The 126226-nt window shown below is 31.0% G+C and overlaps 11 protein-coding genes across 11 annotated transcripts; 7 read left to right on the top strand and 4 right to left on the bottom strand.

The window, feature by feature from the left end:
• Nucleotides 1-15442: 15442 nt before the first annotated feature.
• LOC110618885 (secoisolariciresinol dehydrogenase) lies at nucleotides 15443-16800 on the bottom strand. The gene is made up of 2 exons (XM_043957992.1): nucleotides 16655-16800; nucleotides 15443-16562 (listed from the first exon to the last, which is right to left on the bottom strand). The coding sequence occupies exons 1-2, from the start codon at nucleotides 16693-16695 to the stop codon at nucleotides 15758-15760; spliced, it is 846 nt and encodes a 281-aa protein (XP_043813927.1). The 5' UTR covers nucleotides 16696-16800; the 3' UTR covers nucleotides 15443-15757.
• Nucleotides 16801-20854: 4054 nt separating this feature from the next.
• LOC110619643 (probable xyloglucan endotransglucosylase/hydrolase protein 10) lies at nucleotides 20855-22197 on the top strand. The gene is made up of 4 exons (XM_021763168.2): nucleotides 20855-21055; nucleotides 21141-21241; nucleotides 21333-21526; nucleotides 21675-22197. The coding sequence occupies exons 1-4, from the start codon at nucleotides 20869-20871 to the stop codon at nucleotides 22075-22077; spliced, it is 885 nt and encodes a 294-aa protein (XP_021618860.1). The 5' UTR covers nucleotides 20855-20868; the 3' UTR covers nucleotides 22078-22197.
• Nucleotides 22198-23825: 1628 nt separating this feature from the next.
• On the top strand, nucleotides 23826-25790 carry LOC110618740 (ATP-dependent zinc metalloprotease FtsH). The gene is made up of 3 exons (XM_021761974.2): nucleotides 23826-24823; nucleotides 24903-24965; nucleotides 25052-25790. Exons 1-3 carry the CDS (start codon nucleotides 24755-24757, stop codon nucleotides 25355-25357), a joined length of 438 nt encoding a protein of 145 aa, XP_021617666.1. The 5' UTR covers nucleotides 23826-24754; the 3' UTR covers nucleotides 25358-25790.
• A 101-nt stretch (nucleotides 25791-25891) lies between these two features.
• LOC110618739 (pathogenesis-related leaf protein 6) lies at nucleotides 25892-26605 on the bottom strand. Its single transcript, XM_021761973.2, has one exon. It carries the CDS (start codon nucleotides 26548-26550, stop codon nucleotides 26053-26055), a length of 498 nt encoding a protein of 165 aa, XP_021617665.1. The 5' UTR covers nucleotides 26551-26605; the 3' UTR covers nucleotides 25892-26052.
• Nucleotides 26606-36355: 9750 nt separating this feature from the next.
• Nucleotides 36356-37053, top strand: LOC110618914 (pathogenesis-related leaf protein 6). Its single transcript, XM_021762186.2, has one exon. It carries the CDS (start codon nucleotides 36401-36403, stop codon nucleotides 36896-36898), a length of 498 nt encoding a protein of 165 aa, XP_021617878.1. The 5' UTR covers nucleotides 36356-36400; the 3' UTR covers nucleotides 36899-37053.
• Nucleotides 37054-46641: 9588 nt separating this feature from the next.
• Nucleotides 46642-47245, bottom strand: LOC110619696 (pathogenesis-related protein 1C). Its single transcript, XM_021763236.2, has one exon. The coding sequence runs from the start codon at nucleotides 47224-47226 to the stop codon at nucleotides 46741-46743; it is 486 nt and encodes a 161-aa protein (XP_021618928.1). The 5' UTR covers nucleotides 47227-47245; the 3' UTR covers nucleotides 46642-46740.
• A 14758-nt stretch (nucleotides 47246-62003) lies between these two features.
• On the top strand, nucleotides 62004-67202 carry LOC110618578 (V-type proton ATPase subunit F). The gene is made up of 5 exons (XM_021761735.2): nucleotides 62004-62145; nucleotides 63532-63611; nucleotides 64535-64616; nucleotides 65573-65655; nucleotides 66834-67202. Exons 2-5 carry the CDS (start codon nucleotides 63549-63551, stop codon nucleotides 66996-66998), a joined length of 393 nt encoding a protein of 130 aa, XP_021617427.1. The 5' UTR covers nucleotides 62004-62145; nucleotides 63532-63548; the 3' UTR covers nucleotides 66999-67202.
• Nucleotides 67203-68511: 1309 nt separating this feature from the next.
• On the top strand, nucleotides 68512-69174 carry LOC110618913 (DNA-directed RNA polymerase 3, chloroplastic). The gene has a single exon (XM_021762185.1). The coding sequence runs from the start codon at nucleotides 68512-68514 to the stop codon at nucleotides 69172-69174; it is 663 nt and encodes a 220-aa protein (XP_021617877.1).
• Nucleotides 69175-76280: 7106 nt separating this feature from the next.
• On the top strand, nucleotides 76281-76923 carry LOC110619625 (pathogenesis-related protein 1). The gene has a single exon (XM_021763145.2). The coding sequence runs from the start codon at nucleotides 76311-76313 to the stop codon at nucleotides 76800-76802; it is 492 nt and encodes a 163-aa protein (XP_021618837.1). The 5' UTR covers nucleotides 76281-76310; the 3' UTR covers nucleotides 76803-76923.
• A 22861-nt stretch (nucleotides 76924-99784) lies between these two features.
• On the top strand, nucleotides 99785-100372 carry LOC110619147 (pathogenesis-related protein 1). The gene has a single exon (XM_021762404.2). It carries the CDS (start codon nucleotides 99816-99818, stop codon nucleotides 100305-100307), a length of 492 nt encoding a protein of 163 aa, XP_021618096.1. The 5' UTR covers nucleotides 99785-99815; the 3' UTR covers nucleotides 100308-100372.
• Nucleotides 100373-108556: 8184 nt separating this feature from the next.
• LOC110619675 (basic form of pathogenesis-related protein 1) lies at nucleotides 108557-109177 on the bottom strand. The gene has a single exon (XM_021763212.2). It carries the CDS (start codon nucleotides 109103-109105, stop codon nucleotides 108623-108625), a length of 483 nt encoding a protein of 160 aa, XP_021618904.1. The 5' UTR covers nucleotides 109106-109177; the 3' UTR covers nucleotides 108557-108622.
• Between the last annotated feature and the right edge of the window lie 17049 nt (nucleotides 109178-126226).

Below are 126226 nucleotides of genomic sequence, written 5' to 3'. Positions count from 1 at the left end.
TAATAATTATAAAAGTCCACAAACAAAACTCCACAAAAAGAGAAAGGACTTCAAAACGAAGTCGTAATGGACTGGGTTTCAGAGGAAGTATGGGTCGATTGCCTTCGCCCTGTTCTATAAAACTAGGGAATTGGCGGTGCTAGGCCCATAATTATTAATAATTTTAATGTATAAATAATTTTAATTTATATTATTATTTTTTAATTTTATTATATGAAGATAAATTAAGACCTTAAATTTGTTATACTAAATATTCCTTATTTTACTAATTTTATATATCCTGAAAAATTTTTAATTGTAATTTTTAATAAAAAAATCATAATATAAATATGTTTAATTCTAAAAAAAAATTTGATGAGCATTGTAAAAATAAATTTTATAACAGTATAACTTGTTTCAAGGCTCTTTTAAGATAGAGATTCAGATTCTTTTATTTATTTGGAAGTCCAACAATTAACTTTCTTTTTAACTTAATTCTCGCTGAAACAGTTACATATAAAAATATTGTAAATATCAAAACTTTACTTATTTAAAAATCTACTAATTAAATCTTTCTTTTAACTTATTTCTCGCCGCATACAGTGATCGCATGCAAAAATCTTTAAAATATCTACTTTTTCTTTTTTTTCTCAGCTTCTTTACCGTCAGGAGCAGAGGCTTCTTTACCGCTGGGAGCAGAGGCTTCTCCGCCGGGACCGGGAGCAGACGCCTCTCCGCCAGGAGCAGAGGCCTCAGCTTCTTTCTCTTTCTCTTGAGCATTTGAAACAGAAAATAAGGAAAATATAATCATAAGTGAAATACAACAGATGAGAAGCCCAAATTTCTTCATCTTGTAAACTCAACTATGGATTTTACTTTTTTTTCTTTTTGTTTTATCTGTATGAATAAACATACAGAGTTCTGAATCTTTTATACTTCTCTTGATGTTAAGATTTGGAAGTTGAGGGAGAAAATCTTACTTATTTATTCTTCGTATGACTCGGTATTTACTTTTAAAATCTTTACTAAAATTATCAACGATGCGTAATTTTAAAACACTTAGAGATTCACCCTTCAATATAGTATTCTAGTTTTTTTTTTTTTTTTTAATTCATATGTGTTTTTATAATCCTTATTTTCAAATTGTGTTCATAATGCTTTCGTAATTTGAAATCACACTTTCTGTTCTTAAATTTCATTTTAAGAAAAATTATTTTCTTTAAGTCATTTTAAATAAGGCATTTTACTTTTAAAAAAATAAAATTATTTTTCATATTTTTAAATTTTTATTAAAATCTTAATATATACATTTATTAATAAATTTTATTTTTTAAATTAAAATTATTTAAGAAAATAAGTTATTTAGTTGAAAAATATTTTTTATAAAAAATATTTTCTAAATATAAATTATTTTTTATAAATAAACGGATCCTTAATAGAAAATAACCATTGATTATAATGTTAATCTCTTTATTAATTAGCATATTAATATTTTTATAGAAATTATCAATTAGCAACATAAATGTTTAAATTAAGAGGGATGAATATATATACAAAGTCTAAATTTTACGTTTAATTAATATTTTTAAAAAAATAAATAACATGACATGTGCACTATATTTAAATATAATAACAATTATTTTAAGGATTAATAATTATAAAAAATTAATATAATATTAAAAATTTTAATTATAATAGTAATTAAACATAAATTTTTAAATTTTATATTCAATTGAATGAATTATCTTAAAAATTACTATATTATAATAAATTTAAAAATTAAGATTTTAATCTAAAATTAAAAATTTTGATTATAATTTTCTTTAAATATAAAATTTTAATTTTTCACATTAAATAAGCCTTTCTAAACAATATGGTGGATAAATTGATCCCTCATGTGCAACAAATATATTTTTATTTATGTTAATAAAAAAAATTCCTATAACATAGTTTTAAAAACCCTTTTATATTGATGAAATTCGTATAATGATAATAATAAAAAATATGTATTTTATATAATAATTTTATTTTTAAATATAATTAACTCTAACTAACCCAAATTAGAACTTGAAAACTGAAATCATCAACGATGAATCTAGTGTGGATATTCGATTGATTCGATTTAAAATCGAATCGTATTAAATAAATTAAAAATTAAATTTTAATATATACAAAAATCAAATTAAATTGATTTTAAACAGAAATTGATTTGAATCAAATCAATCTGATTCAATTTGATCGGTTTAATTTTTTAATAAATTTTTTTATTTTCTATACTTTATTTATTTTTAATATTTTAAACTTTAATTAAAATAATCTCTATATTATAAAAAATAATATACTATTATCACTAATTAATTCGATGAAATATTAATTTTTTTTATTAAAATTAAATTAAAATATCAAAATTTTTAAAAATAAAAATTAAACTGAATTTTAAATTAATTTAATTCCAGCATTGTTTTTAAACCGAATACCGATAACTACCATAAACTTTTCTTTCATATTTTTATATATTATGATCATAAATTAAGGGAAAAGATATATATATAAATATTTTTTAAAAAAATAATTAATTTTGTCATTGTTTGTATTCTTTTTCTTTTAATTAAATCTTTAATTGCTCTAAAATTACATGTTTGCATCAAATTAAGAAAATAAAAAAAAGGCTTACTTACACAGTAATTATAATATTATAGCTTTTCCACTTTTTACTTGATTAAGCATCCACTAATTAATGTTAATAAATCTTATCCTCAAAATGATTCTTTACTTTTCAAGGATTAGTGTCAAAGATACTCCACTATTGTCTTAGTGAACTAATAATAATAATAATAATAATTTTTTTTTCTTACAAATTAAATTATAATAATTAATTTCTCGATTTTAAAAAATATATTAAAAAGTTATAAATTTTTTTAAAATTTATAATATTATTTTATTATATTTTTTAAAATCAAAATATTAATTAACGAGTTTTCTTCGCTAGCACAAAAATCAAATAATAATTTTTTTAATTAAAATTATGATAATAAAATTCTATTAGATGGGTGTATAATAAATATTTTAATTTTTTTTCTTAAATTATGGAGAATAAATAAATGAGTAGATGCAATAATTTTCCAACCTAATAATCCTAAAGGAGGAGGAAAAGAATAAAATGCAATATTTGAAAGAATACAAAGAGAAAGAGAAGTTTGAAACAACAACGCTAAAAAGAAATGCACAATAAAGAAAACAAAGTAGCTAGTGTTGTGCAATCGGTAGGTTCGGTTCCGAACCGAACCGAATCGAAAAAACCGAAACCGAAGCGTTAAAATTTTAAAAACCGAAAAAATCGATTATGAATATATAATCAAACCGAATTAAACCGATAAAAATCAGTTCGGTTTGGTTTGGTTCGGTTCAAATCGAAATCTGCATTTTTTTTTTAATTTTCTATTTATAATTTCAACAAATAATTCAATACATATTTCACATAAATTTATCAATAAATAAATCCAATTCTTCAACAAAATACAAAATCAATAAATAAACCCAATTCTTCAACAAGATTCAAAATCCATAAACAATTGATCTTATACAACAAACAAAACCTAACCAAAGCTCCACAGTAAACGCTATACAATGCAAGAACCCAATAAGTAGATTCATTGTTTAGCAATAAAACAAAAGTCATACCTCAATAAAAGAGGATAGACAGTCGACGATCGGCGACGACACTCATCAAATCAATAGGAAGGGAGGAAAAGAGATCGATGGGTGGGGAGCGGTTCGTGACTTTATTCAGCAGATCGACAGGTGACGACACTCAGCAAATCAATAGGGACACAGCAAATCAATAGGGAGGGAGGGAAAGAGATCGATGGGGAGCGAGTGGTTCGTGACTTCGTTCAGCAGATCGACGGGCGGTGACACTCAGCAAATCAATAGGGAGGGAGGGAAAGAGATCGATAAGGAGTGAACGGTTCATGACCTTGTTCAGGTTTTCGGGTTGGGGGGATCAGGAATGGGGAGGAGAATGCCTGGGGTCCAAATGGATGGAGAGCTTGGGGTGCTGGGTTAAGTAAGAGAGGGGGAGGGCTTGGACTTGGGTTCGACCTAGCCACTAAATCGGTTATTTCAGTTTGATCGGTTATTTAACATGTTTGAATCGAACCGAACTGAAAACCGAATAATTTTAAATATATTAATCGAACCAAACCGACCGTCCCGACTAACCGAACTGATAAATTGAAATCAACCGTTTCAGTTCGATTTTCGGTTTAGACCGAGAAATGCTTTCCCCTAAAAGTAGCCAACTGATCTTAAGTTTGTTTCCAACTTTCTTAAACTTTCTGCAATTGCCACACCAAAAAGGTCTCTCATTGAGAAAGCCTGCATCACACACATATTCATAGCTTGGCTTACAAGACTTTTATGATCATCAAACATTCTCTAATTAATTATTATGTGCAAATTAATTATGATTTAGAAAAATAATTATAAAAAATAAGATATTTTTTAAAACATAACTGAGTGAAACCATAATTTTTTTTTTTTAAATAGAAATTGCAGGAGTAGAATCTGAGATCTCTCAAATTTACTCAGATGCACTTACCACCAGACTAATGTTTAGTGAAACCATAATTAATTAATATATATGTATATAATATGCTAACAGCTTGATATTCCTTTGCTTCTCTCTAAAGATATTCTTTCTTGAGAAAATCATCTCATGCAATGCGTATATATAGCATATCAGCCATTTCCTTGTCACCCCATCAAGCCAAAATTCACCAAAAATCATGTCAAACATTTTCAAATTCATACTCTTAATTGAAATTATTTTAGCCAATTTATTACAAATTTCATTCTCTTCTGTTGTTTCCAGGAAATTTCAATCAAGATTTCTTTGTAACATGGTCTCCTAGCCATGTAAACACTTCTGTTGATGGTAGGACAAGAAGCTTGAAACTTGACCAAGAATCTGGTATGTATAAAAATTAATAAATTTACGCGCGCTATATAATTTTATTTTCTTTTCTGCAATATCTGTGAGAATTAATATGCTCTATAGGATCCGGATTTGCATCGAACCAGATGTTCTTGTTCGGTCAGATTGATATGCAAATCAAACTAGTTGCAGGACATTCAGCAGGAACAGTTGTGGCATTTTATGTGAGTAGAATTAATTTTTTTTGGGGGATTATTTAATTATGGGTTAAAAATTGAATTTTTTTTATGAATTAATAAATTAAATAATTGCAGTTGACATCAGATCAACCAAATCAAGATGAGATAGATTTTGAGTTTCTTAGGACTATTCCACCTCAACCATCAGAATAAGGTACCATACCTGAAACTTTATCCTTAATATAACTCATTTTTTTGTGCATATATGGCTCATAAGGGCAAACAGGTCGAGGCTGCACTAACTGCTAGGAAAGGAAAAGTAGCTGCCTTGAGGTGTGAAGCCCAAGTGGCAAAACGCCCTTGTCGCCAAGAGATATCCATTGCGTCGCCCATAAATCATGTGGCTCCCATAACTCATGAACCTATAGCCTATGATGCCCCGTGCATTCAATCTTGATACCTAAGGACAAGGTTTGCAGGATCACCTTTCCATCTTCCCCCCTACGTTTTCCTGCATCCACCCAGACGAAAGCTGAAACAAGTTCCCTATGGCCCCAGAATATCCAAGTCTATGCCTTAACCTAGATGGAGTCTTTGCTCAAAGAGCCCCAACTTTCCCTATTCATTATAAAGAACGCAATGTACATTGGAAATTGCCATCGACTAAGGCGCTTAAGACTGATGAGCTTTATGACAACGCGATCTATATTGCTAGGGAGAGCGTTTTGTCATCCTACCTTGCCAAAGAATGGGATAAAGCCTTCAGAAGAAATTTTAGGGTTGTAGAAGGGGAGAAAACCTTCATTTGGAGGAGTCCTATAGGTTGAAGACTCGAGTCAAGGAGGTGGTGGAGATAACGAAGGAGACTCTAGAGTCAATAGATAAGCTCTAAGTAGACTTAGACCAAGCAAATTCTGAGAAGGAAAGTCTTGAGGCTAGAGCCAAAGCCATTAAAGACCAAGTTGCAAAGTTAAAGAAACAAATCTAACTGCTCGAAGCTCAAGCCATGGAGAACCAGGCTATTGTAGACAGATTGTCCGAGTTATAAAACAAGCTGAAAGAGAAAAAGGCCTGTGGAGGGAGCTTGTATGTAATGGTGTAGGATGTTGTAAAGAAGGAGCTGGTCATGCGCTTTCTGATTGAGCCAAATTTAAACTCATTTTTCATGTTGTTATTTATGTTAATTTATACATTTTCTATCTAATTTTGTGGTTTTGATCTTATTTTGCATAAATGATGTAAAAGGGTAATTTGGTAAAAATGACCCTAAATATGCCCAAAAGATGACAAAAGAGAACTAGCTGGTTTGCCTAAGTCCGTTTGCCCAAACCAAGTTGAAGCTGAAATGGGAGAAGAATAATATGTTGTTTGACCAGACTGTTTGCCCAAACAGACTAGGCAAACAGACCAGCAGGTCAGAAGCAATGCACAAATAACAGGGAAGACAGACTGTTTGCCCAAGCTGTTTGCCCAAACAACCCGGGCAAACAAGACTTGCCCGAGATCTGTACATATTATGTTTATCTTTTATTTATCATTATTCATGCAATTTCATGCTTAATTTCATTGTTGCTTTGTTGTTTAGATCAATAGGGCCCATTGATTCTTGATTACAAAGTAATAATTCGTTAGTTTGGATAGTTTAAGTCTGTAATTGCTTGAATTATTCAAACACAAGTAACACTTGGTGTAAAAACTAAGTAAATTGCATGATCTAGCAATATCACCATACGTTTGGGTAGCTAGAATTAGGTCTCTCTATCACTTAATGCAATTAGCAGTTGTTAGATGCCAAAGGCCCAAGGACGTTCCTTAGCAACTTATTGATTAGTGATTAATTAGAGGACGTTCCCTAATTAATCTATACTTAAGGAGTGATATGAAGGTGAGAAGTGTCTTTCACCTTCATAACTAATTTATTGAGTCAAATAAAAGAATATAAGTATCAATTATCAATCCCAACAACTAAAGTGGATCCAACTCTTTAACTAGGCCTCTCTCATTATTGAATTTCCTTTATTTTATTATTTACTTTACTTTGTTGCTAATTTAGTCATCAATCTTCAAAACCCCCCCAATTTACTTTTATTGCCTATTTATTTACTAGGTCTTGATTAGGAAAATAAGTAAGTATTAATTCTCTGTGGATTCGATCCTTTTGCCACTATCTACAGTTGTAAAATTGTTGATAACCAAAAAGGTTATTTTTGACCGGTTTCGACAACCGCATAGTCACTTTCCTATCGATGATTTTTTCTAGATAGATGATATCCTTCCAAAGGATGAGGAAGAAGAGGAAGAAGTGGTGGAGGGAGAGGGTGGTAATAACCCTGCTAGCTCGGCCAACACTCAAGACCCTGCATTAATTTAGATGATAATGTAACTGTAAAGACTCGTGAGGAGGCAAATGAGAACCCTCCTACTCAGTGATTTTGTAAAGTTTAAAACGTGATTTATTATAGTATGATTTTACAATTCTATTTCTATTCAATACTTACTGTAGGTTGATCTCCTAGTAATCTTTCTACATAACTAGCTTAGTTCTTTAGTGACTTCAAAATTTCACCACCTCTAACTTACGTATGGTACACTATATTTAGCATCTAATACTTTAGTATATTTTTTGGAGTTTGACATCCAAAGACTCGCTTGACAGCGACCTGCCTTGTAAATATTTCCTGGCATCAAATACTTTAGAGGATTTTCTATAAGGATTGTATCCAAAGACTTACATAGTAGTAACCCGCCTTGTGACTATAAATGACTTAAAACATTAAGGACTAACACCTATAAACTCAGTTGGTGGTGGTCCACTTCGTGGTGGTTTTTTTTTTTGCAACAAATGCCTTTGGAATATTTGTTAGTTTCAGGGACTCACCTAACTGTGGTGACCTACCTCATGGCGATATTTTTCCTAAAAAAAAAAAATAAAATTCCTTAGAAAATTTATTAGAGATTGACACTCAAATGCTTGCTTGGTAGTGACCTTCCTCTTTTAGCAATCGGATGCCTTAGAACATCTTTTAGGAACTAATATCCGAGCACTCGCCTAGTAGTAACCCGCTTTGTATCGATCTTTTTTGGCTACGAATGCAACTAATTTGCAACTAATTTGGCAACTTCCTAGTAGGATAGGAACAACATCTCCCTTGTTTACAACTAATTTGGCAACAGCTCGTGAAATATTAGCCATTAGAGGCAATAAGGAGAAATAAAGAAGTGAAAGGAGTATTTAGATAAGCCAAATTTTCCAAATGAGAAGAACACTTTGGATCCCGATAATGAAACCAAATGATGTTGTCATATAAACTCTTTAAGTGAGTTTAGGGGAGAGCATATTTCGGTTTAAACTGAAAAACCAAACCAAATCGGTTGATTTCAGTTTATCGATTCGATTAGTCGGAATGGTCGGTTTAGTTCGGTTAATATATTTAAAATTATTCGATTTTCAATTCAGTTCGGTTTAAACATGTTAAATAACCGATCAAACTGAAAAAACCGATTTAGTGGCTAGGCCCAAGCCCATGCCCGAGCCCTCCCCCTAACCTCTCGTACCCAACCTAGCACCCCAACCCCCTCCATCCCTTTCGGCCCCAGACGTTCTCTACATTCTCCAATCTCCTGATTCTCCCTCCTCGAACCCCTATTCTCCCGATTCCTCCCCCTGGCCTTTCCACACTCTCATAGTTGAATCCCTAACAAATCAATCATCAAATCCCATTAATCTCTTTCTCTTTCACGTCGATCTTCAATCTCTTTCTCGTCGACCGTTGACCATCAAATTCTTTCCCCGTTGATTTCCTGAGTGTCGTCGCTGACCGTCAACTGTCTGTCCTCTTTCAGTGTCCTCTTTCCCGTCGATCTGCTGAACAAAGTCACGAATCGCTCCCTATCGATCTCTTTCCCTCCCTCCCTATTGATTTGCTGAGTTTCGCCACCGACCGTCGACTGTCTGTCCTCTTTTAGTGATCTCTTCTGTTGGCTTATTAATTTGAGGTAGGTCTGTCCTCATTTTAAATGTGAAGTTTCTGTTTTTTTTTATTTATTTATTCTTGTGTGGTGTTGTAAAATTAGGTTCAATGTATAAATTTTAAGCTTTTTCTGTAGGGGTTTAGCAACTTCAGTGGTTGGTGATTGAACTCTTTGAGAAGGTATTTTAATGGATCATGGATGTACCTTTTCTGTAGTGTTTATGTGCAGCTTTGTGTTATAAGTTGTTTGGGTTCTTCATTTTGGTTGCTTTACATATGATTATCAATATATGGCAGATTAATATTAGTATACTTTTGGTTTGTGGTACCATATTGTATGATATATTCAGCAAGTGTATGATTTTTTTTATTGGATGATATCAGCTGTTGCATTTATCTATTTCTTTAGGTTTATTGGTTTATGCTTAAAATGGTCACTCATCCCATCCATTGTGTGATTTATATAGAAACCTTTCGGGTTATTATCTTTGTTGGATGAGGAATTAAATTTCCCCAATGTCACTGTTTTGACTCTTGCCAATAAGCTTAAGCAGTACTTGAGCAGTAGTCCTTTCTTTAAAGCTGAAAGAGGGAGGGCTTTTGGCATTCATCATTACGCTAGAGAGGTCAGTTAGGCCCTTTGCTAGAGGAGGTTTGAATTTTTCTTTCCCATCTAATTGATCTCTTAAAGTCAGTTTGGTAACTTTGATATTTAATACTTTTGCTCATTGCTGAGATATTAGATGAAATCAAAGCACCAAACCTAAATGCCATTAAAACAAAGGGGAATTAATGTTCCTCCACCCTTTCGTGTTGTGTGTATTTGAATTAGACTTGAATGTCATAAACTCTATAAAGAACTAAAGTTCAACAAGAATGTTAGAGAACTTGATAAGTTTCTACTCCTCAAGTATTTAGATTTTAGATTGGAATTGTTGTGGTAGAGAATATTAACAGTGCACATTGCACATGCCTTGGGGATTGTTTCAAACAAGGTACTATAAGTGCAATTTCTTTAGAAGTTGTATATATTATTTCAGACTGTTTAGTCACTTTCATTCACTAATATAGAGGCGCAGTTAGCAAAATTAACTTAGACAATAATTGCTATAAAACTTGTATGTTTAGTATGTATTATTTGTAAGAAAAAAATATTATTTCCAATTCTGTTTTTTTATATTGTTATTAATTAAGCTTATGTCCAATTGAATATTGTTGTTACTTTTTAGGTGAATCATGGAGTCACAAAATGATCAAATGTTTCAAAATAGTACTAGTGATTTGAATCAAGTAGTACTAATGCTTCAACAAAAATAACCACATCATCAAAAGCAAAGAGAAAACCAGTAAAGCCAAGGTCTATAGTTTGGGATCACTTTAAAAAATTCATCAATAGTGAAGGTGAATTAAAAGGTAAGTGTAATTATTGTAAAAAGAAATTTTGTTGTGATCCAAAGAGAAACGGAACCACGACACTTAGAAATCCCCTTAATTCATGCAAAAAGCACTCACATTCCATTGAGACTAGACAAGCACAATTATCATTGCAAAAAAATGCAAGTGACAATGATGTGAATGATTTAGGCACTCTTACTACTTGGAAGTATGATGAAAATGCAATTAGGAAGGCCCTTGTCCATATGATAATCATTGTTGAATTGCCTTTTAGATTTGTAGAAGAAGAAGGTTTTAGAAGCTTCATGAGAGCAATTTGTCCAAGGTTTAGGATTCCCTCTCGTTGGACAATTTCACGTGATTGTTATGATTTGTTTATTGAGGAGAGATCAAAACTGAGGTATTTTTTAAGAAAAATTATCAAAAAGTGAGTCTTACTACAAATACATGGACATCATTGCAACGCATTAATTACATGTGCATAACTGCTCACTTTATTGACAATGATTGAAAGTTGCATAAGAGAATCATTAGCTTTTGTCCCATTTCAAGTCATAAAGGTGAAGCAGTAGGTAGAGCAATTGAGACTTGCTTGTTAGAGTGAGGGTTAGATAAAATGTTCACTATTACAGTTGATAATGATAGTTCTAATGATGTGGCCATATCTTATTTGAAAAAGAAGCTTGCTAATTGTGGTGTTAGTGTTGCTAACTCTACTTACTTGCATATGAGATGTATGGCACATATCATCAATTTAGTTGTCCAGGATGGCTTAAAAGATGTGAATGATTCAGTGATAAAGTACGAGATGCAGTAAGATATATAAGGAGTTCTCCAGCTAGGTTGAAGAGATTTAAGGAGTGTATGCTTCATGAAAAAATTAAAAGCAAATCTTCATTATGTTTAGATGTGCCAACTAAATGGAATTCAACGTACCTGATGTTGAATACAGCTCAAAAATATGAAAAGGCATTTGAGAGGTACGAGTCATAAGATCCCATGTTTAAGATTGATATGAGAGAGAATGGCATACTTGACTATTATGATTGGACACAAGTTAGGAAGATGGCAGATATGTTGGCTCATTTTTATGAGCTCACTTTGCATATCTCAGGCTCTAGGTATGTCACATCAAACCTATTTTTCAGCGAGGTCAATGACTTAGCCTTTATTTTAAACCAATGAATTAATAGCAATGATCTTGATATGAAATCTATGGGGGGAAGAATGAGGGTTAAATTTGATAAGTATTAGGGAGATATGGATAAAATGAATAAAATTATCTATTTTGCTGTTGTTCTTGACTCTCGTGATAAATTTGAGTTTATGGAGTATTCTTTCTCCCAAATGTATGGTAAAGAGAAAGGTGTAGAGCTATTCAATAAGGTCAAGAGTTGTTTGTTTGATTTGTTTAATGAATACAAAAAAATGTATCAACCTGATGTTGAGCAATTCAATGATAATAGTTCACAACAATTAAGTGGGAGTTGCACTACTACCGGTTCAATAAACCCTAAGCCTAAATTCTTTTTAAAGCATCACTACAAGAAACAGAAGTTGGAAGAATCTGGTGGGTTTGATTCAAAAACAGAGTTAGAAGTGTATCTAAGTGAGGCAATTCAAGAGGAAAAGGAGGATTTTGATGTCATGAAATGGTGGAAAATAAATTCTGAAAGGGTTTCTATTTTAAGAAAAATGGCTAGAGATATATTAGCAATTCTAGTTTCTACAATTGCCTCAGAGAGTGTCTTCAGTACTGGTGGAAGAGTGCTAGATTCCTTTAGGAGTTCCCTGACTCCTAAAATTGTTGAGGGCCTAATATGTGTGCAAGATTGAATTCGTCCATCAAATGTTCAAATAAATGTTGAGGAAGATCTAGAGGAACTTGAAAAGTTTGAAGAAGGTATGTTATATACATTTTCATATTTGTGTTAATTTCAATATTTATATATATATATATATATATTAATTTTTTTAGCTTATTATTATTTGCAGAATTACCGTCTGTTGGAATCACCCATGGTTTAGGTGGATCATGCCCTACTCCTACCTCATAGATGTAAGATTAACTATTGAGAATTTAAATTTATTTGATGATAAGGAATCAAGGTGATTGTTAAATATTTTTTTTGTGCAGATTTCAGTTTTTTAAATATGTTTCAATTCAACATTTTGTGGGATCAAATTCATATATGTTGTTGAAGGCTGTTGTGGATTTAATATATTATTAAAAGTTATTTGTGGAATAATATTTTATTGTGAATTTACTGTTGTGGATTTAATATGTTATAGCGAATTTATTATGTGGAATTTTGATTTTATATGTATTTTTAAATTTTATATGGACGTATATGGACTTTTTAAGTATTATCATTGTATATTTAGACAATATTTATTGATAAATTTATGTAGAATGTTTATTAAATTATTTTGTTGAAATTAGAAATAAAAAATTAAAAAAATTACAAATTTCGATTTGAACCGAACTGATTTTTATTGGTTTGATTTGGTTCGATTATATCTTCATATCTTCATAATCGATTTTTAAAATTTTAACAATTTGATTTTCGGTTTTATCGGTTCGGTTTGGTTCGGAACCGAATCGACCTATTGCACGAGTGAGTTGATAATCTCCGAAGAAGAAAATATGAGGTGGTTGGTGCTTTTAGGACAACCATTCCGACGTTCAAGTCAAAAAATACTTAAGTAGATGAATAAAATAAGAAGTACAAATAACTTGACTCAGTTAGACTTATGTATCTTAAACTCTGCACTCCTGCTGCCTTTATACTATAAGAAGGGAAGATTAGTTGATTGCCTTCCTAAAAATTTGAAATGTATTGATTAGTGGATAAGAAATTATATTTTTACAGGATTCTGGCAATTGAAACAAAAGAAACATCAATGATAATGAAAAAGGAAGTTAGACTTTGCCTAACATGAGATGAGCCTTAAGGCTCAGAATGGTTGAACGTGAGCGTTACGAGTTATCCAAGTCTATATATCTGATCATTCCAGTTACAGACATATCATCTCACATGGTTCAATGAGAAATCATCAATATATAAATTATTTTAGATGAGTATTAAGTTATATCATTTTTTTATTTTTTTATTAATCAAGTGTATATATTTGAATGCTTGTAAGCATTAATTTTTTTTTAAAAAAAAAAAAATCTTAATTACATCAACTATTATAAATATAACTATTTTCTACAATCAATTAATTAAAAATTATAAAATATTAAAATTTATATATTATTGATCGGATTATATATATCCTTTGGTGGTGGTAAGATTTTTTTTCTAAAATAAAATATTTAAAATTAAATTAAATTAAGTCAATTAAATAAATAATAAACTTATCGCGATTTTAAACTTTAATTTTTTTTTTAAATTTACGTTTTAGTTTTCATGTTAAATGTAAAAATTTATTAATTAATTTTTTTATTTAAAAAAAATATAATAAAATATCATGTAAAAATTTATTAATTAATTTCTCTATTATAAAAAAATATAATAAAATATCCTTAACATCTTAAAAATTTATCAATTATTTTCTGTGTTAATTTTAATTATTAAATATTAAAAAAATAAAATACTTCTAATACAAATGAACTAATTTATAAATTTTTTATAAATTTAAAGAATTAATTAATAATTTTTTTTAAAATCATAAAAATTAAATAATAAAGTGTTTAATGAATAAAATTAACAGATAAATTAATTAGTAAATTTTTAAAATTTCAGGAATATAATATATTTTTTAAAATCGAAAGGTTTGAATTTTTTCATAGTAAAAGAATTAATAATTTTTTTATTAAATTAAAAAATCATAAATAATTATTGCTTTCTTTTTGTCATAAAAAAATTTGTAACTTTTACAGTAGATAGAAAGAAAAATAAATTTTAAGTAATAACTATATCATGTCATCAATTATAACCTAATATATATTGATTATTACATTTTTTAATTGATTTTTACGCATTTTAGGTAGATTTACTATTTAGTATTTGGATATTACCATTATTACTAAGTCAATCTCTATATTTTCAGAAATATATTAAAACGTTCTTATTTTTTTTCTCCGTTAATGAAATAGTCATTATGTTCTTTTTTCATTAAAAATAGATGAGGGATGAAAGAAAAAATTTTTAAAATTCAATTTTACCCTCAAATAAAACCTATTATTTAGTCTCTAAGTATTACCATTATTAATAAGTCAGTCCCTACATTTTCAGAAATCTATTAAAACGTCCTTATTTTTTTTAGATCTATTAAAACTTCTTTATCTTTTCTCAGATCTATTAAAACGTCCTTATCGTTTCTCTTCATCAACGAAATAGTTTCTCCTTCTCCACCTTTTCAAAAAAGAAGAAGAAGATAAAGAAAAAGAAGAAAAAAAAAAGAAGAGAAAGAAGAAGGAGAAGAAGACGTTAATAATGAAGAAGAAGAAGAAGAATCGCAAGAAGAATTGCCTCCTTTTTAAAGAAGAAAAAGAAAAAGAAAAATCGAAGAAGAAGAAGAAAAAGAATCAAAGAAAGAGAAGGAGAAGGAGGAGGAGGAAAATGAGAAGAGGGAGGGTAATTTGATCTTTTGTTATAATTTTAACGGTAAAAATAAACGGAAGAACTATTTCGCTGATGAAAAGAAAAGATAATGGCGTTTTAATAGATTTCTGAAAATATAAAAACTGACTTGTTAATAATAGTAATATTTAGAGACTAAATTATAAAGTTTTTTAATTTTTAAATATAAATAGAAGAGTTTTAGGCTTATATAAATTCTAACATTAGATAGATAATTAATTTAAAATTAAATAGGAAATTAATCTAATTAACCTACGAATGAAATTAAAATTTTAAATATTAACTAATTAATATATGTTTTTAACCAATCACAATAAAGGAAAAATTGTAATATAAAATTATATAAATATGATGCAGATAAGAATTGTTGGCAAGTGAAAAACTCCGAAAAGATACGGGACAATCAAACAAGAAAGCACATGGGTGAAATTGAAGAAAACCAGACATAAACAACAAGCAAGAAGTACAGGGACAATCTATATCCCAATCAAACAAGAAGATCTGACACAATCAAACAAGAAAGCATAAAGACGAAACTGATCAAAGCCAGCCATAAACAACAAAAACGAACAGAACATGCTTAGAAAGTAGAAACCATGAGAGACATGCATACAGCAATAAAGACAAGACACCATAATTAAACACCACCATCAACCCAATACCATAACTTCCATCAATGGAGGGATACTCCTGATTACACATCACTGCCTAAGAAGAATGTAATCTTTTGATTGCCATTTCAATGGAGGGATTGGTGAGATTATAGCCTCCATCAACCACCAGATTCAGTCCACTCACATACTTAGACTCATCACTTCCCAAATACAAAGCAGCTTCTGCTATATCTTCTGCTTTCAACACAGCCTGCTTCAAGTTCCCGGCAGCCGAAACCGCTTCCTGAATCTTCTCATTCTCCATCCCCATTAACCCTAAACCACTCTTTAGCAATGGGGTTACAACTGCATATGGCGAGACACAGTTAACTCTGATCCCATATTGGCCCAATTCCACACAAAGATTCTTAGCCAAACCAACCACAGCATGCTTTGAAGCAATGTATGCATGCGCACACTGAAAGCAAGTCACTGAAAGATTACTTGCAGTGAAGATAATAGAGCCTTTCTTGGCAGGAATCATGACTCTAGCAGCGTGTTTGGCTGCCAAGAAACCACCAAACACATTGACATCGAGCACCCTTTTGAATTCTTCGTTGTCTGAGCTTAGGATTCCATCCATATTGGCTGGAAGTCCAGCATTACTATACATAATATCAAGTTTTCCATACTTGGAGACGGCTAAATCTACAGCGTTTTGGACTTGAGAATCACGAGTTACATCGCAATGGGCATAAGTGATAATTTCTTCTGAGCCCAGTTCTTGGCAAAGAGAGTGACCAAGATCATCTTGAACATCTGCAACAATGACCTTGGCTCCATGTTTGAGAAACAGCCTCGCAGTGGCCGCACCAATTCCGCTAGCTCCACCAGTTATCAGACCCACCTTCCCTTCAAGCCTGCTAGACACAAAAACAAATTAGCCTTTCTAAATTTTGATCTTCCATCAACCGATCTAAGTTAATGATTTATTTTTATGGTTAATTATTACCTCTTGGCAATTGAGATTGCAGCAGAACATGCTTTGCTCATCTTGAATATTCCCCTAAAATGAATGGAAGCCTATCAGCTATTGGTAAGAAAATTACTTGTTTGAGATGAGACATTTGGGATAAGAAAATGAAGTGGTGAGGAGCTCCAGACCGCAAATTGTAGAAACCAAATTCAAGAATAGTATTTATTTTGTTTTATTAATAAAATTTATTATATGGATATTGGAACGAGTAATCTATCATCTTTTTCTTTAAATGAGATTGAAAGTTTAATTTTATAAATAATATAAAATCAATTTATTAGCAAGAAATCAATTCAATGCAAACAGAATAATATCTGATGTAAGGAGAGTAGATTAATTTTTTAAAAATTAAAACTAAAGTAAAATAAAATAATAATTATAAAAGTCCACAAACAAAACTCCACAAAAAGAGAAAGGACTTCAAAACGAAGTCGTAATGGACTGGGTTTCAGAGGAAGTATCGATTGCCTTCGCCCTGTTCTATAAAACTAGGGAATTGCCGGTGCTAGGCCCATAATTATTAATAATTTTAATGTATAAATAATTTTAATTTATATTATTATTTTTTAATTTTATTATATGAAGATAAATTAAGACCTTAAATTTGTTATACTAAATATTCCTTATTTTACTAATTTTATATATCCTGAAAAATTTTTAATTGTAATTTTTAATAAAAAAATCATAATATAAATATGTTTAATTCTAAAAAAAAATTTGATGAGCATTGTAAAAATAAGTTTTATAAAGGTGTAACTTGTTTCAAGATTCTTTTAAGATAGAGATTCAGATTCTTTTATTTATTTGAAAGTCCAACAATTAACTTTCTTATTAACTTAATTTTCACTGAAACAGTTACATATAAAAATATTGTAAATATCAAAACTTTACTTATTTGAAAATCTACTAATTAAATCTTTCTTTTAACTTATTTCTCGCCGCATACAATGATTGCATGCAAAAATCTTGAAAATATCTACTTTTTCTTTTTTTTCTCAGCTTCTTTACCGCCGGGAGCAGAGGCTTCTTTACCGCTGGGAGCAGAGGCTTCTCCACCGGGACCGGGAGCAGACGCCTCTCCGCCAGGAGCAGAGGCCTCAGCTTCTTTCTCTTTCTCTTGAGCATTTGAAACAGAAAATAAAGAAAATATAATCAACAGTGAAATACAACAGATGAGAAGCCCAAATTTCTTCATCTTGTAAACTCAACTATGGATTTTACTTTTTTTTTCCTTTTGTTTTATCTGTATGAATAAACATACAGAGTTCTGAATCTTTTATATTTCTCTTGATGTTAAGATTGGATCCTATCAACTTGTTCCGACCTAGGATAATAAGCTCATGAGCTTTGATTTGAGGAGGCTCAATGAGCTAAACTAGGGAGAAAATCTTACTTATTTATTTTTCGTATGACTCGGTATTTACTTTTAAAATCTTTACTAAAATTATCAACGATGCGTAATTTTAAAACACTTAGAGATTCACCCTTCAATATAGTATTCTAGTTTTTTTTTTTTTTTTAATTCATATGTGTTTTTATAATCCTTATTTTCAAATTGTGTTCATAATGCTTTCGTAATTTGAAATCACACTTTCTGTTCTTAAATTTCATTTTAAGAAAAATTATTTTCTTTAAGTCATTTTAAATAAGGCATTTTACTTTTAAAAAAATAAAATTATTTTTCATATTTTGAAATTTTTATTAAAATCTTAATATATACATTTATTAATAAATTTTATTTTTTAAATTAAAATTATTTAAGAAAATAAGTTATTTAGTTGAAAAATATTTTTTATAAAAAATATTTTCTAAATATAAATTATTTTTTATAAATAAACGGATCCTTAATAGAAAATAACCATTGATTATAATGTTAATCTCTTTATTAATTAGCATATTAATATTTTTATAGAAATTATCAATTAGCAACATAAATGTTTAAATTAAGAGGGATGAATATATATACAAAGTCTAAATTTTACGTTTAATTAATATTTTTAAAAAAATAAATAACATGACATGTGCACTATATTTAAATATAATAACAATTATTTTAAGGATTAATAATTATAAAAAAATTAATATAATATTAAAAATTTTAATTATAATCGTAATTAAACATAAATTTTTAAATTTTATATTCAATTGAATGAATTATCTTAAAAATTACTATATTATAATAAATTTAAAAATTAAAATTTTAATCTAAAATTAAAAATTTTGATTTTAATCGTCTTTAAATATAAAATTTTAATTTTTCACATTAAATAAGCCTTTCTAAACAATATGGTGGATAAATTGATCCCTCATGTGCAACAAATATATTTTTATTTATGTTAATAAAAAAAAATTCCTATAACATAGTTTTAAAAACCCTTGATATTGATGAAATTCGTATAATGATAATAATAAAAAATATGTATTTTATATAATAATTTTATTTTTAAATATAATTAACTCTAACTAACCCAATTTAGAACTTGAAAACTCTAATCATCAAAGATGAATCTAGTGTGGATATTCGATTGATTCGATTTAAAATTGAACCATATTAAATAAATTAAAAATTAAATTTTAATATATAAAAAATCAAATTAAATTGATTTTGAACAAAAATTGATTTGAATCAAATCGATTTGATTCGATTTGATCGGTTTAATTTTTTAATAAATTTTTTTATTTTCTACACTTTATTTATTTTTAATATTTTAAAATTTAATTAAAATATCTTAATTTTAAATATAATTTAATCCCTATATTATAAAAAATAATATACTATTATCATTAATTAATTCGATGTAATATTAATTTTTTTTATTAAAATCAAATTAAAATATCAAAATTTTTAAAAATAAAAATCAAACTGAATTTTTAATTCCATCAATATTTTTAATTATATATATACAAATATTATAAAAAAAATTATAATTTTCTAATTGTTTGCATTCTTTTTCTATTAATTAAATCTTTAATTGCTCTAAAATTACATGTTTGCATCAAATTAAGAAAATAAAAAAAGGCTTACTTACACAGTAATTATAATATTATAGCTTTTCCACTTTTTACTTGATTAAGCATCCACTAATTAATCTTAATAAGTCTTATCCTCAAAATGATTCTTTACTTTTCAAGGATTAGTGTCAAAGATACTCCACTCTTGTCTTAGTGAACTAATAATAATAATAATAATAATTTTTTTTCTTATAAATTAAATTATAATAATTAAACTCTCAATTCTAAAAAATACATTAAAAAATCATGAAATTTTTTAAAATTATCCGTATTGAAAATATTATAATTTTTTAAATACTTAACAGCTAAAATAATGAAAGTATTAATTAATAAATTTTTTAAAATTTGTAATATCATTTTATTGTATTATTTAAAATCAAAAAACTAATTAATGAGTTTTCGTTATAGCACAAAAATTAAATAATAATTTTTTAATTAAAATTGTGATAACTCTCGCATTTAAATTTAAAATAATAAAATTCTATTAGATGGGTGTATAATAAATATTTTAATTTTTTTCTTAAATTATGGAGAATAAATAAATGAGTAGATGCAAGAATTTTCCAACCTAATAATCCTAAAGGAGGAGGAAAAGAATAAAATGCAATATTTGAAAGAATACAAAGAGAAGATTGAAACAACAAGTCATGCTAAAAAGAAATGCACAATAAAGAAAACAAAGTAGCCAACTGATCTTAAGTCTGTTTCCAACTTTCTTAAACTTTCTGCAATTGCCACACCAAAAAGTTCTCTCATTGAGAAAGCCTGCATCACACACATATTCATAGCTTGGCTTACAAGACTTTTATGATCATCAAACATTCTCTAATTAATTATGATTTAGAAAAATAATTATAAAAAAATAAGTCATTTTTAAAAAAATAATTGAGTGAAAACGTAATTTTTTTTTTTTAAAATAGAGATTAGAGGAGTAGAATCTGAGACTTCTCAAATTTACTTAGATACACTTATCACTAGATTAAATTAGATTAAATTTATGAGTGTTCAGTGAAACCATAATTAATTAATATATATGTATAATATATGCTAACAGCTTGATATTCCTTTGCTTCTCTCTAAAGATATTCTTTCTTGAGAAAATCATCTCATGCAATGCGTATATATAGCATATCAGCCATTTCCTTGTCACCCCATCAAGCCAAAATTCACCAAAAATCATGTCAAACATTTTCAAATTCATACTCTTAATTGAAATTATTTTAGCCAATTTATTACAAATTTCATTCTCTTCCGTTGTTTCCACTGGAAATTTCAATCAAGATTTCTTTGTAACATGGTCTCCTAGCCATGTCAACACTTCTGCTGATGGTAGGACAAGAAGCTTGAAACTTGACCAAGAATCTGGTATGTATAAAAATTATTAAATTTGCGACCGATATAATTTTATTTTCTTTTCTGCTATATCTGTAAGAATTAATCTCGTCTATAGGATCCGGATTTGCATCGAACCAGATGTTCTTGTTCGGTCGGATTGATATGCAAATCAAACTAGTTACAGGACATTCAGCAGGAACAGTTGTGGCATTTTATGTGAGTAGAATTTTTTTTTTTTTTTGGGATTATTTATTTATGGGTTAAAATTTGATTTTTTTTTATGAATTAATAAATTAAATAATTGCAGTTGACATCAGATCAACCAAATCGAGATGAGATAGATTTTGAGTTTCTTGGGAATGTGAGTGGGCAGCCATATATTCTTCAGACAAATGTGTTTGCTGATGGGTTTGATGATCGTGAAGAAAGAATTTATCTTTGGTTTGATCCTACTAAAGACTTCCATACTTATTCTGTCTTGTGGAACCTTCACCAGATTGTGTAAGCATTATTTTCTAATTAAGTAATTCTTTGTTTCTTTTTCAAGAAAACTAATTTTAAAATTATTAATTCAAAATTTATAATTTAATATAATCATAAAATTTCTCTAATTATAAGATAAAGACAATATAAATTGATTTTCCAACAGGTTTATGGTGGACTGGATTCCAATAAGAGTATACAGAAACCATGCAGACAAAGGAGTAGCATATCCTAGGTGGCAGCCAATGGGGATAAAAATCAGCCTATGGAATGGTGACAGCTGGGCAACAAGAGGTGGAAAAGACAAGGTTGATTGGTCAAAAGGTCCCTTCATAGCTTCATTCAGAAATTACAACATTGATGCTTGTGTTTGGAATGGAAATCCTAGGTTTTGCAGAGCTGAAAGCTCCACAAATTGGTGGAATAAAGACAGATACTCAACTCTTACATCAACACAGAGAAGATGGTTCAAGTGGGTGAGGCTGCACCATATGATTTATGACTATTGCCAAGATAATAAGAGATTCCAAAACAATCTTCCTAAAGAGTGTCTCCTCCCTAAATATTGATTTTCAAAAATATTTTTTTTTATTTTTTTTTCTGAATTTTAATTCTGGGTTAATGGATTGATTGGTTGTATAATAATTATTGGAACAATTTTCAAGCTATGTTAATAAAATTTTTAGTTTCCAGGAAAATTTTGCATCATGTGATTTGCTTTTCACAGGAAACAAGCATAGGTTGTATAGTAATTTGGGATGCTTGCTATCACTCCATTGTATAAGAAAGTGAAAATTACGAGAAATTAATTAATTAATTTATTTATGTTAAAAAATATATTAAAATATTTTTTACATTTTAAAAAATCTTAATCTATACGTCTCAATTATTTAATGGGTATTTCTTTCAAAAGTTTTTTATTCTATTTTTCTCTCTGTTTTATTTTTTTTAATATTATTAAAAAATTTCAAATATAATTCTAAATTTTATTTTTCTTAATACTATTAAAAATTAATTTATACTTAATTAAAAATTAATTTTATATTCAGAAGTCTGTCTAAATTGATTTTTATAATTATAAAAATTTTTATACTTAATTAAAATTAAAAATTAATTTTTATATAACATGGAGTCGGTGTAAATTAATTTTTATAAGTATAACAAATTTTATACTTATAGGATAATAATTTTTTATATTTTAAAAATTAAAATTATTTATAATGTTAATAAATAAAATAAATAATAGATAAAATCTATAAATTTACTGATTTTTAAAAATTAAAATAGTAATATCTCAATCTTTTATTATTAAAATAATAAATAAAAATAATTTTAATTAAAAAAATATTATCTCATTAAAAATATAAAATCTTTAGTCATGTCAACTCATTGTACCTTTTATTAATTTAAGAATTATTTTATTAAATAGAAATTAAATTAATAGATTAAGTTGTTAATAAAAATTTAATGAAAATTATTTTATAAATTTTGTCAAAACTCGGAAATATTTGTATAAATTAATCTTTAAAAATTTAAAAATTTATTTAGTTTTTGTAAATTTAGAGAACTTATATGTCTTAAGAATATATTTAATTTATTATTAAAATTTAGAAATATTATTTGGGTAAAAGAAAATTTTAAGTGTTTATCTAAAATTTAAAATTTAAAATTTACTATTCTGTTTCACAGTCGCACACTATTCAATTAAAATAAAAAAATGGTGAAATCAAATTAATTTTAAAATTCAATTTAATTCGATTTTTAATTTTAAAAATTTCAATTATTTCGATTCGGTTTGATTTTAATAAAAAAAATCAAAAAATTGAATCGAATCGAACCGATTAGTGATAATAATATGTTATTTTTAATAATATATAGAAATTAAATTATATTAAAATTAAAATATTTTAATTAAATTTTAAAATATTAAAAATAAAGTATAAAAAATAAAAAATTTATTAAAAATTAAAACTGATCAAATCGAATCGAATCGAACTGAATCAGATCGGTTCGGTTCGGTTTCTGATCAAAATCGATTCGATTCGATTTTTATAAATATTAAAATTTTAATTTTTAGTTTATTCGATTCGGTTCGATTTTGAACCGATCCGACCGAATGCTGTTTCATATTTAAATATTTTTTAATATTTAATAAAAATTAATGTTTAAAAATGATTATAATTAAGAAGTTAATAAAAAAATCACTTTTGTTTTTTGAAATTTAAAAAAGAAAAAAAGGCAATTGTTTACGCCTTATGTCTGAACAAAATCATAGGAAAAGAGGTTTAGGCTTTCTTCTTGTAAGGCTTTGTAAGGCTTCTGTTATTTGTGTTAAGTATTTAATGATTTTTCTGGTAGCTGTATGGTATATCTAGCTCAAACTTTTGGATGAGTTCCATTTGATGGTTGGTAATTGTCCAGGTCAACTATGTTTTACATTTTGTCCATCCCCTAGAAAGTTGGTTCAACTCTTCATTTACTTAGGCACAAAAAAGGGTTGGATTTTGATCATTATTATTACTATAATAATGCTGCAATTTAGCTCTGTTTCTGTGTGGTTCCTCTGCTTCTTCTTCTTGTTCCTCATTTAGCACAGTCTCCTTATGCACCCTTTTTTGCCTTTCCTGTAGCTATTGCATCATCTTCTAAATGTGCAAATGAATTTTTAATTAGAAATATAAAAAGACTTAGCATATGTACTTGGCTCTGTTTCTGTGTTTTCCTCTTCCTCTTGTTCCTCATTTACGCAGCCTCCCTATGCATATCTTTTTGCCTTTCCTGTAGCTGTTGTATCATACTCTCAATGTGAAAATAAATTTTTAGTTAGAAAATAAAAAACTTACTGTGTGCTGCTGTGTAAAAATGCTTCACGACAGTAGTGAAGTTTGAGGTACTGTTACTTTATTGTTCAGTGATCAATGTTCAATGGGTAGATTGGTCACCCAACAATATCAATTTGTTGTAACTAAGATATTTACTAAGATTTCATCTTTGGACCTTTTTCTATTGGCAAAAAGCTTGATAGTTGAAGGTATATGGCCTTTACATGTGAGAAGTTCTTGCACACCTAATCCATATGGCGGGTTACCTACCCATTTACAACAAATTGGGTTCGAATTTTAGATAATGTTTTTTCAAGGTGAACCTGTTGCAACCATAATTCCAATGGACTGAGGAAATCAAAACCTTTTGCCCACTGCACAGGTCGGAATACCTTTGCTGACAAACGTTTCTATTGCTGCAGTTATGGGAAAAGTCAAAGACTTCCTAGAAGTCATATCTGAAGCTAATAAACGACTGCAGAAAGACGCCGGGGTATGCTTAGATATAACTAGCGATATTTTCCTTATATCAATTTCCTGAATCTAAATTTTTTTTTTCTCTAAATTTGTAGGGCAATTCTCAGAACTATGATATCGAAGTACTCACTGGAACTGAATCTGAAGTCATTGAAATGGTAATTAATATTCTCTCTCTAACTCCTTAGGTTTCCACAGCTATGATTTTATCTGCGATTCACAATTTGATGCATCTCAATTATAGGATTTAATGCTGGGTGTTGCTGATCTTCATACTCCTGAAGCTATAGCTGCTGCTGAATCAGCAGTAAATAGTGGTCAACCATTGGTTCCTTCGGATTCAGACAGCAGTGAAACTGAATCAGAAGGTACAAGTGATAACGAAAATAAACTAGACAGTGATAAGGACGATGACGACGACAACAACAACAATGACGATCAAACATGCTCTTCTTTGAAACGCAAAACATCTTTTGGTGAAGAGAGTTCAAGTCAATGTGCTGGCAGAAAAGGGTCCAGAAAGCGGCCAAAGATTGTTGAGATGAGTTGAAACTTAATCTGCTGGTAGACTCTTGGCTCCAGTGAGTTGATGATTATATGATTGTTCTTTGAGATTTGATTGTCAACTGCAGTGTTGCTGGTCGGAGATCGTAGATGAGTGTTATCAGAAGGACTAGAGATATATTAAGGATGTTTTACTGAACTTTTATGGATTTCATTTGGGAGCCAGAGTTGGAAAATCAAGTTGAGTTTCTGGGCTATGAATCTTTCTGATTGATATTTCCAGAGGGCGGATAAGTTCAAGATCTAGATAGGACGCAAATAGCCTTTTTGTCCAGGTTTATTTTGAGTGCCTTTTGAATTTTAAACCTGATATATTTATCAGAAATTACTATTAATTTTTGTTAAAATTAACTATTTAGTTCTATGAAATAAAATCAGAATAAATTTGTTTTAGCCTTACTATAGGCTGGTTCACGTCATGTATTTTCAAAGCAAAGCTACTTGTAAAAAGCATGGATAAGTAGGAATAAAGAATTACTTGGGGAGCAAAATCGATGAGAAAAATGGATTAACAATATTAAGGAGCAATTTTATTGCTAAAGCAAATTAAACAATGCTCTATCAGAGCACAGCAATCAGCATTGTTGTTATTGAAAGTAACATGGATATATATAATATTTTTATTAGAGAACAAGGGCCATGCATGCATGCTCCTGTTAACTTGGAGATGAGTACTGTGTCTTAGTAAGGATGCTGTCCGAGGATGTTGCCTGCAGGATTATACTTGCAACCAACGATCCACAAATTCACATTGTTAACACACTGAGCTCTGAAACATCCAACAGTGAGGGAACTTTTCCAAATCACCTGAGTGTAGTGAGTGCAAACTCCTCCATTACATGAATTGGTGGCGTAGTCATAGTAGACTTGCTCACTCACCCATGCGTTCACAGCATCAAGCCCTGTAAATACATTTTGACCAACTTTCACATTCAGCCCACTCACTGAAAGATCCACGTTGACATCGCATTGACCAAGCACGGTGTTGAGGTAGGCCGTGGCTTCTGCTTCTAAGGTGGTGTTCCATACCAGAGCTGGTATGTTTGCACCAGTGACAGCTGAACGAGCTGTGTTGTGTGCGTTAAGGTAGTCTTGAACTGAGTTTTGAGCATGGGAGGGAAGCACCAGAGCCAACCCAACAACACAAGCAACAAAAACTGAAAGCTTGCACAAACCCATGATTGAGTTAATTAGCTAGGTTAATGATTAGGTTGGCTTCTCAATTCTCAGCGATCGATGAATGAGAGGGGTGAGGATTTCTCATGTTGTAATGGGTATTTATAGGACAACAAAATCATAAAATAATCCCACATGTTTGGACTCATCTCTTTTTTGTATTATTTATTTAATTAAGAAGAAGCATTTTGTACATTACTATTTTGCTGGTTATTTAAGAAAAGTAACCTACGACTAAACAAACGAGTTCCTTGGACAATGAAACTCGGAAAGTTTTATGGCACCAGCTAATTAATCCATTTGCTGGCCGTTTTGAATAAGGTGGCCAGCAATATACCCTCATGCATGCAACCTACAAATTCATTTAAGATTTAAGAATTATTTGTTCAAGTCTCACTCCCCAATAATACTAGATAGAAATAAATAATTATTAAAGAATAACCAGCATTATTTATCTCGATCGATGAACCATGTGATGATGATCAAACTTGCCTGATGCCTACATCCAAGGGATAATATTTAACAAGGCAGCCTACTTTCTAAGACTTTCATATTCATTAGAATACGTTTCTAAATAATTCAAATTCATTTTAAATTTATTTTCCAAATTAAACCTGTTTCTAAATTATGCAATTAATCTGCTGAAAACGTTGGAGAAAGGAGAGCCGGTGAAGGTGCACTGAGTTCGCTCCATTGATGAAGATGATTAAAACTAATGTACTTTTAAATTCGACCCGGCCAATAAATTAATAAATATTATAAAGTAATAATAATATTTTTATTATAATTAACGGTTTTATTTTATAAATAATGGTCAAAATAAGTTCACTTGAATTATAAGATTAAATTATTTTTAGAAAATAATTGGAAATTTTAAATAAAAACATTTAATTATAAGTGATGGAGAAAAACTTCAAATTAAAAATTTTTAATAATAAATGAAAAATTAAATATTACTATATATTAAAATAATATAAAACAAAACACAAATTTGTGTATTTTTTATCCTATAAAAAATAATAAAATAAAATAATGTAATAATTTAATTTAACTAATAAAATAAATTATTACTAATATTAATTATTGAAATTATAGTTTTCCATTTCTTTGTTATAATTTAGTAGTTATTAATTATTTTATATCAACATAATTTTTTAAGAAGATAAATTTTCTTGTAAGAAATATTAAGTACAGACAAATATCAAATAAAGGGGTTGGTTTAGATGGAAAATTAAGGCTATTGCTTGCATAACCTCAAAAGGCATTATTGGTTTTAAATCGGAGAGACTGGTTCGATTTAAAAAATCAAAATCAAACTTTCGAGCTTTCAGTTTGCTCAATATTAGACTGATTTATATCGATTTCTACTGAATCTATGAAAATGAGGGATTTTATTTAAATCCAACTGTACTTCATTTGATTTCCAGTTAAATTAGTTTAGCAAATCGATCCGATTCGATTTTACAGCTATGATTAAACTAATGAATTTTACCGATCACGATTATCAATTATTATCTTTTCAATAATTTATAAAATTAAGAGTAATTGAAATAATGATTCTTATTATCCAATCTGAATTTTACCGGAAAAACTCTAAATTTTAATAAAATAATAAAATTATTCATAATAGAACGAGAATAACTTTATTATTTTATTAAAATTTAAAATTATTTTCGGTAAAAATTAAAATATACTTAACAAAAGTAGAGTACAAACAATAATTAATAAAACAATTTTCTAAGTTTTATTAATCAAGACGTAAATTAATTATTTATAACTTATTAGCTTTTATTAATTTTTAATTTTTTAATAAAATATGATTAATTTATATTTAATTATTATGATTTTTATAATTCAATTTTTAATAAATCTTAATTTTAGTTTAGATATTTAATGAAGTAACTACAAAGAGAACAGGAATATAAATATTTATTTGGCGGTGCTTTTTAAAGTAGAATAGCTTTTTTTATAATAATTAGAAAATAAATATTCAAAATAATTTCGTATAATCTATTAATAATTAGGCTGTTATATCGATGGGATATATAAAAAAATATAATTACATGTGAAATTTTTATATAAAAGGAACACAAAATTTTATTTACAAAATAATTTCATTTAAGATTTAAGAATTCAAGTATGAGTTAGAAAAATTATGAAAAAGAAATTATGAAAATAATAGGTTAAAAAAGTAAAGAGTAGGCTAAGAGATGAGAGTATAATTTCTCCATTGTATAGTTATTCTTCATCATTATATATATATATATATATATATATATATATATATATATATATTTGAGGTGAAGATTCTGAAATAATACAGCTAATATTTACAGCTAGCAAAAACGTTGTTTCTTTTATAACTAATTTCTGTTATATGCGTCTCTCTAGAAGATTTTCATGATTTATACTGAGCTAGTACATTTTCTGTGGAAGAAGGTTATTGCACTCCGTTTTATCTTTCAGTATTGTACGCACCGTTTTATTTAAAAGGTTTAAGGAACATAGACATGAGACTGGACGTGGACATGGGACTGGTCATAAACATAAGACTGAACATGAGACTAGACGTAGGCATGGCTCCCTTAGACATGGGCATGTCTAATGTTGTATTTATCATCCCCCCTCAAGCTAGAGATTGATGTACTTTTGAAATCAATCAATCTTAGCTTGGGAATGAATGAAATAACGATTGACCGAGGCATTTTGTGAACACTTCTATAAGCTGAAATTTTGAGAAGATATGTTATGGTTTAACAAATCCTTTGAGCATTTAATCACATATTACATGGCAGTCAATATCTAAATGTTTGGTACATTCATGAAAGGCAGGATTTGAGGCAATGTAGGTGCTTTATTGTCACAATGAAAGTGTATTGCTCGACGAACATTAACTTTGAATGATTGCATCAAATAAGATAGCCACTATAGTTCACAAACTGTGGAGGCCATACTTTTATACTTTACTTTTGTTAAAAAGGGACTAACTGTTGATTGCTTATTGGATTTTTAAGATATTAGTGCACTACCAAGGAATACATAAAAACTAGTCATTGATTTTCTGGTGATTGGACATGAAGCCCAGTCAGAATCACAATAAGTGATCAATTACAGATTATTAGATACTAGAAAGAAAAGTCCTTTACCAGGACATCCTTTTAAATATTTAAGCACATGAAGAGCAACATTTTAATGAATTTACTTGGGCATTTGCATATATTGACTCAGTTGTTGAATAGAGAACGAAATGTCTAGTCTAGTTAAATTCAGATATAGAAGCGTGCCCACCAATCTTCTGTATTTGTTTGGATCACTGAATGGAGGACTATTTTCTGAATGAAGCTGCATTTCCTTAAACAAAGGAATATTTGTTGTCTATAAATTTTGAAGTCGAAAATCATTAATAATGTCTAGTATGTACTTTTGCTGGCTCAAATACATTCTAGAAAAGCTTTTGGCTATCTTCAATCCTAGAAAAAAATTTACATAACCAAGGTCTTTAATTGAGAAAATTGCATCTATAAATGATTTTGTAGCAGGAATGTCAACCTCATAGGGTCCAGAAATAAGGATATCATCAACATAGATAATCAAAGCTAGGAAATGGACACTTTTATTTTTTATGAAAAGACAATGATCATATGAGTGTAAGTATGCATAATTAATATCCAATTGGTGTATGGGCTAATTAGATGCAACAGCTAGTGCTAAGAAGAGTCTTACAGTTACTAATTTTGGAACTGGAGCAACACAATTTCCCTCAAGTTGATTGAATCCCTTAGCGACCAGGCATGCTTTATGTCTATTTATACTTCCATCTTGATTGTGTTTGATTTTGAAGATCCATTTTGAGGTCATTGGTCTTTTATGTTGGATATGGAACCAATTTCCAAGTTTTATTTGCTTCTAGTGCATCTAGCTCAAGACTCATAGCTCGTACGCAATTTGGATCATCCTTTGCCTTTTCATAACAAACAAGTTCATATATTGAAGATAGTAAAGCAATAAAATACATGTAATTTTGATCAAACTCTATTTGGGAGAAGCTAAAAGGTAGTTATGTATCTATATATGCCTCTGGATTAGTGTGATTGTAGTCTGGAGTTTGGAAGAATGGATGTTCTTGAACTTATGCCACAAAATATTTCAACCATGTTGGTTTAAAATATAGTTTGGTGCTTTTTCTAATATGAGAAGTTTCTGTAGCTGAAGGTTAGGTACTAGAGGGTGAAGGATTGATGGGTTCTAAGGTAGTCATTGGATCAAAATTTGTGGTTTTTTCTTCTGATATTGGTAAAGGACATGATGTATAAGTTGAAGTGAGGTTGGCATCTTTGAAGAGATAAATTTCTTCATGAAACCAAATATCTCTAGATACATGTATTTATCTGGTATCAAGGTCCATTACTCTGTATCCTTTATGTCCAGTAGCATTTCCTAACAATATACATTCAATTGCCTTTATGTTCAGTAGCATTTCCTAACAATATACATTCAATTGCCTGAGGGTTAAGTTTGGTCTTAGAAGGATTTAGGTTAGAACAAAAATATAGGGACTGAAAATTTATGAACAGAGTGTAATCTAAAGATCTTTTTATGGACTTCATGTGAGCATTTCCAATTTAGGATGGGAGTTAGTAAAACATTTATGATACTGGTAGTATGAAGTATGGCATATCCTTAAAATTTTGAAGGCAATCCTGACTAGAATAGCTATACTCTTGCTATTTGAAGCAAATATTGATACTTTCTTTCAACTATACCATTTTGTTGAGGACTATAAGGACAGGTTTTTTGGTGGATGATCCCTCTTTTTTTAAACAAATGACCACATTTACCGTTTATAAATATTGAATTATTGTCATATCTTATAAATTTAACAAAGGTATAGAAAAGGTTTTGTATGAGATTTAACAATGTTAGAATGATATTAGAAACTTGTGTCTTATCTATGAAAAGGAAGGTCAATGTGGTTCTAATGTGGTCATTAACAACAGTAAGAAAATATGAGGCACCTTGAATGGATTTAACTCTATAGGGACCCCAAAGATCCATATGTAATAGATAAAAAAAAAAATTTTAGCAGTGGTTGAATTTTTTGGGAATGATAATCTTTTATGTTTGGCTAGAGGACACACTTCACATAAAGATTTTATCAGACTATAATTGATATCTGTAATGTATACAAGTTTGGATTCAGAAGCATGTCCAAGTCTTGAGTGCCATAAAGCTGGATTGATATCTATTATGCACACATTGCAGTAATTAAAACTAAGGATAGTAGAAGGATCTTTATTCTCAGAAAAGGAACTTAGAAGCAACTTGTATAACCCTTTATCCATCCATCTAGTGACTAGCAATCTCTTAGTTCAAAGGTCCTGTGGATAACAATGAGATTTGGTAAATCTTACTAAGATATTTGTATCTCTTACAATTTTATTGACATAAAGCAAATTATGCTTAAAGTTGAGTACAAGAAGTACATTCAATGACTGCAGGTTTTTATGTATGGTGATAATTTCAACATGTGCAATGGCATTTAAGGTGTTATCATGTAGATAAACTTGGCTTAAGATAGGTAAAGGTTTGATAAAGTTAAATAGATCATGATCAAAACTCTTATGAGCTATTGTTCCACTATCAACAATCTATATTACTTTCTCAAATGAACTAGCTAAAGAAATTTGAGCTATATTACCTGAGAATCCAACAAACTCAACACATCCTGCCTCATTTGTCATTTTACGTTTCAAAGCTTTCATCACCTTTTGTTGGATCAGAATAGTGAGATTGGTGCTGCTCCATTCATTAGGTTGATTTGACTTCTCATTCTACTCGCTTGATTGCCCTTCATCCAATGGAGTGTCAATAAGATTAGCAGTATGCTTGTTCCTTCTTTATTTAAACTATTCAAAGTATCCATTCAGTTTAAAACATGTATCTCTTGTATGTCCACCATTTTTGCAAAAATCACAGTATCTGTCATCTTTCCTGGTTCCTTCTTTCTTTCTATACGTGCTTTTCTAGTTGCTGGTGGCTTCTCTTTTAGGATACGGTGCTTTTGCTAACATAGCAATTGAAGAATTTTTGCTATCATTAGCAAAAATATTAATTTCCCTTTGCTTTTCAAAACTCAAAATCATTGCATAAGCTCTATTCACAGAGGGAAGAGAATCCATTAACAAAATTTGGTTTCTAACGTGGTCATAAGAACTATTTAATCCCATGAGGAATTGGATCAACTTTGTGTCGTTGTTCATTTCAATTATTTCTTTAGATGCACCACATTCACATGCAGGAAATGGTTTTGAACAATTCAATTCATCCCATAGTTTTTTCATCTTAGTAAAATAAACCATAATAAACAGGTTTTCTTGATTGAGAGAGTTAATATCTCGATTTATTTAATATAATAGAGGGCCATTGCTCTCTCCAAACCTCTGAGCCAACTCTTCACAGAGATCCTTAACTATGATAGTATATAAAAAAAGTTTCAACTATTTCTTTTGAAATTGAGCTGAGAATCCAGAATATTACCGTACTATATGCCTTTAATCATTTCTCAACCTCAGTAGAGTAGTTTGACACATTTTTCATTGATGAAACTGAGTTTGTCCTTGGCTCTTAATATGATAACCATAGATTTGCTCTATGTTAATAGTTTTCACCGGAAAGTTGAACGCTTACCAAGGCCATCCCCAGGTTGTCTCATTTTGTAATACCATTTGATCTTTATTCTTCTGTGTAGCTGATGCTTCTGCTATTTTATGTATAAGAGTAGATAGAGGTGAAATGAAGGCTAGTGATTAAGTAGTTTAGGTAAAACACAGAGTAGCGATCGCTGGTTCTAATGACATGAAAAGAATAGGCTAAAAAAGTAAAGAGTAGGCTAAGAGATGAGAGTATAATTTTTCCACTGTACATTTGTTGTTCATCATTATACAAATATATATATATATATATACATTTGAAGTGAAGATTCTGGAATAGCACAACTACTATTTATAGCTAGCTAAAGCGTTATTTCTTTTACAACTAATTTCTGTTATGTGTGCCTCTCTAGAAGATTCTCATAGTTTATACTGAGCTAGTGCATTCTCTGTGGAAGAAGGTCGCTGCACTCCATTTTATTTTCCACTGTATTTAAAATGTTTTAGAAACATAGTGTCATCCGTGACACATAGACATGGGACTAGATGTGGACATGGGAATGATCGTGGACATAGAACTAAACATAGGACTAGATGTGGGCACGGCTCTCTTAGACATGGACATGTGTAATGTTGTACTATCAAATTAAGGTAAATAAAATCGAAGATGTAGAATTATTTTTGTTCATTTACCAAATTTTAGTTTTTTAAGTCAAATATTTCTTAAATAATCAAAATATTTCAAATTATAGTGATATAAATTAAGCAACATGTGACGATGATGAAACTTGGCTTATGCCTATATCTAGGTGATGATTTTTAAAACCCCATCAAAAAAAGGTAACATGCTTAGCTAGATTTTCAAATTCATAAGAATACATTTCTAAAAATAAGAAAAAATTATTAGATACACTTGATATACCACCTCATCAAGTTGAGGTACAACTAATCAATATTATCACTATCATGCTAAATCATTATATAATTTAATATTATCACGATAAATTATTATATAATTAAAGTCGATCCATTAACCACTCCGGTTATAGTTTACATGACGGTTTAAGATAATTTTAAGATTTTATTTTTTAATTAAATCATTATTTATTGTGATAATATTAGTTAGGTGTACTATTTCAATAATTTGTCTATCATTAAATATGTATATATATATGTGATATTATAAAAAACGAATTAAATATGACCTGACAATATGCAAATAGCAAAGGTAAGATGGTTGGCATCTATTGGCAGTTACTCCGACACTAAAGTTAATAAGTTTTCGAGAAGAACAAATGTAAATAGAGCACTTGAGCTTAAAGATGTGTGTACTAGAATGTGTACTTTAAATTCTGCGTAGGCTTTACTTTTATACTGTAATAAGATAGAGTTAGTAAATGACTTTTTTTGAAGATTCGACTTGTACCAATTAGTGGATAAAAGATCTCGTAATTATAAGTATAATTGAGATCTGCTTTGCAACGTCCTTTAATGATAGTAAGATATTACGAGAAACTCTGTCAGTTATATAGGGCGCGCCTTCTATTAAATTGAACACTAATCGTGCAGTATTTTTTTCAAAAAATAATACCTGAATGACCAAAGATTATAGTCTATAAAATTCTGCCACATGATCTAATAATAATATATGATTCCCTTTGAACGATCATTGAACTATATCAATATGAAATGCACGACAACAATAATAAAGGATTAAAAAATAATATTGAAAAATTCTGTCATGAGATCCATGAGCATTAGAAGTTAAACAATTCTTTTATCTGCCTGTGCATTTGAATTTGTTTAAAATTTAAGAAAAAAAAGTGTGAACATAAATAAATAAATATATATAAATTATGGAATCCGGTTCACGATGTACACACTATATAAGTAAATTGATCTTAAAGAATTTAATTCTTAAATTCTTATTTTATTAATAAAATAATTCTATTAAATTTACTGTTAATTAATTATTAATTGAATAAATTAATTTAAATTAAAAAATAAATTATCATAAATATTAAAATTATAAGAAATAAATTATTAAATATTAAAATAAAAATAAAAAAGTAAAACTTGAAAAATTAAATTATCATAATTTAATAATAAATTTTAATAAAAAATATTTTTAACCGAATAAATTTTAAGAGTTAAATATATTTATTATTAAAACGATAAAAATTAAATTAAATATTCTATTAAATCTTAAAAACTATATTATAAATTATCCATACTATCAATAGCAGTAGGCAAGAGGCAAGCTATTAAATTAAATGTTCTATTAAATCTTAAAAATGATAAAAATTTAATGTATTAAATGAATTTGTACGTTGCATGCATGGTTGTAACGTTGCATCTCATCCAAAATGGCCTAATTAAACTTTCCTAGTTTCATTGTTTCGTTTGTTTAGTCGGAGGTTACTTTTCTTAAATAACATTGCATGATGTAAACCTATGTATTGTGTTTGTTTATAGTGATGGTTCTCTAGGATTGGGGCTTTCTATGTTTATTTGCATGCAGTAAGAAATTTGATCCGTTGATAAAAAGGTAAGAAATTTCTGTTCTCATAAAATTCAAACTAACACGAATCCAAATGAGCAGCAAAACAAGGTGTGGGAATTTCTTTAACTTGATGGCCATTCACTTATGATTTTGAATTTGATAGAAATATATATATATATATATAACGTATTCTAATGAATATGAAAGTCTTAGTAAGCAGGCTGCGTTGTTAAATATTATCCCATGGATGTAGGCATCAGGCAAGTCTGTTCATCATCACATGCTTCATCGATCGAGATAAATAATGTTGGTTATTCTTTAATAATTATTTATTTCTATCTAGTATTATTGGTGAGTGGGACTTGAACAAATTCCTAAATCTTAAATGAATTTGTAGGTTGTAATGTTGCATAGCAAATTATGGATTAGCTGGTGCCATAAACTTTCCTAGTTTCATTGTCCAAGGCGCTAGTTTGTTTAGTCGGAGGTTACTTTTCTTAAATAACAAGCTAAAATAATAAACTAAAAATATTCTTTTTTATTAGAAAAAATGGAAGAGTCCAAACATGTGGGATTATTTTATGATTTTGTTGTCCTATAAATACCCATTAGAACATGAGAACTCCTCACCCCTCTCATTCATCGATCGGTTAGAATTCAGAAGCCAACCTAATCATTAACCTAGCTAATTAACTCAATCATGGGTTTGTGCAAGCTTTCAGTTTTTGTTGCTTGTGTTGTTGGGTTGGCTCTGGTGCTTCCCTCCCATGCTCAAAACTCAGTTCAAGACTACCTTAACGCCCACAACACAGCTCGTTCAGCTGTCACTGGTGCAAACATACCAGCTCTGGTATGGAACACAACCTTAGAAGCAGAAGCCACGGCCTACCTCAACACCCTGCTTGGTCAATGCGATGTCAACGTGGATCTTTCAGTGAGTGGGCTGAATGTGAAAGTTAGTCAAAATGTATTTACAGGGCTTGATGCTGTGAACGCATGGGTGAGTGAGCAAGTCTACTATGACTACGCCACCAATTCATGTAATGGAGGAGTTTGCACTCACTACACTCAGGTGATTTGGAAAAGTTCCCTCACTGTTGGATGTTTCAGAGCTCAGTGTGTTAACAATGTGAATTTGTGGATCGTTGGTTGCAAGTATAATCCTGCAGGCAACATCCTCGGACAGCATCCTTACTAAGACACAGTACGATCATCTCCAAGTTAACAGGAGCATGCATGCATGGCCCTTGTTCTCTAATAAAACTATATATATATGTATATCCATGTACTTTGAATAATAACAATGTTGATTGTTGCGCTCTGATAGAGCATTGTTAATTTGCTCTAGGAATAAAATTGCTCCTCCTTAATATTATTAATCTATTCTGTCACCTATCCTGTAATATTTATAAATATTAAATATTTATTATAATATAAATGGGAAGAAAATGGGAATAATGGGATTTCCTATATTTTTTTATATTGTTTATTATTTTTTATTTAATTTAATATAAAAGAATAAAAAGTAACTATTTAATTTATTTAATTTAATATAGAAAGAATAAAAAATAAATATTAAAAAAAAACTGTATAAGAAATATTATGATACTGATGGAACATTTACTAGGCATGGTGGAAATTTCCTAAACAATATTGAAGCACGTCCTTTGTCTAAATTTTTTGAGATATTTATTGCCTAAAGTAAATATTTAAAAAATTTTCTTGTTTGTAAATTTTTTTGATATCTATTTTCTAAAATAAATATAAAAAATTTTCTATTTCTAATATTTAATCCTAATTCATTCTAAATTTAAGATGTTTAAGTCTCTACGTTGAATAAAAATCTATATTTACCAAATCAATTAGAGAGGAGACTTTCCTGGTAATTGATTAGGTTGTTTAGAGTAAATACCAAAAAAATTTCTTATTTAAAATTTTTTTATATCTATTTTTTAAAATAAATATAAAAAATTTTTTATTTCTAATGTTTAATTCTAATTTATTTTAAATTCAAAGGTGATTAAATCTTATAGTGGATAGAAATCTATATATACCAAATCAATCAGAGACTTTCCTACTAATTAAATAGGACTGCAGATATTATATCAAAGCAATTTCGATTGCATAAATTACACCAAAACAGTTTTTGCTACAGAAATTACACCAAAGCAATTTCTTATTAAATTTATGAGCTTTTCAAAAAATAAAATTATAGGTTTATTTTTTATTTTTTTTTCATTTATTAAATCATGTTTCGTATTAAATTATTATTTTCATGTCTAAACTTTTTAGATATAGTTCTTTATGCGAAGAGGGAGAATACTCCAAATTCACTTGTAATTTTATTGATGATATTAATTTTTAGTTTTATTAATGAGTTTAAGGTGATATTTGAATGACATTGTTTTGATTTTAAAAATTATCTTAATTTTAATTGTAATTTTAATATTATTTATTTTTTGATTAATATATAATTTTAAGATCAATAAAATAAAAATAATATTAAAAAATATTATATAAATATATTAAAATTTTTTAAAATAATATAAATAAATAATAATTACGCAATTAATAAGATGTTATTAAGATATTTAATTAATATTAATTACAATAAAAATAGAATATGCAGGCTTTGAACGTAAATAATACTATCATTGAGAACATTATGTCCTTCACTATATTCAATGACGAAGGCATAAATATTTTAATGAATTTTTTTTAATAAAAAGTTAATAAAATATTCTAATTAAATTACAATTATATTTATTTATTTTTCATTTATTAAAATATATTCATAATAAATTCATTATAAATATTTACAAATATTTCAATGCAAGTTACAAATCAAATATTAGGCGTTTCATGTCTCATTCTATTACAAATCGCTTTTTAACCATCAAAATAATATTATTGAAATAACATAATAATTTAATATATTGTTTACTATTAAAATTTAAATTCTTTTAAATTTAAATATTATTTATAAAAATAATATTTTAATTTTATATTCTCTAAATTTGAATGGTCTAATTTGTAACTCTTAAAAAAATAATATTTGATGATTGATACGGTATTTTTATCGAAACTCGAAACTTGAAAGGCTAGAATCCAAATTCAAAATTCAGAAGGCCAAAACACCCAAGTGGTCAACACTCTGAGTGTTGTTAGTTTCTAAGGCCTGTAACTCATGCTGCATGGTTGTGACTCATTTGGTAACACAAGCTGCTTCAATATAGGATACAGGCTCATGAATAGTAGAGACAAGAGACAGATATGATTGGTGTGAAGGTGTAAAGGATGAGGAGAAGGAAGGAGAAATTGGCAAAGTAGTATGAACATGCCTACTTACAAAAATTCTCACAGTTTTTTTGTGAATCAGAATAGTCCAATAAAACATATTTGATTCCCCTTTAATCTATTTTATCTTTTTTTTTTTGAAATGGAGACTGGAGATTGGGGGAGTAGAACCTGAGACCTCTCAGATTTACTCAAATACACTTACCATGAGGTTATGCCTGTGAGTGCGATCCATTTTATCTTTATTAGGTGCAACGTGCTTGATAGATTGGAAAGGAAAAATGTTTTGAAAGAATTGAACACGCCTACTTATAAAAATTCTCCTAGTTTTCCAATTATATAGTCTGTACCCTTTTTGTGAACCAGAATAGCCTAATAAAACAAATTTGATTCCCCTTTGATCCATTTTATATTTATTAGGTGCAACATTATAAGCAAAAGATACACACCCAATCCCTCTCAAATGATCATATCTAGGTTTTATTTTATATAACATTTTATAAGAGGTCAGCCAGTTTGATTTTTTGATAGGCGGTCTATCAATAACATATGTGGTAGCAAGTACACATTCAGACCGTAATTTTTTTGAGAATTGAGCATAAAATCTAAATGCTCTATCAACTTCTAACAGATGTCTATATTTTCTTTCTACTACTTCATTTTGTTGTGGAGTATATGTACAACAAGTTTGGTGAATTATTTTCTTTTCTATAAATAAATTCTAACATTGTGTGTTAAGAAACTCGCTATCATTGTCACTTCTAACAACCTTAACTATTACTTCAAATTGACTACGCATCATTGATAAGAATTATGTTGTTAGACTAGGACATTAAGATTTATGTTGCATCATAAAAGTTTAGGTAGTTTTACTATAATCATCTACCATAGTTAAGAAGTATTTAGCCCTAGTGACAGATTGAATTTCCACTACTATATTTTAGGGTTTAGTTAGCTGTGTTTTAGCAGCAGCTGTGAAATTATTGTCCTAATACTTTTAAGGGAACAGTTTGGCAATAATTTAAAATTGTTACAAAAAAATTTCACTTCTTTATAAATATATAATAATATACTTTAATAAAAAGTTGATTTTATGTTTAATAAAATTATAATTTTATTCGCACTTTTTATCTATCACTAAAAAGTAAATAAATCGTTGCCTTATACTCAGTAGCAGAGGCAAATGCAAAAGATTTCAAACTGTTGCTATTAACCTATGGTTACAGTTAAAGCGTATAAGATAATACTTTACTATTGCTGCCCTAGACCTATTTTGTAGTAGTGTGGATATAGGCCCGTAGTTCCATGTGAACCAACCCAAAGGCTGTAGTAGTGTGAGTTTATAAAAGATGAAAATGCAATCTATGTTGCTTAGCTAAAGGACAAATTAAGCATTGAAAACTATTTTCCATATCAATATTCAATTCTGAAATATGTAACATTTTGTGAACTAAAGTATGTCCTAATCTAGCATATAGTGTAGAGAAAAGAGAGTTTGAACTAAGGCTTTCTTTATTAGTAAATTGATTAGAAAGCATGGTATTTACAATTGGTATAGAAGCTTTGTGTAAAGAATGACCAACATACAAACTATTTAAGTTTTGCATATTTTGATCTATGAAAGAGGATAAGAAGCTTAACTTATCCATTCTGTATAGACTTGCTTCCTCTTTTCCAACTGCTATGATAATATCAGTCTGTTGGTCCTAAAAGACATAACATGTGGGATAAAAAATGAGCTTAAGCTGAGTATTTTTTAGGAGTTTACTAACTGACAATAGGATGTACTATAAGTTAGGAGTGTATAGAACATTTTATAGAATGACTTTTAAATTCAAAGTTATGTTTTCACTCTGAAAAACCTTAGTAGTTGTCCCATTAGGTAAATAAACAAGAGTAAGAGTGAGTAAGAAAGTCAAAAGGTCAAAATAGTATTTAGTAGGTGACATGTGATCTATAGCACCAGTATCTATAATCCATTAATTGATATCATAAATAGTAGCAGCAAGAATACTTATAGAGTGAGAATTACCAACAAAATCAGAGATGTTCTGTGAACTCTGTCCTTGAGTGGATTCAACAAAAACAACACTTTTGCCCTTGACCATCCTAGTGAATTCAGTTTGAAGAGTGTTCAATAGAATGCCAAATTCTTCCAGTCTATCATTCTCTGGAGAGAAATCAAATGGAGTTTCACATTGAGTCTCCACTGTAGTAGCTAATTTGCTATTGCTTCTCCCTATTTGCCCCTGTTCTACCTACTCCCAAGATTCTATCCTTGGATTTTATTTTTAGATTCAAACCAATCTGGATATTGTATCAATTTAAAGCATCCATCTCTAGTGTGGCCATCCATATTACAATATTTAAAATTACCTTTTTTATAGTCATATTTCTTATATTCTCTTTTATGGCTTTAGAAATTAGGTTGTGTCTTATTGAAAAGAGCCACTCTCAAAACTCATAGAAAAGGTAGATGAAATTGGCTTCTGAGCTTCAAATTTTATCACCATGGAATAGGCCTTGCTAACTGATGGTAACGGATTCATTATCAGCACTCAGTCCTTCACCAGCTCAAAAGCATCATTGAGCCCCCATGAAGAATTACATAACCTTCTGCCGATTATAATCCCATCCATTATCTTTAGAACTCCACAAGTGCTAGGTGGTAAAACCTCTATAATACTCAACTAATCCTACAGCTGCTTTAACATGGTAAAATACACAGATACAAAAGCATTCTCTTGCGAGATGGAGGCTATTCTCCTTTGGATTTCATAGATCATAGGTCCATTGCACTCACCATGTCGCTTAGCAATTTCTAGCCACAGTTCTATAGCAGAGATGGTGTAGAGGAGCACTCTTAACCAATTCTTTGGATATTATATTCAATTATCCACGATGTTACTATATAGTCACATCGTTGCCAGACCTTGTTGGTTTCAAACTCTATTTATGGTACTTTCATTGTACCATCTATAAAATCTAACATCTGTTTTAGCGCCTAAAGCGATCCCATCGCTCTTAACTAGGATGAATAATTCATTCCAACTAGTCATGTAGAAACTAGAATCATACCTGGATGATTGGAGCTAAGGAATTTCATCGGATCTCCATCCATTAGCTTTTCTTACAACACGGTCATTATCTTTTCTCGTATTCGCTTGAGATGGAGATTCTGCCATCTATTCCTTGCTTTAGGTGGTTCATTCTCTGAAGGTTCATCCATAATTAAAGGAAATCTAGATCAAATCTAAGGTTTTATTAGCGGTTATCTGTTCTGATAGCATGTAGAAAGTATGGAGAAGATTCAAGAGAGAGAGATTTGAAGAAATGTATTCAGATGATATTATTGAGCTTTAGGAGGAAATGAATCAAGTTATCCGGTACATCTAGCCAAATAATATTTATGGCCTCAGTAGCTAGAGAGCAGTAAAAATATAACCTATCTACCATTTACAATTGTAATAGAAAAATCTAAATAAATAACTCTAACAATAACAATAACTTTTATAAAACTAATAAATTTTCTAAAAATATAAAGATTTAATTGTAATTTTTCTAATTATATGTAAAATTTTCTAAATACTTTTAAATAATTTGAAAATCTCATGGAGGCTACGGTTCTGTTGGCCCTGCCTGGCTCCGGCCTGATTATATTGCTGCTGGGTTAATGGTAGAAATTCACCATGATATACAAAACCTAGAAACAGATGTTTAAACTCGCTTAAATTTCTCCAAAATCAAGACACTATTTGAAAGAGTCCATGGCAGTTGAAGGTAGCAATTATTGGTCTGCTTAGTAGCTGCTAATTTAAATAATATAATTTCTCAATCCCAAGTGTCATGTTTGACTTTTAAATATTATTTTATCAATTATTCAGAAAAAAAAAGGTTTATACTAGTGAGATTTTCATTGTAAGGTGTTAACCAGTGTGTTAGGAGTCTAAAATTTTGAGGAATTAACATATAATTTTTTTAATATGAGATTTTTTGATAACAAAATAGGGAGAAATTAGTATAAAGTAGTAATATTAAAAAAATTTTAGAAACAAGTTGAACTGTGGTAAAAGAAGATATCAATATGTCTAAAATGACACTCCTTAATTATTACATGAAAATGAAATTATAAAAAATTGATACGACTTTTTTGATACTACTATTTTATATTAATTTTTATTTATTTCGTTTTTAAGAAATTTTATATTAGAAAAATTATACTTTAGTCCCTTAAAATTCTAGACTCCTAATGCATTGGCTACTGAAAAGAAATTGAGAGAAAAAAAAATATTAAAAAAAAAGGGTAAACTCAGTCGAACGACATGGCCTCAGGGATTACTGCGGCAAGAATTATGGAAGTAATGAAGGAATTCGGCAGAGTAAAATAGGCAAGATTCATAGAACTCCCTTATATTCTGCTAAAACTTTTCCTTAATTCCTACATTAATAACTTCGACATGAGTGAGAAAATGACCTTAAATCTTTGTATATTAACTCTAAATTGAACTATTTAAAATTTAAAAGTGGAATTATCTAATAAATTAGTAATAAAATTTTTAAAATAATAAAAAATAAAAATTTTAGTTACTTATATATTTTTTTAAAATATTTTAATAAATTATATTAATATTTACTTATAATAATTTTTTTTTTATAAAATGAGCAATTCTTTGAAGCTAGGCAGAGTATTTGGTGGCTGATTTTGGCACGTGAAGTTGGGTTATCAGTCAAACAGCATGATTCTTAAGGGATTAAAGTGGCATGATTTATGGAACTAATGAAGGAATTCTGAAAATTAAAAGAGGCATGTGAAAATACAATTCAGCCCTTTACTTTTACACCGAAATTTATGCTGTTCATCTTTCCTTAAAGCTTTGGGAACATAATAAAGAATACACAACTCCCTTGTAGTTCTAGTAAAAAAAGTCGTCGGTCAAATAGAGAGGTTTATTTTAGTTTTTTATATATAAATTAAAAAAATATAGATAATATAATTAAAACTATTAAATTTTATATGCACTGAATTTAGCCAATGATATTTTTACATTTATTATAAAACTGTCGTCTTAATATTATTAAGACGACGATTTGATAATAATTTAAAATTATTATAAAAAAAATTTATTTTTTATATTATGTATAATAATATATATATTTTAAAGAAAAATTTATTATATATTCTGTAAAATTATAATTTGAATTGTGCCATAAAAAAATAATTAAATTATAATCTTATATTTATCAGTGAAAGCTGATATAATAAGTCTTAAACTGTTACTTTTAATTTATAGATACAATTAAATTATATAAGGTAACGAATTACTGTCACTTTTTTAAATATTTTGATATAGCCGTGATGTTTTTCTCTCATATTATTTCATTATATTATTATTTAAACTAATAAATTTTATTTTTTCAATATATATTAAATAAAAGTATAATAAAAAAATTAATTTTTAGAAAGTTACTCATAATTTAAAATAAATAAAAAATTATATTTATAAAACGAAAAGAATATATAGTATCACTTAATATTTATATATATATATAATAATAATTTTTTTTAGTGATTGGTTAATAATTCAACAATATATAAAATACCTATTTTGTAATAATTATAATTATAGGTTGATCTCATCTTTACCAAAAGGTGACGACTAGATTTTGCTCTATCTTGTTCAAATATGAATTCATCTTTATGTAATGTGGAAAGTCTAAAGGAGGGAGACAAATACATTACAACTTTGTTATGAGAAAATTACGATATAATTTTAAAAGAAAATTATTAAAAATATATTAAAACGTTATTAACATTTTAAAAAATTTATTAGTCAGTGTCTCCGTTAATTTTACCATTAAGTATTTTTTGTCTCATTATATTTAAAACGGAGGAAATAGGTGAGATCTCAAGTTTGAGTCTACTAAATTTACCACCTTTGATTGTATAGCTAAGCAATTATCTTTCCTCTCATAATTTTTATCTATTCTATTTTTTCTAAACATATTAAAAAATATAATATTTTTATTAATTTTTTAATTATACGCATTTTAAATATATTAAATGTTAATAAATACTAAGAGATGTTTGAGAAATTTTTCTAAAATAAGATAAAATTAAATAGGATTATAATAGTTTATTTATATGTTACTATACTCTATGTAAAAAAGTGGATAATAATTTTGAGATAATTAAAAAAAATTAAAAAAATTATGAAAAAAAAAGAGTATTTTCGATTCAGATATTGCCTATAATGTGCATATGTTGTCTCAATTTATGGACAGACTTGCTCAGAAATATTTAGATGTTGGATTCAGAGTTCTTAAATGCTTAAAAGACTCTCAAGGTCAAGTTTTATTTCTAGTAGCAAAATTTGAGTCACAATTAAGGGCATAATCTAATAGTGATTGGGCTAGTTGCATAGAAACTAGAAGATCCCTAACTAGGTTTTGTATGTTCCTTGGAAAGTTTTAATAAATTAGAAGTTTAAACAACAAGTTACAATCTCCAGAACTCAGCCGAAGCAGAATATAAGTCCATGGCGGTTGTTACTACACAAATTCTTTGGTTGGTTTCGCTGTTAGTAGACTTAAATGTCCTAGCTCCACAACCTGTGAAATTGTTTTGTGACAGTATGACTGCTATTCATATTTCTATCTATATTTCTAACAATTCAGTCTTGCACGAGAGAACATAACATATAATTTGATTGTTAATTTATACGAGAAAAGGTGATTTTTGATGTAATTTTGAGCAAGTTGAATATTGGCAACATATATGTTCAATTTGAGGAGAAGTATCAAGATAAGTAAACTGAGAAAAAATTGATTAGAGTTAGGTAGACTGTTAGTTTGTTACTGTGCTGTAACTTAATTAAAACCAATCTCTAACTCTTGTATATAAAGCTTCTAACCGAAGAATTAAATATATCAGATTCTCTCTTTCATCTTTCAAATTTCTTTCTTCTTTATTTTGTAATACGAGTGCGTGGAGTATATAAAAAATTATTATAAAGTTGACTGGGTAAATGATTTTTTTTTCAAAAATGTCAAAAAAATTAAAGTTAACAAATCAAATGAGATTCTTGTTATAAGAATCCCTTCTTACTTAAGAGAAATTTATTATTATTAGTTTTCCCTTTTTTTTTGTGCTTTTTTAATTTTCTCTTTCTTTTTTTGTGTTTTTTTAATTTATCAATTCATATTTAGATCTGAGTACAAAATAAAACCTTGAAGCATATATGTCAATAACAACAGCAAAAAAATCACTTTTATATATTTAAAATTTAATAATATGGAAAGCACACTCCACATGAAGAATACACCTAGATGTCGATAAGATTTTTCTTATTATTATATATTCTTTTCGTCTTATAATTTTTATTAATTTTATCTTTCAAACATATTAAAAAATATAATTTTTTTTATTAACTTTTCAATTATATCCATTTTAAATATATAAATTTTATTGAATATTAAGAGTTGTTTGTAGAGATTTTTTAAAAGTAAAATTAAATTATGTTGAGTTATAATAGTCAATTTATATATTACTATTGTCTAAAAAATAAAGAAAAGTAGATAATAATTTTAAGACAATAAAAAAAAGAGAAGATAGACAAAAATTATAAAACGAAAAGAGTATCCATCGTTCTAATATTTTATGCCGATACATATCATTAATTATTTATTATTTAATTCTCACAAGACATACTAAGTACAAATCTTAGATTGCTTCATCAACCATATCTAATAAGGCCGCTCCCCAATATAGTTACCAGGAGGGTCATAGTTGCAACCAATGAACGTCCCTCCACTGTTGCAGGTCACCTTAGCACACCCTACACGAGTTGAGTTTTTCCAAACCACCTGAGTATAGTGGCCACACACTTGGCCTGGAGCACAAGAATTGGAATCATAATCATAATAAGGCTTTTCATCAACCCACATCTTTGCAGCATCTATGGCTGAAAGGTCCCCGCCGCCCCATGCCAGGTTCTCGCCGTAGGGACCCTCAGAGTGCACGAGATTGCAGTCGATAATACGTTGGTTTGCATAGTTCTGTGCATAGGCTGCTACCTTGTCGTCCCAAGTCAAGGGTTCAACACCAACATCTGCTCGAGCCTGGTTTTGAATATTCAGATAGTCTTGGTGTGTGTCTTGGGCGTAAGAGAGAATGGTTAGGGCTGTGCTTATGAGAAAACATAGAGCTAATGGGAGCTTGCAGAGCATCATTTTGGTTTTCTTTTGTGTGCTATTGAAATTTCTGTGGTAGAGTGACGGGTATTTATAAGCAACCTTGTTCTCTATTCTTTTACACTATTAAATCCAGTCGAGTCGTATTCGGTTTAAATTGAAAAAATTAATCGAATCAAATTAATTTAAAAATTTAGTTTGACTTTTTATATATTTTAATTTAATTCGGTTCGGTTTTTAATTTCAAAAATTTCAGTTATTTTAATTTGATTTAGTTTTAATAAGAAAAAAAATCGAAAAAAGCGAATCGAACCGATTAATAATAATATATATTATTTTCAATAATATAGAGAGATTAGATTATATTAAAATTAAAATATTTTAATTAAATTTTAAAATATTAAAAATAAAGTGTAAAAAATAAAAAAAATTATTAAAAATTTAAATCATTCAAACCGAATGGAATTGAACTGAATTAAATCGGATTTAAATCACTCAAACTGAATAGAATCAAACGGAATTAAATCGATTTGATTTAATTTGATTTCTAATCAAAATTGATTCGATTCAATTTATATAAATACTAAAATTTTAATTTTTAATTTATTTAGTTCGATTTAATTTTGAATCAAACCGAATGAATGATCACATATAATTAAATGTATAATTAATTATTTTTCGTTCCATATTATTTATTTATTTATTTAATTTTAAATATTTCAAAATATTATCTATTTTCTTTTTTATATTATATTTAATATATAAGTTCAATTTTTTAAAAAAAAAAATCATTTAAAATTTCTTATTTTTCTTATGGAGGCTTCAATTTTCTCCATTCACATGCTTTCATTTGACCTATTGGCCTCTCATATGCAGCGGCTAGAGAAATATCTGTCCAATACATAGTAATAATTTATTGTTTTATTTATTTTTAATTTGATATTTTAATTAAGATTAAATTTATTTTTTTGATTAATTTAAATTTTTATTCATTTAAAAATTGTCATTCTTAACATAATTAATTTAATTTTAATAGTTTTTCACATATTTTAGTATAATAGTTTTTAATTAATTTGTGAAATAATATATTAAATATTTATTTATTGTTTTATTCTTGTTTATAAATAAATTAATAGTAATTCTCATAATTATATTATTTAAAAATAATAAAATTACTTTGTTCATAAAAAAATTTGAATTTTACTATTTTAACCCGTCATGTTAAGTAAATCATATCATTTACTTATTATATGATAAATTTAAAAATTTTAATTATATATATTAGTTATTTTAAATTTAATAAAAATAATTTTAAAATTAATATTAACATATTTTTCTTCAAAAAAATTACCCTTAAAATTTTAAAAATTATAGAAAATATTATTTTTGAGATTTCTTACAATATTCAAATTTTTTTCTGTTGTAATATTTATCAGAAGAGTTTCTCTTTTAACTTTTGTATTGGAAAAAAAATTCTTAAAAAAATTTAAATTAAAATTTGAACAAATAATTATTTATTAAAATTTATTTTTATTTATTCTAAAAGATAAAATGGGATAATATGATGATGTTTCAAGAATTACATGTGCATTTTAAAATTTTAACTATTTTAACTAATAATTAATTAATTAAATTAGTATAATCATTTGACCACTTTATTATTATTTTTAAGTGAATATAATTAATATTATAACAAAATTTTTTATTAATTAATATTTTTTTAAATGAAAATTGAGATTAAAAGAGTAAAATTTAAAATCTCTCGTATTAATTAATTTTATATGTTATAATATTAATTAATTTTAAATATAATATAAATCCATGAAATTAAAATAAAAAATGCATACAATAAAGTTAAAGAAATTTTATTTTAAATTTAATAATTGTGATAATAAAATGACAATAATAAAACAATTATTTTTATTAATTAATTGCATGAGTTACAATATGTATTAATCTTCACAATAATCAAATGATTAAAAAATAAAAAAAATTATATAATTACATTAATGAAAGAAATTATTTTTTATTAATTAGACAATAAAGTATTAGCCGGCTATAACTAACCATAATTAAATCTGAAAAAATTTTACTAAAATAGGTGAAAATTAAATAAATAATAATAATTTTATTATTATTATTTAAATTTTATTAATTAAGGGAAACGTAAATTATGATTTTTTTTAATTATTTTTTGTTATGGTAATTAATTTTTAAAGCAATAATATATATGGTAATAGTGAAAAATTAATATGCCATATATTTAGCATTTATAGAAGGGTATCCAACATATTTGGCAGTGTTAGAAGACATAATAATTTTTTTTTTAAATCTGAGAATCCGGAGAGTAGAATTTGAAATTTGAAATCTCTCAGATTTATTCACCGGATTAAACATGTGAGTGCACTAAATTTTAAAAATATTATATTGCTGATAATTTAGCCTACACGCCATTCAAATAAAAAAAATCGATTAAGTTAAATTAGTTTAAAATTTTAATTTAATTTTTATTTATTTTGATTCGATTTAATTTTTAATTTTAAAAATTTTAATTATTTCAGTTGGGTTTATTTTTTATTAAAAAAAATTAAAAAAATCGAATCAAACTGATTAATAATAATAGTATATTATTTTTGATAATATAGAGAGATTAAACCAGTTAAAATATTTTAATTAAATTTTAAAATATTAAAAATAAAGTATAAAAAATAATAAAAAAGTCTATTAAAAAATTCAGCCGATCAAATCGAACTAAATTATATTAAATCAGATCGATTTAATTTGACTCGATTTCTATTTAAAATCAATTTAATTCGATTTTTATAAATATTAAATTTTAATTTTAATTTATTTAGTTTGATTCGATTTTAAATCAAATTCACGTAAAACTGACCTTTACTGCTACATATATTTATATTGATATAAATTAATAATGAGCGAACTAATTATAACTGAAATTGAAAATATTTAGTGAGTTACCGGTTATAATTAAATTAATAATATTTTTTTTATTAATTTTAAAAATATTGATAAAAGCATATGTATAATATATTTACTTTTCAAACAATAAATATAAATTATTTTAGTAAAAATATTAAAAATTAAATTATTATTATATTATTATTATTAAAACTATAACAGATCATTACTATAATTACAGTATTTTTTTAATAAAATTACAGTTAATGCTAAAGAATAACATTTTTATTATTTTAATTAATTTGATTATCCAATTAAAAATAATTGAATCCATAACTAAATTATAAATTTTATATTTTAATAATTAATAACAAAATCAATCAATATTTTTGTATTAAAATCATTTTATTAATTAAATATATCACAAAAAGATATATTCTTTCCAATGTATGAAAATAAATGGATTGACCATAAAATTTATGCTCTCGAGTCAAGTAAGGATTGGGCATGGATCTCAACATGGACTTGCTGACCTCGTGAGACATGCTTCAGTGGCAAAAATGTAAAAATATTTAATTAAATGAGTGAAAATAAAATTTAGTATTAATCTAAGTGTTAACTATTTCAATATTGTCTTGTTATTAAATTTCTTTGTACTGTATTCTCGAGTTAAAAAATAGTATAAATTTTTTCTATCTTAATAAGTGGTACTTCAAATAATAAGTATACAATATTTTTTAAATTTAGTTTTACTCCTTTAATGAATATATTTAACGCGAATTCGATTAAGTAGCATTCTTTGTTTTCACTGTAAAATCTCAAAATATATAAATAAGAGACTTGAACTCGCAATCTCATCAATTTTCTAAACTTTATAGATAAAAAATAGACAAATGAAGCAATCTGATTAATGAGTCAACATAAAATATCCGGCTAAAATTCAATATTGAAATTTAAAATTTTTAATATCAAAATTTTAAATTTTTGATGAAATCTTTATTGAAATCTAAAATTCGAAATCTCGGAACTGAAAAACTTTTGAAGGGTAAAATGATATAATGTATATATGAATATGTTATTTTGTATTAGAATTCACGAATATGATGCCTTACATAATTAATTGTTGTTGTGGATGGAAGTTGAATGACCCACTAGCTCTAGAGTATGGTGCGATATGGAAATTCAGGTTGAGGCGCATTCTACACTACTTGCATTATGTAAGGGTACTCATTCTATACCTTTTGCATTATGAATATATTATATTATATATTTAAGAGAAAATTATGGGGAGCACCCATTGTGGGCCGAACACTATTATTGTTATGGAGGGTTACTAGTGACAAATTCATCTTGATGTGAGTTGTTTTTATTATAAGACATTCATACGAGCATATGTTTTAAACTTTTTTATATTATGTTTATGTTTATGTTTACTAGGCTCTAGCAGCTTATTCTTTTTCCCTAATTCTAGGTTTATAGGATCAGAGTTAATATGCAACCTCGACTTTTGCTGTGGGTATAGCTCTTTATGTAATAGTTTAATTGTGAACATGTAATTTAATATAGATTATTATTATGTTCTTTCTGAGTTTTCTTTTATGATTTCTTACCAATGATCTTATCATATAGAAGTTTTAAATTTAAGTTATATTTAAACCAAGCTGTAGTATATTTGATGACTATGCTGCAGCTTTTGATGAGAGCTCTAATATGAATTTCTGTTTTTAGTTATGTATATATGAAGATATTGAGTCTTGATTTATGTTATGAAAATATTTTATGTGCATTTTTAAAATTATATTTTGAATTATATCAGATATAACAGGATATATAGTAAATTTACTACATGCTCTGATGATTTTAAATTGATCTGAACTCTAACACCGGTAATGGACGGACGTATAGTAAATTTACTATATGCTTCGACGATCTTAATTCGATCTCAACTCTAAGACCGATAGGGGTGCGGACAGGTGAATGGACATATCGGTTCATTACATAACTACATAAAAAGCCATGTCCACTAAATAATTTTTGTGAAGTATATGGATTGTTTTCTTGATTTATGAATAAAAATTCATGAATTTATTTTATTTTGTTATATTCTGTCTACTAATTTTTATTTATTGATTAAATTTTAATCATAATAATTAAAAAATAATTAAATCACTTAAATTATAATAAAAATATTATTTAATTTGATAAAATTGCTGTTTATTTCATCTAATTATTCAAATATTAATAATTTTTATCCATTAAGCTATTAATAAAAAATTAAATACTTAAAGGGAGAAAGATAAATAATGAAATAGCTTTTAAGAAATTGTAAAAAAAATAATTTATTTTTAATTTTTTTAAATAATAGATAATACTTCTTAAAGGTGACATCTCTCACGTACAATATTTGAAATAAATGGTAAATATAATTAATACATTATTAAAATAATTGTTTTATGGTTTAATAATTAGACATTTTTTTCAAATCTCATTTTTATTTATTTACTTTATTTATTTTTTGTTTGTAGAAATATGACACAAGCAGAGGCTCCGTGCCTTACGTCATGATCATCACCAATCACGGAAAAATATTGATCGTGATTCGTGAACACGGCCACATGGGAAATGACTTTGCCCACCGTGAAAATCATTGTCACGACTTATCACATATTTTATATTTATCCTAATATTTCAAAAGTGTAATAGTATTCAAATTCTGAAAATATTTACTCTTATATTTAAATTTTCAAAAATGAAAATAAGTAAATTTTATAATTTTAGTCAGTATAAAACTTTTTAAAAAATAACTCAAAAAGGTAATAAGTTAATATATATATATATATGATTTAAAAAAATATTAATTATGAAAAATTTAATTGTGAAATATTTTAAATTTATAAATTTAATTTAATCGTAAAAAAACTTTACAAAAAGCAATTTTTTAAAAAAATTTTCCAATAACATATAAAATAATGCTTTTTTTTTTAAAACTTAAAAGCATTATTGGGTTGTTGGAGTTTTTAAGATTAATTAAATGTTTATTTTAATTTAAGTAAAAAAATTATTTGTTTTAATTCAAAATAATAAATATTAATAATATTTTAATATTTAATAACATTTTATTGCTACAAATATAATACTCTAATGGGTTAGGATTAATTTGAGCTTTCTTGCACTTTGAAACGAGGCCGGGTCTAGAGAAGAACGTAAGTCCAGAGTCCATTAAGACTCTTTAATACAGATCGATCCAACGTCGCGTGTTTCAATTCGAAATCAAAGCAGATCGGACTGATTACACACGCATATTTATTAGAGACAACTTAATTTACTGACACGATAAGAGATAAAAGAGCAGATCCAATCAGCTCGCAGCTCTTTCAGCATGCGTGCTGGGAGAAATTAAATGGCTGTCTAACAGAAAGAAATACATTGATACGTCCATACATACGAGACTGAATGATAGAGAAAAGTGACACTTACCGAATGAATTAGTAAGAAAAGTAATAGCAATGAAATAAATAAATAAATAAATAAAATTATTCTGTGTATAAGAGAGGAAAGAGGAGAATATTGGAATTGTGAATTATACTCCTAAATTATTTATTTATTTTTTATATTTTAAATTTAAAATTAAATAATAATTTTATTATTTAAATAATTTTAAATTAATAAATTATTCATATAACACTAAAAATGATTTTAAATATTTATCATTAAATTAATGCATGTTTAAATTTCTTATTTATGAGTCTACTTAATTTGATTTGGTAATTATGTAGAATAATTATTAAAAGTTAATAATTTTGATAATATTGAAGTTAAATTTTTAAGATAAAATTATTATAATAAAAAATTTAAATATTAATTAAAAATATTAAAATAATTATCATAATATCATATTATTAGATTTAAATTGTAAATTTTTTGAGTTTAATTAATTTTATTTTGTAATTAATTAATATTTAAATATATTTTAATAATTATTATCTTAAAATTTTAACCTTAATGTATTTTATATATTTAAAAACTTGATATTTTTTAATATATCTACCATTAAATTTATAGGTTTTGATATATATATATATATATGATAATTAAAACAATTAAAATTTTTTAAATATTATTATTAAAATAAAAAATTTAAATATTATTTAAAAATATTAAAATATTAAATAATTCGTTCAAATTTAAAAAATAAAATTGTAAGATATACGAAATAATTAAAAACAAATTAATGATTTAAAAAAATAAAGTGATTACTTTAATTTTAAATATTATTAATCTTATTATTATCTAAATACTTTAAAAAATTTAATAAAAAACTTTTTAAAAAAATTATTATCTTATTTTTTTTCAAATTATATTATTGATCACACAACTGAATGCTGAAGTAGCAGAAACTCCCTAAGACACTAATCTCGTATATTTCATAATTTTAATAAATATATTAAAAATTTTAAATAATTTTTTTTGTTTAATAATGAGTAATTACTGATAAATTGGGGGTAATCTCATAAGTATGAACGTTGACTTGATTTTATTTTTTTTTAAAAGTTGATATTTTTTACTTTCCCTTTATAGGGAAGTAAACTTCTCTAACCCAATTTAAATAATTTCAAGTTACTTTCTTTATTTTTATTTTATCTTTTTTTATAATTAAGTATTTAGGTGAAAATTAGTAAAAAATTGCAAGTTATATTTATTAATAAGTAATAATGTGTGAAAATTTTCATAATTTAATTTTGTTTAGGCTATATATATATATATATATAGTTTTATTTTTTATCATTAAAAAAATAAATTTCTTAATATTGAGTGTTTATATATAAAAATATAATATTTTTATCTATAAAAAATTAGTTTATTTTATTTCATAATAAATTAAAATAATATAAATATTAATATAGCTATAATTAATAATTACTGTAAGTTTTGTGTATTTTATTTTATAACATATGATATTTAATAATTATAAAATTTATTTATTTAATATTTATAGCAATTTTTTTTATTATAATCTTTATGTAGAGTAAAAAATATTTATAATATAGTGAAATTAATTTCTAATGTTATTAATTCTAAATTTAAGAGAATTAAATTACTTATTATATTAAAAATCATTTATTAAATTTAATAAATTTTGATATTTAAAAATTTTAATTATAAATATATATTGTGTAATCTATATATATTTATCTAATTAGTTACAATATATAATTAAAATTTAAGTAGATAATGATTTTATTATTTAAATTAATTTATTATTAATAAAAATTTAAATTTTGAGTTATATATAAATAATAAAAAGTCAATTTATGGCATAATATTATTAAAATAATATATTTTTAAAAAAATTAATACTGCTTAATTATTATTCATATCAAGAAGTAGTACAATACAAATTCTTGATGAAGGCCAATCTGACCATTCTATTAAACTAGGCACAGAACTAGGAAGCTTTGCTAGTGCATGCACTACTTGATTTGCTGATTTTCGAATAAACGAGAAAGACTAATGATATGGAGCAACTAACTTATTTGGATTTTACGGCAGACTTGGATCAGACCTAATTTTTACTGTCGACATCTAATAGAGGGCAACTAATTTTGGATTTTACGGCAGACTTGGACCAGACCTAATTTTTACTGTTAACATCCGATAAAGATTCACTATAATTTTTTGGAAAGAAAATTTCGAGAGGCACGATTTTTAAAAGTGTGATGAGAGCCGTAGATCTGGTCATAAAGTTCGATAAGAAAATTTCATCATTTAAGAGTCAATTTTGTATTTTAATTATTTTTTTGATATTTTAGATATTTTCATAATTTTACTTATTAGGGTTTTGTTTCTATTATAAATAGTATATCTTAATTATTAGAAATTCACTTTTCAATTTTTAAGAAATTTTAATAAGACTTTTAATCTTTTAATATATTTTTTCTCATGTTTCGTTTTAACTAAATGATATTAATTAATTAGAAATTCACTTTTCAATTTTTGAGAAATTTTAATAAGACTTTTAATCTTTTAATATATTTTTTCTCATATTTCATTTTAATCAAACTTATATTAGTTAAAACTCCTAACGGAGTCTAGATAGTTTTTTATCAACTGAGAAATAAATTCACTTGCCACAGCTTTACAATTATTAATGAATAGAGCCAAATACGAATTTTAAGTAGAATTTGGCTTCCTTCACCAATAGACAATCCATCTACTCCAAAGCTTGCTTCACCAATAGACAATCCATCTCATCTCATCTCTATATTGTTCCTTCACCCAAGATAATGCTTCTCTAATACCCACTGTTTCTGCAATTTTAGCATTTTGAACCTGTCCAACCCGCTTACTACAACCTTCCACAAAATGACCTGCAGTATCCCGTATGGCCATACCCACCCTTGCTAGTTTTGTACTCAAATCAAAAGAAGCATCCACATTCATTTTAAAACCGGTTATAAATTGGAACTAATCGAGTTGTCTGCCATGTTTCCAGAAATCTACAAGCTCGATGAATAAGCTGAATTAACACATTTAAACATTAAATAATATTAAAAAATAAAAAGGATTATAAAATTGTTAAATAATAATAATATTTATATATATAGACAATGTTGCACCAATGATACCTGATGATTTAAGATCTAGTAAGAGGTAGGATTTTGATATGAGTGAGTAAAACTTAGTCTGAATGATTCACACCATCCTCTTTTATTCATTTTTTCCTTATTCTCTAGCGACGCATAACCGCCACTCTACTACACTGCTACCTGTTGCTATCATACAGAACCGTACATATGGGAATACTTGCCTTCCCACCATCGTCAGGCGGCCATTTAATTCCCTTCTGGAGCTCGTGTTGATAGGGTCGTGGCATAGCTGGGCCTACTCCCCTACTCTCCCATCACGTCAAATGAGTTGGGTTCCTCTCTGATGAGTCCGGACCCCGGTCTGCTCAACCGTGGACTGGGTTGTGTGCTAATAAGTCAGCTTGCGTATTGGGTTCTGATAGGTTTTGGGTCTGACTCTCCTGCAAGAGCTCGACTGCAGCCTAGGTACCAGTGGCCCGTCATCAAGTGCCCCTTTACCTGCTCATTAGTTATTCTATGATTAATGAAGGGGTAAATCACGAAGTCTCAATTATGACCGTGTGGCCCTAGGGAGGCTCCCACTACAAGATTTTTCCGGATTAGTAACGGATTTTTTCGTTATTAATCAATGAAAAATCCGTTACTAATCTATTTAGTAATGGATTAGTAACGGATTTATATCCGTTACTATGAACCTCGTTGCTAATGCAATAGTAACGGATTAGCAATCCGTTACAAAATTTAATAATGGATAGAAATCCGTTACTAATCCGTTATTAATTTGATAAAATAAAAAATAAAAAAATATATTAAATTTATATTCCATTATTAAATTTGTGATTAATTTTTAAAAAATATTTAAAAAATTATATTAAATTATTAATTTATTTCATTATATTTTATATTAAATAATAATTTAATTATGGTAAACTATTAATTTTTTCATTGTATTTTACATTAAATATTAACTTTAATATTTTAAATTTTATTAATTTTATAAGAAAATTCTTATAAAATTACATGAGAAAAATCTAAAAAATGAAAAAATGAGAGAGAATGAAAAAAAAAGAGATATAAAAGAAAAAATAAGAAAAAAGAGACAATAAAAGAAAATAATGATAAAAATGAAGAGAAAATAAGGAAAAAGGAGAAATTAAAGAAAATGAGAAAAAAAGGAAGAAAAAAGAGAAAAAAAGAAAAGAAAATGAGAGAAAGATGAAGAAAAAAAATAGAAAATGAAGATATAGAAAAGAATGAAAGAAAAAAGTTAGAGTATATATATGAGAGAAAAGAAAGTAAATGAATGAATAATGAAAAAAAAAGGAATAGAAAATGATAGAACGTGGAAGAGAAAATTAAAAAAATTGGAAGAAAATGAAAGAAAATAGAAGAAAATGAAAGAAAAAAATATGAGAGAAAATAAAGAAAATAAAACAAAAATTAAGAGATAGAAGGAAGATTAAAAATAAAAGAAAATTGAAGAGAAAATGGAAGAAAATAATTGAGAGAAGAAAATAAGATAAGGGAAAAGTGAAGGAATGAGGAGAGAAGAAATGAATGAAATGAAGGGAGATGAGAGAAGAAAATAAGATAAGGGGAAAATGAAGAAATGAGAAGAGAAGAGGAAAAAGAAAGTGAATGAAATAAAGGAAGATAAAATGGGTGAGTGTATAAATACGCGAATTAGTAACGGATTCAGTAACGGATTGAATCCGTTACTAAATTAAAAAAAAACGTTGGCAAACTAAAAGAAAAATGCGATATTATTATCCAAATTTTAGTAACGAATTTCTTAATCCATTACTAATTTTTAGATTAGGAACGGATTCAGTAACAGGTGTTTTCCGTTACTAAATTAGAAATAAAAAAGGCGGGATTTTAAAATAAAAGCGTGATATTTTATTCTCTAAAATTTAGTAACGGATTTTACTAATTTTCAAATCAATAACGGATTTAGTAATAGATTATTTCCATTACTAACTTAAAAAGAAAATATGAAATTTCAAAAAATAAAAAGTTGATTTTTTGTTAAAAAAATAGTAACGGATTTAATCCGTTACTAAATCCGTTACTAATTATATAATAAATTACATTCCGTTATTAAATTCGTTACTATTTTATTCATTTAATTTATTTATTTAGTAACCGATTTAATAACAAATTTAGTAACAGATTAAGATCCATTACTAATTTTTATCCAATTTAGTAACGGATTTATAACGGATTTCAAAATCAGTTATTAAATTTATAAATAATTTTATTAAGTAACGGATTTGTTAATCCGTTACTAAATAATAAAAATTAGTAACGGAATACAAAATCTGTTACTAATCTGTTACAAATTTGTAACAGATTTAAATCCGTTACTAATATCCGTTACTATTTTGACAGATTTTTGTAGTGTCCTATCAAAACGTCTTTTTTTTGTCTTTATCCATTTCGAATTCGTATTCAGTTTTACTCTAGACTCTTCCTCTTGCTCGGCTTCCTTTAATCTGCCTTTCCTCCTCTCTGCAAATTTTCCCCCGAGATACGTCTCCATTCTCCCTATGGTCGCCGTTAGAATCCTCGATGTTGTGAGTTTGATGTCCACGGTTACTCTTTCCACTCTTTCCAATTTTTTCTCCGACGAATACATAGACAACTCCATTTATAGGATTAAGGCTCCTTTTCGCAGTGAGAGAATTGTCCTCCCTGTTCCTCCACCGATGGGTTTGATAGACCTCCAATAGGGTCGCAACTTGATTTTCTATGTCAAGCAGCGCGACTTCGGGTTAACCTTTTCTTTCACTCCCTTCTTTATCGAGGTCTTCCGTCACTTTGGAGTGACCCCTCACATGTTATCCCTAAATTTCATCCTCTTCATGTGTTCTTTTGAATCAATCAACTTATGTTGGGGTTTTGACCCTTCTGTTGCTCTATTCTCCACTTTCTTCCGTTTAGTCCGGGTTACTTTGCTCCCCGAGAAGATGGTTATCTATCTTCGCAGGGTACAAACATTCAATAAAAGATTGGGCTGAGGCCTTCGTGGTAATAGAGTTGAGAGATGGTTATCTATCTTTGCAGGGTACAAAGATTCAATAAAAGGTTGGGCTGAGGTCTTCGTGGTAGTAGAGTTGAAGGAGGGCTCATGGATCGATTGGGATGTTGATCTCTCCTGGAAGGAGGGTTCCCAAGGCTGTAACAACTTTCCTCGGCTGCCCTTGGTGGATTAGATCTGCCTTCTATGAACTTTTAAATAATTCAGGGTCGCGTTGTACCCAAAATATTTTAGGAGCTAATGTGAAATTTTGTTATAATTTTAGTAGTTAAAATGAGCCTAAAATATAACAAAACTCTTAGTCCATTTATTTATAAGAAGAAATAACTTAATATATATTTAGATTATGTGTAGCAAAGTAATTATTTAAACAAAATTTATCGTTGATCAATATTAAGCTGAAGTAGCTAATTTAAATTTGAGAAAAAAATTATTATAAATATAAAGTTAAAGGACTAAATCATTATAAAAGTTGAAATGTATTAAAAATTATTATAAATATAAAGTTAAAGGACTAAATCATTATAAAAGTTGAAATGTATTAACATATTAATAGTGAATAAAAATTAGATGGATTAAGCTGGCAGCGCTCTTGTATTTCAAAATTTGATGGAAGGTTGGATTTTAGATACTTTGAGAATTTCAATTTAACCTGCATAGTGAAACAATGTTAGTGACTTCTTCGGCATTAGTCTAGTTTATGGGTTAAGATTTTGAGAGGCCTCTATTTTCCAACTTTTTTCTTTTGGAAAGTAGAGCACAAATGATACAGCTCATGGATATGGCAAAGTCTTTTAGCATGAAGGAAAGTGCTATAGATGGGGCTCGCATAAACATTGGGGATGGTCATGGTGCTCATATTTGGTATGATCCATGTGTGCTTCAGGCGCCAAATTTTTTATTATCTAAACTCACTCACAGCCTGACCGATATGTGTATAGTGGTAGATTTGAATGATCGCCTTCTCTTGGTATATCTAATTCATTAGTTTGATCTATACGAGAGACAACCAGTACAGTATGCGCTCTAATTATCATTTTTTGATGCATTGCCTACATGACAGAGAGTTGGGTTCTCATCCATCTTTTGTTTCTCCTCCATTAGAAATGTGAAAAAGTGTTTGGTCCCTTCAAGTTGCACCGAAATTAAAGTTCTTTATTCATCGATCACTTCATAATACTTTACTGATTTTGACTAATTTGATTAAGAGAGGCAGTATGTAAAATCTTATATGCCCAATTTATCAATATGCACCTGAGACCTTAGAACATATATTTTTTTAGTATCATTTTGCTCAATTGATTTTATTTACTAGCTCTTGTGCGTGTAAACATACTTTTGTTAGTTTTCCAAGTTTTTTTTTAATGGTGGGAAGCTATATTATCAAGTTCCAAGAAGGATACTAATCGATTTTTATTTTTGACTCTCGCAATGCTTACCCTGTAGAATATTTGAAAGGAGCGTAATAGGTGTTTTTTTTTTATAAAGTGGTTCTTAATCCTATATTAGTTTCGTGTCGTATTTCTCCTTATTTCTAGCATCGACAGTAAAAATGGTGTTTTTGTTATTCTTTCTCTTTCTATGCATCTTCAGTCCCCTACATGTGCTAATTGATGTCTTCCTCCTCCGAGATCTTTTAAGCGTGATATCGTATGGAAGAATCAGTTTTCGACTGTGATTATTGTTACAATTATTGCTAATAGTGCAATGATATTAATAACCGAGTTACTGCATGAGAAGTATATGATTTATTAGAAGGGGTTCAATTGGCATTTTCTACGAGCTTCCTCTCTTTGGAATGTGAAATTGATTTTGCAGTTTTATTTGACGCTCTCTAAAAATCATTGAGTTCTATATAGTGAGATATTAGAATATCAGTGACATCTATCTTAACAATTAGTTCACGTCTACAAAGAATTTCTTATAAGTGCATATCACAGTAAGTTAATTCTTAGACTAATATCGTAGCAAAATTTTATTTTAAAAAATAGTTACTACAGGATTGGATGTCGTGTAGTTTGTCTTTTCCTTAAAAGTAGTTATTACTAACTCTATTGCATTTTTCTGTTTTGTTATGCAAATTTGTTTGATTGTCGGAAAAAAAAAACTATTTTACTAAAAAAAATATATTTCAAAGATTAATTTATTTTTCATTAAAGATAAAAAAAAAATTTTTGGTCCGTACGCATGAAGACTAAGATGAGACGCTGGACCGGGCTGGGCTGAGCCCAATTAAAATTGATTTTTCAAAAAAAATGAAAAAAAAAAAAGAAGTACAAACTTGGGAAAGAAAAATAAATCGAAAATAGCCCAAATTCTCTTTCTCTTCCTCTCGCTCTGCGTTCCTCAACTGGAAAAGATACCAGTTCTGTTCTGCGTTATCTGATCACAGTACCTTGCTGACGATCGAAGGTAACTTCAATCAAATTGAGATTCCTGCAGTACGCTTTGTTATTTTCTTTGTGATCTAACCTCTGATTTCGATTTTTTCCTGTACTCTTTGGTATCTTCTTTGCTTTTGATTTCGATTTGTATTTAGATGAAAGACAGAATTGATTGGATTTATATGTGTTTTCCACTATATGTCTCTTGAATTTCCAATTTTATATTTTTTTTAACTTCTCCCTCCTCTGATCTCTCTGATCGTATTCTTGCCGGAGTAGATATCGGACTTTCCGTCCATTGGAAATAGTTGAATTCAATCCGTTTCGTAGATAACATGAATTTATTCAAAACGTATTTGTTTCTGTATTTCTTCTAGCTCATAGGTCCTATTATTTTAACAAGTACCTGAATTTTATTTGTTTATGTGGTAGAATGAGGAGTTTCTGCATTGAATTTATAATTTTAGGTTTAGCTTATTTTACTATAGATTGTTAAAGTAACCATTGGATCAGCTCAACAAGTGCTAAATTTTGGTGGTTTAAAATATATTAGTGGGGATTGTTTTTGAACTAGGGAAGCATGTAAGTTTGTTGTTCTGAAGCTACTTCTGGAAATTATTATCTTTACTTTCAAGCTGGTTCTAGATTTTTCATATATTTTTTATATTACCTGCCTTTATATGAGCCAATTGACTGGCGTGAATTTGCTTTCTTTTCTATCAGAAATTTAAATGTTCTTCCTTTTTGTGGTATTCATACTTCATAGTTGGATTGCTATGAGCTATTACAGGCACTTTGAACAGTGTGGGCTTGGTTTAAACATTAACGCCTAAAGTGATTCCAAATCATCTACATTATATTATTACTGAGGCTAATTTATCCAATTAACAATTCTCTGTTCACCAAATCACAGTGCCTCTGGGGACGTATATAGAGATAAGAAATTCATATGCTTTGTGGATTCTATTTTTTGACCCTTCAAATTGGGGATACTCAATTTGGAGTAGCTTGCTTTGAGAGAACGATTCTCTTTAATTACTTACTTTCTTCTTATATCTGGACTTTAATCTCTTTTCCTTTCTTCTCAAACTCTAATTTAGCATTTGACTCTATCACTTTTCATGCGGAAAAATTCAGCACATATCAATTTTAGCATAAGCTCACTATAAGTTAGATATTTGATGGATCAATTTTATTTATTTATTTTGAGAAGAAGTTGTTTAGAGGTCTTTAATGAAGTGGAAGTTATAAACTGATTGCTGTTTGATGATCACAGAGGGAAGGCAAGCTTGTTACAAATTGCTTAATATTCTTTACTTGGAATATGATAAATGGATCTTGTGAAGTCATCCATTCATGCCTCCATTTGAGATTTGGATACTTAATATTTGAAGCCTTGTTTCCCTATGTGCAGTTTCATCTTCATCATAAATGGCTAACAGAGCTCCAATCCCAACTAGCAACTCTGCACTCATTGCAATGATTGCAGATGAGGTGAGATGCAAGAGCCTGAATGGTTGTATTAGAAGTAAAAAACTACAGTTCAATTTTTCTATTGTCAGCTGTTAATATATGGTGTGCATGTTCTTTTAAGCCTGTCACTGGAGCTCAAAAAATCTATGCTTTATTATGTTGCAACTGATAATAAGTTGAGTTGCTAATGGGATTTTCTTGGTAAATCAAATGCAATGCTGTACTGAAATGGATAGGGAGAGAGATGGTTTTTCTTTTTTTGATTCCTACATGGAGTGCAGTGCAATGCAATTATCTCTTAAGTCAGTTGGCTGACATTCACATGCACCCACAGAGATTTAGATAGAAAAATGACTTCAGAATGACATTGGCATGGTCTTTATTTCCACGTTCATATGACATGTTTAGAGTATGAAAAATATGCTGCCATATTAGTTATTACTAACATCAAGGTGTATCAATGGCACAAAATAGGCTTGTGCTTGCTAAACATAGAGAAATTGAGAGAAGTCAAATTTTTTAGTATGATTTGTTTCAGTGATCCAGTTTTTCAGACCTCTGGAATCATTTCTATTTAGCTGAATGACCCTTTTCAATCTTGTGTTTATTTAATTTTGTTATGTATCTAAATTCAGTGCCTTCTACACTCTTATGCCTAAAAAATTGACGTGATTGATGCTCTATAGGAAATTTGCTCCAGTTGAGTGTAATTATGGTTATTATTTTCTGTGCAATTATCTTCTCATTGACATAACTCATATATATATATATATATATATATATATGCATGTGTGTATGTATGTATGTATGCATGCATGTTGGTAACATTAATGATGCATAAACTTGCAGTTTTAAACCTATTTCTTTTACCATGGTTGTGGGTTTTATCTAATGTGATATAAGGTATCTTGGATCCTGTCTGATGATTTGTTCATTTGATATAGGATTCAATAGTTGGATTTTTGCTTGCTGGAGTTGGTAATGTGGACTTGAGACGAAAGACAAACTACCTCCTCGTAGACTCAAGTATGCTCTTGAACCTCAAATGTTTTTTTCTTTCCAATTCATTATTAAGTGTAAATGGTTCATGTCAGGACCTTCTTACTTTCCATATAATATAATGTCACTGGTACACCATTCTGTCCTCAAATAGTCAAATTATATATTCATTGTCTTTATCATTCTTCCTCAAATCAATTCAGAATCTTGATCGGAATGTTTTATACCATGTCATGGACAAATATATGGGTGGCATTGCTTCCCAGGGCTTGACTAGAGTTTGGATACAAAAGCACCTAGAATTACTGGACCCTACAAAGTAAAGATGTTTTAAATGACCATCTTATGTATGTTTCGGATGAGTGTAACTTGTCCACTATTGTTTATTATACAAGTTCTGATATTTGAATACATGAGGAGATGCACAACAGTATCTGCCTTGCACTGGCTTTGAGTGAATATCTATATGATCATATGTTCATCCTATTCTTTGGGGTCAAGGAATGCTAGTTTTGATATCCTGGTAGATGTTCTAAAGCTGAAATGAAATTCATAGGACTAGTGGTTAGGTTGTAATTTTACTAATTCGCCATTTGAGTTTTGCTGCTTCTCAAAGTAATTTGACTTCCATATATAAAAGCTATATAGTGGATAATATCATTTTGTTGCTGAATTATCCCTTGTACAGATAAAGTTTACCTCATCATTCTGAAAATTTTTGTGCAAATTTCAAAATTAAGTTTAACTATAATTGCATCCATTGTATCACATTCAAGGAGTGAAAGACTTCGTGTAAGTAGATTTTTATCTGATAAGAGATGGTGCTTGAATTCTGGAACTACTGCTTGCAATTTTAGTTTTCAGATTTTAAGTTCTCCTTTCACCTAGTTGAACAGAGATTTCTTTCTAATATGTATTTTCTTTCAAACATGATTTGCTAATGTTTAGTCTGTGCCCCTGTAAAAATTTTGGATTTCTTGTAGAAACAACTGTCAAACAAATTGAGGATGCATTTAAGGATTTCACGACAAGAGAGGATATTGCTATAGTGCTGATTAGTCAATATGTAAGTCATTCTCAAATTCATTGTCATTGAAATCTGTAACTTTTATATGTTATGTGTTTTCTATAAATTCTTTCACTTCAATTCAACCTTAACTGCTGATAGCTTGTGTAAAGTAAATGTTCAGAACTCTTGCAATATAAAGTTAGCTGCAACCTTTATCGTCTATTGATATGGAGAACATACAATAGGATATGCAATTCACTGTTGGTGCTAGTGCTTCAATGCACAGCTCTTTTGAGCATTTGTTTGTTTCAGTATTATCTTAGAACTCTATTTATGCTTGGGTATGGAAGCAAGCTTAATTACTCCTCTCTTTTGCTACTATGGAACTATTTGATCAGAAACCATATATGGTTGGACTTTGATATGCTTCATAGAACGTCTAGTCTAACCTTTTAGGTCAACTGTTGTTCAGATGAAGTACACCATTCGAAAATGTTATTCTGAATCCTGTTTTGTTATGATGTTGAGGATATTAGTAATGTGTATACAGTCTATATATTTTCTCTGCACTTTGAATTTAGCTTTTAATTGTTTTTTAATGAATGAATTTAGCTTTTAATTGTTTTTTAAGAATTAATTATTGAAAGAGACATTGGAAAACATTTGTTTTCTTGTTATGCTGCATGGATGCGTGCTAGCTCTGTTACACATTAAAGAAGACTCTTTAACGATTAAATGGGAGTAGTTGTGTATTCGCTGAACTTTGAAGCAACTACCAGTTTCCAGGTGTTTGAGATGTTTATTTTGTTTGGGCATTTTTAGTACCTCGCCCTAGTGCCTTACAGAGAATACAACTGAACGAAATGTGCTATTCACTTTTGGGTTGATGCCCCACAACTTTGCTGGGTGCTATCTTTGTTTTATTATTTATTCCGGTTTTGCCTTTATTTTATGGAACTATCTTCTTCTAAATTAGAAGATGTGTGTGGTTACGGCATTTCTTGGTGCTTTAATACCACTGCTGATTCCCGCTGGTACTTTTTGGAGTTAGACTAGTTCCATGCACGTCTTAGATCACACAGTGTCAGTTCAAGTAGATCAATCCACCAATCTTTTCTTTTTCATAAATTTGTCTCTTCTCTCTCTGAAAAGTGAGTGCGTGCTTTATATTTTATCTTCTCCATTCAAATCAGTTTTAGGCAAGTGATGATCTGCAACTGCCTTTTGATTATCAGGTTGCAAATATGATAAGGTTTTTGGTAGATAGCTATAACAAGCCAGTTCCAGCAATCCTGGAAATACCTTCGAAGGACCATCCTTATGATCCTGCCCAGGATTCAGTTCTTTCGCGAGTGAAGCACCTCTTCGCAACCGAATCAGTGGCATCTGGGAGGCGCTGAGCGCACATGGCGAGTTGATATTTATGTGCAAGCTATGTTTTATCCACCTTCAATCTTGTAGTCTGGATTAGATCTTATTTATTTATGCCTTCTAAAATTGCTCCTGTTCTGTTTCTTTAGTCCTTTTGTTGCTACAATTTGGGAGTATCTTTTGGGCAGTGCCCTTTGATTTCAATAAATGATATTACAATGGGAATTGCAATAGCTTTTGATTTTACAGATATGTCATTGATGTTTGTGATATCATGATTTGTGAAAAACGAAGTGTGAGACAATAATAAAATTCCCAACATTTATAAAAAAAACTTTCAGGAAATCATCTCCCTTATTTATAATTTAAATTTTTTTATTAAAAAAAATATTTTTGTTGGTAAATCTTTTTAAGTGCTTTGAATTTCAAAAAAAAATGAAAAATAAAAAATATTTTTTGCAAAATAAAGCCCGAGTGACAATTTATGTGATGAAGCATCTAACGAATGTCAGTCTTTCCCCTTATTATACATGAAAGGCTTCTCTGCGAAAGAACATGTTTAATTGATTATTTTTTTTAAAGAAAATAACTTCCTTCGGTAATTTTGTGAATTTTATTGATACTATCATATATAAATTTATTAATGTTTTTTATTTTTTAAATTACAACAAATAACAAAAAATAAATTATTGTTTTAAAAATAATTTTCATAGAAAATATTTTTTTATTTATTTTCTGTAAATGAATTGAGCTTGTCTTTAATTCTTATCCCAATAGCTATTTAATTCTTGTATTTTAGAAATTAAATTATTTTAATATATTTTATAAATTATTTATTTTACATATAAAATAATAATCATATATTTCTTTATGATAGTTAAAAGAAGAAAATTTGAAGGAGATTTGGCAATTAAAATTTAGTGTTTGATTGATGTGGAAAAAAAGGAACTCATTCTTTTTGATATTTTATTGAAGTGAAGGATTTTTTTTTAATAAATTTAAATTTCAATGTTTATATTTTTAATAATATTATATTTATTTTATAAATTTTATAATATTATTATATTTATATAGTTGACAATTTTTTTTTCACTCGCTATTTGAAAATATGGAAAAATTATTTTTTAATCCCTGAAATTTAACGTAATTAATATTTATGTCCCTCTATTTTGGCGACCCAACACTTAAGTCCCTCATTTTCTCTTCCATCCAAATTCATAGTCTTTCCATCCTAAATGGCCGTTTGGTCAAAGAGTCTAAGGTGAGAGGTGAATTTTTTTACTAAAAATACCCTTAATGAACTTAATAAAACCCCTCTCAACGTAAAATCCCTCTATCCTTCTTCTCCCTCATATCTTCTCTCTTCTTTTCGGCCATTATTGATTCTCTATTTTTCTCTCTTTTTCATCTTTATTTTCAATTATATATTTCTACTCTCTCATATATTTCTTTTCCCTCATATCTTCTCTATTTCCTTTCAACCATTGTTGATTCTCCTTTTTTTTTTTTTTCTCATTTTCATCTTTCTTCTCCAGAGCCTCTATGACCCACAGAGCTCAATTTCAGTCCTCAACTTGGCCATCAAAACCTTCCAAAATCATCAGAATTCACAAACCCTACAAAAATCTCCATTTCCTCTCTGTACCAATCAACCATTCTCTGTCTACTCCACTAGTTTCTTCCTTTTCTTTCCCTCTTATTCCCAAATTTCCTCGTAATCTACTCCCCTTTCACCCCGTACAAGATGCTACTGAGGAGCATATCCTCGAAGACATCGAGAATTCCATGAGAAATCATCCAAATCTTGAAAATTTGATCAAACTGGAATTACCCAGTAGCCACAATCGCAAAATTATATGTCCAGAATCGTCTAAAAGAGTTTTTATAGAAGATCCTCCTTGGATTTCTGCCCTTTTTTTCAAGGGATTGTATAAGATAGCTAATCGAGAATTGAAGGTAGAGTTCAAAGATATTGAGAAGAGAAAGTATAATTTACTTAGGCGACAGCAAATTAGACAAGAGACTGAGGCGTGGGAGAGAATGGTGGAAGAATATAAGAGTTTAATGAGGGAAATGTGCGAGAGGAAATTGGCACCAAATTTGCCATATGTCAATGGACTGTTTTTGGGGTGGTTTGAGCCCTTGAAAGATGCTATAAAGAAGGAGCAGAATCTGCAAAGGGGCGGCATTTGCTCCCCATATTGAGTTGAAAATGAGAAAAAAAAAAAAGGAGAATCAACAATGGCGGAAATAAAATAGAGAAGATATGAGGGAGAAGAAATATACGAGAGAGTAGAAAGATATGAGTGAAAATAAAGATGGAAAAGAGAGAAAAATGGACAATCAACAATGCCGAAAAGAAGAGAGAAGATATGAGGGAGAAGAAGGATAGATGGATTTTACGTTGAGAGGTGTTTTATTAAGTTCATTAAGGGTATTTTTGGTAAAAATTTCACCTCTCACCTTAGACTCTTTGACCAAACGGCCATTTTGGACGGAAGGACTACAAATTTGGATGGAAGAGAAAGTGAGGGACTTAAGTGTTGGGTCGCCAAAATAGAGGGATAGAAGTGTTAATTACGTTAAATCTCAGGGACTAAAAAGTAATTTTTCCAAGTTCAAAGAGTTTAAGTTACTCTTTTGAAAAATATTAACGGTTTTAATTTGCACTCTAATATGTGAGGCTTGAACTCAGGATCTAAACTAGAAAATCATATGATTTTAACTTCTCAATTTATTGTGCTTGAGAAGAATTTGGCCAAAAGGAAGTTGGATTGATCATCAATCCCAAAATAATAATAATAATAATAATAAGACCTATTTGCAAGAAAAATTTAAAATTTTTTATTATTTTATAATTTAATTTAAAATTTTAAAAATTAATAAAATTAGTAAATTTTATTATAATTATATTTAAATTTAAAACTTGAATTGAAAAAATCATGTCCGACTGGTCTATATGTTATGTAAGTATATATTATTGATAAAAAATTTAAAATTTTTAACTATTTTATAATTTAATTTAAAATTTTAAAAATTGATTAATTTGACTCAAAAATTATAAATTTATTTGTCTTTATTTTCATTTAATATGATCTATTTATCACTAATTTCAACAAAAATTACAACATATCTCATATTTATTAATTTTTTAATTTTTAAATATTTTATTAAATATTTATTATAATAAATTTTACTATATTTATTATAAAAGATCATATCAATATATAATTATGCTATTAATCCTCTCTTATAGAGAGAAATAAGTAAAAGTATTATATTAAAAGGAGTCATATGATTAAAACTCAAAAAAAAAAATTGAATGGTGATTTTCATTAATGTTTACATTACTGCATGGTCCCACATTCTGACTATTTATGGGCACTACGTAATTATAAGCTTTAATTTTTTTTAAATAAATTATTGTGATTATTGAATAAAATACAGATTTTATTATTTTAATATTAAAAAAATTAATTTACAGTTGAAGTTTTAAAGAACATTGATTATAATTCAAGATTTCTTCACCAGACTATTCCTAGGGCTGTAAATGAGCCAAGCTATTCGTGAGCTACTCGAGGCTCGACTCGATAAAAGCTCGACCGAGTTCGGCTCGTTTTTTAAACGAGCCAAGCTCGAGCTCAATTTTGAGGCTCGTCACTTAAACGAACTGAGCTTGAGCTCCATAGTATTCGGCTCGTTAAGGCTCGCGAGCTGGCTCGTTTTTAGGCTCGCAAGCTGGCTCGTTGAAAAGGCTCGCGAGCTGGCTCGCGAGCAGGCTCGTTGAGAAGGCTCACGAGCATGCTCGTTAAATAGACTCGTTAAATAGGCTCGTGAGTAATATTGTTTAAATAAATTGGTGAACCAATTCGTTAAATAAATTTATAAATAAGTTCATATATTATTAAAAAAATAAAAATAACTATAAAGTTATAAAATTTAAACTATTATAAATACTTGAAAATTATAGTATTGAAAATTACAAATAATTAAGATTAATTATTATAATTAATATTCTTTAAAATTAAATTATAAAAATCTTTTGTATATAATTATTATAATAAGATTTCATAAAATTAATGTATAATCACAAATAATTAATATTAATTATTATAATAAGTATTCTTTAAAATTATAGTACTACATGATAAATTGAGTTGTAAAAATTATATACATTTTAAAATTAAAGTATAATTATAAAAAAAATTTTGTATATAATTAAGCATACAATATAAAAGATGATAATAATTATCAAAGTATATTAATAATAATTAATTAAGGTTATATGGATGTTGAAGTTGAAATTCAAGTTAACTAATTGAACAAGTATGAAGATGATTATGAAGATAATTAAATTATATTAGCTTGTTTCAACTGTTGGAAGTTGGAATCAATTTTATTCGTTTGATATTAAACTTTGTGTGTAATCTAATTTTATTATGTTGTTGAATTTATATTTATTTGTGTTATTTTAGTTATAAATTGTGTTACGTAATTTTTTTTATGTATACTCTCTTTTTTTATATTATTTAAATTAATGATGATTAAAAACTGATTAAAGTGTAATTATTAATTCGAACTCGAGCCTGAACTTGAGCTCAAATCAAACTTTTTAATTTTGAGCTCAGTCTCGAGCTTTTTTAACGAGTTTCTTAATCGAGCTTTCCGAGTTCGAGCTCGAGCTTTATTAACGAGCTTCTTAATCGAGCTTTTCGAGCTCGAGCTCGAATTAGGCTCGTTATTAAATCGAACGAGCTTTTCACGAGTCGAGCTCAAATCGAGCTCGATTATAATATTTAATTCTCGAGCCGAGCTCGAATCAAATATTAGAGCTCGAGTCGAGCTCGAGCTCGAGCTCGAGCTTCCAAACTTTTTTAATAAACGAGCTTGAGCTTTAGAAAGCTCGGCTCGGCTCGGCTCGATTACACCCCTAACTATTCCTCAAATTCTTAATCAATAAATCTAATAATCTCACGTAATTTGGCTATATCATATTGCTCATCATGCAATAAATTAGATGAACTGATTTTTTGAAATATAAAAAGTAAAATAATAAAATTAAACCAATAAAAGATCAATTTTTATTTTTTAATTTTTGATATTTTCTTTTTCTCTCGTAAGCGAAAATTAAAATTTTAGTATTTATAAAAATTAAATTAAATTAATTTTAAATAAAAATTAATTTAAATTAAATTAATATAATTTAAATCGATTAATTTTTTTAATAAAATTTTTATTTTTAATATTTTAAAATTTAATTAAAATATTTTAATTTTGATTATGATTTAATTTTTATATTATCAAAAATAATATATTATTATTATTATTTTTAAATTTTTTTTATTAAAATTAAATTGAATTGAAAATTTTAAAATTAAAAATTAAATCGAATAAAATTAAAATAAATAAAAAATAATTAAAATTTTAAATTAATTCAATTCGATTGATTTTTTTTTTTTAATTTAAATTGAATATTGTTAACACTTATGAAAGAGATTTTATGAAGTAAAATAAAGTTATAAAAGATAAAAGTATTAAAAGATCTTAACTCACACCCTAATTTAGTGGATTGAAAAAGTAAAGTTGTTCGTGTTGGAATATATATATAGAAATAATAAAGATTAATTAATTTTTAAAATAATTTTAATTAAATTTTTAAATATTAGTTAGATTTATATAAATAATTTTTTAATTTTAATTAATCATATATTTTAAAATAACTTAATTTTTAATTTAAATATGAAATTTCTATTTTGATTTAATATCTAAATTTAGATAGTTTTAAATTAAAAAATTTAAAATTTAAAATAGAAATAAAAACGATGAAGTATTTTTTAATAAAAATAAATAAATAATACATTACATGACATGATAAAAATTGATCAAAATTATTTTAAAAATTAATTATAATTATAAAAAAACTAAAAAATTAAAATATAATATTAAAAATTTTGATTATAATGATAATTAAAAATAAAATTTTAAAATTTATATTTAATTTTATAAATTATCTTCACTATAATTACAATAAAATTTTCAATTTATTTGATATAATCGTCATTATTTTTTTAATATAATAGATTTAATTTAGATTATTTAATTATTTTTAAATTTTTTTAAATGAAAATTGAGAATTAAGAGAATAAAATTTAAGAAATTTTTAAATTTATTCAATGTATTTTATTATCAAATTAATTATATGGGTTCTTTTTTAATTTTTTTATAAAAAAATTTAAATAATTTATTGTAATAAATATAATTTGAGGCATGTCTTGATTAGTGTGAAATTAGTGACACAATGGGAATAACTCTTCTTATCTTGATAACTGTATTAGTTGGTTGGTTAGTTAATGTTATTGTCTTATTGACTAGTAAGTTGCCGTGATTGGCGGTGAGAGAGATGGCCGTTAGCAGATGACATAGTCGTCGCCGTCGCCGGCGCCATCGTCATCATCTATAGATGCATTGTTTCTGTCAATGTAAAGAAAATAATGGATAAATATGAAATATTAGCGTCGGCTTATGACCACAGACTCTAGGGCTTGGATAATTTTTCAAGTTTAACCCTTTCCAACACGGCATCCTCAAGGGAAAATCTTATCATCCTGCAAAAATTTTATCATAATTAAATAATATCTATAAAATAATTTACGTTACATTATTTTTTTAAAATAATTATACACCTCTGAAATTAATTTAAAATTTCTATTTAAATAATTATTATTTATTTTTCTTTAAACACACAAGACTTTTAAATTAAAATTATACTGAAAGCGATTAAATGAATTGAAATTATACTGAAAATGATTAAATATTTATGAAGAAATGTTTAAAAAGAATATGCTTATAATGATAATAATTATTATTATTATTTCATTTATCTTGTAATTATTTTATTTTATTTTTTAAATATATTGAGATAGATAACTATTGTTATTATTTTTTCAGTTATATAATCTAAAAATGTTAAATTTATTAAATATTAAAAAATATTTTAAATATTTATTTAAAAATTAATAATTAATAAGAGATTGTTTTAAAAATAAATTATAATAGTCAATTTATATAAAAATAAAAAATTAATAATATTTTAAGATAATAAAAAAATAAATAAAAATTATGAAATATAGAGAATAATATATTTAAAAAAACTATTATTCAGTCATTGTTATTAACGCGTGCGTTTATATTTATATTGTCAAAAGATTATTGTCATGCTAATATTTGAATAAATAATAAATTAAAAATTAATGAAAATATAAATTGTGTTTAATAAGTAAATTTTGATATATTAAATTTATTAATTAATTTGATCATTTTTAAGTTATATTAGCTTCACTCTTCTAATATGCCACGAGTAGTATCATTTTTTTTTTTAATTTTTGAAAAATACGAATAGTATTATTAAATATTAACATAATTGAAAAAAATAAAATAAAATTTTTTTTTTCATATAATTAATTTGAACGAAATTCAAATTCAAAATCTCATCATTCTAAAATTATTCTAATATTAATAGCTAAAATTTAAAATAAATAAAATTAAAATTTTAGTGTATTTAATTCCATATAATAATTATATTATAATCATTAATATTAATGAATAACATATAATTATTACACATATGTAGTAATTTTTTTAGGATTAGTAAAAAAAATATTTTGTAATTTTATTAATTTTTTATTGTATTTTAATTTATATTAAAATAATATCTGATTAAATTATTAGTAAATAGTGATAAATTTTAGATATTAAATAAAAATTATTATAAAAGTTATCTTATAAATATTAATTTAAAAAAATTAAATTACAAATTTTAAAATAAAAATAAGTAAAATTACATAATATTTTTTATATTTTTTAATTAATAATTATATTTTATTTATTATATTATATATTTTTTAATAATATTAAACATTATTATTATTTATTAATATTAAGATATTACACATATTATTTTAATATAAATTAAATTATAAATTTTAAAATGAAAATTGAAAAATCACGTAACTTTTTTTATACTCTTCTTCTTTTTATAAATCGTTGTCCTGCAAAATTCACGGATTAATCACCGTAAGCTAAAGTCTAATATGGAAAATTCTCTCGGAAAAGTCTTTGAATAAATAAAGAAGTTTGAAAATATATAAAATTCACTATCTCCAGTATATAAAGAGGGCTGCTACCTCTGGTTGTTAGGGATAAAAAAAAAAAAAGAAAATTCGATTATAATTCCCTTAAAATTTACATAAAATTTATAATTATAGTTATAATAAAATTGTTGTATAGAGAGAGATTTTTTTTAAAATAAAAATTAAAAATTGAAAGAGTAAAATTTGAGATCTGTTAAATTTATTTTCATGTATTTTTTATCAGATTAAATCTGTGAGTGCTTTATATTTAGATTATATGATATATTTTTAAAAAAATAAAAAATTTAAATATTATGAAATGAAGAATTAATTCAATAAATTATATATGTATATTGTATCTGACTGATTCAATCACTTAGTTTTGATGATTTTCAATTAAACGAATTATAATTATAATTATAATTTTTAAAATAACACTTTAACAAAAAAAAATAGTAATTTCATAAACTAATCTAAAACAATTTGATAAGTTAATATAATTGAATATTTTCTAACAAAACAAGAGTCGTAATCCAAATCGGAATTTTCAGGGATCTGCCACCTCAAGCAATTCTCTTAATGTTCTAAAATTAAATTTTGAACCGCAATTAATTAATTAATTAATTATGTAAAATATCATATTTACAAGAAAATAAACTCGTAATCATTCAAGGTACGTGGCATTTGCTTACGACAGTTATATATTTATTAAATTTTTAGTTTTATGAAATTGCTGATGTGTTATATTACCATTGGTTAAAATAACCAACCCATTCTAATGAAATGCTATTTTAGGAGTATAGAATAGAATAATGACGTGTGGCATTTTCTTGCCACTGTGAGTCTGTGACCAATTTTAATTCCGTGTCCACCCTACCTGACGTGACAGAATGAAAAGTATTTTTTAAAAAAAAAACAATCCTCTGAAGCGTAAAATTCAATTTATTTATATTTATATCGAATAAATTTATTATAAAAATAAATATGTATTTATAATTTCGAAATATTTAATTAAAAAATAAAATATAATTATGTGACTTTTCTGCGGTAGATTAATGTAAAACGAGTTCCATGCAATTTCTCAAGTCATTACCAATTTCTTCATACTTCCATATTCTTCACAAAAATTCCACACTCCTATCTCTATAAATGCCAAGCAAAACAAACATCTTTTAATCATCCATTGCCTAAGATCTTCTCTCAAACTCAAAAATGGCGTTCTACAAGAATTCACTTTCTCTCCTTTGCCTCGTGAGCTTAGCCAGCCTAATCCTTCCCTTAAACGCCCAGGACTCACAACAAGACTTTCTTGATGCACATAACCAAGCTCGAGCAGCTGTGGGTGTTGGACCCATGACTTGGGACAACACAGTGGCAGCTTTTGCTCAGAATTATGCCAGTCAACGAGCTGGTGACTGCAATCTTGTGCATTCCACTAACCCACCTTACGGGGAGAATCTTGCTATGAGCACCGGTGACTTTTCAGGCAAAGATGCTGTAAAACTGTGGGTTGACGAAAAGGCTTTTTACGATTACAATTCTAATTCTTGTACTGGAGGAGAGCAGTGCTTGCACTACACACAGGTGGTTTGGCGTAACTCGGTTCGCTTAGGATGTGCTAAGGTGAAGTGCAACAATGGAGGAACCTTCATTGGATGCAACTATGATCCTCCTGGCAACTTTGTCGGGCAAAAACCTTATTAATTCCAAATCTTCATGGGATCATGTTTTGTTTTAGCTTGTTCCCTTTCACATTACTAAGTGAAGAAGATACTATGTATTATCAATAAATCATTACAATAATAAAACAGTTAATCAGCCTTAACTATTATAAACTTAGTCTAATTATTTCAAAAAAATAAATTAAAGTATCCCTAAACTTAGTTTGGCTAACTATGTCTAAAGCATATAGTAAAACCTATAATGATAAATCTAGACATATAAGCTTGAGACATAAATACATAAGGCAATCAATTGCTGATAGAATAATAACAATTATTTATTTTAAGTCTTGCAATAACATGACAGATCCATTTATTAAAGGACTCTCGAGAGATTTAATAAAAAGTACATCTATAGGTTTAGGGTTAAGACTTGTTAGTTAGACTTACTAATAATGGAAATCCAACTTTTTTTAGCCAATCACTGAAGTAAAGTTTAAAAGATAATGACAAATTATTAGTAAGGGAACTAAATGTTAAATTTGTGATCATTAAATGATATATAAAGTTAATACTAGCTTATAAAAGATGATGAATAATGACACTCTTAATGAAGTAATATCTTATTTAAATAAGAGTTTCATCTGTATGAACATGAGAAGTGTTGCCGTTTCAACGATCTTAATTGTAAATGTTCATGAATTTAAAAGATAGTACAAATTCATATTAGTGTTAGTTTATTTAGTGAAATTCTAAATTGGAGAAAACGATTTTCATTTATATAATATTTTCGATTCTAAAATATGAATATAGGTTTAAATTTATAAATCATCTATGATTCTTAAAATTTTGAAATATTTATACTGATAAAAGTTTTAAGTTAGAAAATATATTTTATATGAGTGAAAATATTAAATAAACTGGAGGATAAATAGTTTATTTAAATAAGTTATAAGAAATGTAAAATAAAGAATTCCACGTAGAGAGAGTATAAAATTTTTATATTGTGGAAAACTCTAATTTAAATATGAAACATTTTGGAGAGAATTCAAAATTAATAGAATTATATTATAAATTAAAAATTTAATATTCGACATTAATATATAAACTTGATTTATTGAATTAATAATTTTATATGATTAAAACTAATTAATTTTTATCTTAATTATATTAGTAAGTATTTATTGAATTGAAATTCTATAGGAATTTGGTTTATTGAATTAAAAATCTAAATTGGTTGCACTATTACAAATATGGTGTAAAGGTAACAACTATAAATTATTATTTGTATACTTTAATAATAGTCATAGGTTAATAACAATGGTTTCAAATCTATTGTATTTATTTTCGGTGTTAAGTATAAGATATCAATTTATTTATTTTTTAGCAACGGACGAAAAGCGGATAAAATTATATTTTATTAAATATAAAATAAATTTTTATTTAAGTATGTTATTATATAGGTAAAAAAGTAAATCTTTATAATAATTTTAAACAATTGCTAAACTGTTACTTTAGGAGTAATAATATAATAATTTCATAACTATTGCTAAAATACAGTTGCTTAAATTTAAAGTTTAAAATGAAGTAGTGTTTACCTTAAGGCGAGTGAAATAAATTATTTAGAACTCAAGAGTAGTTGTGTAAAAATGTGTATTTTGATATTTGCAATCATTAGCTCTTATATTGTAAGAAGATGGGGTTAGTTATCGCATCTCCTGAAAATCTGACGAGTACCTGAACCGACTAGTACATAAGAGATCCCATGATTATAGGTGTAATGAGTATCTACTAGATTGTATCTATTAACAGTAACTTTATGTAAAAATTTGATCTGTTCAGGAGAAGGTGAGGCTTGATGAAGAATCAAGTGCTACAGTGTTCAAGTCTTTCTTGCTACGGGTGGAACCACGTATCAGCTTATCAGACCCTTGTCCCGTGACCCTGTCTTATGGTGATAGCTGATGGCTTACTTTGAGCGATTGTTATGTCATATCATAAGTCTCCCATTAGTCTTCGATTCTTCAGATTCAAAGCTTACAACTATTTTTCACGGTTTTAGGACTAACACCCGGTCATGTATCTGGCGGTTACCTACCTCGTCTCGTTTTTTAGCAGAAACTTGCATTTATCTTTGGAGACTAACACCCGAAAACTCGTCTGGCGGTTACCCATTGTAACAGCCCGAAAATCGGACCGCTACCGGCGCTAGGATCCAGATCGGCATAAGGCCGCCGGGACCCGTAGCAAGCCTTACATGCATCCTGTATACCTGATTAATCCCATACATGATCAACATTTACATAAAAACTTTAAACTTTTTTTCATTTACCAAGCTTAACCTGTGCATGCACAACTCATAATCATAAACCCCAATACTAGAGTTCTCATCATCAACTCTAATGGGGCAACATACAATAAGTTTGGTTTTCATATCTCCCTATAAAACATACATAAAGACTATGTACAGAGGGATTAACTACACACTAGGGCAAAGCACAACTCTATCTATTACATTACATTATCTCACTTTACATTTTAATACATACTTTTACATTATTACATAACTTTACAAATACATCATGTCCACTACTATCCTCTTACATAATCATGACCATAACCATAACCTGCTGACCTCCTGAACTATCTCTGACCCTGCAAACCTGGGGTTAGGGGAGAGGGGTGAGCTAAAAAGCCCAGTGAGCAGAACTAAATAAAAACAGTTTATTATATCATATGCTTTCATGACATGCATCACATCACAAAACAATACACATCAAGGATGAATTTGTCACCAATAGCCCTCTACATATAAATCTCATATCATAACAAGTTCAGCAATGCTCTATGCCAGGGGCGATACGGCCACGCCTAGACTTCACATACTCTATGCCAGGGGCGATACGGCCACACCTGGACTTCTCTTACTCTATGCCAGGGGCGATACGGCCACGCCTGGTCTTTCCATCTCATATCATGCCATACATGTCATATCATGTCATATCATGTCATATCATGTCATACTAAGGGCTAATGGATCATCCAATATCAATCCACATCGTCATTATCGTATTATGCAATGCAACATATTCGTGAACTCTAATGCAAATAACCTATTACATAACATGGTATTCGTGATGCATGAACATGCTTAAAACATTTAATTTCTTTAATATTAAAAGAGTTATGTTCTACTCACCTTTGACTAGCTCTGGACTAACTCTGACGCAGCTAACACTGCTAAACACCTCGGTTCCTCAGGTCCGATCCTACACAAGTGGACTCAAGTGAGGGACCAAACATACTCTAATAGGACTCTAAACATCTCCCCAAATACCCCTAAAACATCCTCAAAACAAACATAGAAATCATGCAAAGGAAGGCTGGATAGGGCACTTTCGGCGGCAGGTTCGGCGGCCGAAAGTCCCTTCAGAGCCGAAACTCAGCTACTTTCGGCGGCACCTTCGGCGGCCGAAAGTCTCTTCCAGAGACGAAACTCATGCATGTTCGGCGGCACCTTTGGCGGCCGAATCTCCCCTCCAGAGCCGAAAGTCCAACTTTCGGGGGCAAGGTTCGGCAGCCAAAAGCTGCCTCCACAGGCAGGTTCGGCGGCCGAAAGTCCGTTCGGCGGCCGAAAGTCCCTTCGGCTGCCGAACCTGAGTTCGTCCAGAACTCAGCCTCATGCACAAACAAGTCTCCAAACATCCTAAACATGCATTCAACTTCTCAAAAACATGCATAAATCCTTAACCATGCATAAAGGAGCTTAACAACTAGATTAAACTCCAAAAACAACATCAAAAAGCATACATAAATAGCTTATGACCCACATAAGCCAAAACCATTAAAACAACCCAAAATCTCACTTGCCCTCTCCCAATCATGCATACACTCTCCCACATGCATATAGGGCATAAACACTAGTCCAGGCCCCGAACAATCAGCACATAAACATACATTGGGCACAAAACCCACATAAACCTTAACATGCATATCTACCCATACTCAACTATTAAAACCTCTTAAAACTTCATTAAACACAAAGGGAAGCAAGGATCTACACTTACCTCTTGAAGATCGAGGGTTGGTGCGATCCCTAACTCGGAGGTGTGGAGGATCCAAGCTCCAAAACTTCTATTTAAGCTTCAAAACTTCAAAACAAGGGTAGAACTCATGAAAACTTGAGGGATGGGTAGGGAAAGCATGAAAACGACCAAAGGAGGACAAAAACTCACCTGAGCTCGAGAATGGGGAGAAAACTCACCCATTTTCGATCTGAGGGCTCTTTATAGGCGGCCTGGTCAACGACCTTCAGCAGCCTAACGTGCTCCCTAAACTCATGCATGTTCGGCGGCCGAACTTGAGGTTCGTTCAAACAAAGCTTTCGGAGGCCAAAAGCGCTCCCGAAACCTTCCCATGTTCGGCGGCCGAACTTCACTTTCGGCGGCCGAACCTGGCAAATGCCTCATTGGCCTAATCTTTTAAAAACTCATTTATTTTCCATTAAAAATCATAAAATCGTATGAAAACATTTTAGAAACACATTTTACCCCTCTAGAAGACTCTGGCATCGTCAGAATTCCAGATTCCAACGGAGATTCCGCCGGAAGGTAGGGATTCCGATGCCGGAATCTAGCCGGGTATTACATTCTTCCCCCCTTTAAGAACATTCGTCCCCGAATGTTCCTCAACTAGCACATGCATATACATAACATAAGTACAATCATGACAACACATAAACTATAGTCTACAAAGAAACACGGTACCACTGGAGTATGAACTCCCGATCTCCCAGGTGCACTTTTCATCTTAAGGTGATTCCAAGGGACTTTCACCATCAGGATTTCCTTGTTTCCACACTTTCTGACTTGTGTGTCTGCAGTCCGTACTAGCTGCTCAATATAGGTGAGATCCTCTGCGATCCCCACCTCTGGTTCCTTTAAAAACCTCACTCGGATCTGACACGAACTCATATACCGTGGAAACATGGAAAAATGGATGGATCTCTTCTATCGTAGTGGGCAAATCTAACTCGTGGGATACATTCCCAATCCTTTGCAGGATTTCAAAGGGTCCGATGTATCTTAGAGTTAGTTTACCCTTTTTCCCATAACGAATCACCCTCTCTAAGGAGACACCTCCAGTAATACCACAACCTTCTCCTAGACCTTAACAAGATTTCACTACGCACTCTGACAAAAACTCTTCCCTCTTCTGAAACTCTACATGCCTCTTGCGGACAACTTCATAACTCTCCTGCTGACTCACAGCAGTTCTGATTCTTCTCGTTTTTTGACTACTGGCCTTCTTCTTACTGTACTAAGGGATGGGATAAGCTGCCAAGTGGTTTCCGGTTGAGGGCATCTATCAAAATATTTGCTTCACCCGGATGATACTGAACCTTGAAGTTATAAACACTACGCAGTTTTTACCCATCTCCTCTGCCTCAGGTTCTTCTCCCTTGACTCAAGATGTATTGCAAGCTCTTTCGATGTGTAAGGATCTGTTATCATACCTTATACAGGTACTGCCTCCACATCTTGAGTGCAAAGATTACCATCGCCATCTCTAGATCATGTGTAGGATGATTCAACTCATGCTTCTTCAGCTACCTAGAAGCATGAGCAATCATCCTGCCACTTTACATTAACACACAATCTAGTCCCACCCGGGACGCATCACAGGACACTGTGAAATTTTCATTACTGGTGGACAGAGCCACCACTGGTGCTGACATCAATATTTTCTTTAGCTTTTTCAAAACTTTCTTCACTCTAAACAGACCACACAACCTCTGATTCTTCTTGGTCCATCTGGTCATAGGAGCGGTAACTCTAGAGAAGTTCTGGATGAACCTCCAGTAGGTAACCTGCCCAACCCAAAAAGCTCTTGATCTTTGTCACTACAATGGGCCTGGGCTCGTCAGCTACAACTTCAACTTTCTAGGGGTCTACCTCACTTTTCTTTTTTTTTTTTTCCGACATATCATGACCCAAGAAAGATATGCTCCTTGACTGGATCTCACATTTGGAGAACTGGGCATCCAAGCCATGTTCTCTCACGATCTGCAATCCTGACCTCAGATAATGGGCATACTTTTCTGTATTTCTGGAACTCTCTGAGGTACCATCAATGAAGACAATAACGAAGTGATCCAGAAACCGACTAAAACTCTGCTTATGAGATCCATGAATGTTGTAGGGGCGTTCATTAACCCGAACGACATTACTAGGAACTCATAGTGCCCATATCTGATTCTAAACACCGCCTTCGGTACAACTTCTTCCTTGATCTTAACTGATGGTACCTGGACTTCAGATCTATCTTGAAAAGGCAACCAGCTCCTGCTAGCTGGTTTAAAATAGATTGTCGATCCAAGGTAACAAATACTTGTTCTGGGTAGTGACTTTGTTCAATGACTGGTAGTCGATACAAAGTCCTAGGGATCCATCCTTCATTTTCACAACCAACACTAGAGTATCGCAGGGCGAGGTACTCAGTCGGATGAAACCCTTGGCTACCAACTTTTATAACTGCTCTTTCTGTTCCTTTACCTCTGCAGGTGCCACCCTGTAGGGAGGGGTAGGGACGGGTCTGGTCCCCATTATCACTTTCATTCAAAACTCCATCGGCCTGTCTGGAAAAACATCTAAGAACTTTCTGACTACGGGCACTGAGGCGGGTTCCCTGACCTGACTACTGACTCCCTCACAAGAGCTAAAAACTCCTGATAATCTCTCCTGAGTAACCTACGAGCTTGAGGGGCTGATATCAAACCTCTAGGTATCGCAACCTTGTCCTCTCTAAGGACTACCTCTGATCCATCCTGAACTCTGAACCTGACTACCTCGTCTCTGCTATCCAAGGTAGCACTATGAGCAGAAAGCCAATCCATCCCGAGAATGACCTCAGAATCAGTCAAATCTAGAACCACTAGGTCGGCTGGAAGGCATCTACTCACAATACACTCTGAACTATACCGACAGACTGACTCTGCCACTGATGGATCACGCTTGGGTCCACTGACCCAAAGGGGACACTCTTACCCAAAAGCTATCCAACCCACTCTATCTACGGCTCTCGGAACAACAAAGAAAGAGAAACCACAGGGTTTATCACAGCATACACATCAAAACATAAGAGAATGAGATTACCTGTTACCGCCATGTCCGATGTGTTAGCCTCCTGCTGCGCCATGGAAAAGATCCGAGCTAGAGCTGATGGACCTTCTCCGCCTGAACCTACTGAAGAAGGGGCTGCCTCCCTTCCTCCGCCTCGACCACTACCCTGTAACATGGCTGGAGCTGATGGCTGTGCCATACTGCCTGGAGTTGTTTGATGGGACGGTGCCATAAAAGCTGCCTTAGGACACTCCTGAGCTATGTGTCCCTCTTGGCCGCATCTGTAACATGCTGTAGTCCCAAACCGACAGACTCCCTTGTGCGGCCTACCGCACCTCATACACTCTGCAACCTCCGTGCCTGAGCTCGAGCCACCTCCTAATCCCAGACCAGACTTTATCCGATTCCAGAACTTGTTCTTCTTCGACCTTCTGAGGCCTCTGTCACCCTTTTTACTTTTCATGGTAGCATTATTCAGAGAGGAGAGATTAACATCACTCGTCCCCGGGACTTTGAAACTCGAAGACTGTGCCACAGACTGATTAACTGACACCTGAATGATGGCACTAGCCTCCATCTTCCGAGCCATATCCACTATAGCATGGAAACTCTCCCTCTCTGCAGATTGGATTAAAGAGGAATACCTGGAGTGGAGTCTCATGGTATACCTCCTTGCTTTCTTCTGATCCGTATCATAGGCTTGCCCCACATACGGCAATAACTCCAAAAACTTGTTGGTAAACTCATCTATACTCATCTCTTCCGTTTGCCTCAGCTGCTCAAACTCAATCATCCTCAGCTCTCTGGAACTCTCTGGAAAAGCCCATCCTGCAAACTCATTGGCAAACTGCTCCCAGGATCAGCTCTCCAACCTTGGGTCCACATAGTTTTTGAACCGTTCCCTTGCCTTCTTGGATTTCAATGTGAACCCTGCCATCTGAATGGCTCTACTCTCACTTGCTCCCAACTCATCAGTTATCATCTTTACCATTCTGAGATACTCAAAAGGGTCATCACCTGTTTCAAACTTGGGGGCATCCAACTTTAGGTAATCTGTCATCTTTACCTTAACCCCAACTGATGAGCTAGGTTTGGGTGTTTGGGTATTAGGGACAATTGGCTCTACTAGTGGAGGACGAGGTGCAGCATTCCCGGGGTTAGGGTTTGCTGGACCTGGGTAAAAGGGTGAGGATGGAAACATGGGGTACTGTGGGTACGGTGGGTAAAAGGGAGGGTAGGGCGTAAAGGTGGGGTATGGGTGGTAACTAGAGAAATCCGACGTACTTCCCATCGGATACCCTGGCCCCTGAGGGATAAGGTGTATACTGTGGTGGAACAAAGCCCGAGGCCTGAGTGCCTCCTTGGGACTCTCCCATATCCTCTTCTGACATACTCATGCCCAAACTACTATCTCTTCTCTGGTTATCCTCCTCTGTTCCCATCACATCCGCTGACATACCATCATGAACTGATCTCCTCCGACTTGCATCACAAGACCTTCTAGGGTCCCTTGCTATACCTTGTCTGATTGTCCTACAAGATCTTGCCCTCTGCAGAGTAGGGGGATAGGAATCCATGCCCTCATTCTCTGGCGGAGCTCCAATCAATATAGCAGATCAACGAGTTCCTCTCATCTTGACTTCTGAAAGCATAACATATCACATAAACATTAGCATCATACGGTTCATGTGGAAACACATGAACCTACCTCACATACATAGCATAACATTAATGCACATGCATATCATTATGGCATTTCACATCATCATACAAGACAGGACTCCATATTCTATCCTAGTGGACATGATTTTTCCTATTGTGCTTGCCCTTCTATAACCCCTATGAGCCCGACACACTATAGGTCCGACCATGTGAACCTAGGGCTCTGATACCAATCTGTAACAGCCCGAAAATCGGACCGTTACCGGCGCTAGGATCCAGATCGGCATAAGGCTGCCGGGACCCGTAGCAAGCCTTACATGCATCCTGTATACCTGATTAATCCCATACATGATCAACATTTACATAAAAACTTTAAACTTTCTTTCATTTACCAAGCTTAACTTGTGCATGCACAACTCATAATCATAAACCCCAACACTAGAGTTCTCATCATCAACTCTAATGGGGCAACATACAATAAGCTTGGTTTTCATATCTCCCTATAAAACATACATAAAGACTATGTACAGAGGGATTAACCACACACTAGGGCAAAGCACAACTCTATCTATTACATTACATTATCTGTAACAGCCCGCATCTTCGGACCGCCACCGGCGCTAGGATCCAGATCGGCTTAAGGCCGCCGGGACCCGTAGCAAGCCACAAGACATGCTAAACTTCTGGTCTGATCCCATACATGATCAAACTTTTCTTGAAAACTTAAGCTTTTGTTTCAGAAAAACCTTTAAACTTGTTTTCCTTACCTCCGCTTGACCTATGCATGAAAACATAGAACCTCATACCAGATGGGTCATCAAGCTAGCTTTAAAACCATGTCCGCTTTGGGTCAAGGGATTGAAACCCTTTCTTCCCTCACGGGCCATTCAAATCTCATAACATTTAAAACATTTCACATCATGAAAACCTTTAACTCATTAACATCAAGACATTTTCTTAAGATCATGTAAACCAAGGGATCAAACAACTCTAGGGTCAAGCACAACTCTATACATCACATGACATACTATACTTTCTATCCTCTAGCTTTTCATTAACTCTTTACATACATCATCATATCATATCCTTTATATACATCATGTCCACTACTATACTATTCAAGCATACAAAACATAACATCTCTTTATATCCAGCTTACTTAACATATACATGCTTTTTCCTTTACAAGCTAAGCTATACTATTACATCAAAACACTGCAACCCATGCTTAAACTCTGCTTTCCCCATAGCTTACTCTGACTTACTCTGGCTTAACTTAGCTCTGGCCCTGCAAAACTGGGGTTAAGGGAAAGGGATGAGCTACAAGAGCCCAGTGAGTAGAAACAGATAAAATAATTCGTTCATTCATTACATGCTTTCATGATATGTGTCACAGCACAAACATTCCACATCTCGGATTAGACATGACCTCAAAACTCCCTCTGTCGGCACCCGATTCCCATAGGAACTCACACAGGATTTTCACTGCCATGACAGATTGTGGGCTATTGATGTTGCTTTGGTCCAATCCCCACTATCAGTAAATAATGCAATGCACCATATTCGTGAGTCTAATGCAATCATCCTATTACATAACATGGCATTCATGATGCGTGTCTTATGCTCATACTGTCATTACCTTTAAAACATGCAAGGTTAGTTCTACTCACCTGAAGCCACTGCTCAGCTAACTCTACTGGGCCAACTAGCACCGAAGCTAGACACCTCGATGTCTCAGGTCCGATCCTACACAGATGGACTCACATGAGGTACCAAACAACTCTAACATAGACATAAACATCTCCCCAAAAACCCCCTAAAACATCATCAAAACATGCATAGAACATACTCATGAAAAGGCTGGACAGGGCACTTTCGGCGGCACTTTCGGCCGCCGAAGGTCCCTTCCAGAGACGAACCTCATGCATGTTCGGCGGCACCTTCGGCGGCCGAACCCTCTCTCCAGAGACAAAAGTCAGGCACTTTCGGCGGCCGAACATTACCTTCGGCGGCCGGAAGTCTGCTTTCAAGCCAACACTCAACTTTCGGGGGCAAGGTTAGGCGGCCAAACCCTGCATCCTCAGGTAGGTTCGGCGGCCGAAACTACCTTCGGCGGCCGAACCTGAGTTCATTAGAACTCAGCCTCTCGAGCATACCAGCCTCCCAACCCCCCAAAACCAACCTCAACCTCACATACTCTCTCCCAAACATGCATACACACTCCCACAAGCATAAAGGAGCAAAGAAACTAGCTTAAACCTACCAACACAACACCACATAACATACATTGGGCATAAACCCACAAAAGCCTAAACATGCATAACTATCCATACATAAACATTAAAACTTCATAAAACTTATTTAAAACTTCATTAAACCATAAGGGAAAACCAAGATCTACACTTACCTCTTGAAGATCGAGGGTTGGTGCAATCCTTAACTCGGAGGTGTGGAGGATCCAAGCTCCAAAAGCCTCCAAGCTCCCAAAACTTGATTTAAGCTTAAAACTCTTCAAAACAAACGTAAAACTCATGAAAACTTGAGGGATGGGTAGAAAAAGCATGAAAACGACCAAAGGAAGGCAAAAACTCACCTGAGCTCGGGAATGGGGAGAAAACTCGCCCATTTCCGATCTGAGGGCCCTTTATAGGTGGCCTGGTCAAAGACCTTCGGCAGCCTAACGTGCCCCCTAAACTCATGCATGTTCGGCGGCCGAACTTGACTTTCGGCGGCTGAACCTTGGCTCGTTTAAACAAGACTTTCAGAGGCCAAAGGCGCTCCCGAAGCCTTTCCATGTTCGACGGCCGAACTTCACTTTCGGCGGCCGAACCTGGAAAACGCCTCCTTGGTCTTTTCTTTCCAAAACTCAATCCTTTTCCATTTAAAACCATTTTAGAAAACCTTCCCTTAACTCTTGCTATACCCCTCAAAAAGGATCCGACATCCGAAACTCCACCTGACGGCAGGAATTCCGATGCCTGAACGAGCGGGGTCTTACATTTATCTCAATTTACATTTTAATACATACTTTTACATTATTACATAACTTTACAAATACATCATGTCCACTACTATCCTCTTACATAATCATGACCATAACCATAACCTGCTGACCTCCTGAACTATCTCTGACCCTGTAAACCTGGGGTTAAGGGAGAGGGGTGAGCTAAAAAGCCCAGTGAGCAGAACTAAATAAAAACAGTTTATTATATCATATGCTTTCATGACATGCATCACATCACAAAACAATACACATCAAGGATGAATTTGTCACCAATAGCCCTCTACATATAAATCTCATATCATAACAAGTTCAGTAATGCTCTATGCCAGGGGCGATACGGCCACGCCTGGACTTCACATACTCTATGCCAGGGGCGATACGGCCACACCTGGACTTCTCTTACTCTATGCCTGGGGCGATACGGCCACGCCTGGTCTTTCCATCTCATATCATGCCATACATGTCATATCATGTCATATCATGTCATACTGAGGGCTAATGGATCATCCAATATCCATCCACATCGTCATCATCGTATTATGCAATGCAACATATTCGTGAACTCTAATGCAAACAACCTATTACATAACATGGTATTCGTGATGCATGAACATGCTTAAAACATTTAATTTCTTTAATATTAAAAGAGTTATGTTTTACTCACCTTTGACTAGCTCTGGACTAACTTTGAAGCAGCTAACACTGCTAAACACCTCGGTTCCTCAGGTCCGATCCTACACAGGTGGACTCAAGTGAGGGACCAAACATACTCTAATAGGACTCTAAACATCTCCCCAAATACCCCTAAAACATCCTCAAAACAAACATAGAAATCATGCAAAGGAAGGCTGGACAGGGCACTTTCGGTGGCAGGTTCGGCGGCCAAAAGTCCCTCCAAAGCCGAAACTCAGCTACTTTCGGCGGCACCTTCGGCGGCCGAAAGTCTCTTCCAGAGACGAAACTCATGCATGTTCGGCGGCACCTTTGGCGGCCGAATCTCCCCTCCAGAGCCGAAAGTCCAACTTTTGGGGGCAAGGTTCGGCAGCCAAAAGCTGCCTCCACAGGCAGGTTCGACGGCTGAAAGTCCCTTCGGCTGCCGAACCTGAGTTCATCCAGAACTCAGCCTCATGCACAAACAAGTCTCTAAACATCCTAAACATGCATTCAACTTCTCAAAAACATGTATAAATCCTTAACCATGCATAAAGGAGCTTAACAACTAGATTAAACTCCAAAAATAACATTAAAAAGCATACATAAATAGCTTATGACCCACATAAGCCAAAACCATTAAAACAATTCAAAATCTCACTTGCCCTCTCCCAATCATGCATACACTCTCCCACATGCATATAGGGCATAAACACTAGTCCAGGCCCCGAACAATCAGCACATAAACATACATTGGGTACAAAACCCACATAAACCTTAACATGCATATCTACCCATACTCAACCATTAAAACCTCTTAAAACTTCATTAAACACAAAGGGAAGCAAGGATCTATACTTACCTCTTGAAGATCGAGGGTTGGTGCGATCCCTAACTCGGAGGTGTGGAGGATCCAAGCTCCAAAAGCCTCTAAGCTCTAAAACTTCTGTTTAAGCTTCAAAACTTCAAAACAAGGGTAGAACTCATGAAAACTTGAGGGATGGATAAGGAAAGCATGAAAACGACCAAAGGAGGACAAAAACTCACCTGAGCTCGAGAATAGGGAGAAAACTGGCCCATTTTCGATTTGAGGGCTCTTTATAGGCGGCCTGGTCAACGACCTTCGGCAGCCTAACGTGCCCCCTAAACTCATGCATGTTCGGCGGCCGAACTTGAGGTTCGGCGGCCGAACCTTAGTTCATTCAAACAAAGCTTTCGGAGGTCAAAAGCGCTCCCGAAACCTTCCCATGTTTGGCGGCCGAACTTCACTTTCGGCGACCGAACCTGGCAAATGCCTCATTGGCCTAATCTTTTAAAAACTCATTTCTTTTCCATTAAAAATCATAAAATCGTATGAAAACATTTTAGAAACACATTTTACCCCTCTAGAAGACTCTGGCATCGTCAGAATTCCAGATTCCAACAGAGATTTCGCCGGAAGGTAGGGATTCCGATGCCGGAATCTAGCCGGGTATTACACCCATTTTGTAGTGCTTTTCGGCAGAAACTTGCCTTTGTCTGTTGGGACTTACACTCAAAGACTCGTCTGACAGTTACTTGCCTTGTGGTGCTTTTTGGCAGAAACTTGCCTTTGTCTTTTGGAACTAACACTCAAAGACTCGCCTGGCAATTACCTGCCTTGTGGCGCTTTTCGGCAGAAACTTGCTTTTATCTTTTGGGACGAACACCTAAAGACTCACCTGGCGATTACTCGCCTTGTGGTGCTTTTTGGCAGAAACTTGCTTTTATCTTTTGGGACTAACATCTAGTCATGAGCCTAGCAAATATCCGCCTTGTGGCTTTGGCATAAAATGCCTTAGAAAATTTGATTAACGGGACTAATATCCGGTCATGGGCCTAGCGGATACCTGCCTTGTGGACTTAGCATAAAATGTCTTAGAGAATTTGATTAACGGGACTTGAGCCTAGCGGATGTCTGCCTTACGGCCTAGGCATAAACTACCTTGAAAATTTTTATTAATCAGAACTGACACCCGATCGTAAGCTTGGCGGATACCCGCCTTGTGGCTTTGGCATAAAATATCTCAGCTAACGGGACTAACACTCGGTCATCGGCTTGGCATATACCCGCCTTGTAGTTTTGGCATAAAATGCCTTAGTTAACGAGAGTAACACCCGATCATTGGTCTGGCGGATACCTATCTTGTGGCTTTGGCATAAAATGCCTTAATTAATAGGACTAACACCCAGTCATCGGCTTGGTGAATACCCACCTTATGGCTCGTTTGGCAGTTACCCATCTTGTGGCGTTGTTCTTGTCTCTACGCTTTTATCCATCTAATATTTTTAATTTACGTATAAAAAAGGTTTGAAGAATACATCATAGTTTTATTTATAACGTCATAAATTACAAATAGTCTTTCAAGAATAATTAAAAGACTCAGTCGTGTAACTTGACCAATTTTAAAACTCAAAGTTTGACTCAGGAGCTGAATATCTATGACATTTCACTTCTATAGACCCGTATTATCACTCGGTCCTCCTACAATTATGTGAATAATCCATACGGGTTCATTTTACATCAGGATTGATTGGTGTTCTCACCTTAGATCCCAACCTCTTTTCTTCTTTGCCTTTTATAGCAAACTTTCAGAGCGTGTCGTCCCTTATCAAACTCTTAATTTCATCTTTTAGTTGTTGGTATCCCTCTGTAGTGTGCCCATGATCGTCATGAAATCGGCAATACTTTATTCTATCTTGCATGCCTAATTTGTCCGCGTTAAGCTTAGTGGGCCTTTTGACCTCTTTACTGTTTTTCCTTATCCACATAAGTATGTGCATTCATGAGTCATTTAGTGGAGTATAGATCTTATATTTACCTCAGTCGTCCATTCCTCGGGACACTAGGTAATTTTTGTAGTCTCCTTCATATCCTCGCCTCTCCGAATTTTGGTTTTGCTTCTGACTCATCCTCTTGTCTTCTTTTAGTGTCTGGACTTCATCATCCAGTTTTATGTACTTATGAGCATTGTCAATTAGCTATTGATAAGTAGCGGTAAGGTTCTTTATTAGGGAGTCCATGAATTTGATGTTGCGCATTCCTTTTTTCAATGCTTCACACATTATTTCGTGATTTAATTCTTCCACCTGTATTGTTTTAGCATTGAATTGTGAGAAAAAATTCCTTGAAAACTCGGTCTCTCCTTGAAAAATTTTTTGTAAGTCAAAGGAGATCTTTTTAGGAGGTATGCAAGTGATAAATCTAGACTTAAATAACATGGCAACCTGAGTAAAGCTTTAAGTAGAACCTAGGCTTAGATGTTGGTACCATTTCTGAGCCAAACCTGTGAGTGTGGATGAAAACACTCAGCACAGTACAAAATCATTGACGTCTTAAAGATGCATTGTTATTCTAAAGATCGCCAAGTGACTTCCGAGATCTGCTGTTCCCTCATATTTGTCCAAACTTAGGGTTTTGAATTTGGCAAGAAAAGTCTTTGCTAGGATCTCTTCTAACAAGGGCGAGGCACTATCCAGACCATAATCATCTTCCTGCTCCCTCTGGTACATTTGAACAGCTCGTACCAACTTCAAGTCGACGTCCTTTAGAACCTCGTTTGATGACTTCTCTTCCTCCAGCTTGGCCTTCCCTTTGGACTGCGTGTGGATTGCTTCCGTTTGAGTCTTTGGGGTTATTAATAGTGGCCTCCTCCTGATCAGTCCAAATTTAGACCACTTTATCATGATATTATTAATGTTAATTTACACTTTTTTCTGCCTAATTTTATGATTTTGATCTTATTTTGTAGAAAATGGTGTAAAGAGGTAATTTGGAGAAAATGCCCTTAAAACTGCCTAAAATGGAACAAAAGAGAGCAAGCATGTCAAGTTGCAACTTGAGAGGAGACAAATAAGGAAAGTAGTTTGAAATTCAAATTTCAATTCTTCAAGAGTATTCAAAATTCAAAATTCAGCTTGTTTAGGAAGCCAAATCTCAAGAAGACATACTCGCCTCTCAAGCCTTGCACATTCAAAATTCAAAATTCAAAAAGAGGCTCCACCTCATCAAAGCAACTTGGGCGGCAAGGGCAGTAAGGAAGACCAACTTGGGCAGCAAGTAAAAGACCTAGGGTAGCACATAAAGGCTATAAATACATCTCTTCAAGGTGCCGCCCATCCCTCCTCTCTCTTCTCTTCAGATTTGGTGCAAGACCACTCTTCCTCTCCAAGGCTTCGGCCACCTCTTCTTCTTCTTCCTTTCTTTCGATCTTGTGTTTTGTTTCAGCCATGAGTAGCTGAAACCTTTATTTCTAGTTGAAGATTGGTTGATACTTTAGTTGTTTTATGGATTGGGAGATTTAAACACACATTGTTTAACTTCTATTTTTCAATATTCATGCAATCTCATGCTTAATTCCATTGTTGCTTTGTTATTTTGATCAATATGGCCAATTAATTCTTGATTGCAAAGTAATAAATTGTTAGTTTGGATAGTTTTAAGTCCGTAATTGCTTGGATTGTTCAAACATAAGCAACTTTTGGTGTAAAAACTAAGAAAATTGCATGATCTAGCGATATCACCACGCGTTTGGGTAGCTAAAATTAGGTCTCTCTATTTCTTTATGCAATTGACAGTTGTTAGATGCCAAAGGCCCAAGGAAGTTCCTTGGCAACTTGTTGATTAGTAATTAATTAGAGGACGTTCCCTAATTGATTTATGCTTAAGGAGATATATGGTGGTGAGAAGCGTCTTCCATCTCCATAACTAATTTATTGAATCAAACAAAGGAACCTAAGTATCAATGATTAGTCCCAACAATTGAAGTGGATCCAATTCTTCAACTAGAGCTTTTCTCATATTTGAATTCTTTTACTTTAATTATTTGCTTTACTTTATTGCTTTTAGTATTAGTTCAATTCAATCAATCTCAAAACCCCCTATTACTTTACTTGCAGTTTATTTTTATTTTACTTTCAGTTTGTTTTCTTGGTTTTGATAAGAAAGATAGGTAAGTATCAATTCTTTGTGGATTCGATCCTTTCACCACTATCTGCAGTTGTAAAATTATTGATAACTGAAAAGGTTATTTTTGACTGGCCCTAATAACCGCACAGTCACCTCCCTTATCATGGGAGCCATGAATGAGGCTTCCTCCCAAGTCTTATACTGCTCGAGAGTGGCCTGCAGCCTCTTACTGTACTGAAGCATTTGTTTGTTATTCAAATTTTTCAAATCTGCCTCATTGATCATTGAGGGTTTGTCCACTTTCAGGAATGGAAGAAATTTGTCGGCAGTAGTCTCAGCAGCAGCTCGTGAATTGTCAGCTATTTAGAGAATGAAAAAGGTAAAAGGATTCTTTTTAGGAGAAAGTGAATGAGAGACTGATTTTTAATTTATTTGAACAGAGATAATTCAATAGAATTTCTTGGTAACGGAACCAAATGATGTGACTAAAATGAAACTGTGCCGCCATTAGTCAATCTCTAAGAAAGAAAAAGTAAGGTGGTTGGCGGATACGGCAACCAATCCGACACTCAAATCAGTAAATTGAAGAAAATGGCGAGTGTAATGAATTGTTTAGAACTCAAGAGTAGTTGTATAAGAATGTGTACATTGATCTCTGCAATCATTAGCTTTTATACTATAAGAAGATAGAGTTAGTTATTGCATCTCTTGAAAATCCGACTGATACCAGCTAGCAGATAGAGAATTCCACAATTATAAGTGTAACGGAGATCTATTGGATTGTATCCGCTAATGAAAACTTTATGTGAAGATTCAACCTGTTCGGAAGAGAGTGAGTGTTGATAAAAAAAATTGGGTGCTACAATATTCGGGTCTTTCTTTCCACGAATGGAACTACATATCCAGTGGCGAAGCCAGGAGCTTCCCTTTGGTAGGGCACCGGCTGCGCCGCTGCAGCACCTTCATCCCCCTTCAAAGCATTTTCCGGTCGCCGGTACGGCACGTGCCCCCTTACTGTACCTTCCCTCCGCCCTTGTACATATCAACTTACCAAATTTTTATCACATAACTCTGTTTTATGATAATAACTTATAATTTATTTTGAACGATTATTATATTATATCAATATATAATTAATATTATATATAAAAAATAACGAATATAATAATATAGTACGTCACATGCTAATAAAATGCTGGTGTAAAAAAATTATAAAAAGATTGTTTTCATTGCTAATTAATAACAGATTTAATTTGCGATAAAATAAAATTAAGTTCTATATTAAATTTAGCAAAAAAAATTCAACAACTTAGCACAATTTAGCATAAAGATGGATTTAAATTCGTTTCTAAATTTTAGGATACAAATATAAAATTGTGCTAATTAAAAAAAATAACTTAATAAAATTTAAAAAAAAAAATCATTTGTAACATATATTTTACTTAATTAATTATTGGTCCGTTGGTTTGATAATATAAATCATTGTCTAAACCAGCGCGCATGTTAGTCTACAATAATTGTAAAAAAAAGAAGAAAAAGAAATTATGTCATAATTAAGTAAGCGTTTACAGAAAAAAAAATTTAAAAAGAGACAACTCTCTCATAAGTTTATTTTCTAAACAAAATATTTTCCATGAAAATTTTTTAAACAAAAATAATTTATTTTATTTTTTTAATTTTAATTTAAAAAAATTTAAAAAGATATATATTGTTAATATAATCGTATTATTACGTTGGAATTTACGTATGAAATTCGATGAATTATCTTTACTATAGATTAGATCACAATTATATTTGTTCAACACAAAGATAACTGAAAATTTTTTTATATAAAATTATTATATATATAACCGTCGATGATAATTATTACGGTAGAATTTACATATAGAATACATTATAATTATTAACTATGATAAAATTATTATATTGGTTGTATGGTATAAAACTTTTTCTTAAAGTGAGAAAAAAACTTAAATATTTAATAAATTGAGAATTAATCCCATAATTTATATAACCCAATATGGAGATCAACCTATATGTTTATTGTATATGAATGATTTAATCACTTATTTGAGTTAAAAAAAATTAAATGAATTGCAATTATAATTAAAAAATTATTTTAAGAAAAAAAATTGTAATTCATAAACTAATTTAAAAACTATTTGATAAGTTAATATATATGATTAAGATTGAATTACTATTTAGTTTTTTTGGTAGGAAGAAATTTATTACTTGATTTTTTGGTTTTTAAAAACGCATTAAAATATTTTTGACATTTTAAAAAATTTACTAATTAATCTCTCCATTAGTTTTAATTATTAAATATTGCAAAAAGATCTAAAATACTCATAACACGAAAAGGCTAAATAGTAAATTTTTTAAACATTTAAAAGACTAATTAATCAATTTTTTAAAATTATAAAAACTAAATAATAAAATATTTAATAAAAACTAACTAAAAGACTAATTAATAAATTTTTTAAAATGTTAGTAACGGTTTAAATTGAGAGATTAATTAGTAAATTTTTAAGTAGCAATTTTTCATAAATCTCTTATCAAACTCAAAAGTATCGTTCTGCAAGAATTCACTAGCTTTCCTTTGTCTCAGGGCTTAGCCAGCCTAATCCTTCCCTTGAACGCCCAAGACTCACCACAACCACAAGACTACCTTAATGCCCATAACCGAGCTCCAGCAGATGTGGATGTTGGACCTATGACTTGGGGACAACAAAGTGACAGCTTTTGCTCGGAACTATGCTAATCAACGAGCTCGTGACTGCAACCTTGTGTATTCCACTAACTGGTCTTATAGGGAGAACCTTGCTATGACCACCGGTGATTTTTCAGCTAGAGATGCTGTGAAAATGTGGGTTGACGTTGACAAGAAAGGCTTTCTACGATTAAAGAAACTGCAACATAGTAGTCGTCGTCGTCGCCGGCGCCATCATCATCATCTCTAGATGCATTGTTTCTATCAATGTAAAGAAAATAATGGATAAATATGAAATATTAGAGTCGGCTTGTGACCACAAACTCTAGGGCTTGGATAATTTTTCAAGTTTAACTCTTTCCAACACGGCATCCCTCAAGGGAAAATCTTGTCTTCCTTCAAAAATTTTATCATAATTAACTAATATCTATAAAGTAATTTACGTTACATTATTTTTTTAAAATAATTATACACCTCTGAAATTAATTTAAATTTTCTATTTTTAAATAATTATTATTTATTTTTCTTTAAACACACAAGACTTTTAAATTAAAATTATACTGAAAACGATTAAATAAATTGAAATTATACAGAAAATAATTAAATATTTATAAAAAATATTTAAAAAGAATATGTTTATAATAACAAATATTATTATTATTTCATCTATTTTATAATTTTTTTATTTTATTTTTTATACATATTGAGATAAATAATTATTGTTATTATTGTTTCAGTTATACACATCTAAAAATATTGAATTTATTAAATATTAAAAATATTTTAAATATTTATTTAAAAAATAATAATTAATAAGAAGTTGTTCCAAAAATAAAATAAAATTCAATAGAATTATAATAGTAAAAGTATAAAAGTTATTTTATTAATGTTACGATATCGCACATATTATTTTAATATAAATAAAATTATAAATTTTAAAATGAAAATAAAAAAAATTACATAACTTTTATTTATTTTTTTTTAAGAGATCGTTGTCCTGCAAAATTTACAGATTAATTACCATAAGCTAAAGTCTAATATGGAAAATTCTCTCGGAAAAGTCTTTGAATAAATAGAGAAGTTTGAAAATATATAAAATTCACTATCTCCAGTATATGAAGAGGGCTGCTACCTCTGGTCGTTAGGGATAAAAAAAAAGATTATAATTACCTTGAAATCTACATAAAGTTTATAATTATACTTATAATAAAATTATTGTATATATAGAGATTATATGGTATAATTTTTTTTAAAAAAATTAAAAATTAAAATATTATAAAATGAAGAATTAATCCAATAATTTTTTTAAAAGCAAAATTACTTATTGTATTAATAAAATTTCATTAAATAAAGAGAGATATCGTTTCAAGCAAAGAGACGATAATGCTTAATAGATTCTATAGTCAAAATATGAGAGTAGCATGACGACGAACCCATCTAATAGAAATATCAGTTTTAGGGTCTAACAAAAATTTACAATCATTCAAAATCAAATTCTGTTCAGAAATATCTAAATGCGGAGACTGAAGAGATTGAACCACTTGCAAACAGTCCATAAGAATATAGTTATTGAAAGGCAAAAATTTCGTTGTAAAGAGCAATCAGTGACGGAGAGCTAAAACTTTTATTTCCATAAAAAATAAAGTGTTTGACTTGTAACTAGTAATTAACTCTTTCAATGCACTAACTGTCCGAGAATTGCCGAGTTTTCGACAGTTCAAACATAGAACGATCATTAATTTTGACTATCCCGACCTTTGACAGGATGAGCCGTTTTACTGTTAGCTGTCAAATTAATATTCGCAGAGATATGGTTAGAGGCATCCTGTTGAGAGGAAGAAAAATCTGTAGCATCAATATTCTGTTGAGAGGAAGGAAAATCAACATTGTTAAAAAACCGAAACAGATATTTTTTTGGCTCTAATTCCATAATAGATATCCTTCTAAAACATGCCATAAATTTGATAAAGATGTTTGTATGTTCTAAAAATTGATTGGATTACATGTGAAAAACATTTCTATCATACAAAAGTTATAAGTGACGATCAGAATATTTTTAAAATTCTTAATAAAGATAACAATATTTTCTTTTTTATCAATAGTCAATTGACGTAGATTAACTTTTATGAGAAATGAAAAGAATGAGTTAAATTTAAGAAAAAGAAAAAAGTTAAAGTATCTATGCACAAAAATACCACATCACAGAAAAAAATATGCGTTCAAAGTATCAGATGAGAACATTTAGACAATTAATCCAATAAATTACACTCAAGCAATTCTCTTAATGTTCTGCCACCTCAAGCAATTCTCTTAATGTTCTAAAATTAAATTTTGAACTGCAATTAATTAATGTAATTAATATATCATATTTACAAAGAAAATAAACTCGTAATCATTCTCTATAGAAGAAAAAAATCGTAATCATTCAAAGTACGCAGCATTTGCTTACGACAGTTATATATTTTAATGAAAAATTATTCTAATTTATTAAATTTTTAGTTATATGCAATTGCTGATGTGTTATATTACCATTGGTTAAAATAACCAACTCATTCTAATGCATTTTAGGAGTATAGAATAGAATAATTACGTGTGGCCTTTTCTTGCCAGTGTTACCAATTTTAATTCCGTGTCCACCCTACCTGATGTGACAGAAAGAAAAGTTTTTTTTTTTTAAAATCCTCTGTATCTGAAAATTATAAATTTATCATAAAAATAAATATATATTTTTTTAAATTTAAAAATACGTTATATTTATAATTTCAAAATATCTAATTAAAAAATAAAATATAATTATAAGTGACTTTTCTGCGGTAGATTAATGTAAAACAAGTTCTATGCAATTTATTCCACATATACACTTCCATATTCTTCACAAAAAATTCCACACTCTTATCTCTATAAATGCCAAGCAAAACAAACATCTTTTAATCGTCCATTGCCTAAGATCTTCTCTCAAATATTTCTTTTCAAACTCAAAAATGGCGTTCTACAAGAATTCACTTTCTCTCCTTTGCCTCGTGAGCTTAGCCAGCCTAATCCTTCCCTTAAACGCCCAGGACTCACAACAAGACTTTCTTGATGCACATAACCAAGCTCGAGCAGCTGTGGGTGTTGGACCCATGACTTGGGACAACACAGTGGCAGCTTTTGCTCAGAATTATGCCAATCAACGAGCTGGTGACTGCAATCTTGTGCATTCCACTAACCCACCTTACGGGGAGAATCTTGCTAAGAGCTCCGGTGAACTTTCAGGCAGAGATGCTGTAAAACTGTGGGTTGACGAAAAGGCTTTTTACGATTACAATTCTAATTCTTGTACTGGAGGAAAGCAGTGCTTGCACTACACACAGGTGGTTTGGCGTAACTCGGTTCGCTTAGGATGTGCTAAGGTGAAGTGCAACAATGGAGGAACCTTCATTGGATGCAACTATGATCCTCCTGGCAACTTTGTCGGGCAAAGACCTTATTAATTTCAAATCTTCATGGGATCATGTTTTGTTTTAGCCTAAACTTATGAAGAAGATACTATGTATTATCAATAAATCATTACAAAACTTATGAAGAAGATACTATGTATTATCAATAAATCATTACAATAATAAAACAGTTAATCAGCCTAAACTTATTATAATTATATATTGTTGGATTTATCTTCATTTTCCAGCCTTAAATTTTTTATTATATTCAGCACTTTATTTCTTTTAGCTATTTTTTAAATATTTTATAAAATATTTTAATCCTTAATTTTCATTATAAATAGCTATTTAAGCCTAAATATCACTATTATAAACTTAGTCTAATTATTTAAAAAAAAAATTAAAGTATTCCTAAACTTAGTCTAACTAATCATGTCTAGAGCATATATTAAAGTATATAATAATAAATCTAGACATATTAGCTTGAGACATGAATATATAAGGCTATCAATTGCTGATAGAATAATAACAATTATTTATTTTAAGTCTTATAATAACCTGGCAGATCTATTTATTAAAGAATTCTCGAGAGATTTAATAAAAAGTACATCTACAGGTTTAGGGTTAAGATTTGTTAGTTAAACTTACTAATATTGGAAACTTAGTTTTCTTTAGCAAATCACTAAAGTAAAGTTTAAAGGGTAATAACAAATTATCAGTAAAAGAACTAAATGTTAAATTTGTGATCATTAAATAATATATAAATTAATGCTAGCTTATAAAACAGGATGAGTGATGACACTCTTAATGAAGCAATATCTTATTTAAATAAGGATTTCATCTATACGAACATGAGAAGTGGTGCCGCTTCAACAGTTTTAATCATAAATGTTCATGAATTCGGGAGGTAGCACAAAAGTCATATTAGTATTAGTTTATTTAGTGAAATTCTAAATTAGAGAAAATGATTTTCACTTATATAATATTTTCGGTTCTAAAATACGAATATAGATTTAAATTTATAAATTAGCTATGGTTGTTAGAATTTTGAAATATTTATACTAATAAAAAGTTTAAGTCGAAAAATACTTTTTATATGAGCAGAAATATTAAATAAAATTATTTGAATAAGCTAAGTGGGAAATAAATAATTTATTTAAATAAGTTATGTGAAATGAAAAATAAAGAATCCAACATAGAGAGATTACAAGATTTTTCTAGTGTTTATATAAACATAAATCGTTTTGGAAAGACATTTTGAAAAGAATTCAAAATTGATAGAATTATATTATAAATTAAAAATTTGACACTTGACATTAATATATAAACTTGATTTATTGAATTAATAATTTTAATTGATTAAAACTAATTAATTTTTATCTTAATTATATTAGTAAGTATTTATTAAAATGAAATTCTATAGGAATTTGGTTTTTTGAATTAATAATTTAAATTGGTTGCACTATTTTAAATATGGTCTAAGTAATAAATTATTACTTATATACTTTAATTATAGTCGTAGGTGAATAGCAACGGTTTGAAATCTATTGCATTTGCCTCTACTGTTGAGTATAAGGTATCGACTTATTTATTTTTTAGCAATTGAAAAGAGTGGTTAAAATTATAATTTTATTAAATATAAAATAAATTTTTTTATTTAAGTATGTTATTATATAGGTAAAAAAATAGATTTTCTTTATAATAATTTTAAACTACTGCTAAATTGTTATCTTAGGAATAATATTATAATAATTTCATAACTACTGCTAAAATACAGTTGTTTAAAGTTTAAAATGTAGAAGTGTTGAACTAATTGCTTAAAGTTTAAAATGAATTAGTGTTTACTTTAGAGCGAGTGTAATGAATTATTTAGAACTCAAGAGTAGTACGATCATTAGCTTTTATACTATAAGAAGATGGAGTTAGTTATCATATTTCCTGAAAATTTGACTCGTACCGATTAGTAGATAAGGGATCATGCGATTATAGGTATAATGAGTATCTACTGGACTGTATCCGCTAACGGTAACTTTATGTGAAAATTCGACCTGTTCGGGAGAGGGTGACTCTTGATGAAGAATCGGGTGCTACAGTATCTGAGTCTTTCTTACTACAGTATTTGAGTCTTTCTTGCTACAGTGTCTGAGTCTTTCTTGCTACGGTGTCCAAGTCTTTCTTTTTACGAGTAGAACTGCATATCATCTTATCAGACCCTTGCCATATGACTCTGTCTTATGGTGACAGCCCATGGCTTATTTTGAGTGATTGTTATGTCATATCATAAGTCCCTCCATTAGTCTTTGATTCTTCATATTCAAAGCTTATAACTGTTTTTCATGGTTTTGGGACTAACACCCAGTCATGTGTCTGGCGGTTATCCGCCTCATTTCACTTTTTGATAGAAACTTGCTTTTATTTTTTGAGACTAATACCTAAAGACTCGCCTGGCGATTACCCGCCTTGTAGCGCTTTTCGGCAAAAACTTGCCTTTGTCTTTTGGAACTAACACCCGAAAACTCGTCTGACGGTTACTTGCCTTTTGGCGCTTTTTAGTAGAAACTTACCTTTATCTTTTGAGACTAACACCTGAAGACTCGCTTGGCAGTTACCCACCTTGTGGCGCTTTTCAGCAGAAACTTGCCTTTATCTTTTGGGACTAACATCCGGTCATGATCTTGACAGATACCTGTCTTGTGGCTTTGGCATAAAATGTCTTAGAGAATTTAATTAATGGGACTAGTGCCCGTTCATGGGCTTGGCGGATACCTGCCTTGTAGCCTTAGCATAAAATATCTTAAAAAATTTGATTAACGGAACTTGAGCCTAGCGGATACTCGCCTTGTAGTCTAGGCATAAAATGCCTTGAAAATTTTTATTAATCGGAACTCACACCAGATTGTAAGCTTGGCGGATACCCACCTTGTGGTTTTGACATAAAATGCCTCAGTTAACGGGATTAACACCCGGTCATCAGCCTGGCATATACCCGTCTTGTGGCTTTAGCATAAAATGATTTAATTAATAGGACTAACACCCAGTCATCGGCTTAGTGAATACCTATCTTATGGCTCGTTTGGCAGTTACCCGCCTTGTGACATTGTTCTTGTCTCCACACTTTTATCTATCTAATATTTCTGATTTACATATAAAAAAAGTTTAAAGAATACATCATAGTTTTATTTATAACATCATAAATTACAAACATTCTTTTAAGAATAACTAAAAGACTCAGCTGTGTAACTTGACCAATTTTAAAACTCGGAGTTTGACTTAGGAGCTGAATATCTGTGACAGTCTACTTCTACAGACCCGTGCCACTCGATCCTCCTACAATTATGTGAATAACCACTATGGGTTCATTTTACATCAGGATTGATTGGTGTTCTTATCTTAGGTCCTAACCTCTTTTCTTCTTTGCCTTTTATAGCAAACTTTCGGAGCGTTTCGTCCCTTATCAAACTATCAATTTCATCTTTTAGCTGCTGGCATCACTCTGTAGTGTGCCCATGATCCTCATGAAATTGGCAATACTTTATCCTGTCTTGTATGTCTGATTTGTCTAGGTTAAGCTTGGTAGGCCTTTTAACCTCTTTGCTATTTTTTTCTGATCCACATAAGTATGTGTATTCATGAGTCATTTAGTGGAGTATAGATCTTATATTTACCCCGGTCGTTCCTTCCTCAAGACACTAGGTAATTTCTGTAGTCTCCTTCATATCGTCACCTCTCCGGCTTTTGGTTTTGCTTCCGACTCATCCTCTTGTCTTCTTTCAGTGCATGGACTTCATCATCTAGCTTTATGTACTTTTGAGCCTTGTCAATTAGCTACTGATAAGTAGCAGCGGGTTCTTTATTAGGGAATCCATGAATTTGATGTTGCGCATTCTTTTTTTCAATGCTTCACACACTATTTCATGATTTAATTCTTCCACCTGTATTGCTTCAACATTGAATCGTGAGATAAAACTCCTTAAAGTCTTGGTCTCTTCTTGGCAAATTTTCTGTAAGTCAAAGGAGAGCTTTTTAGGATGCATGCAAGTGATAAATCTATACTTAAATAACATGGCAAACTGAGTAAAGTTTTGAATAGAACCTAGGCTTAGATGTTGGTATCATTACTAAGCCAAACCTGTGAGTGTGGACGAAAACACTCAACACAGTACAAAATCATTGATGTCTTGAAGCTGCATTGTTATTCTAAAGATCGCCAAATGACTTATGGGATCTGTTATTCCCTCATATTTGTCCAAACTTGGGAGTTTGAATTTGGCAAGAAAAGTCTTTGCTATGATCTTTTCTAACAAGGGCGAGGCACCGTCCAGGCCATAATCCTCTTCTTGCTCCTTCTGGTACCTTTGAACAGCTCGTACCAGTTTCCAGTCGACGTCCTTTAGAGTCTCGTTCGATGAGTCTTCGTCCTCCAGTTTGGCTTTCCCTTTGAACTGCGTTTGGATTGCTTCTGTCTAAGTCTTTGGAGTATCAATGGTGGCCTCCTCTCTTATCATAGAAGCCATGCATTAGGCTTCCTCCCGAGCCTTATACTACTCGAGAGTGGCTTGTAACCTCTTACTATATTAAAGTATTTGCTTGTTATTCAAATTGTTCAGATCCGCCTCATTGACCATTGAGGGTTTATCCACTGTCAAGAGTGGAGGAAATTTGTTGGCAACAGTCTTAGCAGCAGCTCGTGAATTGTCAGCCATTTAGAGAATGTAATAGGTAAAAGGATTCTTTTTAGGAAAAAGTGAACGAGAGACCGATTTTTAATCTAATTGAACAGAGAGAATTCAATAGACTTTCTTAGTAACGAAACCAAACGATGTGGCTAAAATGAAACTGTGCCGCGATTGGTCAATTTGCAAGAAAGAAAATATGAGGTGGCTGACACATAAGGGAGCCACTCCGATATTCAAATCAGTAAAGTGAAGAAAATAGTGAGTATAATGAATTGCTTAAAACTCAAAAGTAGTTGTATAAGAATGTATACTTTGATCTATGCGATTATTAGCTTTTATACTATAAGAAGATAGAGTTAATTATCGTATCTCTTGAAAGTCCGATTGGTACCAGCTAGTAAATAGAGGATTCCGCAATTATAAGTGTAACGGGATCTGATGGATTGTATCCGCTAATGGTAATTTTATATAAAGACTCAATCTGTTCGGGAGAGAGTGAGTGTTGATAAAAAATTGAGTTTGAATCCCGCAATTTTATTTTTTTAATTTTAATTTAAAAAAATTTAAAAATATATATATTGTTAATATAATAATATTATTACGGTGAAATTTACATATGAAATTCGATGAATTATCTTTACTATAAATTAGGTCTCAATTATGGTTGTATGGTATAAAACTTTTTCTTAAAGTGAGAAAAAAAATCAAATATTTAATAAAATTGAGAATTAATCCCATAATTTATAAAACCCAAAATGGAGATCAACCCATATGTTTATTGTATATGAATGATTTAATCACTTAATTTTGAGTTAAAATTAAATGAATTACATTTACAATTTGAAAAAAAAATCATTTTAATAAAAAAATAATAGTAATTCAGAAATTAATTTAAAAACTATTTGATAGGTTAATATAAATGATGAAAGAAGAATTACTATTTAATCCCTATAATATAAAAAAATTTATTATTTTATTTTTTAATTTTAAAAAATATATTAAAATGTCTTTAATTATTTTTATTTTATAATTAAATATTATATAATAAAAAATAATTAAATGATATATTTATATTATTATTTGGATGGTTAGTTTTGTAATATATATATATTTTTTTATTAGTTGTAAATAATTTAAATATATATTAATGATTAATTTTAAAATTTAAATGGTAGTTAAAGTACGATTTTTTAAGTAAAAAAAATATATATTTTTTTAAAAAATTAAAAATCAGATTAAAATCAAAATTAAAAATCATATTAAACTGAAATCAAAACAACAAAATTATTATCAACATGTATAGATTCAAACTCTAAAAAAATCTAGGTATTTTGCCAAACTTAATAAGGGAAAAAAAATTTGTGAGAAGTGGCTATCGAAAGATAATTTTTAGAGAATTTCTGAATTTATTATTAATATATATTAAGATTTGAAAAAAAAAAAAAAAAAAAAAAAAAAAAAAAAAACTTCGCAACAGGCAATGATTTTAAAATGCCAATACCTATCTGGCAAAAATTCTGTGTTTTTCTTAGAAAGAATCTGGCAAAATTCTTAGGAAAAATGATGTAAATGTGGACTCTGCATCATCTTATTTTATAAAACTCTAAATTATTTTTTTATTATTATGATTAATTTGTCTTTTCTCTCCCGTGACTCTCTCCCTTTCGTCTAAAATTCAAAAGATGGTCATGGTCATCTTTCACATTCTTCATCCTTTGCCCATGAATCTTTGTCCGATCCAACCACCTATAACTTGCTATCGCCTCCTTCGTGTCTCTCGTAACACTTCACCGCCACTTTTGTCTCCCTGGTTAATGGATGATTCGAATTTTATTTTTTTTAAATAAAAATAAAATTTTTATTTTTATAATAAAATAAATATTCAACATTTTTTTAAAATAAAAATAAATTTTTTATTTTTATAATAAAATAAATATTGACTAGTAGAACTCACTTATTAATCGACCAAATTAAATATGCAAATAAAATAATACTTATAATTACTCTTGTCTTATTTATTTAAATAGAGATAACCACTAATTGAGATCGAACATTCAGTTAGTTCGGTTTAAAATTGAACTAAATCGAATAAATTAAAAGTTAAAATTTAAGTATTTTTTAAAAATCGAATCGAATTGATTTTGATAAAAAATTAAATCAAACCAAATCGATCTGATTTAATTTGATTTGATTCAATTTGATCGATTTTGATTTTAAATAAATTTTTTATTTTTTACGCTTTATTTTTAATATTTTAAAATTTTATTAAAATATTTTAACTTTAATATAATCTAATTTCTCTATATTATTGAAAATAATATATTATTATCACTAATCGGTTCGGTTCGATTATTTTGATTTTTTTATTAAAATCGAACCAAACTGAAATAATCGAAATTTTCAAAATTAAAAATCAAATTGAACTGAAATAAATAAAAAATTGAACTGATTTTTCAAGTTAATTCAATTCCGTTGATTTTTTCGATTCGAACCGAATACTGCACCAACCATCGTGAATCTATGTTTTAGAACTTTTTTTTCCTGTTGCTATTGCTAGAGGATTTATTTGAGAAAATATTTTATCTACATCAAAGTCTCATGAAACATCGAATTTGCAGCAATATGGATTGTTGCTTTATTGTCGCATTGCAGGAGTATTAGGTGTATGGAAGGGGAGCTGAAAAGTTTGAAGAAGATAATATATCCACCGAAGCTCATATATAATGGAAGCCATACTTCGATATTTAGCTTTAGCAGATGACGCTTACTGTGCTCTGTTTCTTCGTCTTCTATGAAATTAAGGAGTTATCCATGAAGATGTAGAACCCACTTACGGAGCATCTGTTGTCAGTGCAAGATGCCCAGTCAGCGTCGCAATAAGCGGTGAGGTTGAAAGAGGTCTGAGATGGATAGAAGAAACCATGAGTAGTACATCCTTTTAGATAGCATAGAACATGGATGGTAGAACCTTCATTAGGCTTTTTATGTTTTTCAGAAACGAAATCAAGATAATCATGGATCTACTCCATAAGAGGTAATTCTCTCTGGTAAGTGGAGAACTCACCAGAGCAGTCCCAACTGAGTATGGGTTCTACAAAATCACGTGAATTTGCAAGTTTGATTTGCATTTTGAACTTCAATTTCAACCATTTTCACGTTAGAGAAGCGTCAGACGATCGACTAGGTCTAATACCATGAAACAAAAGGAAATTTTTAGAAAGAATTGTAAATTTTTGAGAGAATGAAGTAATTTCTATATCTCTTTCTTTCCTCTACACACAACAGAGTGAGCTATGAAATGCTAGATACATCTGGAACCTTCTACTAACAAATTTTATAACCGTTTTCATTCTTCCCGCCATGAAACTGTTACAGTATAGCTGATTCAATTCATGTACTTGTATGCTTTGGAGAAGATGACTTATTTATAGGTGGCTTGGAAATGCATCATTTCAGTTTATGACTACGCACCGTTTGAATTATAACTTAATTTTTTCTTTGCGCGTCGTTTCACTTATTTTGGCAGATTATATTTCTATTATAACCATTATATTCTTCAAGTTAAAAAATAATCCGTAAATATTTTATATATAATATTGCTAAAGAAATACCAAAAAAAAGGCATAGTGAGCAATCTTAGCCTAGATTATGATAGATATTGTTATTTATATATAAATTAAGAGTAGCAGAAACTCAAAAGGGACGCTGACCCTCTATGTTGCCCACAGGCTCATAATTGCAAGTCACAAACCACCAACCATTCTTGCATTTAGCCCTTCCACACCCAAGATGAACAGAGTTACGCCAAACAACCTGAGTGTAGTGCAGGCACTCATCGCCGACACAAGAATTTGATTTATAATCATAGTTAGGCTTCTCGCTCACCCACATCGTCACTGCATCGACGCCGTTTAGGTTGCCGTAGCCTTCTGCAATGTTCTCACCATAAGGTCCATATGAATGCTCCAACTCACAGTTCTCATTAATCCTTGAATTTGCATACTTTTGAGCATATGCTGCCACTGTCTTGTTCCAAGAAAGCGGACTCACTCCCACTTCTGCACGAACTGCGTTGTGGGCGTTCACGTAATCCTGGGGAGAATTTTGGGATACGGAGATTTGAACTTGGATTGATCCCACTAAAAGTGTGGCTAATAACAAGTTTCTCAGAAACATCTCTTTATTTCCTTGATTTTTTGCAAGGCAAGGAAACGGAGAAGAGATTTTGAAACCTTCTTGGTTGAAGTGGGGAGGATTATATCTTTGATATTTATAAAAAAAGTTAACCAAATAGAGACAAATCATTATTTTACTTATGTAAGTGGTCCTCTCTTTGTTTCTTTTTAATCATTCTTTCATGTTTGTTTTATGTTGCATAGATTTTATGATTGAATCATATAAATATTTTGCTTTACATTAACATATTCAATCTGGTGGTAAGTGTATTTGAGTAAATATGATAAATCTCAATTTCTACTCCCCTAATTTCTAATCCCATTTCAAAAAAAAAAAAATATTTTTTTTTCATTTATTTTGTAATTGTATAATCCGTTTTAATGAATATAATTGTTGCACTAACAGACTTAATCTGGTGGTAAGTGCATCCGAGTAAATTTAAGAGATCTCAAGTTCTATTCTCAATTCCCGATTCAAAAAAAAGATATAATTGCTATATTAAAATTAAATATTTATATTTAAATTCATGCCTTACCATCTTATGGTCCAAGCTCAGCTTATAATCACATGGACTCGACACTAATTTCGTACAGAATAATAATTCGGTTGGAAGTTTTTGTTGCTAAAGGCTATTTCTCATGTTTCATGGCAGTAATTAAGGAAGAAATAATATATATATAGAAAGCAGAGTACCATTAAAGTCATGCTTCTAATAGGGAAATCATGTGAAGCCTGAAGACATTTCATATGAAAAGATATGAGATACTATTTCAAAGGGTGACATTGATAAGTAATAATAAAGTTTTTGTAAAGACAGAGAATTACATAATTTGAAAATGAAAATCTTTATTATTCATCGTCAAATATAAAAATATATATATTAAATTCAAACATGTTTAGAAAAAATTTAAAAAATATAAAATTTTTTATTTAAATCAAACTTCTAAAATTATATAAACTAAATTTTTTATACAGCACAAAATAAAAAAGAAAAAAAGAATATTTATATACAAATTAAAATTTAAATCACAACAAGTCGATAAATCATTAAAATAACAAACATATTAATATAAGTCGGTAAACTATGAAAATATTAGACAGACCGATACAAATCAGGAAATTAGTAAGACGTGAAATAAATTTGTACAAATCATTAAAATGTCGAATCCTCATAACGTTTAATTGACAGATCAGATTTTCAGAATGTTTAGTTAATATCAATCGAGTCAAATCAATAGAATTTCTAGCGGATAAATTATTTTTAATTTTTTTTTATATTTTACAATAAATAATAATAAAATTATTTCTAACTAATAAGTGCCGAATGCAATACCACTGAAGCTCCACTACATTTATAATGGAGTAACTTAAATTTCATTTTTCAAGAAGACATTGCTATATATTACATATGGAGTTGTTAAAAATATATTCATTACTCTTAAACAATAAAAATAAAATAGTATAATATTCTACATACTTGCATAGATAATTTAAATCTTATTTTGTATAACTTAAAAAGAAAATTTATTTTTTTTAATAAAAAAAATATAAAAACCATCTTAAAATTTTACTTATTTTTACTTTAAGGTCTATAATTTAATTTATATCAATGTAGTATTTGTGTTATCATGTTAATAAAATTAAAGAAATATATATGATACATAGATTCTATTTTATTTTATTTTTCTATAACTTATTATTTTAAAGTATTTTTAAATTTTAAATATTAAAATTTTATTCCACAAAATAATAATTATCTAAATTTAAAATTAATTTTGTTATAAATATGTATAAAATTATGTAAATAACTATTTAAAAAACTCATTATTAACTTTTAAAATAAAATGATAATTAATAAATAATTTATTATTAATAAAATTTTATATTATTATTTTAAATATAAAAATATTATATATTTACAAGAAATTAATAAATAATATGTACAATACATACATGCTTAAATACTAAAACATCATCTATAAAATTATCTAAATTAATATCTAAAAAATAATATTTAAAATAAAATTATATTTAATTAATATTTTTATTATTAATAATTTTTTTAATACTTCTATTAATATTTAAAAAAATTAATAATATCATCTTCTAAAATTTCTGTTGGCTTAATTAATTTAAATTTGCATTGGAGACTATCATTAAGAATGCAAGGGATTTCTTCTCAGAGCTTAAATTTGATATTTACTAATTTTAGAGGTAATTTAAAAAAAAAAAAAATTAGAGATTGAGAAAGTAGAATCTGAAATTTTTTAAATTTATTTAAATGTATATTTAAAACTTTTAAATTTATTTAAATGTATTTATTATCAGATTAAATCTGTGAGTACAATTTTTACTTAGTGTTATGGCTTAATATAAAAAATATATATATTTATTTTATATAAAACTCAAACAATTATTTCTAATAAATGGGAAAATTAAACAAGCAAATGTGTGATCCAAAATAAATAAAAATAAAAAAAGGAAATTAATTTCAATTTGAGTATGGCATGTTACCGTTGGCTTCTAGCATAAACAGTAATATACGAAGTCTCAAGGATTAAGAAAATTTAATAATGAAGAGAATACATAATTAAAGAAGATGATGCTTTCATTTGGCATTACGTGCATGCATTTTCTGGAGGTTCACAAGACAAACATTTCACATACTAATAAAAAATGCAAGAATAATGACCAGCTAGTTGTTTATATTTTTATTAAATTATATTAAATATTAAATAATATTTCAAAAAAATTTAAAAAAAATAAAATTAAATAGAATTATGATAATTAATTTATACATTATTATAATATAAAAAAATATTAATTTTAAAATAACTAAATAAATAAATAAAAATTACAAAACAGTAAGACTATTTAATAGTGAAATCACGTGAATAGAATTACTTCTTAATTAATATATTTTCTTTCCCTTAAATGAAAAATCATGTGAACACACATGTTTCTGTCCTATCACATGAGATTACAAATAGTATCTGCCAACCAAAGGAAGTTCAAATTCTTAGAGATACTAAAAGCCTCGTCACCGCTAATCAGTTTAGCTGTGAACGTTGAGTATTTGGTAAACTACATATAGTTATTGTAAACTTTACGATTAGGGATATAAATAAATAAAGCGAAATTAAAATTTAAAATTTTAAAATTTAGTTTGTTAAAATTTTTTCGAATTTAAGTCGAATTCGAGTTTTACTCATTTTAAACTCGAACTGAATATTAAAAAGTTTAAATTTGGTTCATTTAGCAAATGATTTTAAACAAATGGAGTTTTTATGAATTTTAATTTAAAATTAAAATAATTTTAGTTAAATAAATATATTTAAAAATTAGTTCATAAATTTAAAAAAATAAGTTTTTTAAATCTTAATTATTTAAATATATATAAGTTTAAGAGTGTAATTAAACTATATAGAACTGAATTTTAAAAAATTTAGATTTGATTCATGAAAATATATGTAGAATTTGTGTTTATTTCTCTTGTGATAATAATCTCAGCTTACTTAACGAGACTGTTCATGAGTCCATTGGCGAGTCTACTCATGAACTCATAAACGAACCGAACTCACGAGTTTTAACAAGCTGAATACTATGAATCTCAAATTTAACTCGTTTACTAAGAATTTAAAAAATTAAGTTCGAATTTGACTCGTTTACAAATCGAATCAAACTTAGTCAAGTTTTTATCGAATCAAATTTCGAGTAGGTCATAAACGATTTGGTTTATTTATACCTCTATTTATAATGTAAAATAATTAATACGTGTCAATTTTTTTTTTTTTTTTTAAAATGGAGATGGGGATTCGAACCTGAGACTTGTCAATTTTTTTTATAATGAAATATATAAAAAATTATTAATTTATTGTACAATATGTATAATAATTAAAATTTAATTTTGAAAATATATTTTTTATAAATATAAATATAACGTATCTTATCGGATAAATACTATAATTAATTTAATTATCATTTATAATATTTTTATAATTCTAAATAATTTTCATGAAAATTTTTAATTAAAAAAATATTATAATTAATAAAATTTATAAAAAGTAGCATAGTCTAAATAAAAAATAAAATTATATCAACTATAAATTTATAAAAACCATCTCTAATTATATAACCGGTAGACATCCAATTAATTCTATATCAATTATAAGTTATTATTTTAAAATTTTATTATATTTAAATTTTAATATTTAAATATCTATCTATCTATCAATCAAATTAAACCGAGGCCTTGTTCATACGCTTCCGAAATGGGCTTCGGGACAAGCATGATGATATAGCTCGGTCAGTTAACAATTTTAAGAAAGAAAATTGAAGTAGGCAGGTAAGTTGGGCCACCAAGTTGGGCAAGCTTTCGAGCTCTATCGAATTGAGTGGGTCGACTTTGTCAATAGGTCATTAGCATTCAAAGTTGGATTGTGCGATCTGACTGTACAACTCGGTTAGTCGGACCAAATGGCAGGAGAGATTAAGCAGTAATCGTGGTCGGTCTGCTCAGTGAAGGACGACCTCGACTAGAGAACTTGAACCATAACAGATCAGATGAATTGGAAAATGACAGTTAGTGGTTGTCATTCAAGCACGGACCCGCAAGACTACCCTCTCGGATTATATCAGGATGGTCAAATTAAGCAGGTCGGTCGGACGTCAAGTCGGTAGTTTCGAACTTAGGTTCCATGGAGCATAACGGCCAAATCAAATAGGTCAGCCAAGTACCTAGTCAGCAGTTTTAAGCTCGGGTTCCATGGAGTATGACGACCAAATCAAGTAGGTCGGTCAAGCGTCAAGTCGACAGTTTTGAGTTTGGATTCCATGAAGCAGAGTAGCCGAATTAAGTAGGTCGACCAGGTGGGCAGATTCAAAGATAGGATTGTACGAGTTGCCAAGTCACGAAGTCCCTAAGCTTGGGATTAACGAGTCAACTAGACTGAACGAGTTGGGCAAGTTGAGCAGTAAAGTTGATCGAGCTGATCGTCTAGTCGAATTAATAGGATCGAGCAGGGCTCAAGCATAACACGGTTGACATGACCCAAAATGGTTGTGAGACTTTCTGTAAAGGTGTAAAAGTCATCTCAGCAGAAATGAACTCAACCGACAGCCCCAATGATCACTGCTACAACCGAAAATACGTCGGCTCATTGAGGAAGTTATTGGTCTGATCGAACTCCGACAGGCGATGTTGGCAACAAACTAGAACTGGTTTGCAAAATTCAGTTTTGCCCGAAAAAGAAGATTAACACTTAGGCTGCAATATTTCTCTTGCACGAATTTATTTTGCATTTTACATGGAAAAGCCACCTGTCAGTAGGGATGGCAACGGATCGGATATTTTCAGATACCCGATCCGACCGAACCCTAATAAAACGGATTTGGATAGTTATAATTGGATTTAGGATGGGTTCGGATTTTAAAAATAATACCCATTACGGGTTCGGATCGGATTCAGATTTTATGTACAGGGTACTCACTATCCGAATCCGTTTACATAAATAATTAATTAATATAAAAAATATATTTTATAATAATATTTATAATTTTTTTTATATATTTTTATTTAAAAATTTAAATTTAAATATTCTTTAAAAATATTAGATTTTTAAATAAAAATTATTAATAAAAAATATTTTTTATATAAATTATTCATTAAAATATATAAGATTAAACGGATTCGGGTTTTATTCGGATAATAATAATCAGGTTTGGAACGGATTCGGATAATTTAGATTTATTTTTAATCGGGTTCGGAATGGATTCGGATATTACTAATATAAATCGGGTTCGAATTCGGATATTTTAATTTTCGTGGATACCCTATCCGTTTCCATCCCTATCCATCAGTAGCGGATTGATGCATGATAGAGCCAACGCCACATGTCAACATGTTAAAGAAACAAAGTCCTTGAAGAGTTAAAACAGATTTTAATAATAATTTTGAATCTTGCCCTCATATATTTAATTTAATAATAAATATATTTAAATAAATTTAAAAAATTTTAATTTTATTTTCTTAACTTTTAATTTTTATTTAAAAAAAAAAATTACTACGAAACTCTTATTTACAAAAATAATGCCATCATTCTTAGTTGTACAATGATATTAAGACATTAAACTTTTACAACTTTGCCACAAAGTAATGAACAACTGATTGTCACGTTCACTTTGTTAAATTTATTTTAAATTATAATTATTTCAAGTTCTTATGAAAATTGTGGTCTACTCGCAACGAGAATACTAACTCTTATAAAAGAAAATAAATAAATAAAATCTTGGACTTTAATTTTTCATCTTAGAACTATAGTATAATTTGGATAAGGTTTACTTAATTAAGTAATATCATATTGGCTTCGTAAGAAAGCCACTTATTCGGTTAAAGTGGCACAATACTATTATTTATTTGCACTGTATAAGCATTTGCATTATAAAAATTTCATTATGTAAAATTACTGTAATAAAAAATAGGAAAAAGTATAATTTAACTATTGTACTTTTACACTTTTAAGTACTAAAATAACTTTTGTTGCATTTTAAAATCTAAATTTTTAAACCATTATCTATTTGAAGATTCAGTAGCTAATGTTAGATATATTAACGTATATCTAACGTTATTGCTGACGTGCCATTGCCATATTATCAATCTTTCTTCTTATAATCAAAGTGAAAAATTTAAAGTATGAGTTTTTTATTGTAAATAAAATAAAGTTTTAATTCTTAATAATAAAAGTTTGTAATTTTCAAAATGTATGAAAAAATTAAAAAAATAGGAAAGAGAATAAGAGAGGGAGAGAAGAGAGAGTCATGAGATAAAGAGGGAGAATGGGTAAAGACAAAAGATTCTCTCACACACTTTTCTCTTATACCTCTTTATCTCACTCTATTTCTCCATCTAATTTTTCTCTCAGTACTCTTACAGTATCTGCAATATCTAGCTAAACTTCAGTGTCAGAATTTCAACTTTCTGATAGAATCTCTGTTAGAATCCGAAATCTTAGAACCGAAAAATTTTAGAAGGGTAAAATGAATTTTTTTTTATAAAATAAATTTTAAGCATTTCATAATGTGTATTAAGCACAAATGTGTTTTAGAAAAGTTTTAAGGTTTGGACGCCGAAAGTAGCTTCTTTAGACGCCGAAGGTGGCTTCTTTAGACGCCGATAAAAGGGTTCCAGCTCGAAAAGTATAAAAATCTTTCTCTATTTTCGGACAGAGGCAAGTCCAAACATCTTTTTAAATATTTTTAAGTTATTCCTTCATTTTCTCTTCAAAAAATTCACAATTCTTCCTCTCGGTTTTAAAGTTCAAAGTTTTGGGTTAAGAGCTTAAAGTCAAAGGTGTTCAAATCTCTTTCTCCTCTCTCAAAATCCTTGCTGCAATTGTAGATTGGTCTCAATGAGGTAATAAATCCTTACCTCTCTTCGGTCCTATAATTTTTTTTTTAAAGAAAATACAAGTTATTTTGTTTCAATAGTTTGGTGATGCATACAAAGTTTGGAGTTTAAGTTTTTAATTTTAAGATAATGGATGATTTCTTATTTTGTTTGTAATACCCGGCTAGACTCCGGTATCGGAATTCCTATCGTCCGGTGGAATCTCGGATGTCGGAAGCCTCTAGTAGGGTAGAAACATGTTTTCATAAAATATTTTAATGTATTCCATGGTTTTAAGTAAAAAGGAAATGAGTTTTTGCATGAAAATAGCATTGGAGGAAAACTCAGGTTCGGCCGCCGAACATGCAGGCATTTCGGGTGTGCCTTAGGCCGCCGAAGGCATAAGTGAGGGAAGCCCAGGTTCGGCCGCCGAACCTCAAGTTCGGCCGCCGAACATGGCATGCATGCGGAGGCACGTTCGGCCCCCGAACGTGGCCTGACCAGCCACTATAAAAGGGTCCCTTAGCCGAAAACGGGCGAGCTTTTTCCCCATTTTCGGCCAAGGTGAGCTCTCCGCCGTCCCTCACCAATCTTTGATGTTCTTCCTCTAGATCTTTCAAGATTTTCATTTGTTTTAACTTTGTTTTGAAGATTTGAGCTTTTAAGCAAAGTTTTGGAGCGTGGAGATTCAAGAACCCAATCTCTCCCAACTCCGAGTTTTAGGTCGTCTCTCTCTCGATCTTCAAGAGGTAAGAGCCGATCTTAAGCTCATTGCATGTTTTAAGTAGGTTTTAAGTAGATCTATGGGTTAGAAATGCATGATAGGTTATGGATATGTTTTTGGAGTTTATGGGTTTAATGTGTGTTCATGAACAATGTGAGTTGCTTGATGTGTTGTAGATGGGGTTTATGATGGTTTGAGACCCCTAGGAACATGTATGCTTGTGTATGTGTATTGTAGAATAGGTTTGATGCATGTTTGGAAGGTTTGGAGGCGAAATGTGCAAAGGGAGCCAAGTTTCTGCCCTTTGGCAGAAACCAAGTTCGGCAGCCGAAGGACTTTCGGCCGCCGAACATGGCTGGGGAGGCAAGCCTTTCGGCTGCCGAAGCCTGCCCCCGAAAGGAGACTTTCATCTCTGTCTAGCAGTTTCGGCCGCTGAAAGTGCCACCGAACATGCATGAGTTTCGTCTCTGTCTGGGAGTTTCGGCCGCCGAAGGTGCCGCCGAACCTACCTGACTTTCGGCTCTGGAGGGACTTTCGGCTGCCGAACCTGCTGCCGAAAGTGCCCTGTCCAGGCCTCCTTTGCATGTTTTCTATGATTGTTTCATGATATTTTAGGGGGTTTTTGGGGAGTAGTTTATAGTTATGTTCTAGTATGTTTGGTCCCTCATTTGAGTCCACCTGTGTAGGTTCGGACCCGAGGAACCAAGGACCCCAGCAGTGAGTTCAGCTGCTTCGGTGTTGTCAGAGTCAGCCAGAGGTGAGTGGAACTAAACTAAATCTTTTAAATTGAGAAATTAAATGTTTTATCATGTTTCATGCATCATGATTATGCAATAGGATGATTGCATTAGTTTTCACGAATATGCAGCATTGCATCGATTGTTGTTGATGTGGGTGAATATTGGATGACCCAATTAGTCCATGACAGGAAGACCAGGACCCCATTCTACGGCCTGGCACAGAGTAAGGAAAGACCAGGACCCCATTCTACGGCCTGACACGGTTATGGGACTCGAAGACCAGGAGCCCAGAGGAGGCCCTGGGGAGATGGTAAGTAATGTATGTTATGACAGGAAGACCAGGACTCCATGCTACGGCCTGGCACAGAATTAGCTTGGACTAATTGGTGACAAGTTCACCCAACCCTTATGTGAATTGTCTGTGTTATGATGCATTTCATAGAGCATAGTGTTAATATGTTTTATAGTTCTGCTCACTGGGCTTTTAGCTCACCCCTCTCCCTTTACCCCCAGGCTTGCAGGTACAGTATAGAGCAGGAGTCCGGATAGAGTAAAGAAGTCATGTTTATGTAATAGCTAGCAATGGACATGATCAAATTGTAATGTAATGTCTTAATCAATATAGATATGTAATGAGATGATGTTTATGGATGTTAGAGGTGTGCTTGACCATAGATTGTTGCTATCCCTTTTAATACATGATCTTAGAGATTTTTATGATGTTTATGTAAACCAACTCAACATATGTTATGTCACCCATTGGGGGCATTGATGAGATCCCACAGAGGGATCAATGTTATGTTAATGTATATGCACAGGTTGAGTTTGGTTGATGTATTTGGAAAGAAAAGTTTTAATTTTTATGTATGTTGTTGATCATGTATGAGATTATACAGGTTTACAGGTTATATGTCAGGCTTGCTACGGGTCCCGGCGGCCTTAAGCCGATCTGGATCCTAGCGCCGGTAGCGGTCCGATTTTCGGGTCGTTTCAGAGTGGTATCAGAGCCCTAGGTTTATATGGTCAGACCTAGAGTGTCGGGCTCATAGATGTTATAGAAGGTCAAGCACAATAGGAAAGATCATGTCCACTAGGATAGGATGTGGAGTCCTGTCTTGTATGATGATGTGAAATGCCATGATGATATGCATGTGCATTAATAATATGCTATGATATGTGATGTATGTGATGCGGGTTCATGTGTTTCCACATGAACCATATGATGCTAATGTTTGTACTATGTGTACTGTTTTTCAGAAAACAGGATGAGAGGAACTCGTCGATCTGCACAATTGACTGGAGTGCCACCTGAGGATGAGGGCATGAGCGCCCGTCCTCCAGCATTGCCTAGGGCAATGTCTAGCAGGTCTAACAGAGAAAGAGCAGCAAGAGACCCTAGAAGGTCTCTGGATCTGGGTAGGAGCAGATCAGTGAGGGGAACAATTCAGGGAGGAATGTTAGAGGATATGGGGGATGATATGGATGTAGAGCAGAGAAGGGATGGCAGTTTGGAAGTTAGCATGTCAGAAGAGGGAATGGGAGAGTCCCAAGGAGGCACTCAGGCCTCGGGATTTGTTCAGCCACCCCACTACCCACACTTCTCACAAAATCCCGGGTATTCGATGGGAGGTACATCGGATTACCCTAGCTTCACCCCTTATCCCACACAGATGCCGTACCCACCCTACTACCCACCATATTCACAATACCCAATGTATCCACCCCCACCTTACTATCCAAATCCAGCAAACCTTACCTTAGAAAATATTGCACCACCTCCACCACCTACAGAACCAGCAGCCCCAGTTACTCAACCTTCTAGACCTAGCTCAGCCAGTGGGAGCAAGGTCAAGATGACCGACTACATGAAACTGGGTGCTCCTCAGTATGAAAAAGGGGATGACCCATTTGTGTATCTTGAAAGGGTTAAAGTGATCACAGAGGAGATTGGGGCTGATGATAGTAGAGCCATTCAGATGGCTGGGTTCACGCTTAAGTGCAAGAAGGCACGAGAGTGGTTCAAGAATTATGTGAACCCGAGAGTGGACAGCATGTCTTGGGAAGAGTTCGCGAACGAGTTTGCAGGATGGGCTTTTCCCGATAGTTCAAGGGAGCTGAAAATGATAGAGTTTGAACAGTTGAGGCAGACAGAGGATATGAGTGTAGAGGAGTACACCGACAGATTCTTGGAGCTGTTGCCTTTTGCTGGGCAGAGTTTGGATACAGATTCGAAGAGGTCAAGGAGGTATGTCATGAAACTTCATTCCAGGTATTCCTCCTTGATTCAGTCCGTGGACAAGGAGAGCTTCCATGCCATAGTAGATATGGCCAGGAAAATGGAGGCCAGTGCCATCGATCAGGGGACAGTTAAGCAGACAGTGGCACAACCTTCTGGTCCTAAAACTCCGGGTGGGGGAAGGTTAGATCCCTCTACCCTGAGTGCAGCAGCTTCAGGCAGTAAGAGATGGGGTAAACCCAAGGGTAAGAAGAACAAGTTCTGGAGCAAAGTCAAGTCCAGTTTGGGATTTGGGAGTGGCTCAAGCTCTGGTGCTGATAATACAGTTTGTGCGAGGTGTGGTAGGCCACACAAGGGAGTATGTCGGTTTGGGACGAACGCCTGCTTCAGATGTGGTCAGGAGGGGCATATGGCTCGAGAATGTCCAAGAGCAGTCCCGATGGCACAGTCCCAGCAGACAGCTTTAGGTAGTGTAGCGCAGCCAGCAGCTCCAGTCACAACTCAGGCCAGTGGCAGAGGTAGAGGGAGAGGGGCAGCCTCTTCTTCAGCGGGTTTCAGAGGTGAAGGTCCATCAGCTCCAGCACAGATCTTCACAATGACACAACAGGAGGCAGATGCATCTAACACCGTGGTGGCAGGTAACTTAATCATTGGTTGTTCAGATGTGTATGCCTTGATGGACCCTGGTGCATCTCATTCTTTTATTGCACCGAGAGCCGTGGGGAGGTTGGGTCTGATGACTTCTGGGTTAGAGTGTCCTCTCTGGGTCAGTGGACCCAAGTGTGATCCATCAGTGGCAGAGTCAGTCTGCCAGTGTAGTCCTGTGTTTGTTGAGGGAAGATGCTTGTCTGCCGACCTGGTGGTTCTAGATTTGACAGATTTTGACGTCATTCTAGGGATGGACTGGTTATCTACCCATGGTGCTACCTTGGACTGCAGGGACAAAGTAGTCAGGTTCAGAGGTCGTCTTCAAAGGAGACAGGAGGGGTACACCTAGAGGTCTGATATCAGCTTTTCAAGCTCGTAGGTTGCTCAGGAGGGGATGTCAGGGGTATTTGGCTCATGTGAGAGAGCTTAGCAGTCATGTTAGAGAGCCCGCCTCGGTGCCAGTGGTTAGAGAGTTCTTAGATGTGTTCCCAGACGAGCTGCCAGGTTTACCACCTGCTAGGGAGATAGAGTTCGAGATAGAACTGATGCCTGGAACCCGACCGATCTCTATCCCTCCCTACAGGATGGCGCCAGCAGAATTGAAAGAGTTGAAGGAGCAGTTACAGGAGCTGGTAGACAAGGGCTTCATCCGACCGAGTACCTCACCCTGGGGTGCTCCAGTTTTGTTTGTAAGAAAGAAGGATGGATCCCTCAGACTTTGTATCGACTACAGGCAGTTGAACAAAGTCACTACCAAAAATAGGTACCCATTGCCAAGGATCGACGATCTATTCGACCAGCTAGCAGGAGCGGGTTGTTTCTCCAAAATAGATTTGAGATCTGGGTATCATCAGCTGAGGATCAGAGAAGAAGATGTGCCAAAGACAGCTTTCAGGACCAGATATGGGCATTTTGAGTTCCTTGTGATGCCGTTCGGGTTAACCAACGCCCCTGCAGCATTCATGAATCTTATGAACAGAGTGTTTAGCCAGTACCTGGATCACTTCGTTATTGTCTTCATAGATGATATCTTGGTGTATTCCAGGAATGCAGAGGAGCATGCCCATCATCTGAGGTTGGTTCTACAGACCTTGAGGGAACATGGCTTGTATGCCAAGTTCTCTAAGTGTGAGTTCTGGCTGAGGAGCATTTCATTCTTGGGGCATGTTGTGTCAGAAGATGGAATAGAGGTAGACTCCAAGAAGGTAGAAGTTGTGGCTAACTGGCCTAGACCCACTTCAGTGACTGAGATTAGGAGTTTCTTGGGTTTGGCAGGTTACTATAGGAGGTTCGTCCAGGACTTCTCAAAGATTGCAGCTCCTCTGACTAGACTGACCAGGAAGAATTAGAAGTTTGTGTGGACCGACCAGTGCGAAGAGAGTTTTGAAAAGCTTAAGAAGAGGTTAACGTCAGCACCAGTGTTAGCTTTGCCAGCTAGCAATGAGGACTTCACAGTTTTCTGTGATGCATCCCGAGTGGGATTGGGTTGTGTGCTTATGCAGAATGAAAGGGTGATTGCTTATGCTTCTAGGCAGCTAAAGAAGCATGAGTTGAATTACCCCACACATGACCTGGAAATGGCAGCCGTTATCTTTGCACTCAAGATGTGGAGGCACTACCTCTATGGGGTTAAATGTGAGATCTTCACAGATCATAAGAGCCTGCAGTACATCTTGAGTCAGAGGGATTTGAACTTGAGACAGAGGAGATGGGTGGAGCTGCTGAGTGACTATGATTGCAAGATTCAGTATCATCCGGGTAAGGCGAATGTCGTGGCAGACGCCCTAAGCTGGAAGTCACTAGGCAGTCTATCCCACATCACGACAGAGAGGAGACCAGTGGTGAAGGAGTTTTACAAGCTCATTGATGAAGGTCTACAGTTGGAGTTGTCTGGTACAGGTGCTTTAGTGGCCCAGATGAGAGTGACACCCGTGTTTCTGGAGCAAGTGGCTCAGAAACAGCATGAGGACCCAGAGTTAGTGAAGATTGCCAGGACTGTTCAGTCAGGCAAGGACAGCGAGTTCAGATTCGACAACAAGGGGATCCTCCTCTATAGGAGTCGTTTATGTGTACCAGATGACATAGGACTAAAAGGAGACATTATGAGAGAGGCTCATAATGCAAGATATAGCGTTCACCCCGGAGCCACCAAGATGTATCAAGATCTGAAAAAGGTTTATTGGTGGCCAGCTATGAAGAGAGAAGTGGCACAGTTTGTGTCAGCTTGCGAAGTTTGTTAAAGGGTGAAGCTGGAACATCAGAAGCCGGCTGGAATGCTTAACCCGCTACCTATTCCAGAGTGGAAATGGGAGAATATAGCTATGGACTTCGTAGTGGGGTTACCGGCGACGTCCAACAGATTGGACTCCATATGGGTGATTGTGGACAGACTCACCAAATCTGCTCACTTCATCCCTGTCAGGAGTGGCTATTCTGTGGACAAGTTGGCGCAGGTGTATGTTGATGAGATAGTCAGACTGCATGGGGTTCCTGTTTCTATAGTGTCAGATAGAGGACCCCAGTTCACCTCCAGGTTTTGGCGGAGTCTGCAGGATGCCATGGGTACCAGGTTGGATTTTAGCACTGCTTTCCATCCACAGACAGACGGACAGTCAGAGAGGACCATCCAGACCATAGAAGATATGCTAAGAATGTGTGTGCGGGACTTTGGCGGTTCTTGGAGGCAGCATCTACCTTTGGTGGAGTTTGCCTACAATAACAGCCATCATGCTAGCATCGGGATGGCTCCATATGAAGCTTTATATGGAAGGAAGTGCAGGTCACCTGTTTGCTGGGAAGAAATTGGAGAAAAGGCCCTAGCAGGGCCTGAGCTAGTAGAGATCACCAGCAGGGTGGTACCCTTAATCAGAGAAAGAATCAAGACTGCTGCAAGCAGATAGAAGAGTTATGCAGACATCCGCAGAAGGCAAGTAGAGTTTCAGGAGGGGGATCTGGTATTGCTCAAGGTGTCTCCAATGAAAGGAGTGGTTCGCTTCGAGAAGAAAGGTAAGCTGGCTCCACGGTACATCGGACCCTTTGAAGTCCTGCAAAGGATTGGGAATGTATCGTACAAGCTGGATTTACCTGCTTCCATGGAGAGAATCCATCTGGTTTTCCATGTTTCCATGTTGAGGAAGTTCGTGTCAGATCCGGGCTAGGTTCTTAGTGAGCCTGATATGGAGATCCAAGAAGATCTCACCTATGTTGAGCAGCCAGTACGGATCCTAGACACCCAGATCAGAAAGCTAAGAAACAAGGAAATCCCGATGGTGAAAGTCCTTTGGAACCACCACAATATGGAAGAATGCACCTGGGAGACACGGGAGTCCATGCTCCAGCAGTACTCTTATCTTTTCTAAGGTTAGTTTCTTATATGTTTCATGTGTTTTATGTGTATGATATGTTGTATGCCTTGCATGTGCTAGTTGAGGAACATTTGGGGACGAATGTTCTTAAAGAGGGGAGAATGTAATACCCGGCTAGACTCCGGTATCGGAATTCCTACCGTCCGGTGGAATCTCGGATGTCGGAAGCCTCTAGTAGGGTAGAAACATGTTTTCATAAAATATTTTAATGTATTCCATGGTTTTAAGTAAAAAGGAAATGAGTTTTTGCATGAAAATAGCATTGGAGGAAAACTCAGGCTCGGCCGCCGAACATGCAGGCATTTCGGGTGTGCCTTAGGCCGCCGAAGGCATAAGTGAGGGAAGCCCAGGTTCGGCCGCCGAACCTCAAGTTCGGCCGCCGAACATGGCATGCATGCGGAGGCACGTTCGGCCCCCGAACGTGGCCTTGCCAGCCACTATAAAAGGGCCCCTTAGCCGAAAACGGGCGAGCTTTTTCCCCATTTTCGGCCAAGGTGAGCTCTCCGCCGTCCCTCACCAATCTTTGATGTTCTTCCTCTAGATCTTTCAAGATTTTCATTTGTTTTAACTTTGTTTTGAAGATTTGAGCTTTTAAACAAAGTTTTGGAGCTTGGAGATTCAAGAACCCAATCTCTCCCAACTCCGAGTTTTAGGTCGTCTCTCTCTCGATCTTCAAGAGGTAAGAGCCGATCTTAAGCTCATTGCATGTTTTAAGTAGGTTTTAAGTAGATCTATGGGTTAGAAATGCATGATAGGTTATGGATATGTTTTTGGAGTTTATGGGTTTAATGTGTGTTCATGAACAATGTGAGTTGCTTGATGTGTTGTAGATGGGGTTTATGATGGTTTGAGGCCCCTAGGAACATGTATGCTTGTGTATGTGTGTTGTAGAATAGGTTTGATGCATGTTTGGAAGGTTTGGAGGCGAAATGTGCAAAGGGAGCCAAGTTTCTGCCCTTTGGCAGAAACCAGGTTCGGTAGCCGAAGGACTTTCGGCCGCCGAACATGGCTGGGGAGGCAAGCCTTTCGGCTGCCGAAGCCTGCCCCCGAAAGGAGACTTTCATCTCTGTCTGGCAGTTTCGGCCGCCGAAAGTGCCGCCGAACATGCATGAGTTTCGTCTCTGTCTGGGAGTTTCGGCCGCCGAAGGTGCCGCCGAACCTACCTGACTTTCGGCTCTGGAGGGACTTTCGGCCGCCGAACCTGCCGCCGAAAGTGCCCTGTCCAGGCCTCCTTTGCATGTTTTTCTATGATTGTTTCATGATGTTTTAGGGGGTTTTTGGGGAGTAGTTTATAGTTATGTTCTAGTATGTTTGGTCCCTCATTTGAGTCCACCTGTGTAGGTTCGGACCCGATGAACCAAGGACCCCAGCAGTGAGTTCAGCTGCTTCGGTGTTGTTAGAGTCAGCCAGAGGTGAGTGGAACTAAACTAAATCTTTTAAATTGAGAAATTAAATGTTTTATCATGTTTCATGCATCATGATTATGCAATAGGATGATTGCATTAGTTTTCACGAATATGCAGCATTGCATCGATTGTTGTTGATGTGGGTGAATATTGGATGACCCAATTAGTCCATGACAGGAAGACCAGGACCCCATTCTACGGCCTGGCACAGAGTAAGGAAAGACCAGGACCCCATTCTACGGCCTGACACGGTTATGGGACTCGAAGACCAGGAGCCCAGAGGAGGCCCTGGGGAGATGGTAAGTAATGTATGTTATGACAGGAAGACCAGGACTCCATGCTACGGCCTGGCACAGAATTAGCTTGGACTAATTGGTGACAAGTTCACCCAACCCTTATGTGAATTGTCTGTGTTATGATGCATTTCATAGAGCATAGTGTTAATATGTTTTATAGTTCTGCTTACTGGGCTTTTAGCTCACCCCTCTCCCTTTATCCCCAGGCTTGCAGGTACAGTATAGAGCAGGAGTCCGGATAGAGTAAAGAAGTCATGTTTATGTAATAGCTAGCAATGGACATGATCAAATTGTAATGTAATGTCTTAATCAGTATAGATAT

Source organism: Manihot esculenta, chromosome 7, assembly GCF_001659605.2.
Source record: "Manihot esculenta cultivar AM560-2 chromosome 7, M.esculenta_v8, whole genome shotgun sequence".
Lineage (NCBI taxonomy): Eukaryota > Viridiplantae > Streptophyta > Magnoliopsida > Malpighiales > Euphorbiaceae > Manihot > Manihot esculenta.
Note: the sequence above shows the minus strand (reverse complement) of the source record. Positions and strands in the feature narration are given on the sequence as shown.

Bases quoted from the DNA above. Each gene is read 5' to 3' on its own strand.
- LOC110618739 (XM_021761973.2), bottom strand. From the start codon at position 26,550: ATGGGTTTGTGCAAGCTTTCAGTTTTTGTTGCTTGTGTTGTTGGGTTG.
- LOC110618885 (XM_043957992.1), bottom strand. From the start codon at position 16,695: ATGAGCAAAGCATGTTCTGCTGCAATCTCAATTGCCAAGAG. The intron at 16,563-16,654 runs GTAATAATTAAC...TGTGTCTAGCAG, and splicing joins GCAATCTCAATTGCCAAGAG to GCTTGAAGGGAAGGTGGGTC.
- LOC110619675 (XM_021763212.2), bottom strand. From the start codon at position 109,105: ATGTTTCTGAGAAACTTGTTATTAGCCACACTTTTAGTGGGATCAATC.
- LOC110618913 (XM_021762185.1), top strand. From the start codon at position 68,512: ATGACCCACAGAGCTCAATTTCAGTCCTCAACTTGGCCATCAAAACCT.
- LOC110619147 (XM_021762404.2), top strand. From the start codon at position 99,816: ATGGCGTTCTACAAGAATTCACTTTCTCTCCTTTGCCTCGTGAGCTTA.
- LOC110619696 (XM_021763236.2), bottom strand. From the start codon at position 47,226: ATGATGCTCTGCAAGCTCCCATTAGCTCTATGTTTTCTCATAAGCACA.
- LOC110619643 (XM_021763168.2), top strand. From the start codon at position 20,869: ATGTCAAACATTTTCAAATTCATACTCTTAATTGAAATTATTTTAGCC. The intron at 21,056-21,140 runs GTATGTATAAAA...TCTCGTCTATAG, and splicing joins GAAACTTGACCAAGAATCTG to GATCCGGATTTGCATCGAAC. The intron at 21,242-21,332 runs GTGAGTAGAATT...AAATAATTGCAG, and splicing joins GAACAGTTGTGGCATTTTAT to TTGACATCAGATCAACCAAA.
- LOC110619625 (XM_021763145.2), top strand. From the start codon at position 76,311: ATGGCGTTCTACAAGAATTCACTTTCTCTCCTTTGCCTCGTGAGCTTA.
- LOC110618914 (XM_021762186.2), top strand. From the start codon at position 36,401: ATGGGTTTGTGCAAGCTTTCAGTTTTTGTTGCTTGTGTTGTTGGGTTG.
- LOC110618578 (XM_021761735.2), top strand. From the start codon at position 63,549: ATGGCTAACAGAGCTCCAATCCCAACTAGCAACTCTGCACTCATTGCA. The intron at 64,617-65,572 runs GTATGCTCTTGA...GATTTCTTGTAG, and splicing joins CTACCTCCTCGTAGACTCAA to AAACAACTGTCAAACAAATT. The intron at 65,656-66,833 runs GTAAGTCATTCT...TTTGATTATCAG, and splicing joins TAGTGCTGATTAGTCAATAT to GTTGCAAATATGATAAGGTT.
- LOC110618740 (XM_021761974.2), top strand. From the start codon at position 24,755: ATGGGAAAAGTCAAAGACTTCCTAGAAGTCATATCTGAAGCTAATAAA. The intron at 24,824-24,902 runs GTATGCTTAGAT...CTAAATTTGTAG, and splicing joins GACTGCAGAAAGACGCCGGG to GGCAATTCTCAGAACTATGA. The intron at 24,966-25,051 runs GTAATTAATATT...TCTCAATTATAG, and splicing joins AATCTGAAGTCATTGAAATG to GATTTAATGCTGGGTGTTGC.